Below are 144179 nucleotides of genomic sequence, written 5' to 3' on the forward strand. Positions count from 1 at the left end.
TCAAAGGAAGGTGATTGGCACAATCAAGAAAGGTCCAACAATGCTTCTCTATGAGAAGCATTTTATTGGACTGTGAACCAGATAAGGATTACATAGAATGATGATGGAGATGGTGTGGAAAGGAATTGGCAAGAACTTGAGTCTGTATGTATAGTGTATCTATTTGGGCATTCTGTGCCTTAGATTGGTTGTTAGGATTGTTAATTTGTATGATTTTTGGTCTGACAAATGTGATTTATGTATATGTAGCTGATTATGGTATTTAGATATCTAGCTTAACAGGTATATTCTGTATATGCCTTTATTTTTTGGAAACCATTTAATTTTGTTTGCATAATACAGTTGGTTTATACTTTTATTGGCTGTGCTCCACAGTCTTGTTTGATTCATGGTACTTTTAGGCTCTATATGGAATAGAGTCGTTGAGTGTTGTATTTTTGCAATATATATGTTGTTTGTTCTTTGAAAGTGCACACGCTCTTGTTATTTTTAGGGTGGGTTGGGAAATCAGTTGACAACTGCACAATTAAAGTTAAATTAACAAAAGTTTAAAATCCAGTTTCACACTTACAGGGTTATTCACCGAAGCGTGAATTGTTGGCAATTTAAAGTGAATTTCAATATTTTGGATAAAAAAAAAAAAAAAAAAAAAGCGGTCATGAAAAACATGGCGGACTTGGAGAAAGTATTCTATTCTGTTTTATTATTTGCTATTTTGGCCTTAAATTTAAAATTCACTTTGACTTTCTGCCAGTTATCACTTTAGTAAATACTCCTGTTAGTAAATATAGCCATTCCATATTGTGTGAACCACAAATCATATTTAAACCTTTTGAGAAGCATTAGAATAAGAGGCATAAAATTGATCTTTACTGTAGTGTTGAAATCCCATATTTTCTGATGTTTGCCTTAAAATAATGCCTGTAAAGTAATCACAAGATGTACTTGCATTTAAGCTTAAGTGCAGATGCGTCATTTTTTTTTTTTTACTTATACAAGCCTGTTCATTGTTGTTTTTATACGTTTTAAAGACTATATTTTTGTGTTGTGATATTCATCATTTTGATTCTCATTGGGCAAAGAAAAAAAAAATCTTTGAGGCTTTCTATGCAAAGCGGTGTCTTGTCAAGAAACGTCTACTTAACCTGACATGTTAGGTGAAGCAGAGAATTTGAGGCCTATTACGTTAACTGGCCCATGAAAGAAATGACTAAATTAATTGAGTGACAGAAGCCAAAAAGCAAATCATTAGTGGGGATTTTCACTAAAAAGGTACCAGTGACCTATAATTATGATAACAAAAGCCACAAGCAATTGTAACAACGCCTTAAAGTGGGAAAATATTTTAAACTGGCATTTATATGTTTTATTATATTATTAAAAGAGATTTATAGATGTAGAAATCGAACAACAAACTAGATTCCATTTTAACAAGAGCACATTACAATGAACTATAGCAGCATGTTCTGTTAATAAAAGAAAATAACTGAAACAGGATTAACAGGACACGTTGTTATAGTAGTTATGGTGCCGAGGGCCATCCGGAGGTAATCAGTAAAATCGTTCAAATGTTTTCACATTTACTTTGCAGAGTCAAGCTCCTGTGGTTCTGCTGGTCTAAATTGGTCTGTTTAAAAAATGAAAATACACTACTGCATTATTATACCAAGCCATAACAGGTGCCAGCTGCAGGGTCTCAACAATAAGTATTGTCCAAATCTATTGTAAGTTGATAAGATAATGCACAACTATGAACTTATGATTTATCAGATTAAATCACACTGCAAGGACTGGAAGCATCAAACACAGCAAGGTATGTGTGAAACCATTCTGTAACCGTTTGACAGATTACATCCACATGGCATCCAGTTACTCGTCACCATAACCACTGCAGCATGATATAGTAGGTATGGTGCTTAGACGTAGCCTTCAACAATTCAAGGCACTTTGCACCACAAATTTAAATTCATGTACAGGTTGTAAAAGTGGACCTACATTTTCCCTTATAAAATTTCAGTCCATATATAGTTTAAGAAAAAATTACAATGGCTTGTGCCTTTTTTAATGTAGTAAAATTTAGTTCTAGCCACATATTGCTAATTTAGCATCTTTGTACTTTTGTTATCCAAAAGTAAGTTAAAAGTAAGTTAATAAAAATGTCAGTGTGGTTTAGAGCTCTGGATCAACTTTAAGGGTGGATGAGAGTTTTGATCACAATATCATCAATATTGCTTAGCAGAATTAGTACAGTCTGTGTTCGTATATAGATTAGGTTTCTCATACATTACCCTAATTTTCTTATTTTGACTGACAAAATGTCATCTAGACAACTATTGGCATTAGTCTTCTGTTTTGTTTCTATAATCTGCTCTAGAGGTGTGTGATATATGTGTTTACCAAATTCAGTGAGCCATGTTCATTATTTCTAGTGCCATCATGTTTTTTTTTATTTATTTAATGGGTAGTTGGTTGAATTTCATGATCATTTTCATGTTTTCCACCTTGTTAACTGTGACACTGCCATGCATTGTACGAAATTGTTTATTATGTAAATATACATTGAGACATATCAAGCAGGGTGTAAATGGTACATAACATTAATTATTTCTCTGACATGGCAACCCTGGCTCAACTTACTATGTTTAACGAAAACAACTCCCTTCCCCTTAATAAAGAGATTTCTGATGCAATACGGACATATTTTATCACCATCAAGTAAATATTACATGGTGGTGATCAAATGTGTCAGAAATTTAGCGAACATTTTAATTCAATTAGAGAAAGACAGAAATATTTATACAGTCTGTCTAAAGCCATTTTTATCACGGAAACTAAACCCCTTCCTCAGACACACTGACACAGTCCTTTTATTGTTCCCATGCCAACTGATGTTTATACAGCCTAATGCAAATGTATTAGTTTACCAATCATTTTGTTTAAAAGATAAAAACAAAAGTGTGTTTTTTTCCCCTTGAAAACTGTTAAAGAAAAAAAAGAAAAAGATTTTCCCGATGTGAAGAAAAAAAAAATACTTCTAACATTAGGAAAAAAAAAAAAAAAAAAAAAAAAATACATGCAACTGGTTTACTACCCTTAGCTATTTAGAAACAGCAACAGTTATTTTTAATGGATTGGGGAGAGGGGGTTAATTTTACTTTTTTGTGTGTTGCCTGAGCAGGACCTGAAGCAGTGCACAACAGGAAGTTAAGAGTGTAATCAAAAATTGCTTCCCCTTGTCTACTAGGAAAAAAAAAAAAAACAATTGCATTCAGTTTTAAATACACGGCAATCTTATCAAATATGGCAGCCTTTACATGATTATTCAAAAATCAAATGTTATAAAATTTTCTTCCATATAGGAACTTGAAAAGTAGATATAGTACCCCTAGAGTATAAAAAGAGTACTATATAATGACTGGCATTAGTAAGAAACCACATCTAATATGACTGAAAAACAGATTTATAATATTTCCCAGACTCTATATATGTTAATAGTACAATACAAGCAGTACAAATAAATTAATCTAATGTACAGAAACACAAGTCTTTTACAAAAACCATATCAAAATGTTTTGTTTAAAAAATAAATAAAAAAAAAGGTATTAATTGAATTTTCTTTCTTAATGCTGTAAATAAATGCTGTGTAAATCGGTTGCTTGTCCCAGAGTTGTTGTCATATTTTCTAAAGTTGAAAACGAGATCTTTATAAAAGTAGGTTCCTATAAATCTACTTTCAGAAGTGACAATAATAAAAAGTGTTGTTGTTTATTGATATAAAACATAGAAATTAAAACACAGTATCACAGTGTTTTCAGGGCTGGATATTACAAGAAATAATTTAGTAAAGATAAAAGCTGAAATACAGGATTATTGTAGATTAACCTTTTACTTGCATACAGTTTCCGATTAAAACGCCTGTTTTTTCCCCCAGTTTCATTAATGGGCCACATTTTAGATATGGCACAGACAGATCAAGCTGAAAAACTCCGCTTTCAGAGCATAATTACTCTATATTTCAGGATATCAAAATTAAAACAAATGCATGGATCAAATATAGTAGATCTGTCCTTCTGTCTTGGCCCATATTTAATTTCACTGCATCCATGCAAACCAATAAATAAGCACACGATGACTGTAAATATGGGGCATGGTCATACAATTTTACATAACAGGTTTTTCTTGATCTACACATTTGATAGTAATTTTATTAGCAAATATATACTTTGTGTGCCTTCCCTAAAACACATGTGAACTCAATTATAAGTGTTAATGTGTGCAGTTAATTTCAGTGCAAGCATTTCTATACAAAATCTCTCTCCTGATTAAATAGTGCTTTGGTGATCGATTCACCATATTACCAGGGAAACAGGGTTGTCAATTTTAGAGTTTTATGAATCCACAATAAGCAGAGAGCTGTATTTCATAATTCTGGGCCCTCGGACTAATAGTGATGCATAACAGAACCTTTTGCTCCATGGCTCCAAAGATTAATATGATTAAGCAATCTGTGGCCAGTTATATTTCAATGTATTTGACAATACTGCGAGGCATACATTAAAAAAAAAGGCTAACTTCTATAGTCATTTAAATCACCACTTCTTACTATAGGCCCAATTATCCTGAATTACTACTAAATATTACCTCCAATGGTATCATCCACAAATACAAATTAAATACAAATGTTATAACTGAACTGGTTTGGAAAGGATTGACAGATTTAAATACCCAAGTATATTAATCATCATGAACATCTACTGATTAATAACTTTCAAATAATTCAACCATCTGCTCTTTAAATAGGATTTTTCTTTTCTTTCTTTTTTTTGGGGCGTGGGGCTAAACAAGAAACTGGAGCATAATAAAACATGAAAAGGCATGACAATTGAAGGAGGAGAACTGAAATTGCCATGTAAAAAAATAAATAAGGTGACCATATGGTTCCAGATCAGTAGAAATAGCTTGAACAGCCCTTAAGTGATCTGCAGTATTCTCTCTAAATCAGTCACTGTGGACACACAGATGTACTAATAAAATATTAACCTGTTTTCTCTACCACTAGAACCAACAAAGTTGGTACTCAGAGAAATAGTTCATTAACCCTTTTAACTCTGCAAATTGTACAAACATTTCTGTTTCAGACTCTCTACGGTACAGAGAATGTGATGCGTTCACTGTGATTCAGAACACCATTTTCAACTTCGACATTTGTTAAAGAAAATCTTTTAACCCCTTAAGGACACATGACATGTGTGACATATCATGATTCCCTTTTATTCTAGAATTTTGGTCCTTAAGGGGTTAAAATCCCCATGATAAAAATCACAAAAAAAGCCTGGGTGTTTCAAGGTGACATACAGTTTAACCCCTTAAGGACCAAACATCTGGAATAAAAGGGAATCATGACATGTCACATGTCATGGGTCCTTAAGGGGTTAAGGCACAATTCAGTAAAAGTGGAATCAACTGGCAGCTGAATTGATTCATCCATATCAATATTTCATCTTGAAATCTGCTATAATTATTATTCTTAAAAAAAAAAAAAAAAAAAAAAAAAAAATATCTTGAATGAAATACAAAACAGTCAAATTATCAGCTGTTTCCATAAATCTGCAGTTAATTTTAGATTGGTTCTAGCAATTCAACTTTTTGCTAGCGACCAAATTCACCCAAACATCATCTGACTTTTAAATTTCAACCCCTATTTGATTTATCTGACATTTTTACATCTAGTCGTATATGTACCTTTTATGGAATGGTGCCTATACTATATCTCACCCAAGTTCTGATATAAAGAGACTTTCTTTAAAGACCTTGCAACAAATTTCAATCTCATTATTATTGGGATTTATAAATTAACAAAGAGGTAATCCGTTTAGTTACCTTCAATAGAATACAAAATTACACACATAACCAGCAGTATAATCTACACACTAAACATTCCCCATTACACTTACATGTGTACTTTACTGTTAAGTTGTTTTCTTTAACTTACTAAACTTAACCAGCTATTTGTGTTATACAGGTTGTTAACGATAACACGGTCATCAGCTTGTAGAGCACAATGTTGTGTAACAAAATAACTCAAAAAATGACACACGTTGCATAAACATAAATTTGAAGCCTGCTTCATCACTATAAAACAAATGTTGATCACCCTTGCCAGATTGGGTCACATGGATTTATGGCACAAACAATAAATGACAGAAATAATTATAAAAATGTAACAGTGAAAGCTGTAACTGTATCCTTAGTTAAGAAAGCACCAATGTGCCCGGTCTGCTTCTATCCACTATGCGGTCCTACGAACTGGGACATGTTATACTGTAGACTTTTACATGGAATCCCCAAGAGAGTCGGAGTCATCCAGAGAGAGGGGAAGGTACAGGTCCTGTAAAAAGAAAAAGACAAAAAGGAATGAGTTAAAAAAATAAATAAATCAGAAGTGTGAAGCTTATATGAAGACCATTTTATGGCTTGCTTACAAAAAAACAAAGAGAAAACACAACCTAAAATATGCTAGTAAGGATAGTACTTATTATCGCATGTTGTCAAAAAGAAAAAGTATAGCTGACTATAAATACATTTTCAATGTCAGATAAAGATGAACTGTTCAGGCACGTACATGCGCATTTGTGTTTACAGAAGACTATAAGACCGATGTTAAAACAGACATTACAATACTTTCCTTTTTTAGTGACTTTTCTCAATCACAGTGTGGTCCTTTTTTAATGACAGTACTTTCATTTACATGAGACATTTAGGGAGCGATAAATGCATGCTACAGATAGGGTTAATCCCTTTACCATTTGTTTTTTAATATTCTTTATTTGTATGTATTAGATATAAGTATTCAAAAAGGTATTGTGATCATTCTCTTTCTTTTATGCAAGTAAATGACAAATTTAAATACTACTTGCTCGCTGGTAGCACTGACTGCTGCAAATTCGCATGGCAGTTCTATTCAGGAAAGGGACCAAGTCCATCTGGCCCCCAACCACTGGTGGCAATTGGGGTCCTTAATTATAATATTAGGGGAGAGGAAATAGTGAGAGTTGTCAGAGTGCTTTGACTGGTTGGCTTAGTAACCAACCAACTAGAGTGCTCTTCCTCATATTGCATAGTGTAAGAAGATTTCCCATGCTTTGCAATAGCCGACACAGCATGGAAAAACCTATGTAAGGTCTTTCCCAATTATGCGGAACCCTCTGAGTGAAAATGGATTAATTTCATTGCGGTGCAATCTTTTTAATATTTCTGCCATTTTTTTTTTTTATTTTTTTTTGTGGCCAGACTTTTTTTATTTTATCATAAACCATTGAATTGCGAGAAAATTGATTTTTATGTGGGCTTTTTGGGGTTGAAAATAAGAAAAAATAGAAGACTTCTGATGACAAGTCTAATATTCTTTTAAACAGGTGCAAGTTTAATTGTTCCCTCACTATTATTTGGATGAGGAGGGCAGGTAGGGTTATTTATTTTTATTAGTTAAAGGCTAATGGATTGGAGACCACTAGCCACCAGAGGAAGGGGGTCATTCCAATATTTGTGGGGGCGGTAGACTATGGCATCTCAACCCCTTCCATTGTTGAATTAATTAGGGCCCCACCTACCATCAGAGGATGGGGACTTGGGAGGGCATCAGTTCCTCCTATTGATTTGTATTATTTGGATGGGTGTATGGCTAGCAAGCCGTGACCAGGCACCACATAATTACCCTCTTGGCACTGATTGGTATTTAGCGATTTGTCTGCTAGCTGCTAGTTCTGCCAGCAATCATTTTGTTCAGATTTTATTTTTAAATCTGGGCCCAAATTTGCAGCATCCCTGACGCATTTGCAGCATTCGGGCCCGATTTCAGCCATTACTGAGGTTGGCGGTGTTTGGTCAGGCTGAACTCTACACTAAAAATAGGCCCATTCAGGGCCTGAATTATAAAATCTGGACTTTGTAAAAAAATTAAATTGTTCATGCAATTTAACAGTCTGAATGGCCTAGTTTGCAGCAGAATGGTTTTGCCACTTTTAGTGGAGGGCCATTCAGACTTTACTTAGTTACCCCACCAATATTATGAACGAGTATAGACTAACCATGAATCTCAAATGTTACCTGAAAAAGTACCCTCACTATTTATTTTTACTAAACAGATTTCAATAGCATGTATATGTAAAGTTTTTCCTGTCAGCAACAAGCATGTTGAATCAAAGGGTAATTGGAGGCACATGCATTTCTCAATAATGGTGCTGCATTAGAGGTCAAAATTTATACAAAATACAGATTAAGAGTACACACAAAAAAATACAGTGTTACATTTTCTAAGATTACCTAAAATCACCTCTCTCAGTAAACAAACATGAGGATTCAGTTCCACCATATGGCCATATCATGTTAAGTCCACCACTATTTTGCAATACCTCAATAAATAAATACTATATATATATATATATATATATATATATATATATATATATATATATATATATATATATACACACACACACACACACACACACACACATATATATGGTGCTAAACACAAAAGCAATCAGATCTTGTCCGAATTTACATGGTGAAAAAAAAATAAAAAAAATTATATATATATATATATATATATATTTATATATATATATATATATTTTTTTCACTATGTAAATTTGGACCAGATCTGATTGCTTTTGTATTTAGCACCACGCCACAGCCCCTGGCTTCAGATGCCCCTTTGGAGGCAACCTTTGGATAGTGACGTCACTTTAATCATAATTTTAATTAGTATAGAGCAGATGTATTGTGAGTATATTAATCTAGGCAATATCACTTTAATTGATTAGCTTTGACACTATTTTTTTTGTAATTGTCTTTATCACATTCATTGTCCATTATGTATATTTACAATGCTCTTACAACAGATTTATATACACTTTGGCACTAGTTATTGGTTTCCAACGTTGAAATGAGTGTAGGACACATCGATATTGGGGTATTGAGAAGTAGTGGCACTGTATTTTCATGTGTGCGCTGTTCCTTAATCTGTATTTAGTAACGAGCATGCTGGTAGAGGGTAATCAATGAATTAGTTAATTAAATACAGCACAGATAATATGGGAAGTGGAACATTGCCTTTAAGTTTGTTTCCCTGCGGACTGTACTGTTGTGGTCTTCTGACCATAAGAGGCTTACAGCAATTTCTGCCAAGGCAGACAAGAGTACATGGACAGTTTAAATAGAGTGGGTATTCATTATCAAAGCAAATTCTACAACTATTCCAAACCACAGTTGGTCTTTGATACATGTATCATGCATCTTGTGTGTGTCAATAGTTGTGGTTAACGGACCCTCTTATCATATTCTCATCATAATTAATCATGTCTGACACACTAGTACATTTAGACAAGTCACAAGACCAATCTCATGCTAAAATGTTTTCCTAATAAGAATTGCTATTGATTTTTTTCTCCTTTACAGAACTATGTGTAGTCAGCATTTATTAAAATGTTATTACAGCTCTTGGGCATTGCACATCACTGGAGAGGTCTCCTTGGACTACCAGCGGTTATTAAACTACAACTATGATAATTGTTAGACCATTATATTTTTTAATATTTAAACTTTATCAGTATAATTAATTCTCTTTTTATGAATAGAATGTGTAGGTATGTTGTGTAGACAAAAGTTAAATGTGAAAACATATGGTCCATGGATAGGCAACCTTCGGCACTCCAGATGTTGTGGACTACATCTCCACTGATGTTATGCCAGCATTATGGCTATAAGAGCATTATGGGAGATGCTGTCCAAAACATCTGAAGTTCCAACGGTTGCCTACTCCTGCTATAGACTGAACAGGTCTCCATATGATATCATGAATGCAAATGTGCTTGCATTTTTGAAAACAAAATTTTATTGGTTTGCTTTGATGGCTGAGCAGGCTAAAAAAATGCCCCACCAGTGCATGGTGCACAAAATACTGCCAAACACAATATAGCGTACTGAATGAAAAGGTCTACTTTGACCAATGCCAGTGTCAGTCAATGGAGAATTACAAATGTAGAGTAAGATTGACTGGTACTGTATGAGCTCTACAAATGTAGGCTTTATTCAACATTATGCAAAGCAAGCTCAATGACTGTGTAGGAAAAACAGTGCCCAATGACAAGCTAGCTAGCATCTGCTTACATTTGGCACAGTTCATATTTGTGAATCTATAGATAGGCTCCAAAACAACTAGGGGGGCTCAGATTTTGAAAGACTATGGATAAGTGTGAAACAAACCAGGTACAGGTTAGTGCTTTGCTGGATTAGTGAAATACCTTGCCTTCATTACACAGAGATTGTTTTCATTAAAGTAGTAAATCTACCCCACTAAAACTCATGCTAAAAATAATAATAATAATAATAATAATAATAATAATGATATAAAAAAACAAAAAAAAAACACAACTAATAATAATTAGTCAACAATACTAAAGATGAAAGAAACATTTCAAACAAATAATTTAAAATTATACTTTATTTCTTCTAAGATAAGTTTTTTTTCACTAACTAGTGAGTTATTACATTAGGTGGTTGAAACTCAGATGAGATTAGGTTTGTGTTGAAACCATTTACATCCAGCTTGCCTCTAACAAACTAGTAAGAGAATTAGAATATATGAGAAAAAATAGCTGAAAGTGCAACTGTTGCTGGATCCCAGGAGACCCAGCCTCTCTGCACCCCCTATCCATTTATCCAATAATCTGATGTTAGATGTTTGGTTAAGGGGTAAGCTTTACCCCTTAACCTGCTAAATGCAGCCAGTGAATAGCCATGTATTAATATAGCATAATGTAATGGTGAGCAAATTGCATATCTTAACTGTCCTGTTGGCAATTTAGCAGAGTTGAAGTTAACCAAGTTGAACCTGTTTTAGTATTAATCCCAATCACATGGATAACGGATAGTTTTAGAGGTTTATTCAGCATCTAACTTGCAGAATCTTACACCTAATTCAATAAAACATCACGAGATTTAATAAGGTTTAGGATAGCACTTTGAAATAAGATTTAGTGTTACGTAGTTGGAGAGGAAACATAATACCTTGTGTTTGCGAAGACTTCCTGGACTGGTCGGGGTAGAGATCGGAGACTGCTTGGATTTGGGCGTGGACAACTGACTGCTTGATGTCCCATTAGCTGCCACACAAGAGAATCACACAGTATGTTAACATGAGTTGTCTGAATATGCAATGTTCATAAAATCCTTACAGTAATATACTCAATTTTCTGTAGGAAGCAGGGTATGTTCCCACAGCAGCTAAGTAGACTTAAGTATATTCAATAAAGTGTGAGCTATGGTGGACTAAAAAAAAAAGTCTATATTTAGAAAATTTAGGCCAAGCCTGCTATGTTGTACAATAGCTGAAATAAAAAGGTTTTAACGTTTGTTTAACACAATTTATAGCAGTAACTAAAGCACATACTGAAGGGTTTACTGGGATCAAGACTGCAGTAACAACAAGCACCAAAGAAACCTACATCCATAGTCCTTCTGTGCCAAAGTAAGGGCATTTTACCATGATCATCTGGGAATAGTGGACATCAACTTGTCAAATGTCGTATGAGTGCAACTATGCTCCGGCCCTCACTCTTAAATACTGGGTCAAGGTAATATGCATTGTTTGATTTGGCTGTGTTAGGATTGTCTGGCATATGATTCATATAAAAGATAGATTGTGTAAACAAAGCAAAAAAATGATCGACAAAATGCTTTACAAAAAAACTTTCTACCTCACTTTTAATCAGGCAACAAGAAGACTCTGCAAACAAAAGCACATCATTGATTTAAAGGAACACTTTAGCATTAGGAATAAAAAACAGTATTCTTAATGCTATAGTATGCCTTGTCCATAACTTTAGGTCCCCCTTGCGAGCATGAAGGGGTTAACAGCCCTTTAAAACAGTTACCTGTGTCTCCTCCTTCTGCAGCGTCATGCCGATGGAGGACCTAATGCGCATGTACGATGTGACCTCCATGCGTGTGTTAGAGCTTCCCCATTAAATCAATTTTTTATTTATATTGCACAAGTTTCATATATATTTCGAACATTGTAGTCCTATATGTACAGGGTCAGCTGGCAAATATTGGCCTGGGGAGCGAGTACAAATGTCCTTTCTTTTGCATGGAACTCACAGACTCTGAATGGTCTTACTCGAGTTGAGCATGCAGTATGGATTTGACAGAGAAGGCTGCCAAGTGTCCTGCTGTGAAATAATTTATTCCTCCAACCTCCATCAGTACATGAACAAGGCCACCCCGGTCATTAGCACATAGGAGTTGTGGGCTGCAGCCTCAGACCATTTAGTTAAAAAAGCAGGAGGTGCGTTGGTAGGTCTACTGAAATAGTAATGCAGGAGTGAGGCAGCAGGCAGGAAATGTGCAGGACAAATATGTTGTTTTTTGGGCTTTGTGGGCTGAAGCCCCAGGTGTGAAGTTCTTCAGTTCTGAATCTCTACAGGTAGTGGAGAGGCAGCATGATACTAGTGTTTTTTTTCCCCCACTTTTGACATCAGACAGATGATTATCAAAGCAGTCTCCTGTACCCCTTTTCCTTTGCTTAAGTACCTTGGCTAAACAAAACTGCATTTAATGCCGGGGATGTTTTTGTTTCCAGCAACTTTTTTCATGGACAGAATGGCTCACAGAGTTGGAACGGTTTGTGTAGAGAGGCATGGATATGGCTCTTAAAGGGTTACTACAGCTCATGTTTTATACACCTCTTTTTTAAAATGAAGAATGCCTTATTGAGCGCTATTCTTTAGTTTACCCCCCTAACAATTAAAGAGAAAAAAAGTATATACGTACTTACAGTCAAGTGCTGGGCGATGGCACTTGACATCATGGGAACCGTGTCTGGTCCATATAAAGATTTCTCATAGAGAAACCTTTGCCTGGACCATGTAGCTGTCTCAGAGCACACTCTGCAGAACAGCACCAACAGACATCCCACAACACCTCTTCCTATTTTAGTCCAAAGACATATGGTGTAAGACCGCAGACTACCACCCCTCTATCCTTGCCGGCCCTCCCATGGATAGGTCTGTCATAGCGGATTGTGTATGTGTATATACAAGTCTCTTTTTATAAATGATCATTAAGAGCATAACAAACATTTAGCAAGTCTACAATGCAGCTATGAATTAAGGAATAAATAGATTTTAAAGATTAGACTCCAGCACAATCCAGTTTTTTTTCTACCAAGTTGTTACCTTTAAATTTTGTTAAGACTTAAGAGATACATACCCCCCAGCATTTGTTATAACACATTTTAAAAAGGTTGACGTTTTGTAAATATATTCTTTTTTTGTTGTTGTTTTTTTTTAGGCTCCATAGTATGTCAAATCCCAGGACAATGCCTAAGTATATTCTATTTCTTGGTATTTACAGTCTGGGCAATGCATGAGTTGACCTGCTGGAGGCCAGACATAGACAGTCTCGAAAAAATGACTCAGCCTGTGACATGTACCGAAAGAGACAGGTTGAAAGATATATGGAGGACAGCCGAAATATGGTATTTCTACCTTTCTGTTAAATGCACTGTGCCTGTAAGATTATGTGGGCAGCTGCTGACATTTCAGCAAAAAGATCACCAGTGTGAAAACATAAAAACAATGAAATTCAATATCAATCCAAACATTTTAAAGTTTAAAAAAGGTGAATTCTAAACAAAATGTCAACAGGCATCATTTCACTGGTAAAAAACTCAACATTTTGGTATTGCTAACCCTTTCAATACGAGAAAATATGTAGTAGTGGATTTAACACATGCCTTTGGTCTAAGCAGCAAGGTATTTTTTGTAGAGAAGATGTAGGGCAATTGGATTCAGAAGACTGTGTATAGCTGAGTTTTTCTGGAACAATTGTTCATAGCACTCACTGGTATAAAGAAAATGTTCTACCCCTTAGGAAATAAGAGAAGTACACTGTTGCCTCTTGCGATGTAGCAACTGGGTGAGGGGCGCTATACATGAAAATATGTTGAAAACTCCATGACCCAGCAATGCTAAATTACACCAGCACTTTTTCTGCTGCCCCAAATTACAGAGGGATAAGTGCTCCCAGAATAAATTGGACTCAGAAGCTTGTTTGCATCCATCCATTTTACAACAGTGCTTTTATCTCCAAATATTTATCCTTTAATTTCAATTGGTGGTAGCAGTGCGGAGTAAGGGTAGCCAAAAGGTAGAAACCCAACTTTTGCAGATCTAAGTCTCTTGTAGGTCCCCATGTTGATACTAAATATGTGTGCTTGTTTTTATTGCAGTGTTTCAGTAACATTGTTGGCCAACACCCTAAAGACCAATAGTCTGGACTTTGTTTGTCATGTTCTGTCACTACAACCTATTTGTGCTCAACAAATAAACATATAATCAGATTTTTTTCTTGCAAGAGAGAGAGCGAGGCTGGGAGGGATAGGAAAGACCAGAACAATGGCATAGAAATTACTTGCGCATGAAAAAAAACCTTGACATTTTCTTCATGGTTACAAAAATAACATGTAACTTATGTAGTGCCACTTTTACATTAGAACAAAAATGGCCTACCTCCTTTCCCTGCAAATAATTATTTAAATACATGCATCTCTACTGCGTCTTACGTAAGAGGGGAGATAACCATCATATATCATAGAACAAAGCCCAGAAACTCATATTATGTTTAGGAGAGATAAATGGCCCATCTATTTCATATTAATGCGCTATTGGAGCTATTTCGGTCATTTTAAACCTAGAACCATCTGGTCAGTCAGTCTCCATCTTTCACTGGTTAGATTGTAGCTTTTCCTCCCTGTGACCTTTAATGAGTTTTCTGGAGTCTCTGTGGGATTCCCTCTAGAGCAGTAAATTACTTGGCAAGTCTAGAACTATGGTTGTTTGTGGAATCTATTTATGTTTCCTTCTATTAATCCATACAGAATTGTAGAAAACACCTCAATGAACAGACGTTTTTGTTTTGTTTTACATGTCATAGGTAGCTTTTCCTCACCTGGAAGCACTGAATTAAATTTAAGGGTGATAACTGGCAACATTGCCACATCCATACAGCCTGCGGAGGTAAAATATGTATTTTGAGGCATAATCTTTTGCATGCTTTTCTATAGATGAGTTATGACTGTACACTGTTCCTGAAAGGTTTATTTAATAAGGGCATTTTGTGCTTTTAAAGAGATACTATAGACACAAAACATTCGCTTAATGAAGCAGCTTTTGTGTATAGACAATGCCCCTGCAGTCTCACTGCTCAATTCTCTGCTAATTAGGAGTTTAATCACTTTGATTAAGAAGTGCTAGTCACACCTCCCCGCAGGTGACCTACACAGCCTTCCTAACACTTCCTGTAAAGGAGAGTTCTAAAATGTAACCTTCCTTTACTGCACATGCTGTTAAATTTAAAATATCTTATCTACTGGTTATAGTCTGTCCCAGCAAAAATGAGTCTCAACAACTTTCTCAGATCTCATGGGTACAACTACTGATGGTCTTCTAGACAGTGTAGGTATACCAGGGCCTGGAGCAATGTGGTTAGAAATATGTATTTTCTTTATTTTATTATTGTGAGTGTTTCACTTAATGTATCTGTGTGTATATGATGGTGTATGTGTATCTGTGTGTGTGCCAGTGTGTCACCATATATGTGTGTGCGTGTCTCTGTATACCTGTGTGCCTACTTGCCACAAAGTGCCCTTGGAATTTGTTTTTTAAATATTAGCAACTATGCACCTGTAAAATATAGCTTGAGGCAGCTATTAATTATACATAGACTGTATTTTATTTTAGGAGACAGGCAACACTAGCTGGGGGTTCTTAAGAATGGATGTGCCCTCTGGAAGTAGTGGCCCTTTGAGAATAAAACTGTAATCATTTTGCTACCATCACAGACTAACTATCACAAGCCCTTTGCAGTAGTATCCAGTCTACACTTAAAGATGACATCTGCTGTGTTCTTAAGCTACCCATCTTTACAGGCCCATGGGAATAGAATGTGAAGTCAGGACCTGACTGACATGATGTATTTGTGCTAGATAATTGCTGTATCTTGGTGGAAATATTTTTGTCTCCCTGGTCCAGCCCAGCCATTAAGGAAGCATGAAATTAAAGCCCGGAAAACATGCCTCACTGATTAGATTGTCTTGTCTCCGAGATTAAATTGTAACTCCTCCCTTACTGGGTATCCTGCTGTGCTTTGAAAGTCAGTGTGCGGCAAGGACATCTTTCAGTGTAAGTGTTAGCACTGCATAATAGATGTACAGTATGTTCAATCGTGTACATTTAGAATTGTGAATTAAATGTAACACACAACAACACTGTATTAATTAACTGGGTTTGTGACAGACATTTAAAAATGATTAAAAAAAAAAAAGGACCTGAATGGTAAGAATCTGTCAGTGACATTTTTTTAAAGGAATAAAAAGAAATTAAAGTTATATGGGGTATCATTTTTTTTTTTTTTTTTTTTAAACACTCTCAGTTTTCTTTCAGCAGCTGTTTTACTTTTACAATAAACATACAAATTAACTACAACTCCTAAAAACCCATGCTTTACCAAAAAATAATCAATGGCATCATTTTAGCACTGTTGTAGAACGTTAGCTGAGCCTGTGTAAAGCGCACTGCAGAAATTGCACAACCTGTTAATTTGTAACAAATGCAGAAACTTCAAATGCAAGTATTTTTTTTTTTTTTTTTTAATTGTCTTTGGATATGTATATGATCATATTATCTCCATGCATTAAACAGGAATTGGTTCCCTACAGCCAGGAATATCCCTTTAATGATATGAATCTATCTACATTGTTTTTAATTTTATTCTCTACAACATTTAATTTTTGATCACAGATTGCCGTCTGCATGTGCATAAGAAATAGGAATAGGAAATAGGAATTTTGCAGAGTATTTTTTAAGAACAATCTTTGCATGATCACCTATGGAAGTCCAGGTGTTAGAAACAAGAAGTAGCTAAGCATTTACTCACCTGAATCAGCAGGTGATTTACTGCGGCGTGTTGGTGCAGGACTTTTAGCTGCACTTTTCAGAGAACTGGAGGTGGGCTTGGCTTGGGGAACTGGAGTCCCTTTCATTACCCGGCACTCTGTGGGGAGAGACATGAGGTTAGTAAAAAATTCTGGGAACACATTTTTCTGAACATTTAGCAGTAGTGGTAATCTAATTAGCCCGACTCCCTGAGCCTGATAACTTGAGGGAAACTTGGTGGATACTTTAATGCTAAAAGTGGTTGCATGTACCATTACCAGGAAGGTGTGGAACCAGCAAACACATTCTATTAGTGATTCTGCCCCTTTTACATCTTTGCATCACTTAAAAAAAAATAACCAAAGTTTGTACATAACTCCTTGTATACTTTATACTCCTTGTATACATACATTTGTTGTTGATCATTTAAGTACCATTCATTGATTAGATGTACGTATTGATCTGAAGTTGACCAACCATGCATTTTGGTTATGACAGAGTACCTTCAAATCTGACATTTTATACATACATATATATATCCCAACATTGGGAGATTTTCAGATCAGGATTTGTGGTTTAGCCTGAATGGAGTCGGTGCCAGTAACATGAATTGTGACACTAGGACACCCTTAGACCAGGCCACTGAACGACTGACAAGCCCCTTGACTGCAGGAACTTGCGGAGAGCTCTGCTGGAGTGCTTTCTGCAGAGTCCCAGTACTAGTGCACAGTGCTCGAGTATCTAATAAAGCACCTGCCGTATACTTAACTTGAGTGGTATATGTTGTACCAGAGAACCAAATTGGGATGGTGAGATATAACCTCAAATGGGTAGTGTCCTGCTCAAATTGGGACTGTTTGGGGGCCTGTACATGGAGTGGAGGAAAAGTTCTGACCCCTCATTTTCCATTTACTAGGACATTCTTACATACCCGCCCAACTGTTCTGATTTGGACACGACTATCCCGATTTCGGAGCTGTGTCCCGCCGTCTGTCCTGCTTTTCCCTGCATCAGATTTATTGTAAAGTAACACACAGATTGCCCTGAGACACAGTATGTGCTGGCAGGATGCACAAGTCTCAGATGACACTCTCTGCCCTGCTTCATGGATACTAAGGGAGGGAGGTTGATGACGCTCCTGCTCTTATCAGTCAGTGTGTGCAAAGTGCAATGGGTCTCGTCCATTGGGGCACCTGATTTTATGTGAGGAAAAATGTATTTGCAGTAATTTAGAAACACCAAGATTCTTTTTTTGGAGGCGGGTTAGTAAGCTTAAAAAAATATGGGGGAGGGATGAGTGTCTATAATTTTATGATATGCTTACATTTTGCAGGGCCCCTCCCCCTCATTGGTAACGGTTTGGAGATTCTTAGAAAGACCCCCCCCCCCCCGGTCTGAGAAGGAAGGGGGGACAGGACTGATGCTAGGCTAAGGAGTCTTGACTGAGGCTAAGCAGAGGGGTGGGGTATATAGAGATACAAAGAGGCAAAATGGCAGGACGGTTATAAGGACAGTGAGGGGAGGGGACTTACCAGTCAGCATTAGGAAGTGAAGGGATCCTGACTTTCCCTCCCTCCCACCCTAGGACTTTCTGTTACATGTGGAATTATTGGGCTGTTTCTGGTGCTTGTTGTTAGTTTCTGTTTCTTGTTTTGTCACAGCATGCGGGAATCCAGGCCAGCACAGGCAGAAGTGAAGAAGTTGCCGAGGAGGCTTGGGGATTCGCAGCCTGCTGGGAGCTGATGGCGGAGGCAGGCTGCTCTGGACTCTTGGTTTGATGGGATAGACCTGTCTGTTGGTGAATCACCCCAACAGCTGACAGTATGAACTTGCTGGCATGTATAATTAATAAAGCTGTGGCAGTTGCCCTTACCCAACTTAAGGTATTTCGTGTGTGATTGGGGGCAACGGGTTGGGGGACATTCCATCTAGACAGCAGTCAAGCCTCTGGGCATGTAAAAAAATGTGACTGGCTTGAAAACTGCTCTGTTTCAGCAAATTTGGCACATGTCTAGTCTCTATTATAACTATTATATTTTCTCAGCTTTGTTTGTGGTATGGTTATCTCAGTATTGTATTTTATATAGATATCTTTATGCTACCCTTTTTACTGTATGAGTATATTTGTATTGTATAGGAAGGAGTACAATTCTGGGGGAGGAGTCTGGTGCCCCACCATCTTAAATTTCACCAGCCACCACCTGGGTAAACTGCTGTAATGTAGTGAATTTGAATAGTCAGTGTTTATCACAATGGCAACGTCTAAATATTAATTACCTCTAACCTCAGTTACTTCAAGTGTGCAAGATATCAAACCATGATGGGAGTAAGGATTCACCATATTTTCCAGGATATCATTCTGCATGATGATGAAAAGTATTCAGATACTGTAGTTTTCCTATTTTATTAATTCATTGATTTCCTACATGCAGCATTTGAATTCAACTTACTGCAGGGCAGGACTTCCCATGAATGCTGTTTCTAACTGGATGGCAGCCCACTTCCTTAAACTCAACTTGACCAAAACTGAAATTCTGGTCTTTCCTCCCTCAGGTGTTGTTACTCCTGTGTCTGTCTCCCTCCAAGTCAATGGTGCTACCTCAGCTCCACCACGCAGGCTCGCTGCCTAGGTGTTCTCTTTGACTCCGACCTCTCCTTCAAGCCTCATGTTCAATCTATCGCCAAATCCTGTCATTTCCATCTCAAAAACATTGCGCGCATGCGCCCCTACTTAACGCCAGATGCGACTAAGGTGTTGGTCCATTCCACTGTACTTTCTCGCCTTGACTACTGTAATCCGCTTCTCAGTGGTCTTACGAGCTTCCAACTTGCGCCGTTACAGTCCATAATGAATGTGGCGGCGAGGCTCATCTTCCTGTCCGCCCGCACCTCCCATGCCTCACCCTTCTGTCAGTCCCTACATTGGCTTCCTATAAAATATAGAGCTCAATTTAAAATTCTGGTTCTTGCTTTCAAATCTCTACATAATACTGCTCCCACCTATCTATCCTCCCTTATACACAAGTATGTCCCGTCTAGGCCCTTACGATCTGCTGAAGACTTACGTCTATCTTCTGTCCGTACTCCCACCTCTGATGCTCGCCTTCAAGACTTCTCGAGGGCTGCACCGTTCCTGTGGAACTCGCTTCCCTCCTCCGTTAGATGCTCACCCAGTCTCCACTCCTTCAAAAAAATAATTAAAAACCCACTTCTTCATAAAAGCGTATCAATTAAACTCTTAATAGCGCCCAACTGATTCCTCTTCTGCAACGGTCATTAGTCTAATACTATCCTTACCTTTTGTGTCATTTTACCCCACTCTCTCTAGCATGTAAGCTCATTGAGCAGGGCCCTCAACCCCTCTGTTCCTGTGTGTCCAACTTGTCTGGTTACAACTACATGTCTGTTCGTCCACCCATTGTAAAGCGCTGCGGAATTTGACGGCGCTCTATAAATAATATAATAATAATAATGGTCTGTCAATATGTATATTTTAGGTCTTCTGTAAAAAAATGCGTTATAAAGCAACGCTAGATGGGAAGGACTGAGAGCATGCCATTGCGCAGTGGGTGTCTGCCGGTGCAATTCCTCCCATTGTTAGGAGGCATGTTCTTGGGAGCCACATTTGTTTTTTTTATATTTTTCCCTCTTCAATTTGCAAAAAGGGTAAAAGTTATTTTCAATTATTAATGTTAATACTGCAGTGTTGTCAGTTACAGCAGTGCTTTGATGTCAGGATTAATGACATTGATTCAGGTTTGTCTGAATCGCGAGGAACATTTCTAGATTTATTAGACATATTCTAGAAATAGAACTAGAAGAACTTACAAGGCCTCCATCTACCTACAGTTCAGCTCATGTCTATGTTCTGAAACTCGCTAATTTATTAAAAGGTTTATCTGTGTACCTTTTAAAATAAATAGTGACTTCTAGTTCATACTCAACCATTATCAAATAAACTGGCTACTTGCAGACTATGAGCAGATTTAAGTGTGATAATGGTTGTGTTGCAACTTTGGTCCAACTTTGTGTTGCAACATTGGAGCAGCGTAGCTAAGGGGAATGGGCCTTGACATGGCTAACAGACAGGCAAGGAGTATGGGTAATGTTTGAGATGGGCTAGGAGAAAGAAGGGGAGGGGCTTTTGCTATGGGGACCATCTTAACTAATCCTCACTTACCTGTTGTTGTCCCACCCTCCTTTTTTGTATTGAGTACCCGTTTGGTCATGGAGGCGGGAGGTGGATAGAAAAGTTGGGGTGTAGTTTATTTGTTCAGCTGTAGGATAGTTGTAGTTCACTAAGAACAGTTAAGTTGGAATTTGTATTGATAGGTTCGAGCTCATTGGTAGCTCCGTACCTGGTGGGTGTAGGGTGTATCTTGTTATACCACTACATTGTAAAAATTGGAAAATCATGCCCTTGGTGACAATGGTTTATATACTAATGAATTATATGTTATAATGGTTATCAGTTATTGTTATGTGGGTTATTGTCTGGGGTAGAGTTGTGAAAAAGAATTGGGGTGGATATGCAATGTTCAAGTATGTTTACAATTACCTTAAATTATTTATGTTATATTTTAAATAAAAGCTGTGATAATTTTTCCCACAACAAGGTGTCTGAATCTTATTGGAGGGTTATGGGTTTTAAAAGCGTATGCCGAGAAGGCGACACTGCATTTGTGAAGCTACTGGACCAAAAATTCCACCTACTTACTGCATAATGTAGAGTTAAGAGCACACAGTGTGGTGTTATTGGGCAGCTTTATGAATAAAGAGCATCTCAAGTGGTAAGGTTTAACCCCTTAAGGACACATGACGTGTGACATGTCATGATTCCCTTTTATTCCAGAAGTTTGGTCCTTAAGGGGTTAAAGGCGTGGTATTGCATCTTTAAAATGCAATGCTGTGGGGGGGGGGGGGGGGGACGACAGAGGGGAGGAGGAAGCACCTGAATCATGCAGATATCACCATCATGAGTTCCATATAAAACAATTACCTACAATCTGTATGATGCTTGATTCATATAAAATTAACATTCCCTGAGAGAATCTGAGGTCATCGTCTTGCCAGACAACAATATCTAGGCTTACTGTTAACATTTCCTGCAAGACGTTTGATGGCAGACTAGGCAGAACAAAAGGATTTGGTAATATCTGCACATTGTCAACTTTTCACACTGAACTCCAGGAATGAATTTTCAGCAAACTAAGAATCAGACGAATGTCAGACTTACAGTAAAAGAGTCAAGTTACAGCAATGTAGCAGTGTACAGTGTATTCTGGAGCAAGATGCTGAGGAATACATTTATATTTACACGTTAGAATGTCAGCCATCTGAGTGTTTGTTTATTCAGTTGCTAACATTCATTACAACATAACATTATATAATTATATAGGCTGATTCAAGATTCAAGTCAAGTTTAACCATTCAAACAACTCTGTTTTTGCTGTTGATCCAAAAGTAAATAGGAAAAACAACAAAACAAATTTGCAGCAATTTCTAGTTGTCACAAAATGGGATAAGAAGAAAATCCTTCATGGCTCCAGAATGGCATTTCAATTGCTCCTTGGATCAAACAATAGTAAAGACAGGTTAACCATCCATTTAGAAATTTGTATTGCAACCCTGTTAATGTATTAAATAATCCTGCCATATATATATATATATATAAAGATTACTATTACGCAGTAAAGTGTGAAATTAAGAGCAATCACCAAGGAAACCAATAGAATGTTTCTCAAAATTTAGCAGTTGGCATCCAAAATGTCACCTGTTTGTCCACATTAAAAGCTCCTCAAAATCTTTCCAAAATGTCTTGGACTATGATACCCTGGAATGGAACCTGCTAAATGCAAAATGGATATAATTATGATGAGTTTCATTTACCCAAAAGTAACTAGTTGGCTGGAGCCCAAACTGTACGGTCATATCCGTAAATGTGCATTACTGGAAAGGACATAATATCATATAATGTTAGAAATACAAACATGTGTTCCTAACACTATAGTACTGGAGCGGCCCCTCTCTCAATACAGTAAAAAATTATTTAAGTTTGCCTATTCTCTTCTGCCGGCGCCTATCTCGTCTCCATGGCTGAGATCATCAATCTCCATAGGAAAGCATTAGGAGACTATTGCGCATGCACGGCAAAACGTAGCACTGCACCAATCAACATCTTTTCACAGAGATGCATTGAATCAATGCATCTATATGGAGTACATTCAGCTCATCCATGCAGAGCGTGAAGACTTAAAGTAGATGCATCTCCAGTGGTCATCAGAGTGACTGCAACTAGAGGTTTTACTAGGAAGTAACGTAAACACTGCCTTTTCTCTGAAAAGGCAGCGATGTCCTTGGTGAGCCTTCTGGGACAGGCCATAGATACCAGAACAACTACACTAATCTGTCCTGTGGTAATTTATCAGGATAGACAGCAGGGGGCATGCTAACAACTGGTTGAGTCCATAACAGATCAGGTAGGTTTCAGAGCGCAGCTTTACAAATAAAATATAGCGGATAAACCATGTTTTACTTTAATGATTAAAACACTATTCCCATATTGTAAGTAGTTGTGCAAGTTATATTATCTTGTATATATGAGTTATTGCTGTCCATTTTGGATTCCATAGATAAGGAATGAGCACACCACAAATTAAAGACGGTTATACCTCATAAAAACCTCAAAATCCAGGATTTAATTTTTGTAACCGTTTAATAGTTAATTTATTTTAGTTTTGTTTTAGTGATTTTTTTTTTTTTTTTTTTTTAAAAGACACGGCTGTAGGCAGCCTTGCATTTTCCCCACACGTTTTTCTTTTTAAATACATTGCGGAGTAAATGTAGGGACAGCATCAGAATACTAATTGGCATCTCCCACTGATGCATAAGGTCACCCAACAGTCACATTACAGGTATTGATTTGTAAAAAATCAAGTAAGGAAAGGAATTTTTTTTTTTTTTTTAAAAGAGTAGAGCTTCAGATGTAGTAGTTACTTATCATTCTAAATTAATTAAACATAGTCTTCAGAAGGAAGACACGTGTGGTAAAACAGACAGGGCTGTAATTAGGAACTGCTGGGCCCATCAGAGACACAGCCATGTTAGTCATACATATCCCACAGATTATCATATGATCATATGACACTCCTTAAAGAGACACTATAGCATTAGAAATGCAAACATGTATTTCTAAAGCCATAGTGTTCCATTACTTGTTTAGATGCCCCCAAGGTAAGACTTACTTACCTTTATCCCATAGCACACTGATCTCCGTACCGAAGACCCATATTCCTGACGGAGATCATCACACACTGGAAAGTTAGTAAACGTGCACGTCAAAACACCTCTTTGCACCAATCATATGGTCTCTTTGAGACAATGATTGAATAGCCAAGTTCAACGCGGTTATTAAGGTGGAAGTGCCTCTAGTAGCTGTCAGGAAGATAGCCAATAGACGTGTTGACCCTGCAGTGTAAGCACATTCTTGCAAAATGGCAATGTTTTCAATTGCAGGGTTAAATATGAAGGACATATAACTCAGATCACTTAATTGAGATAAAGTGGTCTGGGTGCCTATTTAGCTTGATAGTTTTAATATTAAAGTGGCTTTGTCACAAAAATACACTTTAGCTAATCTGTTTCCACAAAGCTCCATTTGTCTAAATCTCTTGTTTTTCAGTTTTTATAACATATATAAGGAAAATTGCCAACTACTAAACAAAACTTGATAATGGGTAAATCTGAAGCAAGGTTCCATTCCAATTGCCAATCAAATTGACCCAAGATCCATTAGTAAAGCGAATCTCACAGAAGAGAAAACAGCAGACATCATGGACAGAGGAAAACAACATGGCTGGGCCCAAATATTGAAATCCAGCACCAGTAATAAACAATAATAAATACCAAGTCACATGGAAAATGGGAGTATAATCATTAAACTACAGGGGAAACAAGGAAATGGAAAACCAGACAAAAAAAAACCCAAAAAAACAACAGTGCTGCTTTTTAACAAACTTTTTTGGGGATGTACAGTACTTGAACTTACCGTTTTCATCAAGAGAAAAATCATCTTGGGCATATCGAAATTTCTCTGGTCCACAGGCAATAAATACATCATCCTCCCCGAAGAAATCATGAAGACAGGTGACCTGTACAAGAAGGGAAAGAGGCCATTAATCTACTAACCAGAGTAAATTAAAGAGTTTTTATTGCACTCTGATAAATGTGCTGAAGACCAACCACGAACATACAATTACATGCTATAATATATTGAAATAAGTGAGCATGGTCTCTGCACTCATATATTTCAATAATAAGTGATTTGTATGGGTACAGCGTCATTGGAACCATAGTCTCTTACTAGCACCCAAAATCAAAATATGCACACACGTATACATTTAATATACACAATAAAGGTGGTCAGGTTGCAACTTTATCAGGTTATTCATTAAAGTTGGAATAGTCAGGAATTCAAAGTGAATTAAATTTTTAGGCCTTAATAGCCCAACTGCGAGCATGGCTTAAATGAAGACGTTTTCCAGTCCAGCTATTTTGGCCTTAAACGTGACATTCCCTTAGAATTCCTGGAAATTTCACTTCGATGATCAATCAATCAACACTCCTGTATAGGTTTGTACAGTCTGGGTGTTATGCCTGAATAAAACACCATTTGTAGGGAGGTTATAAGATTACAATCCCCACCGCAAACTAATGATAACCATGATAGAAACACACTAGAAGATGGTTATTACTACCACTTGACTTCCTTGCAAGTTGCTTGTGACATTTTAAGATGGTGGAAACGCCTGCAATTTGCCTCCACCGTCTCTCAGTAAAGATGTGTGTGTTAACCATTATTTAATGGAAAGGTTTTAAATTACTTATTTTCTAAATGAAACAAATATCACTAGCCTACATTATTAGCAGTGGTAATACTATTTATATATATATATATATATATATATATATATATATATATATATATCCAAAACGAGAGGAGAGCACTCCAGAGGACTTGTTTAAAGCAATTTATTCCGTGAAGAAAATCGTGAAGAAAATCGACGTTTCGACCCGCAGGTCTTTATCAAGATACAAAATCAAGTACAACAGTGTCTTTATATACCCTAAAAGATTAAGGAGTGATTACTTACCCTGAATGTGTTGTGCACCCGAAAGCCATGTGTGCTCGATGAGCCGTGATTGCCAAACCCGCGTTGGCGATCCCGTCGGTGTGTAGTGACGTCACCACTAGTGCGACGGCGCGGAAAAGGGGCGTGAGCGTGCGTCTAGGTAGCCCAAGGAGTCAAGTGTGGGCAAAAGCTTACGTGATGTGTGTGAAGTGCGAAAATTATGCCAGTAAAGATATATAGGAAGAGGATATTCATTAATAAAACCAAATATTAGATTGGGCATGTAATGTACAAATAGACATACTAATCCTGCAGATTGGTTAATACAGTGTTAAACAACACAATGAGTGTGTGTGTTGCGTACAAGACGAGAATCGATGAGAGTATTGGTCAAAAGGGGCAAGTGCAAGAAGGCAGAGGACCCAGGATGCAGGGAGTGTCAAAGGATGGGAAGGGCAGGGGATATGTGGCAAGAAGTGGTGAAACATGAAAACATAAAAACATAAATCCAAAACGTGAGCAAATCAATGTACATATGAACGGATCTATAAAGAGAGGTCCTAAAGTGTTTAGCGATGTATATAGGAGTGTGTGAAGAACTAGAAGAGTGGTGAAGTGATGTGTGGAGAGATGTAATGCAGCTGGTGGTAGCGAGCTGGGAGCCAAGAGCTAGGTGTGGAGTTAAAGGAGTAGTGAGCTAGATAGGAGGAAAAGTGACCAGACAGAAAATCACATATAGCGTCTAGTGAACTGAATTAAATGCAATATACAAGTGAATACATGGGGATGTGTATAGATGGAACAAGCAGGATCCTGCGCTACAGGACGAGCGTGTGGCAATGCCCAACTTACTAATAGAAAATGTTGTGTAGAAGAGAGGCAAATGTATGAACAGGACTTAGATAGTGGACAATGAACATCGAAATAAAGAAAATAAAAAATATAAAATGAAAGATATCTAGCATCTGGTTATAAAGGGATGCTGGGATTACGGGTAATCAATATCACAAAAAAGGGAAGTGATCAATATATAGATAATATATAAATAAATGGGCAAATGAAAAAATAAAAAATAAATAAAAATAGATAAAAATAGAAATAAAAATAAAATAGAATAAAATAATATAAAGATGATAGTGTCAACTTGGTATTGATAAGTTTCTATTATGGCCGTTCATGGTATTTTTGTACACGTTTGTACATCGTTGTCTATCTTTATATTATTTTATTCTATTTTATTTTTATTTCTATTTTTATCTATTTTTATTTATTTTTTATTTTTTCATTTGCCCATTTATTTATATATTATCTATATATTGATCACTTCCCTTTTTTGTGATATTGATTACCCGTAATCCCAGCATCCCTTTATAACCAGATGCTAGATATCTTTCATTTTATATTTTTTATTTTCTTTATTTCGATGTTCATTGTCCACTATCTAAGTCCTGTTCATACATTTGCCTCTCTTCTACACAACATTTTCTATTAGTAAGTTGGGCATTGCCACACGCTCGTCCTGTAGCGCAGGATCCTGCTTGTTCCATCTATACACATCCCCATGTATTCACTTGTATATTGCATTTAATTCAGTTCACTAGACGCTATATGTGATTTTCTGTCTGGTCACTTTTCCTCCTATCTAGCTCACTACTCCTTTAACTCCACACCTAGCTCTTGGCTCCCAGCTCGCTACCACCAGCTGCATTACATCTCTCCACACATCACTTCACCACTCTTCTAGTTCTTCACACACTCCTATATACATCGCTAAACACTTTAGGACCTCTCTTTATAGATCCGTTCATATGTACATTGATTTGCTCACGTTTTGGATTTATGTTTTTATGTTTTCATGTTTCACCACTTCTTGCCACATATCCCCTGCCCTTCCCATCCTTTGACACTCCCTGCATCCTGGGTCCTCTGCCTTCTTGCACTTGCCCCTTTTGACCAATACTCTCATCGATTCTCGTCTTGTACGCAACACACACACTCATTGTGTTGTTTAACACTGTATTAACCAATCTGCAGGATTAGTATGTCTATTTGTACATTACATGCCCAATCTAATATTTGGTTTTATTAATGAATATCCTCTTCCTATATATCTTTACTGGCATAATTTTCGCACTTCACACACATCACGTAAGCTTTTGCCCACACTTGACTCCTTGGGCTACCTAGACGCACGCTCACGCCCCTTTTCCGCGCCGTCGCACTAGTGGTGACGTCACTACACACCGACGGGATCGCCAACGCGGGTTTGGCAATCACAGCTCATCGAGCACACATGGCTTTCGGGTGCACAACACATTCAGGGTAAGTAATCACTCCTTAATATTTTAGGGTATATAAAGACACTGTTGTACTTGATTTTGTATCTTGATAAAGACCTGCGGGTCGAAACGTCGATTTTCTTCACGATTTTCTTCACGGAATAAATTGCTTTAAACAAGTCCTCTGGAGTGCTCTCCTCTCGTTTTGGATATACATTTACGCTGTGCAGCACCAAGGCTTTTTTCTGCTGTTCTATTTAAAGGTAGAGTGCCAGACTCTGAACATTTTGTATATATATATATATATATATATATATATATATATATATATATATATATATATATATATATATATATATATATATATATATATATATATATATATATATATTTATGTATTTATATACACACACACACACACACACACACATCTACATATATATACACACACACACTTTAAAATATTGTTTTTCTTGATCTCAAGTTTGTGCACTGCCCCGACTGTCCCTATAGATGAGAAACCACTGTTGCTTAAATACCCCTGATCATGTTAGGAAAAAAAAAAAAACACACATTTGTTCTCTACTTACAAAAACTTTTCTGTTCCCAGCCACTCTTCTATACTGCGTTCCTTAGTTACTGTATAAATTACACATTCAAAGTTCAGGGACAAGCAACATCTTTCATTTCAATTAGTGTAAATTAACTCTCAAGAGGCCCTGACACTATCCACAAGAAATGAGGGCATTATGGCAGATGGGGTAGATTGCTACTGGAATAATGCAGGAGACATACTCATGTCATGAACCAATTAAACTCTTAATGTTAGGACAAGCCATAATGCCCTTGAAAGCCTGGGCTATAGTGATGTTAGAACGCATTGACAAATTCTAAAGTCCTGATATGAGAAAGGTAAAATCTGTGTTCATGCCTTGAAGACCCAACTTGGGACTCTCGGTCACCTATTACCAGATTTAGTAGCCCTTATCATGCTGAAAACAGCCACAAACCGCTCTACTGCTCTAGCTTGTAAATCCCAGTGTTGATATGAGTACTGATATTAGCAGAGAGTAACCTTTATATAGGGTAGAGGTAGGTATAGGTGTAGGGTTAGTGTTTGGGTAAGGTAATGACGAATGCTGGGTTAAGGTTATTGCTGTGTAAGGTTTACAAATGGTGTCAGGTTATGGTAGGTACACAGAGTTAGTGCAAGCGTAACGATAAGGATGAGGTTGGTATTGGTTTTGGGAGGTTACGTTAACATTAAAACTATGCTTAGATCCTAGACGTATAAAGCATTTAACAATCAGGACTGATACGTGAATCTATTCTGAGAGCCGATCTGCATTTCAGATCTGAACCACCATTTTGGATGCGATCAGTTTGATATGCAAATTAACTTGATTCTCTTTTAATGGCACAAGATGAGTTAAACCAGTTCTGAGTGGGAATCCACTAAAAGGTCAAGCTATGTGAGCTGTTGTCCATTCTCAGTATTTTCCTGCATTCCATTTTTTCCCATCAACACATTGGTAATACACATAAACTTGGTGGATTTGTATGTTCTGCATTCACGGTTACAAAAAGTCATTTATTTCAGAAAATTAACTGACAGCGCAAGACATTTTCAAAGACACATAGAGATAAAAGTGACCTATAAAAGTCAAGTGTTTGATATCAAACCTACACTCTGATTGTCTGCATTAGTTTCAGCCTTTTTGTTTCTTCAGAATACCTGCAGCATTTAAATCATTCACCCAAAGCCTGCGCAGATGACAATCTAAAGTCACTCCATGGCACAGAAATATTGTTTTTTACAGTGATAACATATTGATGAACTTTTATTGATTAAAGGTTTTTCCTTTTTTATTTTTTAAACATGAACATGTAATTCAATACAACATTTTTAAGAATAACCATCTTGCATATTCATTCATTTCATACAGCTACACATACACACTTCTGTTAAAGGGTTTCCACAAGACTTTTATTTATTTTTTTACTTGTGAATAATGCCCTATTGACACTGTTCACCATGGTCTCCACATCCCCTTCTGACTCCCATAAGCCTGAAGAGATTTCTAAATGTAGACATTACTCACCTTAATCCAGCGCCGGGCGGAGCACCTGATGCACTCTGATTAATGTTACAGTAGCCGTGCTGAGGTCCAATCAAGGGTTTCTTTGATGTGTGCACTCGGAGCCGGGAGGTGAAGAGGGAGGGCGGGGGGGAAATACAATTTTGGTTGGGATAGTGAGGTGGGAAAGCTACAGTGAAGGAGGGTTTCAAGCTGAAACATTGCACATGCAGACTCCTTCCACCATGACCAGGTAAAATCACTGAAGCGGTCATGGTGGTTGGAGTAACCCTGTAAAAAGGTGCGAAACCCAGTATCAAGTGCATTGGAAGTTACCCCAATTGAAAACAAAGGACTGGATACTCAATTTAAGGTGACTTTGCATTTCTTTGAAAATCTAAGTTTACTGACAAGACCCTTAGACACAAATCATACATTATATTCTATATAAAACCCCAGAAACTATGTTCGCATCATGGAAGGAAAAAAATATATATATCTTTATTTTTTATTTTTTTTTACATTTCCAATGTGACATTTCCTATTTTTACATTTCCAATGTGACAACATTCTATTTTTTGCAATTATAGAATATCACTAAAAATTTTCACTTGAGATAACAAGCAGAGTAGATGCCCCTTCCCAACCAGCATTTGATGAGTTAATATTAAATGCTTAGTTGAGCTTCTAGGGAGAAATGTCTTAAGGCGCTGGGAAGAGAGCTGATAACAGATTACTGCTAGGGGAAGCAAGCTACTAATTTGAATCACATTTTACCAGCTCATTATACTGTGTATTTATAGTAACATATCCAGAAGCCTGGAGGCAATGGAAATCTGCAATTGCACATTTTGTCTGAGTTAGGAAAACAAAGACAGGCTGGGTAGGAGACCTCCCCTCACAGCAGGGCTGTCACAAACAATGGCAGAGCAATTATTAGGAGAAATGCCACACCTCTTCTATTGTTCTTCACCTCTCCCATCTGGTCCTGTCATGAGCTTCCAATAACCATCAGCAAGCATAGAAACGATGTGGGCATCTTTAGCCATCAAACATTGTTACACCTACATGACCTACTAGTAAAAGGTCTCACAGTTTTAGGGATCAGGTCAGTTATTTTGTATGAAGATATTCAGAAAGGCTTCTGTAGACACATGTACAACTTTTTTTTTATTATTTTTATTGTTCTATGCTCAAAACAGTTTTCAATGTTTTTAACCACAAACAATATTTGACCTTTTTAAGTTGACCCCCCCTTTTTTTTTTACTGGCTTCTAAATGAACGCCCCCTGACAAACACAGCACACACTGTTATCCATCTGTGTCAGTGGGACAATCACTGGCTAATTATTGTTAATTACATATTCTACAACAGCCTCTCATAGAAGAGGTGGTTCTTTTTTTGATGAAAAAAAAAAAAAAAAAAAATCTATTGGTCTTAAAAAAACAAGTGCTATCTATTCCTTAGTTCTAAATAGTCGCCTCTTTTCGATCAACTGTGAAATATCTTCTTGTCAATCAAAATTAGACAATTATATAAAAGTGTAGGAATGATGATGATTATTATTATTTTAGCATTTATATAGCGCCGTCTTATTCCAAAGAGCTTTACAATATTATAAAGAGTGAAATTTAACAATAAAGAACACAAATAAAAAATGTTACAGCAACAATAGGTTGAGGAGCATTACGCTCAAATGAGTTTACAATCTAGTGGTCACAGAATGTGGTGGAGCTGCGGAGAGGAGACTGCCCAGGCGCTGGAATACATGTAAAATTTTAAATGTAAAAGGAAAGACCTAGTAATTTAATACAATGAAGGAATGCACTATTTTCAAATGGTTTAACACACCAGGTACCTGCAACCTTGTGCCCTCTGGTGCTAGAGCCAAGGTAGAGATTACACTCACATACCAATACCAATACAAGTACCCATACCAATTAAAACCATCTACGGGCGGCAGTGATGGCCAGAAACGGTCAGTGCTGTTTGCCTGTCAGTGGCACCCGCCATCGCTGCTCAGGCTAATGCGGAAGCTAGGTTATAGGTTGCAAAGGACCCTCTTTCAATATTAAATAATTTAGAAGTTAATTACATGAAAATAAATAAATGTAAAAAAAAAAAGACCCATGGTCCGCATCTTCATTCATATCTACTAAAAAACACAAGTCTGTGCTTATGGATAATAGTATTAATAAAAAGACTACTTTTTATTTCAATAATGTAGCTCACTTACAACACTGATAGACATAACCTATTTCTTTAATAGAATAATATTATTCATTTGTGTGTATCTGAGTATTTAAGTGTGTATATGTACAACAGTGTATGTATATGTCAGTTGGTGGGAACTCTTGTATGTAACATTTTGTGTGTATCTGTGTGTATGTGTGTGTCATTTGGTTAGCGGTGGAGACATGTGTGGGCCATTGGGTGGAGATTGAGTGGGCTTAAGGTAAACTGCAGGAGCGACTATTAAATTGATCATTGGGCTGAAGCCAACCTATTTTTGCTACCTAGCAACGCCCCTGACAATGTTTGTTTTTAAGAAAGAAAATACAAAAAAGTTTTTTTTTTTTTTTTACAGATCTTGCCTGTGATTAAGGACTTTAGAAGTGTATGGTGCAACCTTGGGAAAAAATAAAAATATTCAATACTTTAACATTATAATGTTTAAATAACTAAAATAATGCAATGATGATGTTATGCCAAATCTCAGAATACAATAAAGTGGTCTCCATTTATCTTCCCTACTATTTGCACATTCAAAAGCTCAGACAAGGCATTCATGCCGCAGTTGGAGGTTCCTGTATGATCATGTGTATATGGCATGAAGGTGGATGCTTTATTCCTCTTATCCATGAGACTCCATGCATCATGTATAGTGTATGAAGATAATAAACAGTAGTAGCTGGTCTATGGTCCGGAGACTGATGGCCCACATTAAAAAAAAAAAAAAAAAAGGTTTCTTAAGTACAACCATGCTGGTTCAGGAGTCATCACCAGTTATCCTTATCTGCGGTGTACTTAATAATCATACTCTATGTTGTTCGCCCTGTTGTCAGTAATGTGCATTTTTAGATTTTTCCCAAATATAATTTCTCAAGATATTTTTAAGTGAAGCCTAAAACAATGAATAAACTCCTTACAAGCCATATTTTATTTGATCAATTATTTAGAGTGGAAGAATTTTGGTGGAAGAAAAGTTTTAAACAAAATAATTCAAAAAAAGACACTTCCATTTTTCATTAAAAAATTTTTTTTACATTTTATTTCATTTTTATGCTGATAATATTCAACTATGCTTTTTGTATATTGTTTTAAGATTCTATGTATTAAGGAGCTTTCTTATATCTATCTTTTTTCACACACATACCTAAGGCACTAAAATTCAGGTTGCAGAACATCCGGAGCCTACAGGCCATCAAGATGAAAATTTGTCCTGATCAGTAGACTGTGAATATATTTTTGACATTAGTGTCTTGGGCTTTGTTTTGTGTTTCTGTTTTCACACAAATACATAAAACTAGCAAACATTTCAGAAACTGTTACCCTGTAAATGCCTCAAAAAAAATCAAATCAAATTGAAGTAACTGTAGCGTGTGACCTTACACACTTCATTAACGACCTCCTATTCCCATCAGTGGAAATGTGAGAATATTTCCCAGACTGGTTTTAACTTCCATCAGGTCTTTACACGACCCAAGGATCTTTGTGGAACTGGCGAAGTACAAATGTATCTGTATCCTCAGAAGCATGGTATATTTAATTCAACCTGCCAGACACAACTGATCCATAATAATAGGCACTTTAAGTTTTATTGTATCATAAATATACAACAGTTTTTAGTTAGTTTCCGTTGTACTCCTCTCCAGACAAAGTATAGAGCCATTTAATCATGTTTATTGTCAATAAAGCAAAGATTGTATGCTTGTAAAATGCAGGATCAAAAACTTACGTATTTTTTTTTTTACAATGGATCAAAGCTAAGTAGCAGTCTGTGGATTATGGGTAAAAATCTTCTCATAAATTGGTTAATGGCTGCAGTAAATGGTAATGCAATTAGAAATCAATTCCTGAACTTAAAAGGCAAGTTATAAACTTTTCCTCTGTTGTACACCATCATGACCACACTGACGAGTGTAGAATAATCGTCCAACTCCAATTAGTCTCAGTTGTTAGTCATCCAAGCCAAAGCCTACCCATGTTGTAGCGCTGGTTATTATATTAACTGCAGTGGTCCCAGCAGCACTTAATAATATCCATCACCCATTTTCCTTTACATTATTAAAGGGACCAAAACAACTTTAGCTTAATGAATTAGTTTTGGAGTACTACCTGCAGCATGTGACTTCCTCATACTGCAGGGCAGCACTTTCTGTATGTTGTCCATCAATTTGTATAAAATTATAGGTGTCCTGGAAAACATCCAAAGTCTTTATGAAATACTCACATTGACGGTGTTGGGATTTCCCTGAAATTTCAACCCAGTCTAAAGATATACTTATATGTTGTAGCAGTGGCGTACACACAACCCATGGGGCCCCGGTGCGAAAACTGATCCGTTGGATTGGCTGAGATCATCACTTCTGATGATGTCAGCCAAGGAGGCAGTCCGGGGGGTGGGGGGTCAGCACCAGCAGACTGGAATAAAGGTAATATTTTACTATATTTAGGTGGGTGGAAGCCGGGCAGGGTGTCTTGATAGTGTTTAACAATAAAGGGTCAGGAATACATGTTTGTGCTCCTGACCCAAAAAAGTGTTCCTTTAAGTATTGTACAGGGTGTATGAAAGCCTGATCTAAACTTGCATTTAAAGACTGCATAAATTGTACATGCCTGATGTTTAAACTTCATGTATGTAAGCTTTTTACTCCTAATTTGTTTATAATTGACCACAATTTCTCAAATTTGTTTTACTTTTTCAAAATTTTATAAGCTCTGGACCCTTTGGATACTTTAGTTACCACTGTAGGCTGAAGGAAAACTGCAAAAGCTGTTGAATCAGTTTTAATCAGAATGAGTTCAGACAGAATGACAGGAATATGTACCGGAACTTTGGGCATGACAGCTAGTAACTGCACATCTCAGTGGATCCAAAATGATGGATTATGGAACAAATGATTAAAAGTGGAGCAATCATACAATCCAAAACATTTTCTATTTTGAACATATTTTAAACAAAAGTTTTTTTCCCAAAGCATCAGTTAAGAGTAACACGCATTACAGTTCCCAGCTACGATTGCTGTTGCAACTTATAAAATAGGGATCTGATTTTTGGTTCATAGCTTTAATGGTCTTGCATGAGATTACTTAAAAAATGGTGCGAAAAAACTGTCTGGAAATTCTCCTGATGCAAATCTTTTTAGAGCACTCCAGATTTGGTGGTCTAAATCTCCCCGATGCTTTATAACCCACAACACCTGGAATGCCTGCTTTAAGAAGTGAGAAATGAAGTGGTGGTGATTTCTAATAGCATATAAATAGATTTTGTTGCTGCATGAAAACCCATGTCAAACTACGTAAAAGTAAAAAAAAAAAAAAAAAAAATGCTGTTAGTGAGATCCAATGATCCAATCAACAGAGCATTTTTGTGCCCAAACGGTTACCTCTTACAGCTAAAATAGTCTGTACTGAGGTGAAATCATTAGATGTCTTGGTGGTACATTAAGAGATATGATTTGTATGAATAAAATAGTATTCAAATGTTTTTACGTAATTTGTAAAACATGGTAACAGCAAGCAATCTGTTTACATAAATTATGTAAAATAAAATCCTATCCTTTTGTTTTAGAATGACCCCTTTAATGGCTTAAGGGTAAAAATACAGGTATTCTAGAATCCAGCATTTTTCTTAACACCCCTCCATTTTTGTTTCTCATTCTCCTCTGTATGCCTTTCATTCCCTGCATTAGAATGTAATTAAATTGTAAAATGTGGATCAGAGGAAACGGCAAATGCCGAGGGTGTCGCTGTGATGGCAAAGCTTTCTGCTCTGTCAGAATACATTTGCTTTACATAAGGAATGAAACAACACGGTATCGACATGACTATGCATTATGTTAGAGTTTCAACTTCTATTCAATTACCGTACGAAGAATTTCTAAATTCATAATAAAGTGTTTGATTGTATAACCATTACAGGAAAGTTTGTGGTCATTTCGTGGAGACCGACATTCGTTCTTTGTGTAGTTGAGAAATATTATTTTGATTTGATGGTTTTATATCAAACTAAGCACAATGCAGCTCTAGTCTATTCCATTTTGGTTCAGTATCTCTATGCAGTACTTGTAGCCGAGCGCAGTAAGGGTGTGATGTGTAATGTGTAAAATGGCAAACTGCATAATTGACTGCAGTGAATTAAAGCTCTTATGCTGTGAGAAATAGCATTGCTTGACAGTCCCCTCACGTCCACTGCCGGTTGTGAAGCCGGCAGATTTCATTTGAACAGCATCCCATTCAACTCTAGGGATTTTTAAAGGCACAGTTCACATTATGATGCAGAAACACTGCAAATTCTCCAGCTAGTGCAGACATGACATATGTGGGTATGAGCAAATTGCCACTCTGCCAGGAATTGCAGCATGTTTAACTTGTTAGCTGCCACACTTTGTTATTGAAATAGAAGTCCAGTGCTTTAAAAAAACATTATTGGCTTTTTTTTCATAGATGATTTAATCGTAGATGAATGGATCAATCGTTTGATTACATTCAGAAAGAAAATCAACGTAGCAGTTAACTTACTGAACGTAAATGGTTGTTTTGACTTCGTTTTTAATGGTGTTTGGTTAGAATAAATCTTCCTATCCTGGTTCCCTCTCCAAAATAAACAATGGTGGTGGTGGTGGTGGTGGGGGGGTTAAAGGTAAGGTGCCCCTTCCTTTCCAGTGCTGAGGTCAAGTTCTCCCCAGCCCAATTCTTCTCCACTGATGTCACTTTTCCTAGCTCGAGGGTGAGGAATGTAAGGAAGGGTTGGCTGAGGGGAAGACAAAGTCAGCACAGAGGGTGGGGCCATGCTGCCATTGACTGTTTGTCCCCAGCATGCTGTGCATGCTGATGACTGATGCAGTGGCGGATCCAGAAGCTAATCTCGGGAGGGGCACTGGCAGATTATTTTAATAAACAATCCAGGCACAATAACCACTACAGCTCTCTGTAGTGGTTTTGGTGCCAGGAGTTGCTGTGGCGCCCTCCCAGAGTAAGTAGTCAAACTGTTTAAAAAAATGTTGATAACTTACCCATGTCTGCCGGGATAGGGGTTGTAGTGTGTATGTGTGTGAGGGGTGCAGTGTGTGTGAGGGTCGCAGTATGTGTATGAAGGGGTAGTGCGTGTGTGAGAGGGGTGCAGTGTATGTATGGGGTAGCAATATGTATATTGGGAGCAGTGTGTTTGTGTGTATTGGGAGCAGTGTGTTTGTGCGTGAGTGGCGCAGTGTGTTTTTGTGTGAGGGGTGCTGTGTGTGTATGGGGGGCAGTGAGTGTATTGGGGGCGGCTGTGTGTGTGTGTAAGGGGGGCTATGTATGTAAGGGGGAGCTGTGTGTGTAAGGGGGGGGGCTGTGTGTGTAAGGGGGGCTGTGTGTGTAAGGGGGGGCTGTGTGTGTAAGGGGGGGCTGTGTGTGTAAGGGGGGGCTGTGTGTGTAAGGGGGGGCTGTGTGTGTAAGGGGGGGCTGTGTGTGTAAGGGGGGGCTGTGTATGTAAGGGGGGTGTGTAAGGGGGGGCTGTGTAGGTAAGGGGGGCTGTGTAGGTAAGGGGGGCTGTGTAGGTAAGGGGGGACTGTGTAGGTAAGGGGGGACTGTGTAGGTAAGGGGGGACTGTGTAGGTAAGGGGGGACTGTGTAGGTAAGGGGGGCTGTGTAGGTAAAGGGGGGCTGCGTATGTAAAGGGGGGCTGCGTATGTAAAGGGGGGGCTGTGTAGGTAAAGGGGGGGCTGTGTATGTAAAGGGGGGCTGTGTAGGTAAGGGGGGGCTGTGTAGGTAAGGGGGGGCTGTGTAGGTAAGGGGGGGCTGTGTAGGTAAGGGGGGGCTGTGTAGGTAAGGGGGCTGTGTATGTAAGGGGGCTGTGTATGTAAGGGGGGGCTGTGTAGGTAAGGGGGGCTGTGTGGTGCAGTGTGTGAGGGGATAGGGGGGCAGATAAAAGATAATTTTTTTTGTTTTCATTATTAAATAATAATTAAATAAATAAAGCTAATGTACCCCCTCCCTTCTTACCTTTGCTGAGGGAGGGGGAGACATTGCTTTCTCTTCCATTCCCTGGTGGTTCTAGTGGGGGAGTGAACTCTAACCTGCAGCTCAGGCTAGAGTTCACTCTCGCAAGAACGGAGCGTTGCCATGGTAACGCTCCGTGCTCGCGAGAGGAGAACCCGGCGGAGCTGCAGGTAATAGCTCCCCTGGGTTCTCTCTCTCACTCCCTCCCCTGCCGGCCGCCCAGCAATCTACCTGTGTGGGCCGGGGAGGGAGATCACTGATCTCCCCTCCGGTCCGTGATGGCAATCAGCAGGGCTGGTGCTTGGATAGCACCAGCCCTGCATGGACCGGCAGGGGAGAGCCTCGGGCAGCAATATTTTCTCGGGGGGGGGGGGGGGGGGGCAATTGCCCCATTGCCCCCCCCCTGGATCCGCCAATGGACTGATGTGAAATATGCATATAATTCACATTAGCTAGCCCAAAGCAAAAGTTGGCTAATGAAACTAAACTGAACCAGACTGAAAGCATAACTGACTTAGCGAATATTTAAAGTTTGGCTATTTTGGCCTTAAATGTGAAATTCAGTTTGAATTCTCACTTTAGTGAATGACTCTGAAAGTTTATTGTCTATTTATCATTATTCACAAGACTGTGAAAACTAAATTATACTATAATTGAAGGAGGACTTTTTCACCTTTAGTGCTTCTGACGTAACCCGTACGGTCACACTCATTTATCAGTTTATTGCGCATAGCTACAAATCAACAAGTAGGGCAGGTTTTATATAGGGGTTATTGAAGTGGTTGCTCCAGTACTATGCTTTGTAAAAGGTCCAAGCAGTCACAATAAAATTGTTGAGTTGTTTTTCCTTTATTTATTATGAAATAGCCTGCTGCCACTACAATGTCATTCCACTTTGTCAAGCTCTCTTCTTATTTATTCATTTTTTTCACAGTACTCAAGCGGTACTGTGCACAGAAAGTGTGTTTCATGTTGCGCGTGTATTCTCAAAGCCAGATTTGTGACATTGCAATCAAAAAAGAGAGTTACACATGTAGTCCTTAAAGGGACAGTGTCCTGAGTCACTTAACCCTGCAAAGGTAAATATTGCAGTTTTTAAGAAACTGCAATAAATACCTGCTAGCGTTAACTCCACCACTAGTGGCAAGCAGTGTACCAAGTGTGTCCAGGCACACCATAATGCGGGCTGCTTTTTTCCTCACTGTTCCGTGCCAAGGTCTAAGGTAGGTTTATGTGATGCATAGTTGACATTTTAGATTTTTGAAGAAACAATCTACTCTTTTTGTATATAAGGTTATCATTAGGAAATGTGTATTTTTTAAATTAGTATATCTTAAATGGTTACTCCAAGCATTATGATCACTTTACTGATTTAAAGTGGTCATGGTGCCTGAAGGCTGTATGTGCAACATTTCAATATGAAACACTGAACATAGGATGATTAATCCGTCTGCTGTCACAGGTGTAACTCCACTTCCAACCAAGTCACTAGGTGTCATTTTCCAGCATGGAACTAGTTCCGGGCTTGCTAATATAAATTCTGACTTCAAAGTTTTCTGTCCTAAGGAAAGTCTGAACTGGAACTCAAACGTCAATATGTACAGCTTCTTAGTGAAGGAATAAAGATTGATTAAAACTATATTTCTGGCACTATAGCACCCTCTGCCACCCCTCTTTCTTGCACCCCGCACCCGCACGTAACTAAAGGGTTAAAAAAAGCCTCCTATGTTACTGAAGAGGGGGTGCTAATGCGCATGTGCAGTAATTAGGGCATTAGGCACTCCCCATAGGAAAGCATTTAATCAATGCTTTCCTATGGGGAAATAGCGGACGCTGGATATACTCATAAGGACCTGCAGCATCAGTAACCAAACCAAAAGTCTGTTAACAGCCAGTGAGCGCCTTCAGTGGCGGTCTGATAGGCAGACTTAGTGTTGCAATGTAAACACTAAGTACAATAGGGACACTGCACCCCAACCACTTCAATGAGCTGAAGTGGTATGGTTGCCTATATTGTCCCTTTAAACTACAAGACAGTGACTGCGGATATATAATTTTACATTGTATCTAAAGGGCGATATCTGACACAAAGTAATGTTTGGCAAGAGTGCAAGGTGTTTATATATATATATATATATATATATATATACACACACACACACATACACACACACAGTGAGGGAAAACAGTATTTGATCCCCTGCTGACTTTGAACGTTATAGACCACAACATGGTAATTGATTTACATGTCAATGAGTGAAATAAGTATTTGACCCCTTCAACTTAGTACTTGGTGGCAAAATCCTTGTTGGCTATCACAGAGGTCAGATGTTTCTTGTAGTTGGCCACCAGGAGACTGACCGTTATTTTGTGTTTCTTCCATTGTGACTAGTAGCACCAACTGTTGTCACCTTCTCACCACGCTGCTTGGCGATGGTCTTGTAGTCCATTCCAGCCTTGTGTAGTTCTACAATCTTGTCCCTGACATCCTTGGACAGCTCTTTGGTTTTGGCCATGGTGGAGAGTTTGTAATCTGATTGATTGCTTCTGTGGACAGGTGTCCTTTATACAGGTAATTAGCTGAGATTAGGAGCACTCTCTTTAAGAGAGTGATCCTAATGTCAGCTCGTTACCTGTATAAAAGACACCTGGGAGCCATAAATCTTGCTGATTGATAGGGGATCAAATATTTATTTCCTTTATGGACATGCAAATCAATTTATAACTTTGACATGCATTTTTCTGTATTTTTTTTTTTTTTTTAATTCTGTCTCTCACGGTTAAAATACACCTACCATTAAAATTATAGACTGATCATTTCTTTGTCAGTGGGCAAACAGTCAAAATCAGAAGGCATCAAATGATTGTTTTCCCTCGATGTAATAGATTTATTATTTTTTTTTTCCGGTTTTGAGGAGAGGGGAGCAGTCCACAATAGGAAGGGTTACTCCATTAAAAAGCAGTGTTTTCTTAAAACACTACTTTTTTTGGTTGGACTAACGCTGCAAGTAAGCTTTAGGTGGTACTTTTCTCTGTACGCATAATGTGCGCCCATAATGTATTGTGCTGCTTACGTCTATAAAATGTAGATAAGTAGACAGACAGATAGACATGCAGTCACATAGTATGATTCACAGACTCCCACCAGTCCCGGATCTGGTATGACCAACCCTATTTGGACTCCTGTCTTTCTTTCATTGGTTTGTCCATAGGAAGCATAGTACAAGTGCATCATTAGATGCTTTCAAATAGTGTTGAGGGCCCAAGGGATATACAGAGAACTTCATTTCTCTGCGAGTGGTCTGCCCTACTTAGGGCCACCAGAGAGAGAGAGAGAGAGAGAGAGAGTCAGCCTGGTATTCACTAACACTAAGCTAACATGCTCATTCATTGTAGGACCATGCCCCATTCCCAGGCAGGTCTGACAATTTTAGTAATCATCACGGACAATGTTTTCATTGGTGGTGCCACTGTATCGAATTCATACTTTCCAATGTTGGGTGACATTTCATAAACAAGTTTGAAAGCTGCCAAACAAAATGAAATTAAAAAAAAAAAGTTGCTTATGTTATTTTAATTTTAAATTAAATAATCTCAATAATGTAATATTCATGTTGTGTAAAATAATCTAAATATAGTTCAATTGATCTGATTAACATATACATATATTTAGCAATGAGCATTATTTCATCCTAAGAATTCACGATAAGGTCCTGTTTAGGGATTATAAAATGCATTTGTGACCATTCTTCATTTGTCCAAAGAACCATAATCATGATTATATCTGTCAAATGTATTTTATCCTCTCCTACACATAACCTTAGATAACACTTTGCATGAATGGCAGATAAATGGAAATATGCATCTGAATTTGGGCAAAAAGCAATAAAAGAATTAGCCAAATGAAATCCTGACAGCAGCTTATGAGACAATAGGACAAAACACAGCTACTTTCACTTTGCTGATCAATGTAATGGCCCACTCTCATGTTTCCTGCATGTCTTCCTTGACAGATGTTTTGACAAGTGACACAGCTACTGAATCATTTCACATTTCAAAGAGCTGTTTAGAGAAAGGATGCATATTCTACCACTTTGGTAACCACTACTGTCAACATGCAAATTTCTGCAGAGAACCTCCACATTGCAATTCTCAAAAATAATCTACGGAATTTGAAAGCGTGTGAAAGACTTGTTCTATAGCTGTCTGTAGATGCTATGGTGTTCAATCTTCTCTGTATATACTAAAGTAGGGGTGCCCAAAAGGTAGATCCCCAGATGTTTTAGAACTACAATTCCCATGATGCTTTAAAATGCCCCAAGAACGACAAAGGTTCATAGAAGCTGTAGTTTTAAAATATCTGGAGATCAACCTTTTGGGCACCCCTGTACCAAGCCATCTCTGATTTTACAAATAAAGCAATTTGTCATTAAAAGTATGGACATATTTAAAATGCTTGGGATTGTCTGGAGCTCCAAGGACTCAATCCTGACTTTGACCTTTCCTTGTTTTTAGGAGGTATAACTTTGCAGTACCATAGGTCTTTTTTGTTGTAATAATTGCTTATAATAATTATTTTGTTAATATTTCACTTTTTACAGACCATCATTTCAACATAGGATATTTACTATTGCCCTGCTTTCTAGTTAAGCTAAAATTTTCATGTGGTAATTATGTTGCATTGCATACACTGTTAGGGATATCATCATGTTGTAATTATGTTGCACTATGCACACCATTATTGAGATCAACATGTGTCTATACGTTTATTCCTTGCGTTACAAGTAGGTCTTAACTATACGGACCTGAATCTGACTTGATTAGGCTACATTTGTCTTTTCTTTCTAAGGGAAGTAATTTTGGTCATGATAAATGTAGGACACATTTTCTTTTTCTTACGGTTGTTACCTTGAAAGTATTATTTTATATGTGTGGTGATCTATATTGAGGTTTTGTATGTTATGTTCTTTTAGAGGATATAAAGAATCACAAAGAGTTAACTTACTGACTCAGCCTAGGGGCAGTTTATGCACTGATTGATGTACTTAATTGGGTATTTAAGTGGTATGGTGTTAATGGGATATTAAGCTCGTCAAAGACAGTGTGTGTTGAAACATTACCGTTATGTTTGCCTATCATGTGGTATTGAGACTTTGTTTTTCTTTCTAAAGAATATAAAAATGGGCAACACTCCAGGATACAAATGGTCACAGTTTATTAGAGGGGAAGTAACTTCAGCAGTGCAACATTTTGGCTCCTTAGAGCCTTAATAATGCATGCAAGCTCTTTGTAAGTCCTCCTCTTCTAACTCTGCCCAGACTCTGTGGCTGTCCAATCACAGACTTCACAAATCAGTTCAATGAAAAGTCTTTGCAAAGCTGCCTCTTGAGTTTGGCTCCACTGAGCTAAGCAACCAGGAAGTAACAGGATTGGTTGTCTGATTGACAGCCAGGGATGTGTGATATGGTTAATTCATAAAAGTGCCAATTTCTATAAAGATCTGCACTTTTTATAAAATGAAAATAGACACACTCTTCATACAGAAAGCATTCCAGCAAGTTATAGTGCTTTAGGGGTCTAGAGAGTCCCTTTAGTATCACTGCTCTGTTAAAAGAAAAAAAAAAAAAAACAACAAGTAAAACAGGGAGTTATCCTACAGAGATCTCTGTGTAAAGTGATCATTTATTTTGAAATGTGATGACAAGGGAGTACTTTTAACTTGTGATCTTGATTTTTATAAATGGAGATTTAAATCTGGTGTTGTGCAGCAGTGTCAGAGCGGACAAGTTTATCACAACAACCTTTTGGGTAATATGCTCTTAGCTTGGGATTATTTTTTCTGCAATTGTAGAACAAAGAAATCTGAACATTCATTCCCTGCACACTCACTACCCATTAACTTGATACTTGCCAGATTGAAGAGATTAACCAAAAAGTACATGTGTTAAGTCCTAAAGCCCCCATCAAAAGATGCATGCATAATATAGCAAAGCTGCCTCTGGCTCTGTACTTACTGTTTTTATGGCACATTTAGTTGGCCACATAATTATTTAATTTCCCCCAACTCACCAGACAGGAGATTGGACAAGACTATGGGCAGCCATATAGTCCCCAATTCCATGGGTTAAAAGATCACAAACTTGTTTTCCTGACACTGTAGTGCCCTAGGGGTGCCCCCATCCTCAGAGTCCCCCTCCCTTGGCGCTGAAGGGGTTAAAACCCCTTCAGCCACTTACCTTAATCCAGCGCCAGGCTCCCTCGGCGCTGGTGACCTCTTCCACCCCCCACCGCCAGCTCCCGAGTGGGCGGTATTTGCATGCGCCTCAAGTTCAAAAGTCCATTTCTTAATGCTTTCCTATGGATGCTCTGCACCCTGTATGCGAAAATCGCATCCAGCGTTGCAGAAGCACCTCTAGCGGCTGTCAGGAAGACAGCTACTAGGGGTTGGATTAACCCTATGTAAACATAGCAGTTTCTATAAGACTGCTATATTTACATGTGAAGGGTTAAAACCTGAGGGACCTGGCACCCAGACCACTTAATTGAGCTGAAGTGGTCTGAGTGACTATAGTGTCCCTTTAAGAATTGCAAAAAAAATAAAATTAAATTAAAACACTGCCATCTTCCCCAGTTAAAAGAACCAACAGAATCCCATGGTTTGTAAAACCTTTTATTTCATGCTTTGTTGGATGGAGAAAGGAGCGGGTGACATTCACATAGCCACTGATCGATTTAATGCATGACATATCACATATGCCGGATAAGTGTGCCTTTGGCAATTTGGCATATCCCGCTAATTTTATTCTAAGTTTCTGTTCTACCAATACTAATATAATGAATTTACATTATATCACTATGAATTCAATATTTGACATTATGCAATTTCACTGTCATTTCAATTCTGCAGCTCTTTTTTCAAAAGGGGAAAAAAAAAATGTTTTTTTGAGGGGGAGTGGCCAAACGGACGTGGCTGGATGGCGATCACATGATTACATGACGTCACTTCCGCCAACTACCCGGTTGAAAACAAGCACTTCCGCCAACCAACGCTGCCCACCAATGAAAAAAAAAGACAAATAAAGGCGTCAACATCATTAACCTATTAAAGGTACACACACATTATGTGAAATTGATTCTGATTGGACAGAATGAACTTAACTCATTAAAGGGGAAGACCCAGATGGCATTTAAAATGGAGGATTCAGAGGACTAACATTACAGCTGACTGAAGAAGCTCTATTTGAGAGTGAAACGCGTATTGGCCATTTTTAAAGGACTTTTGAGGACTTTTATCATCTTTGTTTTTATGTTTATTTTAAACTAATAAATTCACAATTTTTATTCAAAACCTCATCCAAGTCCTTTTTGGAGCCTCCAAGGAATCCTCACAGGGGAAGTGCAATCCCCATTCAAATTGGCACAAAGCCTACACACCTAGAGCCGGGATTCATAGGCTCAGGACCAGGTGAGCACCCAATTTATTGAACACATATCTGTGTCATTTATCACCATAAGTCTACACATTGGTCTGCTTTCTTCCCTTCTTTTTCGTGTTCCCGAGAAATTCTTCAAGCCGAAGTAGGAGGGTGGTGCTACCATAACAGCACACAAGCCTTTATACGGAGCCAGTGTTTTCTACATACAGGCTCCTTGAAATGTGAGTGTAATATTCAGCACGATATCATTATAATCACTGTGAAGCCATTTTTCAGTACCATCTACACTATATTGTATTTTCTGTATTTTACTTTGACATGTACCCCATATTTTACCATTGAATGAGACTACGTTTTGGTAAGATTTATCTGTGTTTGAGCGCTCCACTTATAGGTGTAGGTCCTTGTCACTTACACCGCACCAATATCTACTAAATTTATTCAGTGGAATAGAGGATATTTCCACACTAGTGTATTGAGCTGCCTGTAAATCACTTTTTGACTCTTTTGAGCAATTTTGTTATACACACACTCCTCTGTAAAAAGAGGCAAACTTTGATTGGTACTAATATAATGAAGGTTTAGATGTACAGCAGCCTTTTCATGGACCTCACTATTTGTTTGTTTTAGGAGTTGACCAAATGTTAGCAAGTAGCTGCTTCTCTATCCAGTTAAATCAGATCTATATTTTATCTACCACCAGACTCAGCCACGTAGTTATAGAGTTATATTGCCTGAAAGCTGGAAATGTAACTCACTCAGTCATTGTCGGCTTGTCCAAAGTGGCTGGGGCCGGCATGCTGTGTGTGTTGAGACCCAAGGTTTGATGTGTTCTTATACAAAGAAAAAAAATGAATTTATCTCCCCAGTTTCCTAATTTGAGTTACTTGATCTTAATGTTGCAACACCTTCATTTCAGGCTTGTTTATAGCAAACGGGGGCATGAGCAGCATATTTGCAGAACTTAAGATCCACGGTTAGGCATTCTTTAGCTGTTTCTCTTTATGGAGTATGGTGGTACACATGCTTTGTAGCGCAGATATCTAATCTAATATCTATGACAGCATTTTAAATGTATACAAGCATGCAGACATGGTGAAGAGGCTTGTGCCAATTAGAATCATCAAAATGGGGAAGAAATGTAATCTAAGGAACTTTGACCATGGAGAGATTGTTGGTGCTTAAAGTGAGGTTTTGAGTATCTGCCGATCTCCTAAATATCGACAGTTTGGAGCAAATGGTGCAACCATCCTCATAAGCTCCCCCTCCACCTTCCAAAGAAAAATTGTCCAGTGAGTTCCAGGTATAAAAGCAAAAGCGCCTTGTCAAAGGGACACTATAGGCACACAGACTACTTCATCTTAATTAAGTGATCTGGGTGTCATGTCCCCCCCTAACCTTACCGCACTCCCCCCATCGTTTTAATCATACAAGTGAAACTGCAGGAACTCTTAGAAAAGTTTCAAGCAACTTGTTTAATTCATGCTAGAATTCAAAGAGTGCTGATGACAAAGTAAGGGAGACTACTACCCAGTATTAGAGAAGTGTGCCTAATAAACTGAGCATCGGATGTATATATCTTGTTCAACAATAGATGTCCTCAGTCCAGTTTTTCAGTGGAAAATTTGCTTTCTAATAGCGAGTGTGAAATCGCATTGAATCATCCATAATAAGATGATGTTGTTAATGAAGATTAACTGGAATTAAACAGTTTTAATTATAATGGATACAGCCTTTGGCTATCATGCGGATGATATTCTCATTTTTTCCCATGGTCTGTTATCCTCCATCACAAATCTGATTTATACACTACTATAGAAAAATCCATAGTAACCACCAACATTAACTAAGAGGACCATCACTGTAGTGGTAATGATGTTTGGAATGTTCCTTTAACACATAATTGAATAATAATTCAATAACGATAATGAACTGTTAAAATTGAGGTTATACGCTGAGACTTATATTATGCTCAGATATAATATATTCCTATAGACAATGTTTTCTTATGATAAAACATTACAATTTGGATTAAATGTGTTTAATCTTTATAAAAAAAAAAAGAATTAAACAAACTAACAAAAGCCTGATGCTAAATTACCTAACTTTTATTTTAAAATAAACACATAAAACCAGTCAAAACACTAGTGACCATTTTCACAATATTACATGCCTGCTATAGGCAAATATCTATCCCTTAGAATGATATCACGCCCCCCTATATCACGCTTTGGAATTAAGTCCTTAAGTGAGGAGGATATTTCTGCCCTATACATGCTGCTTTAAGCTAATAAAATGTATTATTATAATCCAGGAAAGGACACCGTGTATTCAAGCAATGTTTGAACTTGGCATTTGCATTATTTAACTACAGACATCCTAGCTGTTTAATCTGTCAGTTTCGCTCAGAATAAATTATATGCTTTACACAAGCTATCTGACAATACAGGTTTAAGAAAGTTAAGAAACTCATAAATGTACACCAGCTTGATGTTTCATGAAATAAATATTGAAAAGTAGTGCAATTATATTGGATCAAAATGACAGAATTGTCACTTTATATTTTTAGATGAAAGTAACTCATAAAAAAGAAATATACAATACAGAAATCCCACAACTTTTGTATATTGTATATTCATAAAGCATTTAGAATAATGTGTGCTATATGATCTACACAGTGAGTGTTCCCTTGCTGCTCCCACCCCATTTCAGACTACACCTCCAAGTGTAAGACACCTGCACACATAATGTCACTTATTTGACAGCTACTTAGTCATGTTCTACACAGACACTTAGTAAGACAACTACAACAAACATACCAAAAAGGCACTGCACTAAATCCATAAATACAAGCCTGGGTGCAACAAACCCTGGGGCCAGCACCAAGGCCCAAGAAGTAGTTTGTAGTCACAGAGAAGAGAAATGCACTCCAAGGCTTGGATAGGCAAGCTTATTGGATTACAGTGTTCAGCAGCAATGTTTCAACCACAAGATATTTTTCCAACTTGAAAAAGACCTTTTGGTCGTTACGTTGTTGCTGGTCACTGTAGTTCCAATAAAGTTGCCTATCAATGCCTTTGAGTGCCGGGACCTTTTTTTTTTTTTTTTCCTGTGACTACAAACTAAACAAAACAGACACATGTACACAGAGTGTGACAGGTACACAAGCAGACATCTACACACACATGCCAAGAGACACTTGTGCATATACCGTGACAGATACACTTGCACATAACCTGACATGACTACACACACACACACACACACACACACAACCACACACTCTCGTTCCTGTATGGAACCCTGGATGTGAAGAAGGGGCAAAACCTGGGACTTCAGGACTGAATAAGCATGTAAAGTGATCTGCACCCACCCAAGGTGCAAACAACAAGCTCCCTTGCAGCAAAAAAAAGGGGGGGGGGTGTAAGGTGCTCAGGGATATGTTTTGATCTCCCTGTGGGCTAATGTTTAAACATAAGAGCTGTTGCTTGAATTGCATTAGGGTATGACTGGGCACACATGGTGCATTTGGTCTGCACTGCACTGGAATAAAGGAAATTTGGGGCCAGCCACCTATATAGTTTTTTTAACACTATAGGGTCAGGAGTACACATTTGTGTTCCTGACCCTATAGTGTTCCTTTTAAGCACTCAAAGCTCTTGGGGAAGTTGAATGAAAATATTCTTACGGAATCAATTAGCAGTTTATCAACAAAAAACACAATAATTTGATGGGCTAGGGACATAATATATAAAAAAAATGTTTCTTCAAGGATTATAAACTATTTCATTAGCATTCATAAGGTTTGGCATTGCTATTAAAACAACCTTTCATTTGTGCAATATTGCAAAACCTTAATTCTCATTATATAATATACATAGAAGTTGCAAAGAAACATCTAATTAACATGTACAAAGAAATGTAATAGTATTCCTATTTTGGTGACCGTAATTACTCTACTGATTTTTTTTCTCCATATTTTCAAAAACGAAAAAAGGTGACATTTCAGGACCCTAGACAGCTCCTGTGAGAAACAGTCTCAAACACATCTGTAAATATATATCTTGATATAAACAGACTTTACTGTCAAGTTCTTGGTTCTGACATATTAGCAATTATAAAGTATATATAATATAGTTTTTTAATGTTCTGAAATATTAAAAAGTGGCTTAAATATAATTTTTGTACACTATAGTAGAAAGATAAAATGGAAAATACAATAATCACATATCCGTCATTGAGGTATTTGCAAGGATTTTGTTGAGTTTTGGGGAATGCAATTTCCAAAAACATCACCAGAATATTATCATTTAATTCCACAAAGCATCTCCATTTCAAGTGACATTGGAAGCGGTCATATTGTATACAAAGCCACCCCACCACTTCCTCTTCCCCCAGATCTTGTTCCAAATTCCAGAGTACAGTAATCTCTGCAAGCTCTTGTACTATGCCTGTGGGAGACAGATGATGACATTTACATTCTATGTGCAAGAGGGAGAAGAACTGACTGGTGAGGAAGGAATTGAATTAAGTAGAATGGAAGTGGGCTTTGTTTTAATATATCAGTACAAAACAAAACTAATGACGTGCATACACATTTTTATATTTCACATCTATGGTACTGAAGGTGTAAAAGGTCATATATGTACTTTCTTGAGGTGTACACAATGTACACAGGAGTCAGTCATTCAAGTGTATATGCAGGGGTATTACGAGATATGATATTTTATTTGAAGATATGAAGAGTTGTATGCAAATATTTACTAAACACTCTTGTGTTTGTTTTAGTTTCCTTGCTACATGCTAGCCTCCTAGAATAAAATTACTGAAACTTTATTAATTCTGAAAATAAGTCAATTCATCATCAAAAATCCCTCTAAAGTCTCATTCGCTAGAAAAAGAACCCCGATTGCTCCTGGGCAACATATTTCCATTGTAGCGTGACTGACAGATTCTGTTATTCAAAAATAGCAACATGCTACAGTTATTTTTGCCTTATTGGGCATGTCAATCTTTTTTTTGAGATACAGCCGAAAATATATTGGCATGCATGATTTACAAATTTCAACCAAAAAAAATTAGAAAAGTGTGATATGTCTCCCAGCATGCAATGTGACAATATACAAATGTGCATGCAGTCTGTCACTTTTGGATTACAACCCACATTTCCTTGGGTTCTCTTAGCAACTGCCTGCTTCTATGTACCCAGGTTTTATACTCAAGCATGGGATTGTATCACAGCTTACAAACACCAACTTCTGATCCAATCGAGTAAAGAAATGGCTACACACACTATTCACTAAACTCAGAATGGCTCTGTACCAAATGAAGCAAAATCATTCGGCTGCAAATGGGGTCAGACTGTAAAATCCAGTTATTGTTAACGAGGGAGCTATAGTGCTAGAATATAACTTTGCATACCTAGCACTATAGCATCCCTTTAAGCACTGGATTTTTCCCACTTATGAACCGTATGCTTGAATTTGCACTTGTGTGGTTTTAATTTGCCAAGAAATGTAAATGTGATAGCACAGCCATTGGGTATAATAGACACAGGAACACCAGAAGCAATATAAAATCATGTGTAACATTGTTTCATCAACGGTAAATCTTTATTACAAGGCCATTATAAGTGATAATCGACACTAGTTAAATAGAAAAGCCCTTGTTAAAACACAATTAGCAACTTACCAAAAGTGATATATTTTTTTCTATTTGTGTGTTCACCATTTTACACCCCAGTTAGATAATCAATTTCCTTTATTGCTTCATTGCAGAATATGTACCTTTTTTTTAATTTTTAAATTATTTATAGTTTGGCACGGAATATACATACATCCCCAATGCACAAAACAGCAAAGTGTGCCCAATAGTATTTAAATGAAAATATAGAGGCACAACAAGCAATTGAAGAACATCTTTTACATTTTTAATTTTTTTTTTTAATAACATTTCACTTTTTATCCTACAGGGTGAACCAAAAAGACATCCAACATAAAATAAATGTCATTTTTAATGCCAGGACCTACTTGCTCACTAGTGGTGTGAAATGTATGCTGATGTGCTTGTCTCAGGAATGCTTCATCAGACCATCAAACCGCTTAAGTCAAATCCACAACACATGCCCAGTGAGAATAGTTGTGAATATTCCAAGATTCTAATTTAGTCACTGAGTAAAGCCATGTACCAGCCAATTTTTTGGCAGTTGCAACAACAGTAGAGATGCAAAGAAAAAAAATGCTGCCCAGCTGTTTTGGGGCTGAGAGACGTGACCCCTCCAGCTGAGAGCCCTTTGTGCTGCTGAGGCTGTTTCCTAGCAACCAGAATTTGCAGCTACCAGACTAGAAAAAGCAAAACTATGACTGATCGAGAAAAATAAAAAAAAAGGCACATGTAAAATATAATGTGCCTATCTCAGGCCTCCCAAAGCATGCTGAAGACAAATGTTCTGTATTATATTATATATATTCAACATATATCATTTTAATTTTTATATAGTAGATATTACAATCTTGGGGAAAAACATTTTTTTACGTCGGATTAGGAGTTTTCATATTAAACATGTTTGTAGAAAATAAACAAAAATGTAAAATTCAAAAATACAGTTGGTACATGGAATAACTTAAGAGAAGCAAATGGTGAATACACATAATATCCCATCATTGGAAACTGATAAAACCTCACATTAATTATATTATTTAATGGTGATTGATTTAATCTCACTGATTTAGGAGTAACATTAAATAGTTGTTAAACAGTCAATAAATTAAATAGCCTACTTTAGAAAAACAAAGGCAATATTCTTTTGTTTAATAACCCAAGGAAAGCTACATAGAACTTTAATATGATTAAATATAGAACACGGCAATTGGGTATTTATCATATGTGTATAAAGCAGGCTGAGAAGTGGCACGTGTCTATATTTAAACGAACACTATATTCACCAGAACAATGTAGTTGTTATGGTGTCTACAGCTTTTCCCTACAGGCTTTTTAACATAAACATTGCTGTCTAGGAAAACCTCTAGCAACAGTCACTCAGATGGCCACTAAAGGTGCATTCAGTGTCTCCATGGAGTTTCTGCATGGAAAAGCTGAACGCTGCCTATAGAGATGCATTGATTTAATGCATCTCCATGACGACATGATGATTGTCGCAGCGTGGTGTTTTGCATCGCATGTGCAGTAGCCTCCCAATGCTCCAATAAAGCTCTATGTAAACAGCTTCAAAGTTGCCTATACAGGCTAATGAGGTGTGTCCATAACAGGGACACCAGATCTCAGGATAGATAGATAGTATTCAGTCATTAAGAATAGGGCATAAATAATAATGTACATTACTCCAAGGCATCTCCAAATGTCGTTTATAAAATTAATTTGCAGCCAATTAAATCTTCAGACTTTAAAACCTTCCCTTGTTCTGACCATTATGCATGCAGGAGAAGCAAATAGCTTGACATGACAGAATAACAATCAATTCCTGCCAATAAACCTTTTCATGGTGTAGTCTATTACATGCACATTGTTTTTATTGCTTGATAAATAATGCATGCCATTTGATTTTAACCCTAGAACCACCAAAAATAAATAATAATAATTGTATGACATGTCCATGTATGCAGCATTTACAGACAACTGTGCTTTGGATCCAATTCATGGATCTAAAACGGAGTATTCCAAAAGGAGCTTATACTTAAGTACACATAAAAAATATTAAATAACTAATGTAATTTAACATTTTATAGGAAAAACTGTTGAATGGCACAGAGAAAGAGCACTTTTAGGTTAGACATTTTAAGTCACCAGTTCTAGAGCATTAAGAAGAAGAACATTAAAAGGAAATATTATTAGGTTGGACTGCAAACACACTAACAAAAAAAACAAATGTGCAGCCAAAGCGAAAAAAAGAACACGTCCATTCCCAAAACAATTCAGATCAATGAAGCAGTTATTGGGGCAAGAGTGTCTGGGCGCAGCCTTACCTTCAGAGGTTAATCAGCTTTCCAAATGTTTAACCCTAAAGTTTGCTCCCAGTGCATGGCACCTCTGCCTCTTGTCTTGGTTCTTCCCATCCCCCACAGTGAACTAGAAGGTTTGCTGAGCAGCAGGCATTACTGTGTCACTGTCAGAGCATTGAGACTAATAGTACTGTGTATACTCTCAATTATGCTCAATTGTAATTGGCTCGCCAGTGATCTAAACGGCAAATAGACACCCCCGCCCCCTGGATAGCTTAATTGAGATGAAGATGTGAAGTGGGTGGGAGTGTTCCTTTAAATAAAAAAAATAAATACAAATTAAACCTCTTGGTTTCACACATATACATTATATATATATATATATATATATATACACACACACACACACACACACACACACACACACACACACATATATATATATATTTTTTTTTTTATTGGATAGGTTGATTTATTTTTCTAATTCAACAATTTTGGCATCAATAAAATCTCTAGATCATAGTATATCCCCTGTGCCTTGCATGCTTTCGTTGTTATACAAAAAAAATTAAACCCCATCAGAATGCTACTAGAAATGCAGGTGTGAAAGATAAAAATTATAGTGGTCAATAATCATCTCAAGAAAAACTTAGTGCCTATTGCTTTAAGCATAGCAAGGTCAAAGATGATCAGATAACCCAACATGCTCTCCATGTGTTTGGTCAAGTTCGACTTTCAAAATATTAGTGAATACACAAAGTTCACATTTTGCTAAAACAAAAAAATTATCTGAGCCATCTCTCTAGAGCCTAGACAAACATGACCCTGTTTGAATAAACCTGCAAGTATTTAACTGCATTAGCATTGTAATGGAAGATATGATGGGAGATCGATATCTGTCTCACCAGCTGTTCACTAGTGATGTACCGAACTGTTCGCCGGCGAATAGTTCCTGGCAAACATAGCGTGTTCGCGTTCGCCACGGCGGGCGAACACATGCGCGGTTTGATCCGCCCCCTATTCGTCATCATTGACTAAACTGTGACCCTGTGCCTCACAGTCAGCAGAGACATTCCAGCCAATCAGCAGCAGACCCTCCCTTCCAGACCCTCCCACCTCCTGTACAGCATCCATTTTAGATTCATTCTGAAGTTGCATTCTTAGATAGAGGAGGGAAAGTGTAGCTGCTGCTCATTTGATAGGGAAATTGATAGCTAGGCTAGTATATTCAGTGTCCACTACAGTCATCTGATCTCTGCTGTAAGGACAGCACCCCAAAAAGCCCTTTTTAGGGCTAGAACATCAGTCTGCTCTTTTGTTTCTTTTTTGTGTAATCTAATTGCAGTTGCCTGCCTGCCAGCTTCTGTGTCAGGCTTACAGTGGATACTGTGCCCACTTGCCCAGTGCCACCACTCATATCTGGTGTCACAATAGCTTGCATTTAAAAACAAAAAACATCTTTTCACTGTTATAGATTGAATGGCAGTTAGTTGTCTGCAAGCGTCTGTGTGTCAGGCCAACAGCGTGTACTCTGCCAGTGCACAGTGCCACTCATATCTGGTGTCACAATAGCGTGCATTTAAAACCAAAACACTTTTTTCACTGTTATAGACTGAATAGCAGTTGTCTTCAAGCGGGTGTGTCAGGCCTACAGTGTGTACTCTGCCAACCTCTGCAAATGCACATTGCCACTCATATCTGGTGTCACAATAGAGTGCATATAAAACCCAAAAACCTTTTTTCACTGTTATAGATTAAATAGCAGTTACTTGTCTGCAAGCGGGTGTCAAGCCTACAGCGTGTACTCTGCCAACCTCTGCCAGTGCACATTGCCACTCATATCTGGCCTCACAGTAGCTTGCACGCATAGTACCACTAATCCCCCCCCAAAAAATGACCGTCAGAGGCAGGCCACCCCGCAGGGGCAGTCGTGGTCGTGGTGCTGTGATTCCCTTTTGCACTAGAACAATGCCCAATTTTCAGATGCCACGTACCCTGAACTTGAAAAGTTCTGAGGACATAGTTGACTGGCTAACACAGGACACCCAATCTTCTACAGCTTCCGGTTGGAACCTTGACGCAACATCCTCCTCCAGCTTAGCTTCGGGCACCTCTCAAGATACCACTCACCCGCCTGCCGCCACCACCAAAACTAGCACCACAGCCGCTTCACTTTATCTGTCAGAGGAGTTATTTACACATCCGTTTGAAGAAATGAGTGATGCGCAACCATTATTGCCAGAGGATGTAGATAACAGGGATATGTCAGTCAGGCAGCATTACACACATGGACGTACGTTGTGATGATGATGATGTTGTACCCGCTGCTGCTTCCTTTGCTGAGTTGTCAGATACAAGTGAAGCGGTTGATGATGACGATGCGTCCATGGATGTCACGTGGGTGCCCGCTCGGCAAGAAGAAGAACAGGGCGTAAGTTCAGATGGGGAGACAGAGAGGAGGAGGAGGAGACGAGTTGGAAGCAAGGGGAGGTTGTCTCAAGGAGCTAGTGGCACAGTCAGACAGCATGCATCGGCACCCGGGGTCAGCCCGACAGCACGCCAATCAACGCATGCTGTGTCCACCACCAGAATGCCGTCATTGCAGAGCTCAGCAGTGTGGCATTTTTTTTGTGTGTCTGCCTCTGACAACAGCGATGCCATTTGCAACCTGTGCCAAAAGAAACTGAGTCGTGGGAAGTCCAACACCCACCTAGGTACAACTGCTTTGCGTAAGCACATGATCGCACATCACAAACGCCTATGGGATCAACATATGATTACAAGCAGCACGCCTACTCTAAGCCGCCATCCTCCTCATGGTCCAGCATCTTCAGCCACATCAACCACTGCTGTCCTCCTTGCCCCCTCTCAACCATCCGCCACTCCGTCTCTCGCCTTGAGCAGTTCCCGCTCATCTGCCCACAGTCAGGTGTCTGTCAAGGACATGTTTGAGCGTAAGAAGCCAATGTCAGAAAGTCACCCCCATGCCCAGCGTCTGACAGCTGGCTTGTCTGGACTATTAGCCCGCCAGCTTTTACCATACAGTCTGAGGCGTTCAAAACATTTGTGGCTATTGGGACACCGCAGTGGAAGGTACCCGGACGAAATTTCTTTTCACAAAAGGTAATCCCCAACCTGTACTCAATTGTGCAAAAGGAAGTCATGGCATGTCTGGCACACAGTGTTGGGGCAAGGGTCCACCTGACCACTGATACCTGGTCTGCAAAGCATGGTCAGGGCAGGTATATCACCTACACTGCACATTGGGTAAACCTGCTGACGGCTGCCAAGCATGGAATGCGTGGCTCTGCAGAGGAGTTGGTGACACCGCCACCGCCACGACTTGCAGGCAGGCCTGCTGCCACCTCCTCTACTCCATCCTCTTCCATAACCTCTTCGGCTGAGTCCTCTTCTGCTGCGTCTTGCTCCACATCAACGGCACCCCCCAGCTCCCCAGGTACTATTCCACATCCCGGATACGGCAGTGTCACGCCGTGTTGGGTTTGACTTGCTTGAAAGCAGAGAGTCACACCGGACAAGCACTCCTGTCCGCCCTGAATGCACAGGTGGAAAAGTGGCTGACTCCGCAGCAACTGGATATCGGCAAAGTGGTTTGTGACAACGGAACAAATTTGTTGGCGGCATTGAAGTTGGGCAAGTTGACACATGTGTATGTTGCCAAGTGACCCTATGTAGGGGGAATAGTCCCTATTCTGCTCTGTGTCAGTGTGTATCAGGGTCTCTGAGGACAGGTGTCAATCCATATCTGCCAAGTGACCCTATGTAGGGGGAACAGTCCCGATTCTGCTCTGTGTCCATGTGTATCAGGGTCCCTGAGGACAAGTGTCAATCCATATCTGCCAAGTGACCCTTTGTAGGGGGAACAGTCCCTATTCTGCTCTGTGTCAGTGTGTATCAGGGTCTCGGAGAACAGGTGTCAATCCATATGTCAAGGTGTCAATCCATATCCATTGTGATTTAGGAATGTTAGGTGATTTATGCCCTTTATGGATTAAAACCAGACTCTGCATCAACTGTGTAATTTTCCATGGGAGTTTTGCCATGGATCCCCCTCCAGCATGCCACAGTCCAGGTGTTAGTCCCCTTGAAACAACTTTTCCATCACTATTGTGGCCAGAAAGAGTCCCTGTGGGTTTTAAAATTTGCCTGCCCATTGTAGTCTATGGCAGTTTGCCCGGTTCGCGAACGGTTGCGGAAGTTCGCGTTCGCCATCCGCGAACCGAAAATGTTATGTTCGCGACATCACTACTGTTCACCACTGAATTGATAAATGTGAATAGTAAACATTCTCACCATTTTATTGAGTCTTTTTTGCAAATCTGCAATTCCAATGCAATTATAACAGAGGACATTTCGGACCTTTAATTTGCTCACTGAAATTATTACCATTGTGGTTCTAACCTTAGAATTATACAAATAGCAATATAACAATTTTACTTATTTTAACATGAGTTCAAATTGAGTATTTTATCCCCTCTACACTAAAGACTTTTTGTTTTAAGCATAAGATGCACAAAACTAGATGCACTGGTAGCTGTAGCGGTACTTACCTTATCCGGGGGCCGGCCGCGGTCCTCTCTTCAAGCCGCGCGCGGTCCTGCGGCTGCACGAGCCGCGCGCGGCTCATCCGACTGCTCAAACAGGAAGGCGGGCAGTGACCGCGAGAAGCGGTCACGTGTCCCGCCTGCAGCTAAGAGCGCGCCGCGAATCTCGGGCGCGCTCTTAAAGAGACAGTGGGAGCCTAAATTGCAAAAAGGCTCCCATTGGCTCCTGTCACGCCAATCACCCCATACACTTACCTGTTGGGGGAGTGGAAGAGACAGGAGCCAATCACGTTAGTTTGAAGGCTACTTATACTTACCCTTTTCCCTTAGTTCCTTGCCCTATCGTGGTTTCTGCTACAGTTCCCTTTAGTGCTTGTTGTATTCAGTTGTGTTTCTCCGTATTTGACCTTGGCTTTGTATTCTGACTTCGTTTTCGCTTTATCCTTGTCTGTACTGTTTGCCGGCTTGCTGATTCCTGTGTACCAGACCCCGGCTAGTTCTCGTTTACGCTGTCTCTTTGTGCCTTTGACCTCGGATCGCTCCTGACTCTGTACTTCTCCTTTACGTCGAGTCCGGCCACTCTAAGGTCCGGTAGACGTATCTCTCCTCTGTGCTGTCTTCTGTTTTGCTGGATCCTGCGTGTAGGGGTATATACACGTTACATTACGATAGGGCCATGGACCCCGCAGATTTAGCTCAACAGATGGCGACCCATGAGGCTAGATTTGTAGAGCAGGATCACCGTATGGATCAAATAGCTCAGGCTCTCCAGACGCTCTTAGCTAGAACCATTCCAGCAACCGCACCTAACCCTCCTGCACCCCTGCTTCCTGAAGTATCGACTATGCCTAACGCTACAGCACATTTAACGCCTCCTCCTAGGTATGGAGGGGATTCTAAGACATGCAGAGGGTTCATTAACCAAATAGAGTTTCATTTTGAAATGTATCCACGTTCATTTCCCACAGAGAGGTCTAAAGTTGGGTTCTTTATGCACCAACTTACCGACAAAGCACTTGAATGGGCAAACCCTATTTGGGAGGCTAATGGACCTATGGTGCATAACTTTCACAGTTTCCTAACAGCTTTTCGTAGAACTTTTGATACTATGAAAAGGTCTAAGAATGCCGCTAGAGCATTAATGAGGGTTAAACAGGGTTCTAGGTCTGTGGCTGATTACGCTATACAGTTTCGTACCCTTGCCTCACAGGTCGATTGGACCAATAATGGGTTAACTACGGCCTTCATGGAAGGTTTATCAGACTCTATATTGGATGAGGTAGCAGCTAAGGAGCTTCCTATTGCCTTAGAGGACCTTATTGACTACCTCATCGATATAGATAATAGGATTCGTGACAGGCTCTATACTAAGAACAGGAATAGACGTTTTGTTACACCTATTCAACCCAGAGTTAATATACCGGAGAGTGTTAAAGTACCTGAAGAGGAACCTATGCAATTAGGGGTTGCCAAACTCTCAGATACTGAGAAATTACATAGGAGAAGGGAGGGACTCTGCCTATATTGTGGTAAGAGAGACCATATGGTAAAGGAGTGTCCTCTGCTCCCGGAAAACTCTCGCACCTAAGACCTTATAGGGGACTGGCCTTGGGTGTGATTTCTAAGTCTCCTACTTTGCCTCCTAACCGACTGCTTCTCCCTGTTTCTTTACATATGGGAGAGAGTTGTATAGTTGAAAACATAGACGCCCTGGTTGATTCTGGGGCAGCTGAGAATTTTATAGACTCTGGTTTTGTAAAGAAAAACAATATTCCCATCAGGGAGAAGGAGATACCCTTGGCCGTTGAGGCCATAGATGGTAGACCATTGATATCTCCAGTTGTTACTCACGAGACTGCACCGCTACACATGTACACAGGGGTTCTACACTATGAAACCATTCGGTTCCAGGTCATCACCTCTCCCTCTTCACAGTTGGTATTAGGGTATCCATGGTTACGTGCCCACAATCCCATTTTTGACTGGGAGACAGGGCAGATAAAATCATGGAGTGAAGCCTGCCATGAGTCATGTACTATTGAAGTCACGCCTGTGAATTCTATTAACGTTCCTACTGTTCCTCCTTTATCTACGGCTATACCCTCTCAGTATTTAACTTTAAAGACTGTCTTTGATAAAAGAGAGGCTGACAAATTACCGCCTCACAGACCCTACGATTGTGCTATTGATTTGTTGCCTGGTACTATACCTCCCAAGGGCAGGGTGTACCCCCTATCGGTTCAAGAAAACCGTGTCATGGAGGAGTACATTAAAGAATCATTAGAAAAGGGATTTATTAGGAGATCCTCTTCTCCGGCTGGAGCGGGGTTCTTCTTTGTATCGAAGAAAGAAGGTGATTTAAGACCTTGCATTGATTATAGAGGTCTTAATAAAATCACCATCAAAAATGCTTACCCTATACCGTTAATAACAGAATTGTTTGACAGGCTCAAACATGCTACGGTATTCACCAAGTTAGATCTTAGAGGAGCATACAATTTGATACGTATAAAAAAGGACCACGAATGGAAAACAGCCTTTAACACTCGGTCAGGTCATTATGAGTATACCGTCATGCCATTTGGGCTTTGCAATGCCCCAGCAGTGTTCCAAGAATTTATTAATGATGTCTTAAGGGACTTTATTCACTCATTTGTTATTGTGTACTTGGATGACATTTTAATATATTCTACAGACATTCACACTCATCACAGACATGTTACGACAGTTCTGAAGACCCTTCTTGCTAATGGTCTTTATTGCAAATTAGAAAAATGTCTATTCGACCAATCCGAGGTCCAGTTTTTAGGGTATTTGATTTCCGCTGAGGGTTTTCGGATGGATCCCCAGAAGCTCGCTGCGGTCATAGAATGGCCTCTGCCACAAGGTCTGAAAGCCATCCAGCGTTTTCTGGGTTTCTCTAATTATTATAGACGTTTTATCAAAGGTTTTTCGTCTATAGTAGCGCCTATTACTCGTATGACTAAAAAGGATGGCAATACACGTGTCTGGTCTACTGAGGCACTTCAGGCTTTTGACTTTCTTAAGACTACGTTCGCCTCTGCCCCTATTTTACAGCATCCTGTCCCCTCATTGCCATATATACTTGAGGTTGATGCTTCCGATATAGGGGTAGGTGCTGTCTTATCCCAAAGAGAGTCTCCTGACAAGCCATTGCATCCTTGTGGCTTCTTTTCTAAACAAATGTCCAAAGCAGAAAGGAATTATGATGTGGGTAATCGCGAACTCCTTGCTATCATTTTAGCACTTAAAGAATGGAGACATTTGTTAGAAGGCACTAAGGATCCCATCCTCATATTTACGGATCATAAGAACCTGTCCTACCTTAGCGAAGCTAAAAGATTGTCTTCCAGGCAGGCTAGGTGGTCACTGTTCTTGTCTCATTTTAATTATATAATAACCTATAGGCCAGGCGACCGGAACACTAAAGCGGACGCTCTGTCCAGACAATTCGAGACTATTGACAAACAGGAGATTGATGTCACTCCTGTCATTCCCCCAGACAGGATAATAGCAACTACTATATTGTCTATTTCCTCGTCCCTCTTGCAGGCCATACAAGCGAAACAGAGCATGGCACCTGGCGAGAGGCCTAATGATAAATTGTTCGTTGACGTTCCCGAGAGACGGGATATTCTGTCACTGTATCACGATACTAAGACTGCTGGACATCCTGGTATTTCCAAAACAGTGTCAGCCGTTTCTCGGTATTTCTGGTGGGATACCTTACGTAAGGATGTTACTGACTATATAAGTGCTTGTTCTACTTGTGCATGTATGAAAACCTCTCGTAGAGTTCCTTGTGGGCTGTTGCATCCGTTACCCGTTCCCGAGAGACCTTGGTCTAATCTATCAATGGATTTTATTGTTGAATTACCCCCTTCGAATGGTAACACAGTCATCCTAATGATAGTAGATCGGTTTTCCAAAATGGCTCACTTTGTGTCTCTTCGCAAGTTGCCCACTTCCAAGGAACTGGCTCTTATCTTCGCTAAAGAAGTGTTTCGATTACATGGTATTCCCTTATCTATTGTATCCGATAGGGGTAGCCAATTTATTTCCAGGTTCTGGAAAGCCTTTTGTTCGGAGATGGGTATTTCCCTCTCATTTTCTTCCGCTTACCATCCCCAGTCTAATGGAGCTGCTGAACGTGCCAACCAGTCTCTGGAGCAGTACCTCCGTTGTTTTGTGTCTCACCATCAGGACAATTGGTCTGACCTGCTTCCTTGGGCTGAATTTGCTCGGAATAACGCCACTCATGATTCTTCCGGCAAAAGCCCTTTTTACGTTGTCTATGGCCAGCATCCCGTTGTTCTTCCGGCTGCATTCTCCTCACAGGGCATGCCAGTTCTGGATGAGCATTTGGCTGGTTTGCGTAATACTTGGGAGCAGGTTCAGCGTTCTTTGGTGGACTCTGCTGCCCGCCAGAAGGCTCAGGCTGACAAGCATCGCAGAGCGGCTCCTTCCTATGTTGTGGGGGACAGGGTTTTGCTTTCCACACGGAATATTCGCCTCCGGGTGCCTTCTATGAAATTGGCACCCCGCTTCATTGGTCCTTATCGCATTATACATAAGGTTAATCCCGTTTCTTATGCCTTGGGTCTGCCTAAAAATCTGCGTATACCCAATGTATTTCACACCTCGTTGTTGAAGCCTTACGTACGCAACCGCTATACCCGGAGTACACCCCCTCCCCCTCCTGTCTCTGTGGAGGGTCATGAGGAGTTCGAAGTGTCTGCTGTTATTGACTCTCGTTTCCTCAGGGGTCGGCTTCAGTACTTGGTACATTGGAAGGGTTATGGGCCTGAGGAGCGCAGTTGGATTTCTGCGGATGCTGTTCATGCTCCCCGCCTTGTACGTTCTTTCCATTCGCGTTTTCCTGCCAGACCTGGTCCTGCCCGCCCGGAGGGCGTGTCCTCGGGGGGGGTACTGTAGCGGTACTTACCTTATCCGGGGGCCGGCCGCGGTCCTCTCTTCAAGCCGCGCGCGGTCCTGCGGCTGCACGAGCCGCGCGCGGCTCATCCGACTGCTCAAACAGGAAGGCGGGCAGTGACCGCGAGAAGCGGTCACGTGTCCCGCCTGCAGCTAAGAGCGCGCCGCGAATCTCGGGCGCGCTCTTAAAGAGACAGTGGGAGCCTAAATTGCAAAAAGGCTCCCATTGGCTCCTGTCACGCCAATCACCCCATACACTTACCTGTTGGGGGAGTGGAAGAGACAGGAGCCAATCACGTTAGTTTGAAGGCTACTTATACTTACCCTTTTCCCTTAGTTCCTTGCCCTATCGTGGTTTCTGCTACAGTTCCCTTTAGTGCTTGTTGTATTCAGTTGTGTTTCTCCGTATTTGACCTTGGCTTTGTATTCTGACTTCGTTTTCGCTTTATCCTTGTCTGTACTGTTTGCCGGCTTGCTGATTCCTGTGTACCAGACCCCGGCTAGTTCTCGTTTACGCTGTCTCTTTGTGCCTTTGACCTCGGATCGCTCCTGACTCTGTACTTCTCCTTTACGTCGAGTCCGGCCACTCTAAGGTCCGGTAGACGTATCTCTCCTCTGTGCTGTCTTCTGTTTTGCTGGATCCTGCGTGTAGGGGTATATACACGTTACAGTAGCACAGAGGGGGTTGGAGGGGGGGGGGGGGGGGTGGTTGATCCTAAACATTGAGAAGGTTACTACAGTGTTAGGAATACATGTTTATGTTCCTTTAATTCCAGAACAAAGAATAAGGGCCGTGTGGCTTTTGGGGCTAAAGTTTTATCTGTATTCCATTGCAATGAGAAACAAAAGTCCACTTCTGTATAATTGTTGCCAATAGTGAATGATTTAATTAAGAGTTGGGAATGGATTTGTGCGAATTATGCCATTTTATAACTATCATAATATATTGTTATATTTCTTTATCAGTTAAATATTATCAATTCGTTTACCATCAACCATTACACTTAATGAAATATTGTTAACTCAACTTTTTTAAGTTATTCGCTCAGTTGTTATATTTCGTCAAACACACATGTACTATGTTTTACATTTGTTGTTAATGGATGTCAGTCTGATTCATATGTGGGCTTAAAGGGAGTTCATAAAAAGTTCTTCCAGTAGGTTGTTTATTGTTACATTACCTGTTCAAATGGAAATAACGGTCACAAAATAAATAATGGATAAAGACTAGTTATATTTATATACAGATTTCTAGCCTACCTTTTTAATTTTTTAAAAGCACTATTTCCCCTACAGGTTGTTCCGCTGCTGCGTTCAAAAGTCATTAGACCAAGAAATGTGTGCATGCTTCATACGTACATACACATTTTTCCTGTTCAATTGAGGTTAGGGAAGCAAATCTGGCATTTATTTTAAATTAGTTTTGGGCAAATACAAAAATAGTCAATAACCCGGGAATACAAGACAGGTCTAAAGGTACATTGGCATATGTCCACATGTCCTAAAAAATGTTTTATATTCCCAAAGTAAGTTTATGAGGAGGATGTACAATCTTCCATCGTGTTCCCTCAATATGTGTCTATGCTTCACCTACAGCAGATGAAAGATCTTTACAGAAGGAACAATATGGATGCTGAATTCTCTTTCTAAAGATGCCATTTTATATAAAAAGGTCTGGTTTATTTTTTTGGGAAAAACAATGGTATTTCAGTAGAGTTAACTAGTGTTGAACCAAGGAAAACGGATTGTCCAGAAAAAAAAAAAAAATCCTTTGGAATAACAAAAAAAACGACAAGGCTGGAGGCTGAATATGGTGAGCTTGAGTCTTTTTTTCAACCTATATTACTCTGCAACAATGCTTAGAATGTAATCAGGGCCAGCGCGTCCTATAGGCGACTTAGGCAGTTGCCTAGGGTGCACCGGCCAGGGGGGCACCAGATTTGAGTGACTGGCAGGAGGGAAGCGCGCAGCACCCCCCCACCTTTTGGGTATTTTACCCCATCTTGCCACTCTTGTGCCCCTTTTGTGTTTCTCCTTTTCTGTCTTTTAACCTTGTTTTGCATATCTTACCCCCTTTTGTATCGCTTACCCTCCTTATATGTATCATACCCACCTTTTCCCCCCTACTTTTAACCCTTTTGCCTCTTTGGCATCTTCTTCCTTTATTGTACCTCCTATAGCAGGGTTGGGCAATCTAGGGCACTTCATCTCCCATAATGCTCATACATTCATAATGCTTACAAAGCATGAGGGGAGATATAGTCCACGTGTGGTGTTCCAAAGGTTGCCTATGCCTACCCCTGTCCTATATTAGTGTGCATCAGACCCATCCCCTTTTCTGCATAACAACAGCAGCTCCTGTCGGTTTGGGCAGAAGATAATGAAAATCCTATATCATTCTTATGAGGCCATGCTACAAGGAGTAGCAGGCAAGAGGGAGTTGCTCTGTGGAGTACTGTTTCAACAAATTACATTCACCATGAGATATTAATATCTAATTGTTTCTATGAGAGATTATGTTCCTTTATAAGCAGGGGAGTTCTGTGTCAATAATAAAGTTGTGTTCATTTATTTATTTCAATCTATATATTTCACATGTCGTCAGTTATATGGAAATCTCAGTCTATTTGGCAAACAATGCAATAAAGACATTCAGAACTACTCTCTAAAGTGGCGAGTGTCAGGAATTCAGAGTTAATTTAAAATTTTAGACTTTCGTATTCCAATATTGTGGCCTAAAGTTTAAAATTTGCTTTGCTTTCATTCACAGGTGCCAGCAGTCCTGGATTTGCTGGGTCAAACCTTTATTTTGGGGTACTGTACCAGCAAATATAATTACAGGGAACCTGTCCAGCATTTTTTAAACCTTTACAGCAGATTTCAAATGAAGAAGGGGACTGGGCACTATGCCTCGAGTGTTCGAGCAGCGCTCCGAGCATGGTCTGCTTGAGAGGGTAAGGTGTTAGTCATCCTGGCCACCCTCTTTAACCCCTTAAGGACACATGACGTGTGTGACACGTCATTATTCCATTTTATTCCAGAAGTTTGGTCCTTAAGGGGTTAAGGACAGGTGAGTGGGACCACCCTCTTGATGGGCGTCTCTGCTCTCTTTACTGCCCAACTCCGTCCCAGAAGGCGAGTAGGGAAGATTGGCAGGTATGTTCCCCTAAAATTCCTGATAATTCACAATTTACTTAATCACGCTTCGAATTTTCATGTGCAGACTCAATTTACAATTTTCAACATGATCATTATATTTTTACTGGCATTAGTCCACCAAGAGTAAAGTGAAGTCCCTCTTTCAATTCCAATCCTAGCTAATCAGTTGGGTGCATTTTCGTCTGTCCAATGGAATGCTTAAGTAGCAGCATTTAATTAGTTATACAGTTATATAAATTGGCATTAAAGTCTTCCTTGTAATATTTAAGAATGTAGGCCTCCGTGTCTAAATCAGTGAGAGGGGTATCTAATTTTACTGAGATTCTTTAGAGATCATGTGTCTGCTGTCTAATGAAAGTGTCTGGCATGTCTAATTTATATGTAATCCCTAAGCCTGCAGCAGTTGATAAGGTGTAAGATATGTAGAAATTGATGCCAGTGGTTTTAGTACAAAGATTATTCTAAGTGTTTCGTTAACTCAGCTTTTTTTACTATTGGCTTCTCATACTAATCTTTTTATACAATTTTCAGGCTTCCAGTATTAATATGTCAACTGTCGATTTTCATATGGCTGCCAACATCAGAGCTGTGCTTTGAGTTAGCCTACTAATAACTTGGATTTACTGTTAAAATGTTTTAAAATTAATTTTCAGGACATTTAACTTGTTCGTGAAAAACAGGGTATTTACTATGTACTTACAAATTTTGGAGGCATCTCATAATAGTTCCTAATTCTCTTTTTATCCACAGAATTTTCAAATTATGTTCAACAATGAAATAATACAATATACCATTTAAATAAAAGCTATGGTAAATGTTAAATACAAGTGGCTCATATTTTTATTTTTCACACAAAAAAAAAAGTTTTTATGCTTTCCCCCCCCCCCCCCCCTTTTTCTGCTTATCTTCAAAGTATCACAGTGACATTTCATAAACTATAGAATAACAAAGACAAATAAATCCAAGTCTGTATTTAATGGCCCAAGTTTTAAAAATCAAATGCGTCCTCCGGTCATTTGCCCTTTGTCATCTCTGCCCACTGATCTGAAAACTAGGCAGCGCAAGCCTATTAACCTGCATACATCATCACTGGCTAACGTGCGCATTTTGACATTTTAGATAGTTGACCCCTTTAGGATCCTTTTTTACTCAAAGAGAATCATGTAGTCAATATAGTGTAAGTAGAAATGCATTCTTCCTTTCTAAAAAAAGACTACATCCTCCAGTTGTATTTTTTTGATAAGTACATTTGGAAAGCTAAAATGCATGTAGTACATGATTATTTGAATCCCCACAAAAAGCACAGAGCATTACAAAAAGCATGCATTTACACATCAATAGCCAATCAGAGATTGCTTTCTTCAATACTTGCCAAAAAAGTAAATCTACTTAATAAAATATACCTTTACCAATCTTTTACACCAACTCGTTAAAAAAAATGCTTTAACAGCCCAGTTACGTTTTATGCCGTAAGCGTAATTCATTATTAAGATGAAAAAACAATAGTTACATAATATTTCACTCCATGTTCAGTTACAGAAACATATGAATTCAATCCTACAAGACATCCCTGGTGTTTTACATCCACCAAGAATTAAGGGAATTTAGAATCTCTTGATCACAAACGCATCGAGAGATCTGTGTGACATATGGTACTTGAAAAACCAGCATGCATAAAACAACATCCACAATCCACACACAATGTAATATTTATCAAGTTGTCACAATCCCTCTGCTGGTACATAACTTGGTAAAGTGAATGATGATCCAATTTTTTCCCACGCGAATTACAGCTTTATCCCAATTTTACAATTGAAGAGCAATGTGTCATATTAGAATCTCTGTTCTACATTGGATGTTCAATGCGAATTATAATGATAATAAAAGTGGAACTTTGAATAATTTTATAAAAATGTCATAATAAGACCAATATATTATCAGTGACAAAAAGAAAAATGCTGTGTTGCACAATGTTAATTATAAACATTAAGCAATAAGCATACAGTCTGTATGTGTGTGTGTTTCCAGATAGCGACTCCAACTCTATTTGATTTTAATACTTGATGTTACCATTGTGATCTGTAATTTTGGAAATTTCAAACAAAATCTTCAACTCAAATAGTGTGAAACATGCACTCATCCTTATTCAGTTCTAGAAACAGAATACAGCAAGGCATGCTGGACTTTATGTTATGTAAATTGAAAATCCATTATTATCATCAAGTCTTGATTATCGGTAATGAGTCAGTTATCAGTTTTAAAGCCTGATCCCATGCATGCCATAACATAATTTATAATTTAAATACTTTTTCAAAATTCGAAAATCACACTTGAAATTGAACAAGTCCATATTGTGAAGAATTTGTATTGTTGGATGTAAATCTACAATTTCTGCCTAAAATAGTAAACAGCTGAGAATTCTCAACCAATGCTATTCATTATTATCAATGTGTTTCAGAGAGCAATGTGCAGATCCCATAAATCAATGCTAAGCTTGTTAATCAGGATCTGCTAGTTTGAGGAGTAGCTTAGTGTATGGGTTATAAAGGAAGCTGTTCTGAAGGCTCAGAAAAATATGAAGAAATTTTTGTTTCCACAAAGTACAAAAATTTGTACCTCCATTGAAAAACAAGTCTTCCCCCTGTGACATTACCATTTCTCCTCATTATAGCTGCATCAATTTGTAGCATTACCCAATGCTGCAGCTATAATGAAGAGAATACATGGAGATAAAATATTCAACCATCTTCATGGGAATTTTCTCTAAAATAAAATGAAATAAAAAAAAAAAAAAATTTTTTTAGCAATCCCTAACCATGCCAATTTATTCTTAATCCGTACAGAGATAAATTATGTCCATGTAGTCTGGAGAATGTCGACACAGCACAAATTATTCCCAAACCAATATAATCAAAACCTGTGACCGTTTACTGATGAAGGTGTTGTGTGATCAATCACTTAAATTGGACCTTTCATCTACTAAACATGGGTGAGAAAGCCAGCTTCAGGTAAGAGTTCATATTTATTTTATATTATGTATTGGTGAAAATCACCCAAAAATGCATAGATTAGAATATTAGAAATGTGTATATCACAGTACCTATTGTTGGATTACGTTTTGAATTTCGGGGCAAAAGGCTGTGCATAAATACATCTCATCTGATTTTTTAACTATGTGAACAGCGTAGAAATTAATGTAAAAAAAGCAAAAAAAAAAAGCTACATACATAAAATATTAGAAAAAAAATATTTTTATATTTTGCATGTGGTTATTTAGCATTTTAATCATCTATATAAAGATCCATATGTTTTATTTTTTTATTGTAATAATGTAATTATATATATTTTTTAAATAACCAAAATTCTTGTGCGTACTAGGAATAAAAATGTTTTTTAAAAATATTTAAAAAACTGTATAAAAAAGGTTTAATAAAGTGTTTCAAACATGGATCACACTTAAATTAATTCCCCCTGTACTCTGTATAGCCTAAATATAGTTCTAAAACATAAACTATATATCTGTTTATTGGGGGTGTGATAGGAAACCCTAGAAATTAAAATAACAGTAAAAACAGATCGTATTAAACCCAAGGACCCTAAATGTAAGTGCATTTTCCAAGAGGTGCTCTGTATGGAAAATGTAAAACATGTTCAATAGTACTCTAATGAGTAGGAAATCCAACAACTGACCCTTTCCCACAAATAAATAAAAATAATAACAAATAGAAGTACTGTTTCCCAATCACTTGCCTTGACTGCTATGGTCAAGAATGAATCAACTAAAACCCAAGTAGATTCCTGATGTAAAGTTTATTTTTGCATGACAGTTCCACTTTAAACATTGATACAATTCAATTATTGGAGTGGCCTTCATGTAGCTTCTAAGATTTGCATTCAGTTTATAGATTTTATCATTGTTTATATGTATCCAACAAGCAAATATTCACAATCTAAATTCTGAAAAAGTACGACATCAATGGCTTAGATGCTATTCAAAAAGATCAGGATGCAGATATAGTGGATTAAGCGCTGAGCTCTGTACTTGAACCTTTACCAACTAATAAGAAAGTATCAAGTAAAGAACTAAAACGCTAGTCCAGTGTTTACTGGGACCAGTGTAATAAAAACCTAGGAAAGAAAGTTCACGGGAATAGGTAAATTAATTTAAAATGCCAAAAAAAAAATAATAATAAAAAAAAAATCATACAACATGGCTGCAGACATCATGTTAGGGGGCCAGAGCATGAATGAGGTTTAAATTCCAATAATACTGCATTCACACAAGCTAAAAATAGAAAAAAAAAAAAAAATAATCATCTATACAGCTTATATTGCACAAGTTATTTTTATTAGTCAAATTAGTCTATGAAAAATAGTACAGCACACAAATCTAACGATAACCTCAACATAGGGTGACATCAAAACAAGTGCCACCACCACAGATGATGTTCACCACGAGAATAAATTGCATGTATTATTTACCCTCTATTTAAAATGGAATTAGCTATGTTAGCTAATCACAGGCCTATGAAAGCAAGTGCTCAGTCGGGGGTTATCCATCCTAGACTGCCCAGCTCTAAGCGGATCAAGTATGATGGGGATTACAGTTGCATTATGTTCTGTCTAAGAAGGAAAATGCATCTCTACATCTGTTAATATTCGTACACACAGTGCGTGTGTAATATGTAAAACTTGCATACTCATAATATAGGAATGTGTCTTTAAAAATGCGTTTTGTTGCACATTAGTCATCTGATTATAAACTGATAGCACTTGAGCTACAGACTTGGTTGAATGTTTAAAAAGTAGCAGCATTGGACTTCCCTGAACGCCTGTCATTCTATGAAAAGGCTTTGGCATCTCATATTCCTTTGGCCGGTATGTATCTCATTGCTTTGAATTGGAAAGGATCTTTATGCCCTACGAAGGCACAGCTGCTAGAGAAACTTTGAGCCAATTATACTTATGAACTAGCAACTGCCCTTACACCGGACCAGGAAACTACAATATCCCATATTTAGGAACCATAGTGTTGAGTGGTTCCACAGACTCCTCTACTTCTTTTATATCAGTTTTGCCTCATTCTCTGTGTAGTATGTTTTATTGTAGCTATATCATGCCATGGCAGATCTACCACAATCACAGAGGTCGCAGCTGTGACTGGGCCCATCACAGCAGGAGGCACGGCTACCCTGTTGTTCCCTGCCAATGCACAGTGCCGGACCTATAGGCTGGTATAACTTCAGGATCGGTACATGGCACCGGCTTGGTTTGCGCGGTCTCCGGGTGACAGGAGGGGAGTGCTCAGTACAGCGCTGTGACACATGGTGGGGCCTTGGAGACCCATAAAGGAGCTGGGGAGGGGGAAAGACACATGGAGGGGCTGGGGAGGGAATGATACTATGGAGGGACTGGAGAGGGAATGATACTATGGAGGAGCTGGGGGGGTAAGATACATGAGATACATTGAGGGAGGAGCTGGGAGGGAGAATGAGCTACATGGAGCGGCGGGGGGAATGAGACACATGGAGGAGCTGGGGGGATAAGATACATGGAGGGAGGAGCTGGGAGGGAGAATGAGATACATGGAGCGGCGGGGGGGGATGAGACACATGGAGGGGCAGGGGGGGGATGAGACACATGGAGGGGCAGGGGGGGGATGAGACACATGGAGGGGCAGGGGGGGGGATGAGACACATGGAGGGGCAGGGGGGGGAATGAGACATGGAGGGGCAGGGGGGGAATGATACACACGGAGGGGCAGGGGGGGAATGATACACACGGAGGGGCAGGGGGGGAATGATACACACGGAGGGGCAGGGGGGGGAATGATACACACGGAGGGGCAGGGGGGGAATGATACACACGGAGGGGCAGGGGGGGAATGATACACACGGAGGGGCAGGGGGGGGAAATGAGACACACGGAGGGGCAGGGGGGGGAATGAGACACATGGAGGGGCAGGGGGGGAATGAGACACATGGAGGGGCAGGGGGGGGAATGAGACACATGGAGGGGCAGGGGGGGGAAATGAGACACACGGAGGGGCAGGGGGGGAATGAGACACATGGAGGGGCAGGGGGGGAATGAGACACATGGAGGGGCAGGGGGGGAATGAGACACATGGAGGGGCAGGGGGGGAATGAGACACATGGAGGGGCAGGGGGGGAATGAGACACATGGAGGGGCAGGGGGGGAATGAGACACATGGAGGGGCAGGGGGGGGAAATTAGACACGGAGGGGGAATGAGACACGGAGGGGGAATGAGACACGGAGGGGGAATGAGACACGGAGGGGGAATGAGACACGGAGGGGGAATGAGACACGGAGGGGCTGGGGGGAAATGAGACACATTGAGGGGCTGGAGAAAGAATGAAACACAGTTCGGCTGGGGGGGGGGGGGGGGGTTACATACATGAGGGGCCCAGGGAAATGTTGCACCAGGGCCCGGAAGTTTCTAGTTATGCCTCTGATACCAAATCTATAAATATCTGATGTTTGGTTTGTTGTGTATTTTTTATAAACAACATCAATAAACTTTAATTTAAAAAAGTAGCAGCGTGTAAGGAACCCACAAGTTGCTATAAATAATTGTTGTAATCATGGATATGGACTTTATCCTTGATTCAAGCTAGTTGTGCAAGTCTGATATTATACACTTGGATCTCTGAAAGAAAAGTACTAATAAATATGACACCAGTGCTAGCTTGTGTCCATAAGACTCATTGTTACGAAAAATAAGAAGCCAACACTGAGGCTGCTATAATGAATTTACATTATTAGGAATCAATTTCCTTTGTCTAGAAAGTAGCTACGCTGCTTGTATTCTGCAGACAGGCTGTATTAAATCTCCATTGTTATGGCTGGCTTCAACCTTTATTAGGATTCCCTGGAGCATGAAAACATAAAAATCAGACGACTGCAAATGCACCTTGATTTATGATGTCACTCGAATGACCTCACCAGAAACGGTACATGTGGCCTCCTTATTCTCTCATACATTACATAATGTCTGCCAGTTAACAGAAAGCTGATGTCACCATAATTTGTAGCACACTACCACGAACCATTGTACACTGGGCAGCAACTTGAATGTTGGTAGGAACACAGACCGTGACAGACAATGTGACCTTCTAAACACTCATATTAATCTACAAACCAAAACCTTGGTCAGAGTCAGAGTCAACCTGGGTAATATGTATAAAAAAAACTTGGTAACATCAGATTTTGACAAACAGCTTTAACTTTGACCATATGGGTCCAATGTTGAATTCAAGTGGCATGAATAAGAAACTCTTTGGGAAACCGCACTATGCCTGTAGCTTGATGCCAGATATCATGCTGGTCATTTTTTTTATTTTATTTCTTTATTTATTTTAAATACCAGAGGTTCTTTGTATGGTACGATGGTTAATAACATTATGGATATAGTTCAACAAGTTTGGGATTTAGCATTATCATTTATTATTGAATTGTTTGGTGATGGATACATAAAAAAAAAAAAAATAGGGGGGCGGAGCAGACGCCTGAACAAGCCGGACGTGTCTTGGAGCTGCTCCGCAAGATGTTGAAACAAGCTGCCACTAACCTTGCTACCGAGCCACTGGAGCTGCAGCCTGATCCCCGACGATATAGGGGATCAGAAAAAAAGAAGAAAAAAAAAATGCGCTCGGATCCGGGCGCAGGGTCGCAAGATATTGGCACCTTTATGCGCACGACCGTGCGCCAAGATGGCGCCCGCAGAGGCATTCACGCCGCTGACCTTGGATGATGACAGCAGCATAGCTGACTTCTCCCCTCCGCCTACGCTGCGACCAGGGCCACAGGCAAACACAGGCCATGAGGACTCTGCCCCAGCCACTAAGGCAGACATAAAAGCTTTAATGACAGAGATCCAGGCCATGTTCAGGGCGGACCTGGCACCAATCCGGGAAGAAGTGACCACCCTCACCACGCGCATGCATGAGGTGGAGGAAAGCATGGCAGGCTTCAAGCTTGCCACAGATGCTTCCATAGGAGCTCTGCAGAAGCAGTGCGCAGACCATCAGGCCCAGATAGCCAACATGGAGGACAAAGCCAGGGCACGCAACTTGAGTTTAAGGGGGGTGCCAGAAACGGTCTCAGGAGCAGAGCTCCCCCACTACTGCAGGAGGCTCCTCGCTACCCTCCTCATGCCCAAACAGGCAAAGCAACTGGTGGTAGATTCATGCTTCAGACTGACCAACGCAGCCCAAGAGGTACCCAGGGATGTACTACTGAAACTGGTGCGGGACTCTGACCGTGGTGTTATTATGGGGGCAGTCAGGGGCACCCCCACAGTTTCCTTTGAAGGGGCACAGCTGGCATTTTTCTGGGACTTTTCCAGGCATATCTTGGCATGGAGGAGATCTCTTAAGCCAATTACCCAGCTTCTCCAAGAGAACTCTATTGCATACAAATAGGGCCCCCGCCGACTACTGGCCGACAAAGCGGGCAAGGCATATGCCATATCACAACCCGCTGAAGCACAAGCCTTCCTGCAATCCCTTGGCCTGCCAGGGGTAAAGACGCCATCAGCAGACCACTCAGCCTGGAATGTAGCGGACATTACCCCGTTTGTGCCTAGAAGAGGAGCACCTGCAGCGACAGAACTGCCGCCCTGAACTCTGGGGCCATACCTGCCTTGAATATGTTGCACCTTAATAATGTTTAAGTTTTACCTTCCTTTACTGTTGACTGTGAAAATATAACTTGCCTCTGATGTTATGTTGTTTGCTCCGTAGGCCTCAGATGTAGCTCTCCATTAAAGTATCTATGTCCCACCCCACCCCCCATAGTACAGAGTGTATAAGCAGTATCGCTGCGCTAAAATAGTTAACCTCTGAACACCTTGCGCATGACCCCGACCTCCTGTACCGGCGTCATACATAATTCCCCCGGCCATGGGAGGCTATCAGCCTGCATATTCATGCCTACACCTTAAACAAGTGCCTTACTAGAGCCCCTACCACAAGGAGTAATGCAAACTAGCCATAAGGCGCACGCAACCCATTGCCAGCATCCAGGGCCGGCCTTAGGCATTTAGACGCCCTGTGCGAAAAATCTTCACAGCGCCCCCCCCCCCCCCGTCATCCATGTATGCTGTTATGTTTGTGTTGTCTGTGTATGTAATAGTACGTGTGATGACTGTGTGTGATATGTAGGCTATGTGTGATAATTGTAATGGGTATATTAACAGTGTGTGATATGCGTGTATTGGTTGTATGTGACATACACACACACAGACACACACACACAGAGTCAGACGGCCATACACACACAGGAAGACATACACACACACACAAGCAGACAGTCATACACACACACACACACACAGACACACACAGGCAGGCAGTCACACACACACACAGACACACACAGGCAGACAGTCAGTCATACACACAGACACACACAGACAGTAATACACACAGACACACACAGAGGCAGACAGTCATATACACACACACACACACACGCAGACAGTCATACACACAGACACACACAGGCAGACAGTCATACACACAGGCAGAGAGTTACACTCACCTGACAATCACACAGTTACCTGTGGAGTTCATTGTTGAGGCAGTGCAGCTCCTGGTGACTGTTTGGTGGGGAAGCAGGGACTCCTTCCTGCTTCCCCTGCAGCCGTTTTCCGGCGCTTTTAGCTCCGCCCCCGCCGCACGGTAAGCTCCGCCCCCGCTGCAAATTTTTTTTTTTAAAAAAAAAATAATTTTTTTTTTTTTTTTTTTTTTTTTTTTTTTTTTTTTTTTTAATCGGCTGTGCGGCCGCACGGCGCCCCCTGCTCCATGGCGCCCTGTGCGGCCGCACAGCTCGCACACCCCTAAGGCCGGCCCTGCCAGCATCCCCCAAGTTACAAGCCCAATTGCCACCTTTTTTTTTTTATAAATTCTTTATTTATGTCAAGGAAGAACATTACAATAATTGCATATCAAAACGAGCCGATACAGGATATTGTTACATTATATATGCATGGTTCACATCGTATTTGGAATGACCTTAAACTATCCCTCCTAGTAAACCTTCACTTCACCAACGTATCCTGGAATGCGGCTATCAGCTTTTAACCAGTCCTTCCCAGTTTTTTATTTTTAAAATTTTTAAACTTATAACATAGATGAGAGATAAGCAAAGGCAGTAATAAGACAAAAACAGAAACCAATAAGGCAGGTCAAACAGCACCATATATGTCATACTAGTATGTTCGCATGTTAAATATGTGTAGGACATGCCCTATTTTCCATCCTGTGTTTCCATGATAATCTAACAACTCGTTTGCTGTTTTATATTTTTTGTCAAACTCTTACAAAGTTCTATCCAATTGCACCAGTAAGCCCATGTCCCAATCCTTTCGTGGTACTAGTTATTTACAGTCTGCCTGGCTTTCGTGAAATAATTAAGAAGATCTCACAAGAGAGAAGGAAAGGAACAGAGAGATGAAAGTAGATATCAGAGTGTGAAAAAAGGAAAAACTAGGGGAAAGAAAAAAAAAAAGGGGGGGGGGGAGGAGGGTGACGTCAGGAGGGTCCGGCCATCCCATGTCATGTGAGCTAAACTCACGTATTGGCTGCGCTGGCCTCCCAAGGGCCCCAAATTTTTTCAAACTTTTTCGTCGTACCCCTAACTCGAGCTGTGAGGTCATCCATGAGGTAATTATCTTTAATTTTCCTGATCACCATATCAATCCCTGGGGCCTCCTGTTTCAACCATCCCTGTGCCAGAGCTCTCCTAGCTGCCAGAGTCACCTTATTCAATAGGGTTAGTTGCGCTTTGGTCCAGTTATCTATAGGTCTGGCTAACCGGAACACCCATGGGTCTAGTTTAACCTCCCTCTCAAATATGTCTCGTAGCAATTGCGCAATTTGTCGCCAAAACACTTGTGCTATTGGGCATTCCCACCACATGTGGACATATGTGCCCTTGAGACCACATCCTCGCCAGCATAGGTCTGTAGTAATTTGATTCATACGGCTCAACTTTACCGGTGTGGTATACCACCTAAATAGCGTCTTATAGGACTGTTCCTGCAGGGAGACACACATAGAAGCCTGCGCGGCCGCCTCCCACATCTCCTGCCACTCCAATTGCCACCTTTAAGGGAGCTGGGGCGCATTAGCTCTTAAATAATTAAAAAACCGAGTAGGTACAGCCGAGTGATGTCTATATGGCTTTATTGTTCCTGCTACTTATCTGCTACTCACGAATGCACTGTTGTATACTCACAAAAATAAAGAATTTAAAAAAAAACTAAATAATAAAAAATAAATAATAAAAGAATTATACTTGTGCCCCGTATACTTTGTCCACAAACTTACAATTTAGTCCTCCACTACTGATAAATAAAAACACAATGTGTAATTTAAAATTGTATCTTCAATTTTTGAGAGTCTTTTCACATTTGTCTTTTAATAGTTTAAAATGTGTCAAAATTTTGTAGTTATGGTTACAGAATTATTGCAGATGTACAAATGCATTTATAGAGGACTTCCTTCTATATATCACCTATTAAACAATGCAAAAGATATCTTGTATAATAGGAAACAAAGATAAAAGTTTGGTTGAAAATATGCAGACGTTGCTAACAGTTTGAATATTGATTCTGTCTACAGATCTCTGATTATGAGTCAGTTTGACAGTATGTGACCTCTAGGTCTCCTTCATAAATTGCATGTTTTCTATTTTGTAACCTGATCACAATATCTTTTCTTGTATGTATATTATAATTGTGCAAAGAGATAAAAATATTTTGATGGGGTAGACTTCACATATGTATTAAATAAATAGGTTGTAAACGTTGCTAAAAACAAAACGGTTAAAACTATTTGTGCAATGTTTTCCCCATGGAGACACATAATAGTCTGAATGAAACTGGACCTCAAGATTTTTTTATAAATCGACAATATGCTTCTGCAGATGAACATTTGTTGACCTTTAATTAGATCATCCAGACAGGGCTTCTAGCTATATTACGGTTGCTCATTTTCAAATTCTGGAATAGGAAACTACATCCCATCCATGATATCATTTTTCATGCAATCCTATAAAACCAGAGAGGCTTTAATTCAGATTATGTTTTTAGTGATGAAGATGGATTGCTCAGCCAGGCCAGAGAGGCAACTCTGTGCTCTTCTTTCATTTACAATCTTCATCGTTGGCTTTGAGTAACCCCCTTTACTGAACATTGCCCCTGAACAAATCTAGGATCTAGTTTATTGCTTTCTAGCTTAAGATGATTGATTGCTGGAGCAGAAAGGAATTACTTCCTTAATATCACCGCATGTACTGGTGGAGGGATAGACAACCTTCGGCACTCCAGATGTTTTTGACTACATCTCCCATAATGCTCTTACACCAATAATGCTGGCAAAGCATCATGGGAGGTGTAGTCCAAAACATCTGGAGTGCCTAAGGTTGCCTATGCCTGTACTAGTGTGACATATGTAGCAATAGTTGTTGAAAATATTTATGATTTGCAAAATATGTAATAAGGGAGAGAACCCAATAAGTATGTATAAAATGTATACTGATAGTCCAACTGTGAGCAGCTTTCTTGTCATGTTCACTTTGCATATTTTTTTTGTACTTTACGCTGTATTATCACTAATGTTTCTTGTTATTTCGATTTGTAAGTTACACTACTCAATTAAAACGCAAGAAATTTGATTCATTTTCTTGAGGAGAAAATTGTGCGTGCAATGTCTTTGACATGAGATTGTCTGGCTCATGCCTTGAACATTTCCGTAGGGTTTTGCTCACAATGTCCATGTTTTTAGCATGAGAAATGCAGAGTTTTTGCTCCCAGCATAAATGCAAAACACAGAGCAGCACTATCAGTGTGGATAGTCGTGTGTGCACGGAGCTCATTCTCAATGTCATAAATCATGTAGGTAATGGTTTCTGTATCCTTGCTGCTTAGTAGGCGTACATTGATCAATGTCTGGGATTTACACTGGTTTTGTTCACTTTTTTGCATTGTGAAAGATGTATGGAGATAGTCCCTGTTTTTTGGGGAGTCTTGCTAATCTTTTGCTCAAAATGTAAGCGAGACAAGTACATATACGAAAAATTACAATATAATTTCTCTTGCATATTGCTGGGATGTGGTAAATACAAAATCAATTTAAATTAAATAACGTGGTTAAATTTTGCATGAAAAAAAAATATATATAGATTTACTACATGTTCTAAACCAGGCTGCTTATAGTTTCTGCACACATACAACCAGAATTATACTTGGAATAAGAAATTGCAAGAGACCAGCACAAGGTCTACACACATACGAAAAATAAACTATTTGGTTTAATGTTTTCTACATTTCTCTCCAAATATTCAGATAATTTAAGAAAATGCCTGCCTATTACTGCTAGATTTCAGTAATACGGAGTTTATAAAGTAGATCAGACTCACCCAACTTTGCAAAGAGGTTGAGCTACATTGTTAAGCATGGTTATCTAATGCAAAACATACACTGCACAACAAACTTGACCCTACCTGTTTCCCATCCAGGGTATACAGCTTTTTGACCACTCCTGTCTCCAGTTTAATAGCATCTGTGATGTCAGTGAGGACTTGTTCAAAGGAATGGGCTGTCTTCTTGTTCAGGAGAACACGCACAGCTTTGCGGGGTTTCACTCCACTGCGGATAATTGTTACCAACTTGGGACGCACAAAGTCTTTGTTCTCCCTGGATTGGTTGTTACAGCTCCCGAGGGACTGTGGGCTTTTTAGAGCTGCAGAGGTCTTCACGTTGACAGACCAGTTGGGATTTACATTCTTGGTGTATTCAAGCTTCTTGAAAAAGTTGTCAGAAGAGCAAACATAGCTTTCACCTAAAATTAGAAATTGCAAGAATTAATATTCTCTGAACAGCAATCAAGCGAAAAGGTTTTAGAGGTTTTGTTTTTTAATGAATTAAAACACTTTTGCATCCAACACAAATGGTAAAAATTATCATGTTTACTGAGATACTGCACCATTTTATCATTTAACTAGTACCACCGTCTTCAATTCTGTCAAATAAAACAATAGTAGAAAAAAATAATTAATACAAACAATGATAACGTTACTCTAATTCTTAGCATAGCAAAATGAACAACGGTAGTCAGAAAATCACATCTTCCTTGGCTGGTGATATTAAATTTTCTCAGCAGATTAAATCAGTAACTAGAATCCGTCAATCATGATGCAATAGAAAAAAAAAAAAAAAAAAAAAGTTTTGTTGGTTCCCTTGATCGGAACAATCCCTTAGCTCACACATGGCAAATTAAACAGAGGGAAGAGGGAGGACGACAGCTAACGTGTTTTGTGAAGCTGCACTTTATGGAGTCTCCTAAACATAAATTGACTGTAAAATAAACAAAATAAATAAAAATAAAAACACCCCAGAAGTTTTTAAACAAGCTAGTTTTTATGAATTCTCAATCCTACTTCTCTAGATTTTAGAGCATCCGTTTTTACATTGCTCATCTTGGCATAATGACATTCATCACTGCTACACATAATTTCCTGGTATTACAGTTCCCAATGTAACATTTTGAAAGGCGGCTATATAGCTATTGTCTAGTGTTATTTATATAAAGTGGCTCAATTCTATGGGAAAGAAACATTTGTATATGCCCCTATGCTGATATATTTTAGGATTAGGTCAGGGTCATTTTAATAGTGCCATGATGACCTGATATTCCTTGACACTAGAAGAATTGGCAATTGGGCTCTTATTATTCTAGGGGCCTTTAGATCTCTTGACATCTAGTTTTAGGGGTTATTAAACATTCATGTTTGGCAGCTGGGCATGGTATTGAAGAAGATAAAGGCACCATGGATAGATGGATCATTGGAACCCCCATTATTAAGATAAGGCCAGGGCCTAATGAAAGTATTTAGACAATTGGGCAATGGTTCCTATCTGCCTTCACATTCCATTTTTCTAGGTTTCTACTATACCTTAACTCATCACTGATTGAATTATGAGTGATTGGAAGGGGAGCAAAATGGAGCAGGCCCTCCACTAATACATAGCTGTCTTCTGGACCCCTGAATTAATAACGGAATTAGACTAATACTCAGTCCATATAACTCAGGGGTATTATTAAAACCTCTCCTGTGGAAAATTGGGTAACTAAAGGACAGGGAGAATCCCACCTTCCACAGTATGGCGGTGTGAGCTGGAGGGCTGCCCACATGCTATACTTTTTACCCTCACATTGTCAATGTTGTTAGGGTGTAGAAATTACCATTTTGGGCTTCGGTTTCGCCTGGTTAATAGGAAAGTATGCGAGAGCATTGCTTACTTCATTTTTGATTGAAAATATTGTGGATTGCTTGGAGGCAATTTAGTAAATAGATGGTGCATGGTATTTACACCATTGCATTTTTTTTTTTAAGCAAAACATTATTTGTTTTTAAATTCAATTAATTTACCAAAGACTGATTATTGGAAGTGCCACTAAGTGGGAAGTATGTTTGTTTGTTTACAGAATTCCAGCATCTATTGGGAGCTGTGCAAATAACCATAATAGTTTTTTTTTTTTTATGTTTTATCATGAATGGTCACAACAATACTACTGTACATTTCTTACAGACATGGATCACGGTGTGCTATATTCCATTTCTGAGCAATTCTAGTTGACCCTAAAAATCACATTTCAATCCCCCTTCAGGTAAAGTGGTAACCCTATTTGTAAGAAAGTGAGGCAAACAGGCAATTTACTGTTTGTTTTTCAACATGTACAGTATTCAACCTTCAGAAAAATGCTATCTGGATAATTTAAAAGTCTGGCTTGACAGATCCGCCTACCCAGGGTGACATTAGCTTCTAAATTAATTCCTATAGTAGGAAAACTGTGCTGTAAAAAGCAGGCATTGTGTTGAAACAGAGTAAGGTAGGCATCAAGTGGTTGCCATAGAAACAATGCAGTCTCAAAGCGGTGGTCCACAATAGACTGGTTTCGTGAAAAAGCCTGCAGCTGCAAGCCAAGGTTGAAAGATCTGCAATTCTCTCAATGCAAATCGTTGTATTCGGAGATGAAAACCCTTTAAATGTAAAAACACTTTGCATCTTTACATACCTATTAATAAATATTACACTAAATATAATAAATATGCTGTCAGAATCTGCAAGATTAACCCTCGCCGCTACCTGCGGTAGAGCGGTTAGACGAATCCCCAATGTTGTATATTCTTGGAAGCATGGAAAGACTTTAGACTGCTTATAAGATTAGCATTGCTTGCCAGTCCCTCTAAACACATCTCCTACTCATCCATTTTAATTTGTTTCAGCTTCTGAGCCTCAATGGGATTTGCAAATTAATTGGAACGGGTTTGCCTAGCTGAGAAAGAGCACATGCTTATTTAAAAATGCCTTCATTCCAGCAGTCTGTATCCTATTATAAAATCTATGCTAAATGTATTTTTAAACCTCACCAGACAGTTCTTTCCTCTATAATTTATATTTCTTTTCGAAGATCAATAATTTGACAATATAAAATTAAAGTTGCATTCAAAAGTAAACATGTGTTTATTTGCATATATAATTGCTTTGGTTTAAAAACCAAGAATTGTAATTACACTTTTTTTTTTTATTCATAAAGCAACCCTAAAATGCTTTTCTTGCTAGAAAAAAAACAATCTTTCAACTGATCTATTTGTTGTTAGTAGAAATTGTAACGCAATTAAAATCAAGATACATTAAATTGTAAATTAAATCTCACTCTAACCATCACATTAATATTGGTGAAAAGCACATCTTGATATCAAACACAAAGTTCATAATCAAAACAAACACATTCGAATAAAAAAAATAAATAAAATATATATACCACAACCCTCTAGTGTATTGGTACAAGAAAATATGATGATACTTTTGTGGAAGACTAAAGATATATGTATGACATTTATTAGGCGTTTGCCCTTCAATTCAATTGATGCCTTTTTATAAAGGTGTACAAGTTCTTTATTGGCCAACAGTGTTGTCGCGAACTAGAAATTTTCGGTTCGCGAACGGCGAACGCGAACTTCCGCAAATGTTCGCAAACCGGCGAACCGCGCGAACCGCCATTGAATTCAATGGGCAGGCGAATTTTAAAACCAACAGGGACTCTTTCTGGCCACAATAGTGATGGAAAAGTAGTTTCAAGGGGACTAACACCTGGACTGTGGCATGCCAGAGGGGGATCCATGGCAAAACTCCCATGGAAAATTGCACAGTTGATGCAGAGTCTGCTTTTAATCCATAAAGGGCAGAAATCACCATTCAACATTGACACCTGTCCTCAAAGCCCAGCCCTGATACACACTGACACAGAGCAGAATAGAGACTGTTCCCCCTACATAGGGTCACTTGGCAGATATGGATTGACACCTGTCCTCAAAACCCCTGATACACACTGACACAGAGCAGAATAGGGACTGTTCCCCCTACATAGGGTCACTTGGCAGATATGGATTGACACCTGTCCTCAAAACCCCTGATACACACTGACACAGAGCAGAATAGAGACTGTTCCCCCTACATAGGGTCACTTGGCAGATATGGATTGACACCTGTCCTCAAAACCCCTGATACACACTGACACAGAGCAGAATAGAGACTGTTCCCCCTACATAGGGTCACTTGGCAGATATGGATTGACACCTGTCCTCAAAACCCCTGATACACACTGACACAGAGCAGAATAGGGACTGTTCCCCCTACATAGGGTCACTTGGCAGATATGGATTGACACCTGTCCTCAAAACCCCTGATACACACTGACACAGAGCAGAATAGAGACTGTTCCCCCTACATAGGGTCACTTGGCAGATATGGATTGACACCTGTCCTCAAAACCCCTGATACACACTGACACAGAGCAGAATAGAGACTGTTCCCCCTACATAGGGTCACTTGGCAGATATGGATTGACACCTGTCCTCAAAACCCCTGATACACACTGACACAGAGCAGAATAGGGACTGTTCCCCCTACATAGGGTCACTTGGCAGATATGGATTGACACCTATCCTAATGATCCCTGATCCACACTGACACAGAGCAGAATAGAGACTGTTCCCCCTACATAGGGTCACTTGGCAGATATGGATTGACACCTGTCCTCAAAACCCCTGATACACACTGACACAGAGCAGAATAGGGACTGTTCCCCCTACATAGGGTCACTTGGCAGGTATGGATTGACACCTGTCCTCAAAGCCCCTGATACACACTGGGGGAGCTACTGTCCTCCCCAACCCCTGCGCGGTGGGTGGGGGCCATAAATCACAATGGGGGGGCCTACTTTCCTCTCCCCCGGCCCCCATCCCTGCGCGGTGGGTGGGGGGCATAAATCACAATGGGACGGACCTACTGATAGGAGTGGAGTATTGTTCATATCAGTTTAATACCTTCCGCGTCTCCTATCAGTGGACGTGTAAATGGCAGAGATTTTTAATTGTTGAATCACCTCCCCTTTTTAGGCCAAGGTGGGAAGATGCTTAGACCACTGGTATATTGGTGCCATCTTGGAGGATTTTAATTTTTGGTTTGGTTTTTGAAGCCACAGTGCTGCACCAGTGGGCCTAAAAATTAGGCATGTACACATGCCTGAAAAATTTGGTATTGTTGTAGCCGCTGCTGTAGCAGCGGCCAGAAAAATTGATGTTTGTTTCACAGGCAGAAAGTGCCCTAAAACATGGCGGCTTGAACCCTAGTTGGTGGCGGATAAGTCACGCAAGTCAAACGTCATTCAGAGCTAAAATACAGCAGCGTGTGGACCATTTTTAGCCCAAGGCAGCTCATCTCATCAGGCCTTTTTTAATCGAATGTATCGCCCAGTGTCAGTCCCTTCGGGATCCATCCCTCATTCATCTTAATAAAGGTGAGGTAATCTAGACTTTTTTGACCTAGGCGACTTCTCTTCTCAGTGACAATACCTCCTGCTGCACTGAAGGTCCTTTCTGACAGGACACTTGAAGCGGGGCAGGCCAGAAGTTCTATCGCAAATTGGGATAGCTCAGGCCACAGGTCAAGCCTGCACACCCAGTAGTCAAGGGGTTCATCGCTCCTCAGAGTGTCGATATCTGCAGTTAAGGCGAGGTAGTCTGCTACCTGTCGGTCGAGTCGCTCTCTGAGGGTGGATCCCGAAGGGCTGTGGCGATGCATAGGACTTAAAAAGGTCCGCATGTCCTCCATCAACAACACGTCTTTAAAGTGTCCTGTCCTTGCCGGCGTGGTCGTGGGAGGAGGAGGATGACTTCCACCTCTCCCCCTGTTAGATTCCCGTTGTGCTGTGACATCACCCTTATACGCTGTGTAAAGCATACTTTTTAATTTATTTTGCAAATGCTGCATCCTTTCCGACTTGTTGTAATTCGGTAACATTTCCGCCACTTTCTGCTTATACCGGGGGTCTAGTAGCGTGGACCACCAAAAGGGTACAGGTCGTTCTCCTTCAGCCTTTTTATACGAGGGTCCCTCAACAGGCAGGACAGCATGAAAGACCCCATTTGCACAAGGTTGGATGCCGAGCTACTCATTTCCCGTTCCTCCTCCTCACTGATGTCATTGAAGGTATGTTCTTCCCCCCAGATAGGTGACAACGAGCACCCTGGGATGCCTGTTGTGTTTTGTCTTGCTCCTCCTCCTCCTCCTCAAAGCTACAATCCTCCTCTGACTCCTCTTCCTCACAATCCTCTTCCAGCGTTGCCGCAGGTCCAGCAAGCGATGCTGATAAGGCTGTTTCTGGTGGTGATGGTGACCACAACTCTTCCTCTTCCTCTTCCTCTTCACGCTCATCTACAGCCTGATCCAGCACTCGCAGGGCACGCTCCATGAAGAAAACAAATGGTATGATGTCGCTGATGGTGTCTTCGTTGCGACTGACTAGGTTTGTCACCTCCTCAAAAGGACGCATGAGCCTACAGGCATTGCGCATGAGCGTCCAGTAACGTGGCAAAAAAATTCCCAGCTCCCCAGAGGCTGTCCTAGCACCCCGGTCATACAAATATTCATTAACAGCTTTTTCTTGTTGGAGCAGGCGGTCGAACATTAGGAGTGTTGAATTCCAACGTGTAGGGCTGTCGCAAATCAAGCGCCTCACTGGCATGTTGTTTCGCCGCTGGATATCGGCAAAGTGAGCCATGGCCGTGTAGGAACGCCTGAAATGGCCACACACCTTCCTGGCCTGCTTCAGGACGTCCTGTAAGCCTGTGTACTTATGCACAAAGCGTTGTACGATCAGATTACACACATGTGCCATGCACGGCACATGTGTCAACTTGCCCAACTTCAATGCCGCTATCAAATTTTTTTCCGTTGTCACACACCACTTTGCCGATATCCAGTTGCTGCGGAGTCAGCCACTTTTCCACCTGTGCGTTCAGGGCGGACAGGAGTGATTGTCCGGTGTGACTCTCTGCTTTCAAGCAAGTCAAACCCAAGATGGCGTGACACTGCCGTATCCGGGATGTGGAATAGTACCTGGGGAGCTGGGGGGGTGCCGTTGATGTGGAGCAAGAAGCAGCGGCACAAGAGGACTCAGCCGAGGAGGTTATGGAAGAGGATGGAGTAGGAGGAGTAGAGGAGGTGGCAGCAGGACTGCCTGCAATTCGTGGCGGTGTCACCAACTCCTCTGCAATGCCACGCATTCCTTGCTTGTCAGCCGTCAGCAGGTTTACCCAATGCGCAGTATAGGTGATATACCTGCCCTGACCATGCTTTGCAGACCAGGTATCAGTGGTCAGATGGACCCTTGCCCCAACACTGTGTGCCAGACATGCCATGACTTCCTTTTGCACAATCGAGTACAAGTTGGGGATTGCCTTTTGTGAAAAGAAATTCCGGCCGGGTACCTTCCACTGCGGTGTCCCAATAGCTACAAATTTTTTGAACGCCTCAGACTCAACCAGATTGTATGGTAAAAGCTGGCGGGCTAATAGTTCGGACAAGCCAGCTGTCAGACGCTGGGCAAGGGGGTGACTTGGTGACATTGGCTTCTTACGCTCAAACATGTCCTTGACAGACACATGACTGTGGGCAGATGAGCGGGAACTGCTCAAGGCGGGAGACGGAGTGGCGGATGGTTGAGAGGGGACAAGAAGGACAGCAGTGGTTGCCGTGGCTGAAGATGCTGGACCAGGAGGAGGATGGCGGCTTAGAGTAGGCGTGCTGCTTGTACTCATGTGTTGATCCCATAGGCGTTTGTGATGTGAGATCATGTGCCTACGCAAAGCAGTTGTACTTAGGTGGGTGTTGGACCTCCCACGACTCAGTTTCCTTTGGCACAGGTTGCAAATGGCATCGCTGTTGTCCGAGGCAGACACACAAAAAAAATGCCACACTGCTGAGCTCTGCAATGACGGCATTCTGGTGGTGGACACAGCATGCGTTGATTGGCGTGCTGTCGGGCTGACCCCGGGTGTCGATGCATGCTGTCTGACTGTGCCACTAGCTCCTTGCGACGACCCCCCCCGCTTCCAACTCGTCTCCTCCTCCTCCTCTCTGTCTCCCCATCTGAACTTTTGCCCTGTTCTTCTTCTTGCCGAGCGGGCACCCACTTGACATCCATGGACGCATCGTCATCATCAACCGCTTCGCTTGTATCTGACAACTCAGAAAAGGAAGCAGCAGCGGGTACAACATCATCATCATCACACCGTACCTCCATGTGTTTAATGCTGCCTGCCTGAGACATATCCCTGTTATCTACATCCTCTAGCAATAATGGTTGCGCATCACTCATTTCTTCAAACGGGTGTGTGAATAACTCCTCTGACATACCAAGTAAAGTGGCTGTGGTGCTAGTTTTGGTGGTGGCGGCAGGCGGGTGAGTGCTATCTTGAGAGGTGCCTGAAGCTAAGCTGGAGGAGGATGGTGCGTCAAGGTTCCGAGCGGAGGCTGTACAAGATTGGGTGTCCTGTGTTAGCCAGTCAACTAAGTCCTCAGAACTTTTCAAGTTCAGGGTACGTGGCTTCTGAAAACTGGGCATTATTCTAGGGCAAAAGGGAATCACAGCACCACTACGGCCCGTGCGGGGTGGCCTGCCTCTGCCTGTCATTTTTTTTTGGATTAGTGGTACTATGCGTGCAAGCTACTGTGAGACCAGATATGATTGGCAATGTGCACTGGAACAGTTCTGCAGAGCACACACTGTAGGCCTGAGACACCCGCTTGAAGACCAGTAACTGCTATTCAATCTATTACAGTGAAAAAAAATTTTGGTTTTAAAAGCACGCTATAGAGACACCAAATATGTTTGGCAACTGTCAAAGCACGCTGGAACAGGTCTACAGAGCACACGCTGAAGTAGGCCTGAAACACAGACGCTTGCAGACAACTGCTCTTCTATTGCAGTGAAAAAAAAAATATTTATTTTAAATGTAAAGCTTAACCAATTGTTAAAACAGATATGAGTGGTGGCACTGGGCAAGTAGGCACAGTATCCAATGTGAACCTCACACAGAAGCTGGCAGGCAGGCAACTGCTCTTCTATTACAGTGGAAACAAAATTTTGGTTGTAAAAGCACGCTATAGAGACACAAGATATGAGTGGCAACTGTCAAAGCACGCTGGCAGGGTTGTGCAGGGCACACGCTGAAGGAAGGCCTGACAGAGCCGCTTGAAGGACACTGACTGGCTGCTATTAGCTTACACTGGAAACCGTTTTTCTTTGTAAAAGCACGCTAAAGAGACACCAGATATGATTGGCAACTGTCAAAGCACGCTGGCACAGGTCTGCAGAGCACACGCTGAAGTAGGCCTGACACCCAGATGCTTGCAGACAACTAACTGCTCTTCTATTACAGTGAAAAAAAAATGATTTCTTTAAAATCTAAAGCTTAAGCTATTGTTAAAACAGATATGAGTGGTGGCACTGGGCTAGTGGGCATAGTATCCAATGTGAACCTCACACAGAAGCTGGCAGGCAGGCAACTGCTCTTCTATTACAGTGAAAAAAAAAATATTTATTTTAAATGTAAAGCTTAACCAATTGTTAAAACAGATATGAGTGGTGGCACTGGGCAAATAGGCACAGTATCCAATGTGAACCTCACACAGAAGCTGGCAGGCAGGCACCTGCAATTACATTACACAGGAAAAAAAAAAAAGCAGCCTGATGTTCTAGCCCTAAAAAGGGCTTTTTGGGGTGCTGTCGTTACAGCAGAGATCAGATGAGTCCTTCAGGATTGTAGTGGACACTGAATACCCTAGCCTAGCTATCAATTTCCCTATCTAATCAGCAGCAGCTAAACTTTCCCTCCTCTCACTAAGCATGCAGCTTCAGAATGAATCGAAAATGGATGCTGGGAGGGAGGTTGGAGGGTGTGGAAGGGAGTGCTGCTGATTGGCTGGAATGTGTCTGCTGACCGAGAGGCACAGGGTCAAAGTTTGCCCAATGATGACGAATAGGGGGCGGATCGAACTGCGCATGTGTCCGCCCACCGCGGCGAACGCGAACACGCTAATTTTGCCGGGAACTATTCGCCGGCGGACAGTTCGGTACATCACTATTGGCCAAGTCCTCTCCAAACATGGGATGGAAAAGAGGTAGGAACTCTACCAGTCCTGGAGACGTGAAGACTCTAGATTTATTTCATATAGACATTCTAATTCATGGCACGGACTGGGCCAACTAGTTTGTCAGATAAGTACAGGGGCAAAGTGGGTTAGTTGGATGATTTCACAGAAAGAGCAAGCACGGAGCAGCTAAGGGCAATGTTCCAATTTAATGTGATTATTGGAAGATTTTTTGTTTTCCCCTTTAGGTAGTTGTGTGGAATAGGTTATCACTTTCAGAGGTTGAATGATTCTGTAGAGGTTTGCTGTTATGTTAGTAGTATTTTCCATAGTTTGTTAAAGAAAGCTTTTGAAGATCATTTGGATAGCAAACCAATCAATAATGAATCGCTGCAGCTGTTTTTGATGATAATTACATGTGTCCCAGGCCAGGGTAGGGGGATTAATCTTAAGATCTATTTAGCTCACAATCTGAAGCAGAATGTCAAAATCTTTAATAGGATGACTCCAAATGCAAGCTAGTGACCCTAGTCTAGCAGGAGAGCCCCATTTGTCTATTCACTATTAATTCTGAGATAGACAGTTCAGCATCCCATTGACCACTATTCCGTAGGTGTATGAGCAGAGCTGCTCTGAGAAATTTAAAGTGACCTACTAATAACAATTTATGCAAATAGAGTGCAATTTAGAATACGGACAATTATCTTATCTACACAGACTGATTTCTAAACACATTAATTTTAAAAACACATTACTGTAAGTAATATTTGTTATGGTGCTCATGTATACATTCTGACACACCATCAATAAGAGGCTTCTAGGAAAGGACATTAGGACAGAAAACAAAGGACAGAGGTATATGATCCAAAAATTGGGACTTTGGAGGCATGCACTGATTATATGCGTTCACGGTTGTTTAGAATCTAGCACATAATTATTTTTTTCCCCAATTTATCTCAGGGTCTGTTTTTGAATCATTGTTGAATATCTTATTTTGAAATTACTCTCCAAGAAGCTGTGCCAGTTTGAGTAGAATATGTTTTTCCCTCTTATCACTCTCTTCCTGTGTCTGTCCCTCTCAGAATTAACAGAGAATTGTTTTATTTTCTACATATTAGGGCCTGTCATATTCTATATTAATATTCTCTTTTTCATTTGGTTTTCTTCATGCCTCCTTTATTCTTTTTTTATTCCCCCCCCCCCCCCCCAAGTCTTTTTTTCCCCACGTTATCTTTTAATCTTAATTAATTTTCTCTAAAAGTCTGTCTTGTATCTATTTACATAGGTTATCTATGGTATCTGTTGTAGAGGTTATGGTGTTATAAGCCTCCAGGCTGTAGACTACAAGATTTGACAAAAATTAGGGCTTGACCCGGCAACCATAGTCCACTCAACTGCACTGATACCTTGGAAATTAGTCCATTCAATACAGATGTCATGGATAGTTACATAGCTGAAAAGAGACTTGCGTCCATCAAGTTCAGCCTTCCTCACATATGTTTTTGCAGTTGATCCAAAAGAAGGCAAAAAGCCTAGTCTAAAGCACTTCCAATTTTGCAACAAATTAGGAGAAAAATCCTTCTTGACCTCAAAATAGCAGTCAGATGTCTCCTTGGATTAAGCAGCTATTACCCCACTAATTAGAAATGATATCCTTGTATGTTATGTTTTTGCAAGTATTTATCCAATTGCAGTTTACACATCTGTATGGACTCTGATAAAACCACCTCTTCAGGCAGTGAATTCCATATCCTTGGTTCTTTTACAGTAAAAGTAATTTTTCTTTGCCTTAGATTAAATCTCCTTTCTTCCAGCCTAAATACATGACCTCGTGTCCTATGTATAGCCCTGTTTATGAATAGATTTGCAGATAATGTTTTGTAATAGCCCAGAATATTTTTTTTATAATGTTATCATATCCCTTCTGAGGCGCTGTTTTTCCAAACTAAAGAGATTTGAAATGAACCTTTCTTCGTAACTAAAATGCTCCATTCCTTTGATCAATTTTGTAGCTTGTCTCTGCACTTTTTCTAGTGCCATAATATCCTTCTTTAGTACAGGTGCCTAAAATTGCACAGCATATTCAAGGTGTGGTCTTACCAGCGATTTATAAAGAGGCAAAATTATATTTTCATCTCGAGAATTTATGCCCCTATTTATACATGACAAAACATTACTGCCCTTAGCAACTGCAGATTGACATTGCATATTGCTGCCTAATTTGTTGTCTATAACAATTCCCAAATCCTTCTCGTGTGTGGTAATCCCTAATTCACTACCATTTATGGTGTAAGTGGCTTGTGCATTCTTGACCCCGAAGTGCATAACTTTGCATTTCTCTATGTTAAATTTCATCTGCCATTTTAGTGCCCAGTCCCCCAATCTATCCAAATCCCTTTGCAGCAAAGCAATATCCTGATAGTCTGAGAGAGTGCCGGGTTAACCTACCACCAGAGCCCTCAACAGTGATTCCCAGGGTCTGTATCACAGTGAAAGAGCAAAGATGGCCAGCTATAGATGCAAGGTTTCAGTCAAGCCACACCACAACAGTTTGACATGAACATTGAAGATCTACAGTATCATAGCCATAGTGATTAGAACGCTCCTTCATTATTGAAAGAAATGATGAGCCACGTCATAGACTCCGTAGAATGGAGGAAGTGCAGCATAGGCTTTATGTGAAATATACAGCTGTTCTTTACTCCTACTTTCACTACTTCCTACTTGAATTCCTGGTTTGAGATTTTGTGCTTGGAATTATATCTTTGAGAATAGCAAATTGTAGTATTCTGAATAAAAGAATTAGTGAGATGCAATGATGAGACAACCTACAATGGATGTAAGATGCTTTTCCTATAAAAAGTATTTATTTTATTTCAAGAACAAATTTACAAAGCTATAAATGTGGCAGATAGCGTTGGCAGGAGGAGGTTTAAGAAGATTTAGTACTCACTATCCAAAAAAATATGTTACCCTCCTGGAAGATGCTCTTTAGCCCCTTGGTCTGTTGAATATTGACACCTGCCTTTACATAAGAAAAATCCACTTCTCTTGAAGGCAGGGCTTTCTTCCAGGGAAAGACAGATGGTAATATTAACATCTACGACACTTGGGCAGCGCAGAGACAGAACAGCAAGGCCAACAAGTTATTCCACGGTCACCTAACTCCACCAATAATATACATAGCACCAGATCGACAGATTTTGTCATATATTAATGCCAGCAGTTAAATTATGTGCATTTCCTAATTGGCCGTTAAGTTATTCCTCATTTTCCCTAGTGGCAGTTGCTTTGATAGTTAGCATTTCAAATAGACTGAATTGGTGCTCAGGGGTTTTAAAATGTTTATTTTGTATGCACATACAGAGTAAAGAAATGCTTGACAAATGGGTGCTATTTCTGATAGGTGGATTTAATTTCAGGCTAAATTGAATATGGAGATTTTCTTTGAAGAAAAAAAAAAATTTTTTTGAGCACTCCGTAAGCATATTATTTTAAGTGTTTTGACACCACCCACCCACCCCGCAAAAACTAAACACAGTGTAGTATGTTCTTTAGTGCTGCATATCAAATTCACATTGCCCAGTCTCCCAGAATACAGCTGGACTGTCCCAATATGGAATAAAAGTCTTAAAAGCACTATGTCACCAATAGGCTTTGTAGGCTTGGGCCTATGATAGTAACACAGAGGGGGACGATACATAGGTTATAAAGAGACATGCTTCCATCAATTTCAGCCTCTACCAGATCGTTTTTTTGCTGTTGATCCAAGCTTGATAATGGTTGCTTAATTAGATTGCCTTTAAAACTGTTAAAACGGTTTTCTAATAATAGAAAGACTGTATTAGCACTTGACAGTGACCGCGTATGTGCCCTAGGTTCCACCATCGCTATGACATTGTAGGAGAGAGACCTTCAAGCATTGAGGGAGCCTCTGTGCTGGAAAGAAGTAGTTGCATGGGTTTTTAACCCTTTAATCGTCGAATGGAGGGGTGGGCCTATTAAGTTAGGAACAGGAACAATATAGCATTAGAAATACAGGTTTGTATTCCTAATGTAATTGCGTTTCTTTAAGGTTTTTTATTTATCAGTCAAGTACAATTCCTTGCAGAGCAAGGGCCACTGGGTGTGATTGCTCCCATGAGCAAATCACACTAATGATTCATGTAACGTTTGTTGCAAGTAACACAATAATTAATATACAGAATTCCTGTGTTTCTTTTTGTTTCAACTACATCTAGGGGCTCATCTTTGTTCAACTGAGTAACAATTTTTACAGGTTACACTAATCCGGGTGGACTACAGTGTAATACAGAACACATTTTAATATAAGCAGTCCCTCTGCTCTTTTTATTCTGTTATTCAGTTATAATGCAATGGTTAGCTCAGGACCAAACTTTTCCAGAGTTCACTTAAATGAATGCCAGATAATAATACAAACAAAAAACAACTGATGATCAGCAGTCTAATCAGTCCTTTTTCCTGACAGTGTGCAATACACAGCTGGAAATTTCCACAGATTGGGGTCCCTAGGAAAAACACGATGCAGACAAAATACAAAACACAGAGTTTAGATCTTTTAGTGTGTTATAGAACAGGTTTGGTTATATCTCAGAGTCTTGTTCTAAACTCATTGTTCCATTTACAGTGAGGAAAAAAAAAGGATTTGATCCCCTGCTGATTTTGAACGTTTGTCCACCGACAAAGAAATGATCAGTCTATCATTTTAATGGTAGGTGTATTTTAACAATTTTAACAAATTTTTTTTTCAGAAAAATGCATGTCAAAAAGTTTACATTTATAGTAAGGTCTATGGAGGAGTCCAGTCACCATATCCCCTTGAGATGACACAGTATGGTGCCAAAGTGTTCCATTAAGAATCACTATAGCGTTAGGAATACAAACCCATAATGCAGGGCCAGATTACCATAGGGGCTGATGGAGCTGCAGCTCCAGGCCCATGCTCATGAAATAGGTCCATTGATTTTAGTACTCTGCACATGCTCTTGCTTAAGTATGGAAACTTAAGAGAGATCTAGGGGAACAAAACTTGTGTTGATTGGCGGACAATGAAATTAGTTAAGGTAAAGCTGACTTTGCGCACTATGCAAATGCTCTTGCTGCTTCAGTCTCTCTAACACTTTGGCACGTTAACTTTTTTCTACACTCACAAGTCATACCTTTTCTCTGTTCCAGACTGTATACCTTCCTGTATGTGCCTTCTTTTCTATGAGTGTCCAAGCCACTGCCTGGATCTAGCTTCCATTAGAAGACTGCATTTGATCTGTAAGGACATAGTGAATGGAGCATACCTCAAGAGCGCAACTGAGAAAGATCTGCTGGGATAAAGAGGGTAGGTTGGCATTAACAAAAGTAAAGGCTTAGTGGCAGCTGATCTGATGGGAAGGGCAACTTTTATGCAGAGGTCAAGGAATGTCTGTTCTTATAAGAGTCCAATGCCAGCCTTAAAGTGGTAAAAATGCTAGTCAACACCCAGTACCGCGATAAGTAATAAGCCTTTTAACTAGCAGAGATCCAAAATAGACAAGGGGGGGGGGGGGAAGGGGGTTGGCGCTGGAACCTCAAAATGTTCTACTGGGAAGGGAAGAAACTACCATTCAATGCATTTTGAGTACTAGAGGATGAGGAAGACTTGATGGGTACATGCAGTCTACCCTACATGGAATTCACCCAGATGACTGGGTCTCCCTCCTTGGCTGGTAAACTCACTGGCCATGCTGCTGAAAGATACTGGGTTGTCTCAGAATAATTGAGCAAGGACTATGCCAGTGTGAAAGGAAGACTTTTAGCTAAGTAAGCTATAGCTTCGGAAGCCTAGCGGCAGAGGTCCCTGGATCTTCAAAGAGTGAGCTAGACTCATTCTTGTGGTGAATATGCATACAGACTATACTGAGCAGCCTCCAACTTATGGCAGGGATGCCAAGTGTCCACAATGGATGTCCACCCACAGGGGGAAAAGTGGGCAGGCCACCAATAAATGGGCAGGTCAGCCTAGCGTGAATGAATGCCACGAAGAGAACGCATCTCATGTACCTGTGTTACACTTCCTGGAGATAATTCCAAAAGTGGGACACCACGGATGAAAGTCAGGACTATGGAACAAAACTCTGAAATGGTTACTGTTCTGATGAAAATTGTTAAATTGGCGGGGCACAAAGTAATCAAGAGAGCACCCTCCCAGCTACTGATTGGTGGTCAGAAGGAAGCAACTTGGGAGCTTTATTAGAATGCTGATTGAAATTGCCACTTATATAAAATAGGTCAGCCTGGATTGTTACTTTAAAAACAACAAGTGTAGGTTCCTTGGGCCATCAAAGGCCTCTTGCCATCAATCAGCTATTCCTGCAGTCAGGTCTTCATTTTATCCCTAGAGAAACCTCCCTTGGAATTAAACCTTTACTGCATTTCAATTCAACCCTCTGGCACTTACAGAATTATGGAATAATGATGACCAAGTGGTGTGAAAAAATGTTAATATTTAAGTTAAATTCCACACAGCTCTTTATCATTTCTTCAAATGTCGCACTATTAAACTCTCAGGGAGCCTGTCCACTATGTTATCATTACAACCGCCCTCAAAATGCCCAAGGATCTCAAGAATGGCTTGAAGAATCTGCAGTCAGGAGCAGTAAGAAGGATACATTTTGCACATCTGGCTATTTAGTTTGTGCTACAAGTGTTCAACATCCACATCTATTCTTCTAACAATGTGTCGAACTAGCAACTAGGAGCAATATAGCAAGGTGCAACCACCAGGTCACGTTCTATGCTCGAAGATAGAATGCGTGGTTGCCATGGAGATCATCATTTCTTTTCCTGCATTAGCACTTTCTATCTTCCCCCACTCTATCAACTGATGCATTTCCTTTTCTTTGCCATCCCCGTCACCATCCCTAGAGATAGGTTTACTGCGAGTCATTAAAAACCACAGCTACTTATTTAAAAGCACTGAATAATAGAAATGTATTCTATTTTTTTCATCTGATGTAGTGCCATTACCAAAAGACAAATTAGTGTCTTTTGGTGTCCTGGCCAGCCAAAAATATGTAAAATCCTTAAATGGTAATGTTTTTGTCCCCTAACAAAGGCCATTGCAGGGTAGATGCAAACTAAATAGAAAAATGGGCATCTGGCCATCATTGGTCAAAACACTAGAAATACAGCATAAATTTGATTTTTTTGTGTGTATACCAAATGGAATAAAAGGGGTCTAAAACCATGTAACATGTTGCTGTGCAAATCCATATTAATGCAATATTACAATATATTGAGTTATATGACATGGTGGTGGCAATTCTTCTTCCCCTTTCAAGAGTACGAGTTGTCTTCCACCTACATCTAGGATGTACAGTTAGTGTCCAACTAGTCTTTGACATTCTAAGCAAAGTATACTGGTTTGCATATCAGTCTTGGAAGGGCTTCAGACTGGGTCTTTTGCCTTCTTTTAGATCAACAGCAAAAACATATGTGAGGAAGGCTGAACTTGATGGACGCAAGTCTCTTTTCAGCTATGTAACTATGTAATTTATGATCACATTCACACACTAAACAAAACACTCAGACACTGTTTACTGCAATCACAATATCATTATAGCATTTGTAGGCAAACCACAATGTGCACACACGATTCACAGCATTCTCACACTGTCTACAGCATTTATATACTGCGCTCCACCTTCACAGACTGTCATGTACTGACTGCATTACTATATGTGTTGTCGGCTCATAATTCATGCCTTTAAGAGACAACCCATGCACCATGTGTTACTGACCCTCAGAAATTAGATTCCTATCTGCTACAACAAATCTCATCTCCTCATGAACTCGTGTAAATAGGATGACTCTGCAGGACATCTCTATAAGTAGTTGCTCTTTTAGTTGGTATTTATCAGCTCTGCATCACATCTCACCAGCCTATGAACTATTGTACAGAATTTTTGTTTCCTAAAAAAAAAAAAAAAAAGAATAAAAAAAAAAAAAAAGTACATGAACCAGTCTATGTAAGCTTTCAGATAAGCTTTCAATGAACTGCCATAACATTATTAAAGCAACACTACAGTCACGAGAACTACTACAGCTTATTGTATTTGTCCTGGTGAATATAATCATTCCCTTCAAGCTTTTTGCAGTAAACACTGAGAGAAAATTTAATGTTTACATTACAGCCTAGGGTTACCTCCACTGACCACTGAAATGGCTACTAGAGATTCCTGATTGGCCAGAGCCATGTTTTATGTCCTGTCCTAATGTGTTTTACACCCCACCTCCTATAGAATGTAAGCTCGATTGAGCAGAGTCCTCTTCAACCTATTGTTCCTGTAAGTTTATTTGTAATTGTCCTATTTGTAGTTAAATCCCCTCTCATAATATTGTAAAGCGCTATGGAATTTGTTGGCGCTATATAAATGGCAATAATAATAATAATAATAATAATAATAATAATAATAATAATAATAATAATAATAATAATAAGTTTGGGTGGTGTGGGGGGTAGTGAGGCTGAGGCTGAGGGCGGGGTGGGGGTAGTGAGGCTGAGGGCGGGGTGGGGGTAGTGAGGCTGAGGGCGGGGTGGGGGTAGTGAGGCTGAGGGCGGGGTGGGGGTAGTGAGGCTGAGGGCGGGGTGGGGGTAGTGAGGCTGAGGGCGGGGTGGGGGTAGTGAGGCTGAGGGCGGGGTGGGGGTAGTGAGGCTGAGGGCGGGGTGGGGGTAGTGAGGCTGAGGGCGGGGTGGGGGTAGTGAGGCTGAGGGCGGGGTGGGGGTAGTGAGGCTGAGGGCGGGGTGGGGGTAGTGAGGCTGAGGGCGGGGTGGGGGTAGTGAGGCTGAGGGCGGGGTGGGGGTAGTGAGGCTGAGGGCGGGGTGGGGGTAGTGAGGCTGAGGGCGGGTGGGGGTAGTGAGGCTGAGGGCGGGTGGGGGTAGTGAGGCTGAGGGCGGGGTGGGGGTAGTGAGGCTGAGGGCGGGGTGGGGGTAGTGAGGCTGAGGGCGGGGTGGGGGTAGTGAGGCTGGGGGGTAGGGAGGCGGAGGGTGGGCGGTAGGGAGGCTGAGGGTGGGCGGTAGGGAGGCTGAGGGTGGGCGGTAGGGAGGCTGAGGGTGGGCGGTAGGGAGGCTGAGGGTGGGCGGTAGTGAGGCTGAGGGTGGGCGGTAGTGAGGCTGAGGGTGGGGGGTAGTGAGGCTGAGGGTGGGGGGTAGTGAGGCTGAGGGTGGGGGGTAGTGAGGCTGAGGGTGGGGGGTAGTGAGGCTGAGGGTGGGGGGTAGTGAGGCTGAGGGTGGGGGGTAGTGAGGCTGAGGGTGGGGGGTAGTGAGGCTGAGGGTGGGGGGTAGTGAGGCTGAGGGTGGGGGGTAGTGAGGCTGAAGGCGGGGGGTAGTGAGGCTGAAGGCGGGGGTAGTGAGGCTGAAGGCGGGGGTAGTGAGGCTGAAGGCGGGGGGTAGTGAGGCTGAAGGCGGGGGGTAGTGAGGCTGAAGGCGGGGGGTAGTGAGGCTGAAGGCGGGGGGTAGTGAGGCTGAGGGCGGGGGGTAGTGAGGCTGAGGGCGGGGGGTGGTGAGGCTGAGGGTGGTTGGGGTGGTGAGGCTGAGGGTGGTTGGGGTGGTGAGGCTGAGGGTGGTTGGGGTGGTGAGGCTGAGGGTGGTTGGGGTGGTGAGGCTGAGGGTGGTTGGGGTGGTGAGGCTGAGGGTGGTTGGGGTGGTGAGGCTGAGGGTGGTTGGGGTGGTGAGGCTGAGGGTGGTTGGGGTGGTGAGGCTGAGGGTGGTTGGGGTGGTGAGGCTGAGGGTGGTTGGGGTGGTGAGGCTGAGGGTGGTTGGGGTGGTGAGGCTGAGGGTTGTGTGCAGGGTAGTAAGGCTGAGGGTGGAGAGGGGGGTAGTGAGGCTGAGGGTGGTGTGGGGGGTAGTGAGGCTGAAGGTGGTGTGGGGGGTAGTGAGGGTGGTTAGAGAGAACTTACCATTACTCCCTGGTGGTCCGGTGGCCATTGCTCCCGGTCTGCAGCTCCGCAGACCATGTAATCTCGCGAGATGTCAGAGCGTTGCCATGGTAATCCGCGGCAACGCTCTGATTGGCCGGATTTCGCGAGACACATGGTCTGCAGCTATGCTCACTGTGGAGCTGCAGACCAGTGTCTGCGGTGGCTGGCCGGGCTGCCAGAAGGGGCCTCGCACCCGGCGGCATACCGGGCAAGCCGCCGGGCCCCCTCCTGGTGTCAGGTCCTCTGTCAGTGACCGAGGACCTGACACAGTCTGCCCACAGGCGGTTTAGGTGGCCGCGAGGCCCCAGCCAGCACGAGGCCTTAGGCAGCTGCCTAAACTGCCTAATTAGAGAGCCGCCTCTGGTGGCTTTGCCCCCTGATCTGCCTTCTTGACAGTCTCAGCTAATCCTATGGGAAAGCATTGTGATTGGCTCAGAGAAAAAACATTTTTTTTTTTTAAAGTAGTCAAACCATCTGACTTCTTACCAGGTGTCTGCTGAGCATTACTTTACGTTGAGCATTAACACTGGAGTGCTAGAGATGTCTAAGAAATCAGTCATTCAAGAAAGGTGTTTGGAGAGTTCCTTTCACCCGGTCTGTGTGTTTGCCATTAGCGCCATGTACCAGTGTCCTATTTCTAGTGTTCTCCATATCTGCTTTTCAATAAAACATTACAGCAAGCTACACAGGTCTAATCTGCCATTTTTAGGCATCAACTTCATCCACCATCGGGAACTCACAGTCCAGAGGCAGGTGTACTGATATACCATGGCATGGAGGATCCACTTTCTGACTGGTATGTTTACAGATCCTGACACTAATTACATCGATTCCACGTCCTACCCTGAGAATTTGCACACTACCTGCAGATTCACAGATTGCCTGTAGCCATTGGACATTTTACAATGCATTTGCACACATTGCCCAGGGCATGTGAAGACTGCCTGAAGCACGGACACATACAACATACAAAAACGCCATCAGGATTCGGATGTTGTGCAACTACACCATGCCAGACAGCTTTCCCTCAAGGCCTCACAGCATTCTCAGACTCAGTACTGCTTACTGCATGGCAGGACTTAGCTCTGATGAGCTAACATAAGCTTCTTGCGCTCAGTGGAGGAAAAGCCCGGTGTGTGGCAAGTTGTCAAAGCATTAGCAAATGGAACTACTTTGTATGAAAGTACCATTGCAACCTGCACTGATATCTCCACAAAGCCCTTTCTTCCTTAACCCCTCCATGCCATTGTACCGCACTGTAAGCAGTGCAGGATTAAAAGCCTAATGGGCCTGGAGCCGACATTTAAGATGGACCTAGCTACAGAATTTCAAAGACAGAAAACACTAGGACAAATCGCGCTCTTACATTACTTAACCCATCTGATCTGTCCCCATCTTACAAGCCCCGTATCTAAACTCCACTCTCTTACTAGTCATAAATTCTAAGTCTTACCTCCACAGGGCTCGACTGTCCACTCCTCTCTTTCCTGTATTATAGCTAACTAGACCAAACAAGTTTTTTTCCCCCTGCAACCTACCTAATTTGCCATACTCTGTTCCATATGCATCATAGAAGAAGAGCAGGTAAATAGTGAAACATTTTGTATTTAAGGATCAATGGGCCTATTCCCTTAGCATGTGACTGGAGCCGCAGCTCCATTAGCCCCTATATTGCTTTTTGTAAGTGTAAGCGTTATTGGCCATTGTATAGCGTCACATTTACAGAGTTATTTACTAGTGAGAATTATAGGAGTTTTTCCCAGTTTGACTATTTTGACCGTAAAGTGAAATTCACTTTGAATTCTCACTTTAGTAAATAAGCCTGTGTAGCGGAATGCAGTAAGCCTGTCCTGCAAAATGCCTGTGTGACTGTGTTCGTATAATTTTTCCCTATGTTGAAATTGCTGTTCGTCTGTTTATTATGTGAATTATATGTTATTCGGTAGTTTCCATCCGTACTATATACTTATGGAAACTACCGAACGGAGGGGCCACCCCGGAGAGAAGTGTGCCAGCAATTAAGGTTCACATTCTTTCCAAACCGCAAGTTAACCGGCTCATTAACATTGTATCTGGGTGGCCGCCATTCGGCATGCGTACACGTGGCGGCGGCCATCTTACGCATGAAAATCCCAGCGGTGTTTGGTCGTCGAGTGCCTGGAACTCAAATCGGACACTCAGACAACCAAACACCGCTGAGACCTCCAGAGCTCCGTAACTGCCGAACGGAGAGACATAACGAATCCCCATTCGGTAGTAATAAAGTACCGAATGAGGGAATCACTATCTAGGTGAATGTAAATGTGGATGGCAATTGTAAATGTCTATTTTAACTATCGAACGGAGACCGACCGCAGGGCCCATTCTCATGGAACCCTTTTCGGATACCAACTCGTGTGCGGTCGGTCAAACTTCACTTGCCTGTAACTGCCGAACCCCTGGTCCGATCTGGGTGAATTTTGGATATTATATTCACCCAGATCAGGGCTACCCAGCGGTACCCTGATATTAAAGATATATGATGGTTTAGGGGTACATCCAAGTTTGGGGTAAACTACTGTACAACTTAAGGGGATTATGACTCACTCTGAGGGGAGGAGATGTGTGGGAGGTAGCAAGAATGGTATTGGTTACTGTCATAATTGCTGTAGTCCCCTCCCTTGCATGGGAGCAGGCTTTATAAGAAACCTTGGAATAAACGATTGTCAGTTCTACTCCTGAAACTGTGTGTCGTCCAGTTATTGGGAGTGCTGTGGGGATACTGCTGTACCGTTTTACCTGCTGGAAACTCTGCTGTGGATTTACTAATGACTTGTTCCTGAGCCTTCCTTGGATCTAAAGTGGAGAATAGCTGCGAGAAATCAGCTCTCCGCTACAGCCTGTATGTTTCCTTGCCTGAAACAGAGAGTCAGACTTATGTGAGAAAGAACAACTTTAGTCAGATACAAGAGTTGCATAGGGGAATCGTTATAAAGAAAGTTAACTTTTCTTTCTTGGATTTGCTGTCAATGAAAGGAAAGTTATAAAATACACTGTGCTGGGGCAGCTTACATCTTCCTCTGTTTATACAAAGGGTTTGGAGGGAACAGGTTAAGTGGTGGTTAATTAACCTTGGGAACACATGCAGCTCACTTCTTTAAACCCTTTATAATTTTTGTCAAAGCCACATAACAGCTGGCTATTTCAAACCTGGCTATTTCAAATTTCCTCCTCTAGTCTGAAAACATCCATATTTTACATTCTCTACAGCAATTTCCTTAGTCTTTCTATACTAGTTGGATGACTTATTACATAGTTACATAGCTGAAAAGAGACTTGCGTCCATCAAGTTCAGCCTTCCTCACATATGTTTTTTGCTGTTGATCCAAAAGAAGGCAAAAAAAAAAAAACAGTTTGAAGCACTTCCAATTTTGCAACAAGCTAGGAAAAAAATTCCTTCTTGACCCCAGAATGGCAGTCAGATTTATTGCTTTTATTATTTTGAATGAAGCCATTTTAATTTCAGCGATATGACTTAACTATTTGGAGAAATATCACTGCCCCTGACATTCCAATCCTTTCTTGGCAAAACCTCACTTTCTCCTAATAAATCTGTGAAAGGGAGTCCTAATATCTGTGGCCCTCACAGATTTCACTCTAATTTGCTTTTGAAGTTTGGACCTTGATCAGTACCAGATAAACTTCCATCACATAATGACCGGTCCCATGCTGAGAAATGATCAGAGAGATTATTCATTACGAGAAATAATTTGAGGAGAACAACAATATGCATTCCTTACTATATAAAAATATATATATATATATATATATATATATATATATATATATATTTATTTATTTATTTTTTATTTATTTATTTATTTTTTTGAGTAAAATTGCATGTTTAGAAAATGTGTTTGTCATCTGCAGTACAAAGTCATTCAGCGAAGCTACATTGGTTTCCCAATGGCCAACATCTGCAGGAGTTAGTCCATTTATTTTGTAGCAGTGTGCATGCTTAAATAACAGGTTCTGTATGAAGCAGATACGATTTTTGTGCAACTTTCTCATAAGGTTCTATTTGTATACCATGAACACACACTACCCATGGCAGAAATGATGAAGCGCTCTGTTATACATTTTATTTATTTATATCCCCTTTGTACTTTCAGGTAGCTTTGCTAAACGTTAGCTACGTGCTGTATTTAGTTTTTTCCCTCTCATTTAAAAGGACCACTCCACACCCATGAAGCACAGCATCCCATAATAAAGGACAGATGGCACTTTTATAAATAATTAAAAATAATCAATCAGTCCAACAGCCATGGGGGAGGGGGTTTCTGCCTGTTCCAGCTAGCAACCCTGAGCCAGCAGAAGTGGCAGGCACACTCTACTTTCTAGACTTCAGATCAGTAGTTGATTGTGGGCATGCGTGAACAGCAGATGCGCTCGAGTGCATGGAAGAAACCTTTCAGAGAGAGAATCTTCAATCAGAAGCTTCTGATTGGCTATTTCCCAGTAATGAGATAAAATCGAATTCTAGAAAACAAAAAATAGGAGGGCTTGCAAAAACTATTTTAAGATACACCGCCAATAATTACATGTATTCATTGGGGGGTGTATTTACTAAAAATGGATTTCTATATATTTTTTTCTAATATCGGCAATTGAGTGTTTCTTTGAATGAGAGATTGGCTGTCCTAGCACTAGAGAATCTAGAGAAACTGGCTTATATGTGCATGTCTCGATTGAAGGAATGTCCCTCTTCTATGACAGACATTTTTTAAAATGTTTTCAAATCTTAAGCAAAACCAAAACCGTCACCTACATATTTTCCCAAATCAGTAAGCAGTTACTGCTGTAATGGCCATTAAAAGGTTATTTCAGCTGTCACCATCAATGCAAATCTCTTGCTACTTTGAGATATACTTATGCACACCTGATAAGTTTGGTTGGATCAAATCATTTGTCCAAAATTGCATCTATGTGCCTATTTGGCTTGTATGAATTATTCAGGAAAAGTGATTTGGACAAAATAAGCCAATCAGTGTACTGCAAAATATATACATTAAAAAAAAAGTATGTATATATTTTTCAGTAAATTGTCAGGAGCAGGGCCGGTGCTACCATAAGACAGCACAAGCGGCCGCCTTGGGGCGCAAAGATGTCCGAGTGACTGGCGGGAGCATGGAGAACTCGCTGTCCACTTTCTGCAACAATGCCCATGGCAGTAATTTACCCAGCTGGCCACTGAGGGAGGGGAATGGAGCAGCAAGGATATCATATCCCAGCGCCCAACTGCTATGGAGAGTGGAGGATAGCTACTACAGTGCAGCAACCTGCGGGACCTGTTTAGCGCATGTGTGTGTGTGTGTGTGTGTGTGTGTGTGTCTCTGTCTCTGTCAAGGGGCTAAAGAGACCAAATTAGGACGAAGACACAAAACATGAAAAGAGTGCCAAACAGGGGATACGATATACATAGCAATAGGTTCAGTATACCTAACATTTCCCATAGTTATATCTGCATTGTGGTAGAATGTAATATTCTACACATCTACAGCAACTGCATGTCATTTTGGACCAGAATCTCTAAAAATCATGCAAACACTAAAAGACTCTTCAGGGAGCAAAGAAAGATGCAACAATGAATTGGTCCCTGAATGTAGAACCTATAAAAAAGGAGGTGAACTTTTGTACATCTATTTCATAATGGGTGTTAAAACGGACGACAATGGAAAATTGTTTCTCCACCAGTAAAAGACTAGCACTGGAGGCTGAAGCAATGGGCTTCTTTTTGAGTCACTTTACCCTGCAAAAGCAAAATCAAGCCCATTGAAAAGTAAGGTTTAGAATTAAGGGTTTGCACAAGAATAGCACAATTATAAATGAACTTTATTTAGCAAATGCAAAACAATGCATCAAAGTATTTATCAAGATCAGGTAGAAGACTAGAATAAAGGCTACACGGTTTAGTTTGGATTTGAAGTAATTTAGAGCAAAAATGAAACGCTCTCCGCCATGACAACAGAGTTTATATAAATCTACTCTGGTAAAAAAAACTGGCCTGGGGGGAGACTTATCTCATTCAAAGCATAAATTCATTCAAGTAGCAAAAGAATGTGATGTAATATTAATAGCTGACACAGCAGAACAGGAATACAGTGCAAGTTATATACCGTATAAATCATATGAGGAACTGTGGAGAATTGGGAAAGGAATTGCAAGTTTTAATCCAAAATTGACAGACTGCTATCCGCCTCATTTTTGCCTAATAATTACATTTTATTTTCACATTCTCTACAATTCCTGCTTTGATGAATAAATCCCATAAGTGATTACTGGATAACTAAGCAGTGGAGATGGGGAAATACCATGACACACGTCTGACACTTCATTTCAATTATAGGGTCACGCTTAGAACTGCAACCATTCCATCTTACGGAAGTGATTATGGTCCTTTATTTAAATTATTTTTTTCTGTTTGTAGAGCTGCGTTCCTGAGAATAGTCTCTTCCTGGAGATAGGATGTCAGCACACAGCGTACTAACCCCAGATCCCTTGTACAGGCTCCGTATGGCTGGATGAGTCACACACACACACACACACACACACACACAGTGTCATCGCTCCTGCTACTTGGCTCTAATGCAAGTTAACTAACTCCCTGCGAGAACATTTAAACCAGTTCTAGGTTTTTGACCTCTGCCATTCCAAGGTACAGAGGTCACAAAAAAAATTAAAAAAAAAAAACAAAAAAAAACACACACACACACACACACACACACACACCACAAACCACTGATAGGACTTTTATATTCTATCAAACTAAGTGCAAACTGTTCTCTGCCCAAGCTGGACAACAACTCTGATCATGATCATCAAGACTCTGGCAGAGGCTGATGGGAGTTAAAATCTGATGTGATAGGATAGTGCCTAAACAGCTTATATGGAATACAACTCCAATCAACCTCATCCAGTGGTTGGCTGAGCCACATTTTAGTGCACATTACTTTTATGTATCAAGACACAATTTTAACGCGCACTTAAAATACTTAAAAACAGCTCTTACACTAATACAGCCCTATAGCTGTTTATTTTTTTTTTATATATATATATTTGAATCCATGACTTTAATAAAACCATCTCTATAAGAATCTATGAATTGGGGGATTTGCTGTCAGTGCTTCTCTACGAAGATGAAAGTAAGGGTTGGGCAAAAAAAGAAGTAGGACTTTCATTAGCTGCAGAGACCATGTCCGTAGGTTTGGAAGGTAGGGTAGGAAGTATTTGTGCACTAATCTCTATTAGTGTCCCTGAGCAGAAGGTGCTATGACCAGGAAGAAATAATTATAGGTCCAACCAAAAAAAAAAAAAAAAAATGGATGTGTTTGCCTGAAAACAGGAATATGTTCCCAAGTTAACACGTCTAATGATGCCCTCACACTGATTATTTAGAACTACTTTTTGTTACATTACAAGTAAGATACAATCTGGGACAGTAGGAGAGGAACCCAAGACTTTCCCAACAAATCTTGTACTATTGGGAGGTGCATGAATCTGTGGCATTCTAATACCAATGATTATATGCCTCTAAAATAAAGAGTAGCAAAAACAGCCAGAGTAGTAAGGTTTCAAAACAGAGTTTAGGGTTTATTCATTAAACGGTGTATTGTAGTGAATCAAAGCCCATCCTGAAAAATCCAAGGCATTGCAGTTGCTTCGGAAAAGCTCTCAACCCTGCTATGAACAAAGGCTTGCTATTTTAACCGGAATTTTGTAATTAGTTCTTTTTTTTTTTTATTCAGTACATTTCACCATTTAGTGAATAAATTCCACTGTGTACTTGCTACTGTCTTGTCAATGAAAGATAGATATTGATTACGCCAATAACTCCCTGACGTGAAAGGTTAACTAAAATGGTTTAGGATTTTAACAGGGTGAACTCAAAGTGAATTTCAAATTTATGGTCAACATTGCCAAACTAGAACAATTCTCGAAGTCTGTTATAAATTTCAGTTTGGCTACGGTGGCCTTAAAATTTTACATTCACTTTGAATTCTCACCATAGTGAATAGCCCTGAATGTTTTATATAGTGATTCTAAAAATCTAATTAGTCAAAGGTTTGCTACTTTTTTAGTTTTTAGAGAATCTTTTAATTTGTTATTCAAACGCAGGCTGTATTAACTAAACAGAGAGATGTGGTGACCTGAAATTAAACTTAATTAAAGTCTAAATAGATGAGCTGTAATATGTGTATCTTGCTACAACTGTTTAGTGAATAGACCCTTATACAGTTTAGACAGGGCAAACAAATACCTTTTGTACCTTTAATTCATCCTCTTCAATAAATATATGTATTTACAAAGAGGAGTCAGGCTTGAATTATAGCTAAATAATATGGTATGTTTGCATATATAATGAAATAATAGCAAGGCCACAATTTGAATCAATATAGGTTTTCATTTACAATATAAAGTGCATTTGTAGCCAACTAAAGTATTTAAAAAACTATTTTGAGCCAATATGTAATATTCTAAATCCTTAGGCATTCTGTGCATTTATCTCAAGTCCCAAGGCTTTCCTATTCTGCATTGTAAATTCACACACTCCCACATCATCATTTGTATCACTTAGTAGCTCTTTATTATACATGTATTTATTCTCCAGTAATTGTTCTGTAGCATGTTTTAATAAAAGACTGTTATGACTTTATTACAATAGGTGCAACAAGAGTAAAGGTTGATTATAAATGGGTCAGGGTTAGACTACTAAAAATATTTGGAAATAATAGGAAAATATTAGGAGTCTATTAAAATACTATTGCTAGAAAAAAAAAAAAAAGAGTTGTTTTTTTTTAGGTTTCATTTTTTTTTATTGAGTTTTTAGTGCACAAACATAGTGTGCATTACATTCATAGGCATTCTATATAGCCCCCACCCCACCTCCCCAAGTCAATTGTTTTCATTCTGATATGACAATATACAGTCAAAGGCTGCAAGGTGTCAGGGTGCAGGGGTAGTGTTTTATGATAGTGTATTAAGGTGCTAGTCTATACCTCTTTACGTAGGCTATTTTAGCCATTATATGTATGTTTAATTTAATATTGTTTGTGTTTTAATTTTTCACTATATATAGTAAGTACTATTTATATTTTTGTGTGTGGCTTATCTGGTTTCTTTTTGTCCAATTGGACTTTTTAGCCTATTGATTAAATATTAGGTTTTAAATACACATTATTTTTGAAATGTTCATCAGTTCCTAGTTACTTCCTCCATTCCTCTCTTTTTCTCTTATATCTACACTGGGATTATCCGCCAATAAGGAGGTGCTGTAACTTTTTGCTCCATTCTTTTTCCTTTCTTCTTTTAATTAGGTTTAATACCGTGAACCAATTCATAGCCAGAAGGGAGTGCACCCTCAACAGTTATGCACTAAAGTGTGAATGATCAGGAATTCAAGGTAGAATCAAAGTGAGTTTCAAACAAATCTCCCTATTGGGATTCATGCTAGGTTTACCCACCTACATATTGCAGCCAGCGTCATTCTTCAAATAGAATTCTATAATCAAAACTTACACATCTGCGACAGGTAAATCAAAAGACTATAAATGGTCTGAAACCGTGCCTCGTCTACTTTTCAAAAGAAGGCTGCAGAAGACCCACTCTGCAGATTAGGCTCTCAAATGACAGCTACGATAGTTTATACAAAACCACAAACTGAGTAAACTAGTTTTTTACATTTCCTACTGTATTGCAAAATCACAGAATACACATGAGCAAAACTCAGCTTGTTTGTGATAATTCACTCTTTTAAATTGAGCCTTTTGTCATTAGTGAGCAACTGCTCTAAGAAACAAAACAGCATACATAGTTCTATTCACAGTAGAGAAACTAGATATTTCATATCGTTTTTACAGTGATTCTCAAAATATTCTAGTAAAATTGTGTTTGTATTACATAGTTACCTTCTTCTAGCTCGTCCATGCTGCAAATCTTGTTTATTCCATCAATGGTGTAGATATAGCGAACGCCTTGAGGAAGGTTAATATTATCAGAAAGTGACCTGGTCAAATCAGCCAGCAGTGCGTCGAAACTTCTGAAGCGGTCAGGGGATACGGCATACACTATTCCCTTGAAGTAGCGATCTCCATTACGGTAGAACCGGACCTTTTTGGCTTTCTTCTCGTTACTCAGAGCCTGCAAAGTACGGGTTCTGTAGAAGCTGCAGTGGGCACTGTGGGTGGGACTGGGCAACCCATTCATTCGAGATGTTCGTGCATTCCTGGAAGTCTTATCCCTCTCATCGAAGTGACCAAAATCAAGCTCCATTTCTTGCTGACTTCAGAGGCCTGAAAGAGGTGTTCATGCAGAGATTAGAATGTTTTTCCTAGCAATCATACCCAGAGATACCAAGAAACAAAGCAATCCCCTTGTAACATTAATAATTCCTTTTAGTTGTTACCAGCACATTCTCATGTTACTCAAAGCGAGTGAATAATTAATACCAAAAAGTGACTGCACTGAAGCATAGTTAAGTGCACAGATTGTTAATTGAGCCAAACAGGGTATGATAACCACAGACCAACAGCTGATCCCATATAAATCCACGAGGTCTGGACTTCAAAGATTAACGAACAAATCTTACAGAAGCAGAGGTGACTTCTTTATCTTATGTCAGCTGTCGACTGCCAATAGTATTTTATAGGATTCCCTGTGCGGCTTTGTAAGATATACTTTCAATATTTGCACAGTGATCAATACATGGATGAAAAAGGCATGCTCGTCTTTCACAGCCATGTAGATAGGCTGTCAGTTAACGAGATGTGTTAACTGAACTGGAATTCAATGAGTGTAGCAGATTTAAATGATGTAGAAACAAAGAGTCAGAATGACTTGAGAGAAGAATTCATGAATCCAAATGAAACCATTGAGGAAAACAGACAATTAAGGCGTAACAGTTATTTAGGGTGTGTGTGTTTTCTCCAAACTGACACAAACACACATATGTAAAGCAAAGTAAAACCAGTGAATAGATAATTTAAATACTGCATATTGTGCATATAGTAGTACTGTAGTGTGTCTGTATCTACTGCCACACCCCCGTTTTACCTATGTGCCTCTATGCCAGTGATGACAAGCCTATGACACTCGGTTTCCAACAATGTATCTTGGGAAATGTAGTTTACAATAGCTAGAATGCCAAATGCCTTTATTGATCTAGCCTTCAAGCCTTCATTGATCTAGACTGAATAACAGATGAACCCACCCTGTGCTTACACATCAAATAACTCTATAAAGAGACCAGCAGCTGATGCATACAGCAGACACTCCTCTTATAGAATTTTGAGAAATAGCAGGGATGCTTCACCGATGAACAGCCAGACTCCACATGTCCCACCCTTCTACAGTGACCATTTTGTATGGTATAAAATTAGTATGGTCTTTTTCGCTGTGTAAAAAAAAGATGAATGGTATTTTTGAAAGTGCATTAATCACACATCACTTTGTATATGGGATTTGAAAAACACTATCTCTCTGTACATGGATTTGATAACAATGTTCCAAGCAAGCTCAGTTTCCTGCATTTCACATAACTGTAATCTTCATGAGTCAGTTGGCACATTCCCTAAATATATAAGACACTCCTCGTACATGTGGCATGATGTCATCTATTTGATTCTGCCGCAGCCTCGGTCAACACAAAAGAATCAGTTGCCATGGTTTAAAGATGCAACAAGAAAGGCAATTATTGCATGCCATGTCACACTAGTAATACAACTAAAGTCAAGACAGAGGAAATTACATTTAAAATATACCCTAAAAATAAGGATTCTGTAAAAGCCAAGTGCGTACATTATTTTTAACCTTTACATGTGTTTAAGAATTTGTTGTATAATAAAAACAAATTAAATTAGAAAAATAACGTATATATAAAATGTAAATAATTTTTTTCATTTTTTTTGGTTCTACTGCAAATTCTTAAAAATAAATAATTTTGCACACACACATATATTACTTCTACAGCGACCATGTGGAAATGGTTTTATGTGTCAGTACTAAAAAAGAAAAAAAGTAAAATATTATAATAAAAAAAAACTTGCACTCAACGATTCTTTGTGTGCCTATTTAGAGTTTTGAATTCTTCAATGTTTTAGAAGGTGTATATGTATATTCTCAGTGAGTAATGAACATTAAGAATACAGCTTTAGAGGAACTATGGGTAATCAAGTGTTTTGTGTAGAATATATATATATATATATATATATATATTAGTGAGGCATACATCTACTATCTCATCAGCATCATTTACACGCACAAACACATGTAACTAATAAATTATTTTAGCGCCACCTCCCCTTACAAATGACCATCAAAAACCTATTATACTACACCAATCTATATTATAAACTGATTCAGGAACTATACTTGGGAAATGCTCTTTAACCCCTTAAGGACCAAACTTCTGGAATAAAAGGGAATCATGACATGTCACACATGTCATGTGTCCATAAGGGGTTAAAGCATATTTTGTATTGTGTTTGAGCACATACATGGGCATGCCCTAATAACAAAATAAATCAATAAGCAATTGCACATCTCATGCCTCCATGCACTCACACCTACGCATACTAGAATAAAAATCACACTGGGAACCCACATGTCAAATTTAAATAAAGGCTTTGATTCTGCCGGTATACTTTCCATAATCAATCAATCAGGCCACCATAAAAATGCACCATAAAACCAAAGCCCGGAGTCAGCAAATGGGAGAACATAAAATATTCCACTTGATGTATTGTCACAAATAACCGGTTAAAAAAAAAAAAAAAAAAAAAAAAAAAAGATATACCCACATTTCGTCCCAGGGGGATTTTAATTGGTAGATTGGTTATGTTCTATTACAATATGAAAGAATATATGGCCTATGTGTATAGAGGTTGATATTGCTAACTGGCTACTAAGGGGTTAAATCATGAAAACAATACGCCTTTAGCATGATTTCTCTCTATCCCAGTGCATGTAGTGAAGATGACCACCTTTCACCTCCCCCTGCAACACGCTGACAGATATATTAAAATATTGTATGGAGACATTAACAATAGCAGTCCACACCTCTTCAATGCAGCATGCATTGTCTAAGAACAAAATCCCATGCCTAACATAAAGCCAGCTCTCTCTTTCATCTCAGAAAAAAAATATAACATGTATTTATTTCCCCCTTTTATTTTTTTTCTGGTGTGCCTCTTTTGTGTCAATTTTCCATGTGTTTGATGTTCACTTTAAAAATTTAATTACTGGTTTCCCAAAACCACATGGAACCTTGCAGGCACATGAACTAAAACAAAAAGATAAAATAAAAAAAAATAAAAAAACAGAACATCTGTATAAAAAAAAACTAAAAAAAAAAAAACACAAAATCACTAGATTCTAAAATGGGAAATAAAATAAAACTGATGACAAAGTGGTAATAGGCATTTCATTATTGAAAGTGTTAATGCCCTCTATACGGTGAGTTGTATCTGCTTTATCTTTCATTATTATCTTCAGTTAAATCCCAAAACTTGCACACTGGTACCTACTCCCTGTTACCTTAACAACCCATCTTTGTGAGATTACATACTCATCAACTGGCTGTCTGTCACCTTGCTGGAAGGAGGAATCATGTTTAACAGCAGCAATTAACCCTATGGTTGCTGGAAGGAGCTGCACTACTGTCAATGCACAGCACACACCCCTCCTCCTGGCACTCGCAGAGTTAACCCAATCAATCCATCCCTGAATACTAAAGATTCTATCAGCACTAGAGACTAGACACTATTCTTCACCTCCTACATTATAATCCCCTTGTGATAAATGCAGATTAAATAATTAGAAAATAATTACAGCAGCTAGAAAATATTTTGTTTAAAATTGTAATACTGCATAAGAATCTGACACCAGCCCAATGAATAAATAAAATATGTATTGGACAATAAGTGCTAGTTGATTAAATATTTTTGTAAATGCAGTATGCCATAGATTTGACAGACTGTCCCTTTGCCAGAATGGGTTTTATTTAATCTCTAACAGCATGGAGATTTCTATAAATCAGCTACTTAGTACTTACCTTGCTGCTACTGGTACAAGCTTTAGATGCTGCCGGGATGACTGCTATTCTCAATCTGCCTTTGTTATCCGAGCTTCTAGCCAAGGGATTTCTGCCGGGGTGGGTTAGCATGCTCCCAGGTCCTAGTGCCTAATAAAAAAAATACAAGCTCCTCCTGCATTGATTTAACCCCCTTTTTTTAACAATACATAACTAAAGTGTTTGTGCAAATTCTCAATATTAAATGTATTGTCAGAATCTGTGCATTGCTATATTTAATATTCTGGGAGGGTGAGAGTGCCTTTTTTATTTTATGGATCTTGATGTGTAACAATTGGTTAAAATGTAAATAGCCTAATCAATACATTCTAATGTTCAGCTGTTTCTATCTTTTATTATGGGATGTTAATGAAAGGAAACAGGATTCATATTACCTGCTATACAGGGATGTCAGTATTTTACAATGCATTTTTATTTTATAACAAAAATGATTAGATAAAGTGTATCTTGCGTGTCTATCCACTGCTAAACAGATGGGGGGAAGGAAACAATGTGACATAGGACATAATCTTTTAGAAGATCTTTCTATGCTCTTTGGTTAGTGAGAAATGGTTAAAGGGACATTATAGGCACCAGACCACTTCAGCTCATTGAAGTAGTCTGGGTGCAATGACCCATTACCCTTAGCCTTGAGCATGAAATTAGTGCAGTTTTTAGAAATGGCAATAATTACCTGCTAGGGCAGGGGTTCCCAACCCAGTCCTCAAGTACCCCCTAACAGTCCAGGATTTAGGGATTACCCTGTTGTGTCTAAAGTGTTTTTTGTTTTTTTCTAAAAACACCTTAGACACAATTGGGTAATCCTTAAATCCTGGACTGTTAGGAGGTACTTGAGGACTGGGTTGGAAACCACTGTACTAGGGTTAACTCCTCATGTAATGGCTATCTACCAGACAGCCACTAGAGGAATCTCCAGGCTCAAAGTCGACTTTTGGTCGCCTAAATGTCACTGGACGTTCTCACACAATGCATGATGACTTCCAGCATCACCAGAATCCCAAATAGGTATGCACTGAATAATGCTTTCCTATAGGGAAATCCTAATGCGAGCGTGGCCATTACCACACATGTGCATTAGGTCTCCCCTGCTGGCTGACGTTATTAACCCCTTCTGCACCACGGGGGGGAGGGGAGGGGAGGCCTTGACTGAGGGGGAAGCTATAGTGCCAGGAAAACAAGTTTGTTTTCCTGGCACTACAGTTTCCCTTTAATAGTGATATTAGGGGACCCACAACTGTGCCCTTTGACCTCTGTTGCTACTTCAACACTATAATATAACAGGTAGGAAGCAGACTTATTTTGGGGGAGTGATAAGTGAAAAACATCAAAGGAAACTCCCAAGGATACAGTCTATTTTTTATCCCTTGGACTATGGGGCGAGGTAATTAAAAGATGGGCAAATAGTTCTTAATCAGCATTAAATATCTATATGCCTGGAGAACATCTAAAGTGTTATTCACTAAAGTGAGAATTCAGAGTGAACCCAAAGTGAATTTAAAGGGACACTATATTTACCAGAACAACTACAGCTTATTTAATTTGTACTGGTGAGTAGAATCATTACCTTCAGGCCTTTTTGCTGTAAACACTGTCTTTTCAGAGAAAATGCAGTGTTTACATTACAGCCTAGTGATAACTTCACTGGTCACTCCTCAGATAGCTGTTAGAGATCCTTCCTGGGTCATGGCTGCCTAAAATGCATGCAAACATTCAGTGTCTCCACCCTCTGCACGCAGACACTGAACTTTCCTCATAGAGATTCATTGATTCAATTCATCTCTATGAGGAGATGGTGATTGGCCAGGGTTGTGTTTGAATTGTGCTGGCTCTTCCCCCTGGTCTGCCTCCTTGTCAGTCTCAGTCAATCCTATAGGGAAGCATTGTGATTGGATCAGGCCACCACTTTTGCTGATGTCAGAGGTCAGAGGAAGTTCACAGGCAGAGGCAGCAGCTTCAGACTTGAATACAAGTAAGATTTTACTATCTTTAGGGAGGCAAAGGGGGCCAAGGGGGCTAGATAGTGGTTTTATCACTGTTCCTGACCCTATAGTGTTCCTTTAAGACCTGGATGCATCGCTAAGAGAATTTTTCAATATCGGCTATCTATACCTTGATAGACCTCACTGAACAAATCCAGTGCCACCCATAACTATGATAATATGCTGTATCTAACCCCAGTGATTTTAACAGTGTGTATACATACCCTCCTATATGATAGTGTCAAGGGATACTATTCAAGAATACCACTGATAACAACCTTACCTCTAAAAAGTCCTATGTAATGGTGGACCCAAAGTATAGCACATGATGTACGGGACAGGACCATGAAATTGGGAATGTCTTGATGAAATCACAAGGTTGGGGGGCCTAGGTAGGCAAGATATAACCACCCCTCTAGTTACCTCCAGTCGGGTACCATAGGAGTCTGGCCAGGTAAGCAACACAATTTAAAAAAAAACAAAGCAAATTAAATTTAACATGGCTGAGCAGCACAGAGTGAGCAAGCTCTGTCAGTACTCTTCAGTCTGACACCAGGAGCTCTAAGTACAGAAAGACAGAACATAATTATAGCGTTATTATGTAAAAATGGAGCATATGGGGAGAGGGACAAAACTGACATGGGAAAAGGAGACATAAGAGAGATGTAGGGGGAAGGAATCAAGTTGAGGAAGGCAAATTGGGAGAGGAAAACAGGAGGGGGAATGGAAGATATGGGGAGTGGAATGCAAGTAGGGGAAAGGAAGTTATAGGAAAAGAGACACATATGGATGAAGGAAGTATATAGGTAGAGGGATACAAATAGAGAAAGGGGAAATGTAGAGAGTGGGAAATGAGCTGGGAGATTGGGGGGTCAACTAGGGAAACATTGAAAATGAGATATCAACCAAATGGAAAGTGAAATGTAAATTTGGGGCTGGTGGCTTTCTTTCATGATGTAATATGTGCAAAATATATTGTATGACTGTGTCTCTATGGAGTTTGGTGGGGGATAAAACAGCTTGGATCCAGAGAGCAGAATGGCATTATCCTATGGAATTTGCAGGCACTATATAAATAATAAAATTATAATAAAAAAATAATAATTGCCATGATTTGCTGTGCAGTGGTTAAAGCCAGGCATGTTTTCTTTTGTGGTCACAGGCCCAAAGCTATGAATTTGCTTGCCCTCATTCACCATCCCTACGTGAAGAATGACGGGGAAGCCCCAAACCGGTAAGCCCCTAGGGCCCTTTGTTTTCTTAATCCTTCTCTGGGGGTTTGTCAGCAATATAATTGCTTTTTCCCGTAGCAGTTCATAATAGATTTATGTCTACAAGCAGATTACATAACATGACTTCATAAAGCGTCCGTCCAGGCACCATACAACAGTTTTTTTTTACTGTAGTATTTATAAAAAACTTATAAAGAGGATCCAAATTCTATTTTATTTATATGTAAATCTATTTACTGAATATATTGAAATCTCTGGCATTAAAATCCAACATGCAGGCACTGGCGGAACTACCGCGGTCGCAGGGGTCACAGCTGCGACCGGGCCCGTCACTCCAAGGGGCCTGGCCGCCCTGCAACCCATGCAACCGGGGTGTCCACTGGCATTGTGGTGCTGCCTCGCCGCGGCTGCATTGAAGGGGCCCATCAGGTGCCTATTGGATGGCCCATGCCCCTGGGGCCACCCGATAGCAATGGATTTCCTGGGGCCCGGTCGCACTCTTAAAGCGCTGCAGCGCTGACTAAGCACTAAGAAATCCATTGCCAGTGATGACTTCAGAGCTGGGAGGAAGCCGTCACTTCCTCCAAGCTAGCAGAGAGCCCCACGGGGGGAGACCGCCGGGGAGGAGAGGAGGGAGTCAGAGTGGGAGCTCTGACTCCCATCAGCATGAGGCAACCACTGGACCCCAGGGGAGTCACCCTCCTGCACCTAAAAGGTAAGAAACAGGAGGGTAACTCATTTTTTTTAACAGTTTGTGTGTGTGAGAGAAAGAATGTCTGTATGTCTGTGTGTCTGTATGTGTGTGTGGGTGTGTGTCTGTATGTGTGTGTGTGTGTGTGTGTGTGTGTGTTGGTATGTGTGTGTGTCTCTGTATGTGTATGTATGTGTTTTTCTGTGTGTGTGTCTGTATGTGTATGTCTATGTGTGTCTGTATGTGTGTGTATGTCTGTATATCTCTGTGTGTGTATGTCTATGTGTGTCTGTATGTGTGTGTGTGTGTCTGTATGTCTGATTGTGGGTCTGTATGTGTATCTCTTTGTCTGCATAGGTATCTGTTTGTCTGTATGTGTTTCTGCATGCATGTCTATATGTGTATATGTCTGTATATGCCTGTGTGTCTGTATGTGTATCTGTTTGTCTGCATATGTGTCTGTATGTGTATCTGTTTTTCTGCATGTGTGTCAGTGTGTGCCCCTATGTATCTGTATGTGTGTCACTGTTTATATCTGTATGAGTGTCTTTCTGTGTATGTGCATCTACATGTGTGTCTATATGTGTGTCTTTTTCTATGTGTGTCTGTGTCTCCACATGTGTATCAGTGTGTGTCTGTGTACCTGTAGAAGTGTCATTCTGTGTATCTGAATGTGTGTCATTCTGTGTGTCTGTGTATTATCATGTGTGTCAGTGTATGTATCTGTATGTGTATGTGTTATACAAATGGAGGGGCTGGGAAAGATGCATGGGGGGGCCCCAGGGCACTTTTTTGCACTGGGGCCCTGTGGATTCTTGTTACGCCTCTGCATGCAGGGTTTGTGTTAATTCTTTTTTTTTCATTTGTAAAAAGAATGAAACAATTTCCTTTTATATTCTGAAGATACACTGGGTGAACAAAATAAGAAAGACCAGACATTTAACTCCGGAGGTATTCAATCATAATTACAAATATAACTAGAAAATATTTTTATTTAAGTTGATCTCCAATTAGCACTAAAATGCAACCTTCAAAGGAACATGATAGGGCTAACAAAGTACCCAGGATGTCAGATAGTTAATGCTAAAAAAAAAATTAAAGTCTCAAATATAGGCCGTGGTGTAATATCAGAATTTTAAAAAATATATATCATATTTATTAAATAAATATATCAATATTAAAGAGATGATAAAACTAGTCTTTTTGCAGACCATATTCTTCTTTCTATTTAAAATCCAAGAGTTTCTCTACCTTGTCTCTATAGAACAATCACAGAGTATTCACGATTGTCTGGTTATATATGATAACTTAATGTAAAGACCTCAATGTCTGTATTTGTGATAAAGATTTTGTGAACTTGGCTATTTTCTTTTTACATCCTGCCCAAATTTACAAAGCTGCACAATTTGCTCAAACTTTAAAGCTGAATTCCCCACCTGTGTCATACTGTTGAATTGATATTGAAGAAGAATTCTGCACTTTCAAACTTGCTCTGGATTGACCTAAAGACAAAAAGCATTATATTCCATGCTTCTATCGACTACACAAACCTATTCTCTCTGGAAGAAACATGTCTATAGAGATAACCTGTCCATACATTAATCTGCAATGACCCCTGTAATAGATAACCCATATTTCCATCTAAACTGTGACAGGACGAAAGACAATCTCACTTGGTGGTTGAGGGATAACTTGGTGGCAGTAGGTGATTTTGCTCGCTAAGGCATTTGCTTATTGCTGAGACACTGACTGTAAACAAAACCATGTCTCAAGTATAGCTAACACATTCTAAATGTATTTGTTGTTTTCTGAAGTGGAATGGACCCATATGATTCCTTTTAATGTCTCTAATAGTGGGCCATTTTTAGCAATTCACAGTTTTTTACATTAAATAATCTATCCAGAGAGAAAGTGAAATTCCAGAAACTATGGGAGTGTACTATAATTACAAACTATAATTGTTTGAATGTTACTATATTTCCTATCAAACTTACCATATCTCTTCAACCTTACCATTTTTTCTTTTTAACTTTTTATTTTTGCTGGAAATGTAATGTAAGTCAAACTAATATTCTATTCTTATGCTTATTCACAATATGAAGGGTAAAGACTTTATTTGTACCAACATTTTGACTTTTGCCTTATAAACTCTTAATCTTGTTAAATTAATTGATACATTTTGTATCTTTGGCAGGTTTAGATTAGTTAATAAAAAATTAAAACAAATATAATTTACTGTAATTAATCTTTTGGAATCTTCTTATAATTCAAATATGATTGTACATGACAGTTTGTTTTGTAAAGTTAACCTTTTTTTCTTTGCATGGTTGCTAATGCTTTAGATATTTTTTCTGACAAACACATTTTTGTAGTGTGTGTGGATATATTTTTTTTGTGGGTATATTTTAGGCATGAATGGCTTCTATGTTTGGGTAGTCTGTATAGGAATGTTTTTTTTGGGGCTGCTCTGTTACTGGTACTGGACTCTTTTTCATTCTTTGCCCAAATCAAAGTTAACACAGCCAGATTACCCATTAGGCAGCCCTATCTGGGTCTGGAGCTCTGGCTGTGTGGAGCACCTCTCTGAGCTGGCCAGGAGATCAATATATTTCCCTGCTTAGCCCTGTGCCCCCTCACTTCATTGTGGAAACTTTGTGGTCTGCACCTCTGCTGGGTGCAAACCACATTAAGAGGTCCCTCATGTTCCCTGGTGCTTCACACTGTCTCAGAGAATCTCAGCCAGAGCTTTTAGTCATTGACGGAGTGTTGTAACTATGAGGGAGCTCTTAAACTGATCTGCACTAGATACTGGAGAAGATCACAATGCTCCTCCACCAGAAGAAGAAGAAGGGCATCCACAGCTCAGCTGGGACACCAGAAATAACACCTCCTGCCACAAGGTAATCAGGAGGAAGACGAATGGAAAACACCTCCTCAATACATCTCACCCAACACTCAGGCACCACACACACACTACTTGGTCGAACTCTAATTCCCCTCCAGACACACAACACAGACTCCATCACATGCAAAATTCAGCCAACACACACAGCACTACCAGGTTTACTAGTAGTAAGTAATCTTGATTTAAATTGCATTGTCATCTCTCCACAATGTTCTGTTTAGAAAGTGAACCATCTAAATTAGGCTTGAATTTGCAAAGATTGCAAGCATATAGCTCAGCTTCCCAAAAGGCTTCACAAAATATGAGGCCTGTTAGCAGTTGTCACTGTGATTTCTCATACCATAAATATCTGCACTTACACACCACTTCAGTTTCTCCATGCTACAATAGTTAACCAATCCAATGTTTCAGTGCCTGTTGTGATATGGGAAACTGAGCTGGATATAAATACTCCTAAAAAGGAAACACAAGTCCACCAAATAAAACATATTGAGTTATTTCAAAATGTTCTTTGGATGACTGCTGATGAATTAGGGCATGGGTCAGCAACCTTTTTCCATATGAGGGCTGAATGCCATGTCTGTAAATATATGGAGGGCAGCCATCATCTATATAGCTAAAAATGTAACATAATAGTTGATGGCTACCTCATTTTGTGTCCTTATGTGTGATTGCTATATTTAAGAATACCAAATTAAGAAGTTATCTACTAAACAACACAATTTTTATTCTTTTTTTTCTAAGAGGTGCACCAAGCCTGCCTACATTTCTCTGGAAGGACTGGAGTTGATCCTTTCCCTGGGGTCCAGTACGTGTTTTAGGATAACTGTGCTCTTTCTGCACGGCTGCAATCTGTACCTTGTATTGATGCCAGATCCAGTCCGTGCCATGGTATGACATCACATCCTGGCTACAGGCAGGGCCGGTGTAAGGATTTTTGGCTACATAAGCAAAGATGGATTTTATCGTCCCTCCAAAAATATTTATTTATCTGTGTAGGCACCTGTGTGTTCTTAACCCCCCTTTTGCCCCTCTTACTGCTTGCCCCATTTATTTATCTTATCTGCTTTTGGGACTTTTTTCCCCATTTGAGGATTGTATATTACCGTTTGTTGTCTTTATCCCCCTTTTGTGATTTTACCCCCTTATTTGTCTCTTATCATTCTTTTTAATGTCTTTCAACCTTTAAAATATCTTATATTATTTTTGTCCCTCTTGTGTCTCTTACACCCCATTTTGTATTAGGATGCTGGTTTCGTTTTATACTGTAGTTTTCAAAATAAACCTACGTTTCTATGAAAAAAGTTTTTTTTTTTTTTTTCGGCCCACATAAACTTAAACCTTGTTGGCCCGTATTTTGGCCCGTGCTAGCCTTTGAGTTTGACATGCTTGTTCAAGAGGATCTTTATAGATAGGTTAAAAAAATACTTGTGTCCATACAGTTAAGGCTTTCTCATATCTGTTTCTGCTGTTGAACCAAAAGAAGGTAAAAAAAAAGTGCATTAGGTGTTTTTAATGCACGTAGGACCATCCAATGGATGTTGGTACACAGGGACCTGGTTGCAGTGTTAAAGGGCAGAGGTGTAACTAGAAACAACCGGACCCCGGTGTGAAAATTGCTTTGGTCCCGTGTGTCTCATTCCCTCCCCCTGCCCCTTCATGTATCTCATTACCTCCCCCCAGTCTATCCATGTGTCTCACCCCCAGCCCTTCCATGTGTCTCATTCCCACCGCCCCTCCATGTATCCCGTTACCCCCTCCAGCTGCCACATGTGTTTCATTTCCTGCCCCCTAGCCCCTCCATGTCTCTCATTCCCTCCCACTGCCCCTTCATGTGTCTCCCTTCAGCCCCTGCATGCATCTTACCCTCCCAAGTGTCTTATTTTTTCCCACCCACAAATGTATGTCTCATTCCCTCCCCCAGCCCCTCCGTGTGTCTCACCCTCCCAGCCTCTCCATGTATCACCCCAGCCCCTCCATGTATCTCATTCCCCCCACGTGTCTTATTCCCTCCCCCCAGCCCCTCCATGTGTCTCATTCACTCTCCCCAAGCCCCTCTATGTCTAATTCCCTCTCCAAAGCTCCTTAATGTGTCTCACTTCCCCTCAGCCTCTTCATGTATCTCATCCCCCAAGTGTCTCATTCCCTCCCACCCAGCCCCTCCATGTATCTCATTCCTTCCCCCAGACCTCTCTATGTGTTTCACCTCCAGTACCTCCATGTATCTCACTCTCCCAGCCCTTCCATGTTTCTCATTCCCTCTCGCCCAGCCCCTCCATGTGTCTGATTTTCTCCCCCCAACCCCTCCATGTGTCTCATTCCCCCCAAGCCTCTCAATGTGTACCATTCCCCTCCGGCCCCTCCATGTGTCTCATTCCCTCCAAGCCACTCCTTGTGTCTCATTCCCCCCAAGCAAGCCTCTCCATGTGTCTCATCCCCTCTAAGTCCCTCCATATGTCTAATTCCACCCCCCATGCCCTTCATGTGTCTCATTCCCTTCCCCATGCCTTAAATGTGTCTCATTACCCCCCACCCCTCCATGTATCTCGTTTTCCCCTCCAGCCCCCCCCTTTTCCCTAATTACCCCCACCTCCCAGGTGTCTCATTCTCTGCCCATTAGCTCATTCATGTGTCTCATTCCCTCCCCCTATCCCCTCCATGTGTCTCATCCCCCAGCTCCTGCATGTATCTCACTCCCTCAAGTACCCCATTCCCTCCCACACAGCACCTTCATGTGTCTTATTCCCTCCCTCCAGCCCCTCTATGTGTCTCACCCTCCCAGCCCTCATATATCTCACCACCCCAGCTCCTCCATGTATCTCATTCGCCCCAAGTGTCTGATTCCCTTCCCCAAGACCCTCCATGTGTCTCATTTCCTCTCTCAAGCCCCTCCATGTCACTCATTCTACAAGTCACTCAATGTGTTCCACTCTCCCCCCAGCCCCTCCATATGTCTCATTCCGTCCTCCGCATGTGTATCATCCCCCCAAGACCCTTCATGTGTCTTATTCCCTCTCTGCATGCCCTTTATGTGTCTCATTTCTCTTGCCCCCTTGTGTCTCATTCCATATTCCAAGCCCCTCCATGTGTCATATTTCCTCCCACCCAGCCCCTCCATGTGTCTCATTCCATCTTCCTAGCCCCTCTATGTGTCTCATTCCCCCTCTCCTCCATGTGTCTCATACCCTCCCCTCAGTCCCTCCATGTATCCCACCCTCAGCCCCTCTATGTTTCTCATCCCCCGCAAGTATCTAATTTCCTCCCGCCCAGCCCCTCTATGTGTCTTATTCCCTTCCCCCATGCACCTCCATTTGTCACATTCCCCTGCAATCAAGCCCTTCTATTTGTCCTATCCCCCCAAGCCCCTCCATGTCTTTCATTCCCTCCCCCATGCTCTCCATGTTTCTCATTCTCTCCTCCATGTGTCTCATTCCCCCAAGCCCTTCCATGTGTCACATCCCCTAAGCCCCTCCATGTGTTTCATGCCCTCTCCCCATTCCCCTTATGTGTCTTATTCTCTCCCCCATGAATTTCATTCCCCCAATCCATTCCATGTGTCCCACTTCCCCCAAGCCTGTCCATGTGTCCCATTCCCCCCAAGACCCTATATGTCTCATCTCCCCCTCCAACACATTGTCTCATTCATTGCCCCTCCAGCCGATGCATGCATATCTCCTCCCTCTTCTCCTGTACCTGCTTAATGCGGTACCAGGTCCGGTCTGAGAGGAAGTACTCTCTCAGTGAGTACTTTATGTCAGACCATGGTGCTTGGCCATGCTACACACAGCAGCAGGAGGGCAGCAGCACAGTACAGCCGCTTCCTTCCTGCCGATAACCCTGAGACCACGTGCTCCATTTCACTCCTCCAGATCAAGCCAGTTCATTGACCAATTATTAATGTAAAAAATCAGCATGAAACATAAATATGAATTATTGTTACTTTTATTAAGTATATTTAACATTATTAATATAGTTTCATAGTATTAAATAGGTAAGTTGAGGCCCTGTGGGCCATAATATATCTTAAAATCTTGGATATTTAAAGGACACTATAGTCACCAAAACAACTTCAGCTTAATAAAGCACTTTTGGTGTATAGATCATGCCACTGCAGTTAAAATCACTATGTTTTTGCAGCCCTAGTAACACACCCCTGCATGTGACGTGCATAGCCTTCCTAAACACTTCCTGTAAAGAGTAATCTAATGTTTACACTTTATTGCAAATTCTGTTTCATTTAGAATTCTTATCTTCTGCTCTGTTAATAGCTTGCTAGACCTCGCAGGAGCCTCTTGTATGTAATTAATGTTCAATTTACAGAGCAGGAGATAAAACCTTTAAGGTAAGTTAAATCTGATTGAAAACATTTTTTCGCGCAGGCTGTGTCAGGCTAGGGTTGCATAAACAGAAACAGAAGTGATTTAACTGTTAAATGGCAGAAACTTGTATAGTGAAACTTTAGAGGCATAATCTACAGACAAAAACAGCTTCATTAAAGGAACACTATAGTCACCTAAAGAACTTTAGCTTAATGAAGCAGTTTTAGTGTATAGATCGTGCTTCTCAGTTTTCACTGCTCAATTCCCTGCCATTTAGGAGTTAAATCACTTTGTTTCTGATTATGCAGCCCTTGTCACACCTCCCCTGACTCTGATTGACACAGTCTGTATTAAAAAAAAAAAAAAAACTGGTTTAACCTTCAATCAGATGTGACTTACCTTAAACAATTGTATCTCTATCTCTGTAAATTGAACTTTAATCACATACAGGAGGCTCTTGCAGGGTATAGCAAGCTATTAACATAGCAGGGGTTAAGAAAATCTAAATTAAACAGAACTTGCAATAACGGAAGGATAAACTGTAGATTACTCTTTACAGGAAGTGTTTAGGAAGGCTGTGCAAGTCACATGCAGGGAGGTGTGACTAGGGTTCATAAACAAAGTTATTTAATTCCTAAATGGCAGAGAATTGAGTAGTGATTTTGCAGGGACATGATCTATACACCAAAACTGCTTCATTAAGCTAAAGTTGTTTTGGTGACTATAGTGTCCCTTTAAGCCAAACTTGTTTTGGTGACTATAGAGACCCTTTAATATAAATTTGGCCAGCAAAAAGCCAAGATGTGTGGTACCTCTGGACTCACAAAGAGTCGACCTTCAGCACTCAGGAGAGGAAAAACCTCCTGTGGAGGAAACCTCTGAGGAACCATGGCTTGAAGGACAGCCCTTCCCTCTAGGCATTAAGAGGCAAATACAGAATTTTATGTAAGGCTTACTTTGGTTTTTTTTTTAACTATTTGACTTGGCAGAGAGACAGACAGATATAGACACAGACACACTTACTAAGAGAGAAATACAGACAAATATAGATAGACAAAAGACGACTAAACAGAGATTGAGAGATGATACCAACTGATATCTGGAAAAAAAAAAAAGCTGTATACTAGGCATTCCTTCCCTTCCCTATTTGTAATCCAATGAAAAAAGCATGCACAATGATTATAATCCCCGTTGAAGAAGCACCAATTTTTGGCGAGGGGTATAAGAGTAACTGAGCAAAATATAACAACCCCTGCTAGATCTTCCATTGCTAAATTCAGACTGAGGGTAGTCAAGCTCCAAGTCTTCAAACACATCCAAGTGAAGCATTGAGATAGTATGCGAATCAGGAATCTAGGTGAAGCTCTGTCAAAACCTCTGTTACAACTGGAAACAAATAGAATGTTCAAGAAGTTACAGCAGCAGTTATGTTTATGACATCACAGCCTGACATCACCTATTATGATTTAACTCCTTATTCCTGAGGTGAAGAAAATCTTAATTAATATAAAAGAGGACTGTGATAAACATGTAAATGGAGTCTTTACAATCAATGTAAATTTTATCTGAATCTAAAAGTAAACTTTGTAATCCCTTTTTTTCACACCTTTTGTCCCTCTGAAAGATGCATTTTTTTTAAATATATACCTACTGTTATATGTTTCCAACATAGTATTGTTTCTATGTTGTTGTTATCCCAAACCTGGAATGTCTCTTTTATCACCACATACAGCCATTTGCACATTATATTCCCCCAATAGCTATTTCTCAAAGTAGTATATTCAGAAATTTTTAGTGAGTTAACCAAATTACAAAAGTTAAAAAAAAGCAACTTCTAGAGTTCAGGAGCTAATTAACTGTATTTTACGATTTAGTGAATAAATCTCATTCCCTGTCACCTCAAATGTCACAGAAAGCAGCTCTCTGTCATACCTTGTAGAGGAAAAAGAAGATCTTCTACCGTAGTCCATGAGACCACACTACAGGGAATAATAGTGGGAGGGGGAGCTCTGTGTACCTTCGTCCTGCTCTTCACCTAAAATTTGCACTCCTCCAGGCCATGTTTTCTGGAATTTTAGTTGTATCTTCTTTCTCAGTTTCTATAAGTGCCGAACATGTAGAAGTAGTAGTAATTTTTATCTGAAGAGTTCCCTGCTTTAACCAGCTGTCCAAATTCATAGTTGTTTATTGGTTAAAAAACAAAACAAAAAAAAACACTTTGAAAAATACAGATCTCACAACCTGACTGAAAATGATGCTGATTTTGATAACACTCTTAGAAATAACTGAACTAAAGCAGGATTTTTGAGGTAGACAAGGAGCAAAAAGAGTTGAACACTTTGAAAAAATACAGTTCACAGTTCTTTGCCCCTGACAGAGTCATTCAATGCCCCTTAAAGAGTCTTTCAATGCCCCTGATAGAGCCTTTTAATGTCCCTTACAGTGCTTTTTAATGTCCCAAGCAGATAAATTCAATGCCCTTGACAGAGCTTTTTAATGCCCCTTACAGAGTCTTTCAATGCCCCTGACAGTCTTTCAATGCCCCTGACAGAGCCTTTTAATGTCCCTTACAGAGTCTTTCAATGCCCCTGACAGTGCCTTTTAATGTCCTTTACAGATAATTTTAATGTCCCTAGCAGAGTCTTTCAATGCCCCTGACAGAGTCTTTCAATGCCCCTGACAGAGAATTTCAATGCCCCTCAAAGAGTCTTTCAATGTCCCTACTTAGCAGAGATTTTTATTTCCCTACCTAACAGAGCTTTCTATGTCCCTACCTAACAGAGATTTACAGTACCTTGCAAAAGTATTCACCGCCATTGGCATTTTTCATGTTTTGTTGCCTCACAACCTGGAATTAACATGTATTGTTTGAGGATTTGATACATTTAATTTACAGAACATGCCCACAACTTTGAAGATTTTTATTTTTTAATTTTTTTTATTGTGAAGCAAACAACAAACAGGACAAAATAACAGAAAAAAGCCAATGTGCATAACTATTCACCCCCCTAAAGTCAATACTTTGTAGTGCCACCTTTTGCGGCAATCACAGCTCCAAGTCGCTTTGGATAAGTCTCTATGAGCTTGCCACATCTTACCACTGGGATTATTGCCCATTCCTCCTTGCAAAACTGCTCCAGTTTCTTCAAGTTGGATGGTTTGCGTTTGTGAACAGCAATCTTTAAGTCTGACCACAGATTTTCTATTGGATTGAGGTCTGGGCTTTGACTATTCCAACACATTTACATGTTTCCCCTTAAACCACTCAAGTGTTGCTTTAGCAGTGTGTTTGGGGTCATTGTCCTGCTGGAAGGTGAACCTCCGTCCTAGCCTGAAATCACGCGCAGAGTGGTACAGGTTTTGCTCAAGAATATTCCTGTATATAGCACCATCCATCTTTCCTTTAACTCTGACCAGTTTCCCAGTCCTGGCTGCTGAAAATCCCGACATCCCCACATCCCCACAGCATGATTCTGCCACCACCATGTGATGTGTTGGGTTTGCGCCAGACATAGCATTTTCTTTGATGGCCGAAAAGTTAAATTTTAGTCTCATCAGACCAGAGCACCTTCCTCCATACATTTTGGGAGTCTCCCACATGCCTTTTCGCAAACTCAAAATGTGCCATTTTGTTTTTGGCTGAAAGTAATGGATTTCTTCTGGCCACTCTGCCATAAAGCCCAACTCTATGGAGCGTACAGCTTATTGTCGTCCTATGTAAATATCCTCCAGTCTCTGCTGTGGAACTCTGCAGCTCCTCCAGGGTTACCTTAGGTCTCTGTGCTGCCTCTCTGATTAATGCCCTCCTTGCCTGTTCCATGAGTTTTGGTGGGCGGCCGTCTCTTGACAGGTTTTCTGTTGTGTCATGTTCTTTCCATCTGGTTATGATAGATTTGATGGTGCTCCTGGGGATCATCAAATATTTGGATATTTTTTTTTATAACCTAACCCTGACTTGTACTTCTTAACAACATTGTCCCTTACTTGTTTGGAGAGCACATTGGTCTTCATGGCAGTGTTTGGTTAGTGGTGCCTCTTGCTTAGGTGTTGCAGCCTCTGGGGCCTTTCAAAAAAGGTGTGTATATGTAATGACAGATCATGTGACACTTAGATTTCACACAGGTGGACATAATTTCACTAATTATGTGACTTCTAAAGGTAAATGGTTGCACCAGAGCTTTTTATGGGCTTCATAACAAAGGGGGTGAATACATACGCACATGACAATTTCTCGTTTTCTATTTCTAAAAAATAGTTTTATGTATATATTTTTCTAATTTCACTTCAACTTAGACTATTGTTTTCAGATCTATCACATACAATTCAGGTTAATAAAACATTGAACTTAAGGCTGTAATGTAACAAAATAGGTAAAAAGTCAAGGGGGTGAATAGGTCAGGGCTGGCTGGCTGACGGCTGGTTGGACTCTCTCACGGCTGAGCTAAGTGGCTGGCTGATGGCAGGTGTTCTAACAACAAGGCGTGCTGGTGGCAAGGCAGGCTGATGGTAGGGCGGGCTTAGCGGCAGCCATCTTGGATGTGGCAAAATGCAGCGGAACCCCAATTTTGATCTTACGGAACCCTAGAATTCCGCGGAACACCAATTGGGAATTGCTGCTTTAGGGTAATGTTTTACAATGAATTTGAGAAGTTAGAATAACAGTTTAGTTCATGGTGCATTTAATAAATCGCAAAACATAATTATCTTATTTTTAATGGTATATAATTTCTCCAGAGATGTGGGAATGGTACGATGGCCAAATATGTACCACCATATACCAACCTCTTTATGGATAGTAGGAGTAGTCCCACACCTTTGGATATTCTAACCTTTACTGAAAATATATTAGATTATATGGAGACATATATCCATTTTCCATCTTTCATCAATTTCTATAGCAACATGTAAAAAATATTGGTTAAAACCCAGTAGTTAACATTTTATGCCCTTTATATGACTAATGTTCTGTATTGTGATTCAACTACAGTGCTCTTAACATGTTGAGAAATTATGCTGAAGAGCTCTAATTAGAGTTAATGTCAGTAGTGCGAATAAAGTTATTGCCCCGCCTCGTCCCTTTAAGCAGGATTCTAAATAGCACTGTACATATGTGTGAGGTTGTTCCTCCGCCATGGCATACATTGCCTGGTTGCCCAGTTATCAGTATACCTTGTACGTCTTGCTCCTTGATTTTACTTTTAAGGCTTCAAATAAAGGTTGTATTTTATATTTAGTTGATTTGGTGATAGCATTTGTCACAGCAGCAATTTCCTGAGGTATATTTGTGTTTGCAAAATCAAAGTAAACTGTCACAGGTGGCGGTACAGAAACCGGGACTCCTGAGTGCCTGATGATGATGTTGGGAGTCTCAGCGCGGAAATGGACCATCAGAGCCTGGTACAGGGTATCTACATGCCCCCTGGTGTTGAGCACTAGCGTTTGTGCGGCCACATACCAGGACCCTGATGCAGCTTCTGCGGATCCCAAGAACTAGGAGTTTGATATGCAGACCTCCCAGGAACTGGATAGGGGGGCTCTGCAGCAGACATGTATCCAGTACAGAAACAAGGCAAGACACCTAAAAAGAAAACAAGACAAGACTAAAAGAACCCAGAACCAGAGCAGGATAGAAAGCAGAACCCAGATCATGTACACAAGACATGAGAGAAACATGAACAGGGCAGGACAGAACTGTACATGAACTGGGAATACAAGAAAAAATAAAACAAGACCAGAGATGCAATGCAAAACAAGAGGAGACAAAACTAAGTACTATATATGTAAAGCACTGGAGATTTAGACATACATAAATGGCCAAGATGTATGCAGCCCACCAACTTCGCAAAGTACTCCAACTAAGGTGGGAAACTACCTAGATATGCATGACTAAATAAACAATAATAAAACACACACAGCACTTACCTGCAAGAAAAGGCAGGGGACTTGTAGCAACTGCCTGCAGGAACCAACTGAAACAAAAGGATTCATGGAAAAGGAACGGGTGTGGCAACATAAAACAAACATTTAAAGGAATCCAAGAGACTGGGAATTCCAGGAACGGAATACAGGAATGAACCCAGAAAACCCAGCATAAAGAAAACCAGACATAGAATAGAAAACCAGAAAAACCAAGCAAACTAAACAAGAATTGTAAAAAGAGTGCTTGATACCAGAAGCCAAGGCCAGACATCTCCGCAGAACAGGACAGGATGTGACATAAACATCTCTTAATCCATCCCTGTTTTGCCCCTCACAGATCCTTTAAACCAGAGACTGGAATTTTCAATGCTGAACTGGAGAATTTCCAATGTAAAATATAAACTACCCACAGCACACCAGTTTCATGAAAATATATATTTTTGAAAAATACAATATATCATATAATCAGTATACAACATAAAGTGCAAAGTAGAAATAAAGGGCACAAATATACCCAGTATATACACCTTATACCATAATAATAAAGTGCACCAAGGTTACCTTCATGTATTTGGCCAACTATACTGACCTAGGGCTGGAGACCAAACTTCCCCAACGTTTCGGCCATTGCCTGTGTCACGGGAGTCTCGGGGTATATTTTGCACTTTATTTCTACTTATTTATTTCAAGGAACATCAATGCTGGACCCAGGTAAGTGACAGAAGGAGTTCTTATTAGGGAGCAGTATAGGGAGCTATAGTGTGAGGAAATGTTGTTTTCCTGGCACTATAGTTTCCCTTTAATAAGCTTTAATAATCTTTCCAAAATGTTGTCTATATTTAGTATGGTTGTAGTATGGAACACTTTAGATAAATATTTTAGATTTTCACACATTCAGGCCATGATTTAATAAGATTTACAAATGATTCGATACTGTTAGAAAACATTTCAAATTATCTAGAGAAGTCAACATTAAAGTCAATGGGAATTTTTTGTAGATAAATAATTTGCAGAGTTTTTCCAACGGTATTGAATCATTTGTAAATCCTATTACATCAAGGCCTTTGTGAACATCTAAAATATTTATATAAAGTGTTCCATACTACAACCATACTAAATATAGACAACATTTTGTGAGCTACAGTTGGCAAATCAAATTCCTTTGCTATCGAGGTTTCTAAACGGTATCTGAGTAGATGAGTGCTATGTCTAAAACACATTTTTATAGCAGAAATTGGTTACAGGTATTGACAACGAAAAAGTTGTAAATGACCTATAGGCTTTGCGGCAAGATGTCCTACAGAAAGTTACAGCTCTTCTAGCACACTGCTTACTAAACTATTTCAAGGGTAATTAGTCTCGTACTGATTTCAACCTCCACCGACTAGGAAATCCCCACAGCTATGATATTGAAAATACATATTACATTTCTTTCATTCTCTCTGTGGACCACATCTATAGAATACAATGTTTACCGAACTATAAAGAAATCCTTGAACAATTCCCACTTGTTAATGCCACAGACTAGATGTGTCTGCAATCTGTTCCCTTGTCTATTTAATACAACATCTGTAAGCTATTTTATTGTACTGCCACAAATATATTTAAAATAGTGTTTGAGAAAAAAATATAAAATGACACTTGATGAATATTGCCATTGTTTTGGAATTAGGGAAATTCTAAATTTGGAAGTGCAGTGTAAAACGATATTTTAAAAATACAATTATTGGTTATTATGCCCAATTTTATTAGTATCCATTTACAGAGTAAATTGGAATTAAATCATCATCAAGCCAAAAGAGGAGACTTGAAAGAATAAACACCAGAGAAATTAAAGGGACACTCAGCACCAAAACAACTTAATAAAGCAGTTTTTCCATATAGATCATTCCCCTGCACTCGCACTGTACAATTCTGTGCCATTTAGGAGTTACATACCATTTGTTTCTGTTTATGCAGACCTAGTCACAGCTCCCCGGCAGTTACTCACAGTGCCTCCATACAGATCTTACGTTCTTATCTATTGCTCTTTTAATTGAACTCCTGCAGGCTTTAGTTAACAGGGCAGGAGATACGAAATTCTAAATTAAATACACTGGGCAATAAGGGAAGCTAAGCAACTTGGACTCTTTTTTTGTGTATCAAGAAAATTGAGCAGTGAAACTGCAGGGGCATGATCTATACACCAAAACCACATTATTAATTTAAAGCTGTTTTCGTGCTTAGAGACTACCCACGCAATGATTTTCTGCTTACATGTGTGTTGTTTGTGGGGTGTCTTTTGGTCTCATTAATATGCTGATTTTATTTTTTGCATGCTCAAATCTTTATACATTTTGCACAAAAAACAAATGTTGCAGAATGATTCACCATGTGCCTTTGTCCTAACCATGCCCCTTCATATTAAAAATATTTCCTCATCCTGGTTGCAGACAGTCAAACTATCAACAGGCAGTGACCGAAAAATAGAATCATAGAATATGACGGCAGATAACAGACATTCGGCCCATCCAGTCTGCTACATTTTCTAAATACTTTCAATAGTTTCTTATATCTAGGATAGCCTTATGCATATCCCATGCATGCTTAAACTCCTTTACCACTCCTACCACTTCAGCTGGAAGGCTATTCCATGCATCCACTACTCTCTCAGTAAGTAATGCTACCTGATATTATTTTTAAACATTTGCTCCTCTAATTTAAGACTATGTCCTCTTGTTGTGGTAGTTTTCCTTCTTTTATTATTGCTATGTGTCTTTGTAGTTCATATAATTCAGCATTGTTAGTGGCTGAGATGTGTACATACATTTGATAAGGAAGTATTTTTCTGGAGTGATGGGGCGTGGCCAAGGAGGCAGGCTTACAGTGCAGCATTCACATATTTTAGTTTATTTAATTATTGTGTTTGTGTAAAAACTATAAAGATTTGAGCACTCAAAAATACCTGCTATAATCCTGCTATTATTAATAACATTACTTTCAGTTATAATTTAGCAGCTGATTGAATATTTTGCACAAAAGGTCAAGTACATCCAACTTACATATTTTTTTTTATTTTTTCTTGAAAAATTTTATATATACGATTAGGCAGATTCTCTGTGAGAAACAAGACCACAATTTTTCTCATACATTTCATATTAGTAGAAAGCAACCAAGACTAGTAAAAAGTCAAAACTGGTTTATACCCTACGTGCATTATTCCCCTGCTCGAAGCTGTTATATAATTTCAGGATTGTGTATTTTCATGGTATTTTTTTTTATCAGTTTACATCTGCTCTTCCCACCTCACAAAATAAAATATTTAACCTAAATACAATTTATAAAGTAACAAGACGTGTTTTTTTTTTCTCTTTTACATTATTAAATAATTTCAAATTACTTTACATAATGGCTTATCCAATTTAACAACAACACAAAACACCGGCGTATGATCTTTAAAGAAACAGCATTCAGGAATATGAATAAAGATCTAAGGAATCCTTGCAGGTTGCACCATCATGCACAAGCAGAATTCTCTGTACGACACAGCTGTTCTTCAGTGGATACTGGTTTATAACAGCATTCTAGAAATAATTGTAATTCAGCTGGGCCAACTTCCTGTTACCAGCACTAACAGCTGAGCTGAGCCCGAGCAGTTATGTCAGTGTAGAGAGCCATGTGGCGTATTCTAGAAATATCAATTCCAGTAACAAGCATGAGTAAGCTTTAAAGGGGAACTGTCACTTCTCTGGAATTTACACCATTAAGCAAAACACCGAAAAACCACCTATAACTTGTGTTCAAATCTCTGTTTTCTTTTAAATGTATATTACAAATTTTCTCTATAAAAAAAGTATACTGATAAAAAATACTAATTGCATACTTATTACATGATCTGAAAGAGGTGTGTCAGTGCTCCCTACATGGCCCTAGTGCAATGATGCATTTGGACTGTGTTGCCAAAGGATAGTTGTCAGGTGTCCCCAGCTGACCAAAGGTAAACCTCAGAGAGGCGGGAAGAAACTGCATTTTGTTTAATTAACGTCCCTTATCTGCCGCACTACACCCAACCCTCCACTTCAGCCTCTAACCTACCACTACACACCTAACTCATACTTCAGTCTCTAACCCCCTCACTACACAACCAACCCCCCACTTCAGCCTCTAACCCCCCACCAGGGGCGTACCTAGAGCTTTTGGCACCCGGGGCGGATCCTAAATTTGGCACCCCCCCTCCCCCCCCTCGCTCCCAACTTTAAAATTTAAAAATAAAAACGCAAAATATTCTAATAATCTCAATTCTCAGCAGCGCAGCAGTGTTTGTGTACTTTTTTAAAAGTATTTAGCATTTGTGTTTTTTAATTGATACCGGAGAAACTGACGGAAGCCAAGCACAGAGAGATGGACACAGGTTTCTTCAGGAAGGAAGAGATTCTTTATTCGATTCACCGAACGGGACTCAGAGGGACTAGTGTCACCAAAATACAACAAGATCTGAGCCCCGGACAATAGTGTAGGCTCCTTATATAGGCATGTAACTCCTCCCATAATAAGCTCCACCCACACATACTCTTACCCAATCAATCGAACAAGAACTAACTTCCTGTTTGACCACATGGCTTGCCCAGCATAACGGAGGAGGGGAATACTACATCCGGTATTCTCGCACATGCTCCGTACACTACTGATTGTATCTTTGCCACGTGCAACCAACCGACCGATACACCAGTATATGCACGTACACATGCCACGTGGTAATCTCGGCCTACTAAATTTATTTTTACCGAGATTCCACCACAGAATGTTAGCATGTTTTTTGCATGGAGTATGTGTGAGTGACTGTAGGAGTGTGTTTTTATGTAGTGTTGACATTTGTGTGTAGTGTGGTTTTTGAATACAGTGGTGTGTTTATATATAATGGTGGTGTTCTAATACAGAGGTGTGTTTGTATGTAGGTTTGCATTTAAATGCAGGGGTGTATTTGTGTGTAGTGTTGGCAAGATGCTGAGATGTATGCACATATACACATACACACACACTGACACACATTCAGATACATAGACACACAGATGCATACTGACAGATACACAGACACACACAGCTACACAGAAACACAGCTACACACACTGACACACAGGTACACACACACAGTCACACACAGATACAGACACACACACATGCAGCTACACATACAGACACATATACACAGATATACACACATACCGATACACAGACAAAGATTCAGACACTTACAGATACAGACATACATAAAGATACACACTTACATATGTGTATATATATATATATATATATATATATATATAGTTGCGGTAAAATCACTGCAGATTTGTGATTTCTGTGGAAAAAGCAGGCTTGACTGGTATGCAGATTTTTGTTTAACATTGTATTATATATATATATATATATATATATATATATATAAAAAGTTAATCCAGGATGCACTCACAGGATGCACTCAAGATCCGGCAGGGTCGAAGCGCTGATTATTTTGCTGTATGTAACTTCTATACAAATAACAACATCGTACAAGTTAAATACCTGTGAGTGCATCCTGGATTAACTTTTTTTTGTTCTTTTTTTGTTTTGCGCATTTGGATCAGCACCCAGGCGATTATTTTTCTATAATTCTGGTAAGGAGAATGCCAAGTCTTCACACATTGTGTGTGTGTGTATATATATATAGGATGCAGAGCGTATGTGTGTGTGTGTAGTGGATGTAGTGTGTATGAAGGTGACTGTGTGGGGGGCAGTGTGTAGGAAGGTGACAGTGTGGGGCGGTAGTGTGTATAAAAGGTGACAGTGTGGGGCAGTATTGTGTATAACGGTGACAGTGTTGGGGTAGTGTGTATAAAGGTGACAGTGTTGGGGGCAGTGTGTAAGAAGGTGACAGTGTAGGGGGTAGTGTGCAGGAAGGTGACAGTGTGGGGGGGCAGTGTGTAGGAAGGTGACAGCGTGGAGGTAGTGTGTATAAAGGTGACAGTGTTGGGATAGTGTGTATAAAGGTGACAGTGTTGGGGGGCAGTGTATAAGAAGGTGACAGTGTGGGGGGTAGTGTGCAGGAAGGTGACAGTGTGGGGTGTAGTGTGTAGGAAGATGACAGTATGAGTGGCAGGATGTGGGGGTGACAATGTGGGGGGACTGGGTAGGAAGGTGACAGTGTCGGTGGTAGGGGTTTTGGGTTACAGTGTGGGGTGCAGAGTTTTGGGGTGACAGTTTGTAGGACGGTGACAGAGTGGGGGGGAAGAGTGTAGGAAGTTGGCAGTGTGGCAGGGTAGTAGGAAGGTGACAGTGTGGGGGGCAGGGTTTGGGGTTACAATGTGAGAGCAGGGTTTGGGGGTGACAGTTTGTAGGAAAGTGACAGTGTGGAGGGGGCAGGGTTTGGGGGTGACAGTTAATGGGGGACAGGAAGGTGATAGTGTGGAGGGGGGGAGGGTTTGGAGGTGACAGTGTGGGGTGCAGGGTATGGAGAGGGAAGGGTGTAGGAAGTTGACAGGGGGGTATGGGGGTGACCAGGTCTGATGAACCATTTTTTTATGTGGCTTATCCCACCCACCTTCCGCTTTACCTGAGGGCCAGGAAGGGGGGACAATACCTTTCCCTGGTGGTCCGATGGCACAGCAGCCTGTATTCTGAAGAGGGGCCCAGGAGTCTCCATGTTGAATCCATATCAGCAGCAGATGCTCCTCTCCTCTCGCGACCCGCGAGAGCATTGCTGACGGTTGACATGCATAGCGCCCTGCTGAGCGTTGCCATATCAACCCGCGGCAACGCCTTACATCAGACACAGTGGCACAAAAAGCCGCCCCTGTCTAAATGTGCCCGGGCGCTCCCGTACTGATTGGCTCCCAGGGCGGACCACCCCCTACATAGTATGCCCCCACTGCACCACCTAACCCCCACTTCAGCCTGTAACCCCCCCACTACACTACCAAACCCTACACTTCGGCCTCTAACCCTCCACTACACCACCTAACCACCACTTTGCCTCTAATCCCCCCACTTCATCCCCAAACCTCCCACTTCAGCCTCTATCCACTGACCGATCCACTGACCCAAAAATTACGTTCAAAACTACACAATTTACCTCCAATAACACTAATACCTCATACCCTATCAGAGACTTAATATGCTGCAATACAAAAAATGTCAAATATCTACTGGAGTGCCCATGTGGCCTCTAGTATGTACGAATGACCTCATGATGTCTGAAATCCAGATTAGCAGAACACTGCAGAAACATCATTAAAGGTTACCTCAACCATTCAGTATTCAAGCACTTTATTCAACGTAATCGGAATCCTAAACTTTTAAAGTGCATTGGGATCCAAAGGTGCAAACTGCCCTGGAGAGGTGGTGACCTTAAGAAACTATAAGGACAAAAAGAAATGTGTTGGGTGTTCCTTTTAAAAACTCTTGCCCCTGATGGTTTAAATGTAGATTTTGGCCTGTTTATTTTTTTATGAATTCTCTTTTATATATATCTATATATACTTTTATATTTACTTTTTTATTTTTTATTGGTTTTACCTGATACTAGCTGTACTAATATTCTGTATCTTATACTTTGAACTGTTATATTTAACTTTTCTCAGTTATTTAAGTCCTATACAGATTCTCTTGGATGCACTCATATATCCTTGTATAAATATGAATTTAAAATTTTACTATTCTTTGACTTTATTTGTATTATATGCTTTAAGATGCACAAGTGATATATGAATATATTTTTCATATACTTCTTATTCTATATGTTTTCCTGTAACTTAACTTATATAGCTTTCCATTTTAACGATCATTTATTATAAGGCATAGTATAATATCTGCCCTTTTCTTAATCTATTCTGATGGTTTACCCCTTCACCTATGTCACAGCCAGTGAGGAATATACTCCTACTATCAAGACTATTGTCCATCTTTCTACCACATAGACTTTTTCCAGTCTATCTTTGACTTTTTACTTATTGTGTACTAATTCTGCTATTTTATTTTTGTTATATTTGATACCAGTTTATTATTTAATGTTTCTGTTTTAGTGGCGCTACCTTTCCTCCATCTGTTTTCAAAACAACTTTAGCTTAATAAAGCAATTCCGGTATATAGATCATGCCCCTGCACCATCACTGCTCAATTATCTGCCATTTAAGAGTTAAAGGGACACTATAGTCACCAGACCCACTACAGCTTTATGTAGCGGTTCTGGTGTCTAGAGCAAGTCCCCACAGTGTTTGCACTGTAAATGCTATTTGCATAAATTTTATAGTGAATGCTCAACTGATACGGGTTAGTTTAGTAAAGCATGTAGGTATGATAGGTATGAGCAAACAGGGTGCTAGATGCGAAAGACCAGTCCCCCCCACCAAGTTCATATTTATCATACAATAAAATAAATCCCAAGCACACCACACACTATGGTGTGCTTGGGATTTATTTTATTATCACTGAAAATGCTGGCTTTTCGAGGTGCAGGGAGGTGTGACTAGGGCTGTATAAACAAAGTGGTTTAACTCCTAAATAGCAGAAAATGTATGGGGTATGTTTCATAAGATAAAGTTGTTTTGGTGCCTATAGAACCCATTCAAGTTTAAAAACATAGTGATTATTTATATTTTTCTACATCCTTTGTAATTTGTAACCATAAGTGTCACAAATTGTCAGAATTTTTTTATTTTTCATATGTATAGAAGAAAACAACGCAACAGCAAAAAGTGGAGTTTAGCAAATGCTCCCATGATTGAATAATTTTCTTAGTAAAAGCCCTGAAATTGATGCTGAATATGTTTTAACAGTCCGTATATATTATATTGTAAATTGCAAATAAAAAGCGTGCACACAGACTAGGCACAAGAAGGGTCATAAACAATGTTTTTGTTTTGAATAAGGTTCTTTGTTACTGGAGCACATGCAATGAATTATACTTTAAACTTGGGGCGTGGCCTAACTCTTAATGTGAGCAGACGCATGTTAGAAGAACTCCCGATAGCTGAACCAAATATAGCCAAAAACCTATAGAAAAACACAAAAATGGGCAACAAGAAGAAATCAATGAGCACCCTAGACCCCTCGGAACAAGGGGCGAGCAAAAAAGCTGGGGATCTTGGTAGATGTTTCCGAGATAAGGTGAAGGCACCATCCTCACTTCGCAACACCCCGCCATACAGCCCAACACCGTCAGACCACTCTTCCGTAACAAGAATATCGGACATAAAAGAACTACTTAACAACTTATCATTAAAAGATGACATAGCAGCCATGCTGACCCGGTTGGAGGCCTCCGTCCAAACTCAGATATCCTCCCTGACCTCAGAAGTACGACAGGTCGGTAATAGAGTGGGGGACCTGAAGAGGACAGAGACCAAATATTAGAGAGGCTCTTGAATCTAGAGCAAAGACACAAAGTGATGGACTAATACACAACATGAAAAATGTGGACGATAACAGAGGTCGCCAAAACAACATCAGAGTACAGGGCCTTCCGGAATTGCAAGACTCCACAGAAGACCTTAATACAACCTTGCAATCTTTATTCAACAATATTCTCCACAGACCAGTGGGAACCCCAATCATGCTAGATAGGGCTCACAGAGCGCTTAGGTCCAAAGGCCTAGCGAACGACGCACCAAGTACCAATGGGGATTCCAGTTCTCCCTCATCGCCCCCTCATCGCCTCTCACCAAGGACAACAATACGCTATCACATTAGCGGCGGACACCTCAGATTTTACAAAACAATTGGGGCTGCCACACGTGGAGATACTGGACTAGTATGATGTTACTGAAATGATTCAGCAACCAGTATTACAACAGCACCCTCAATGGAAACAACTGGAGAGAATGAAGAGAGTGTCATGGAAAACTCCACCGCGCTCCCCTTTCACCACACTCAGGAGACAAGCCCAAAGACTATGAGGGCCTCTCTGATATCTGAACAATGAAAGACCATTGAGATGCCCACAAACTCTTTCGGAACGCCAACAATGGAACTAATTCCACCCCCCTCATCCCTCTACTCATTGGGGTGATAGAGACGAGAGAAATGAGAAATGAGGAAATGGCGGCAAGTACTATAACTAATGCATAAATATCCCACTGAGTGTATATATTGAACTTAACATAGTGTATATAACGTAATTTACAAAGAGCATATAGTATGTATGTTGTTGTAACCCAGTCACGTTAAAAATAGCAGTGGAGGGGGCGGCGCCTGGACTTCATGGTGGCTGGGCGTGCCTCGTGTGAGCTCCAAGCTCAATCTACCCACACAGCCTGATTAATTGCACGCCAGCCAGCCAGGACCCTCACAAGCACCTAAACAAGGACTTACCTACCTCAGGAGCCAGCCGAAGTGTCCCGGGTCTGCCGCCCACGGGTACATGGAGCGTCCATTGAGGGTCTCGGGAGTGCGGCCTAGCAGTATCGCCGGATGGGTGAGGCGGCCGATCCCCTGCTCTGTGCTACCTAGTGCCCTCCCATGCTTGCAACACAGCCCTGTTCCCCCCCCCCCCGGACTGGCTGGGGTTATCCTGGTCCTTCCTAGCCGGAACCTGGCACCAACTGACTAAGATACCGCCACCCTAACTGTCTAGGATACCGCCACAGCAGAATCAATCAAAATGGCGGCCCAGCTTACCATGCAAGGAGAAAACTCCCAGCACTCCGAGCCGAAACCTCCACACTCGGCACAGATCACCCAAAGGAGGCTGGAAGAACTCTTCACCCGATTCTGGGCCAAGCTGGAGGCACGACAAGAAGCAGTAAAGCCCCAACATCAAAAGGCTGACAGGGAGGCTGAGAACAGGATGGTGAGTGGGCCCCCATTCATGTCTCCAAATCACACGCACCCCCTCACACTAAGAGATCACCTAGGCTGAGGGCCACCAGGGGCAGAACCCCACGTCACCGATCACAAGGCCGGAGAACCACCCGCCACATGCGGCCACCAACCTCCACAACCTCCTGCCGACCCCCCAGAGGGGAGGACTGGGACCTTAGGAGCCCCCAAGTCCGTGGCACGAAGGTGCTGGCCTATCAACCGGCCTGGGGCTGGAAGGACACCCAACAGAACCATCCAAGTGCCCTCAACACACGGGACTCACACTTTCCAGCCTTGGGAATAGGCTGAACCCAAGCTTGATGCCTAAAGCTGTACCGCCATTACTGGACTAACCACGGACAACAGTTACCACTGCTGGGACTTCCATACATGACCCACACAGGCCAGCCTAACGGGGTTATACATACGCACGTCTACTGCAGCAACCTAACCTTTTTGTTTTTAGGCATTGTTCGCACTAGCTGGACTTTCTCACCATGCCTCTTATCGCAAGTACTGCCCTCTACACCCTGGCTAAATGTAATGTGACAACATATGATATACCGTTGCTCTCACCCCTTGCAAAGTTTTCTATTTTTTGGCAATGATATCTTGTGTGTGGGTTTACCGCAGCCGCATCTGTATTACTTCACTGGCTAGTCCTATTTAATGTGGTACTCCAAACAGGCTTAAAACTGGCGGGGAAACTGTTGGTTTATCTCTACACTTAAATACGTGCAACTGGCACCCTAAGCCTACAAGTTCCTAGCTTCACTAAGGCACAGCCTTACACCTACAACCTTAAACGCAACTAGTCTGGCTATGCGCATATCTAGTTTAGCATGTTACACTACACATTACTGTAGTATACTAACCTATATTTGACTAAGCTTGTTAATAATAGTGGCATTCAATATAAGTGCCTAATCGCGATAACAAACCTTGTTTTATTATCATTCATAGGCATTGCACAGTTTTCATCATTGTTTATTTATGTTATGTTATTTAAAAAAAAAAGTGCTGAACTGTCGACATTTTGCAACAATATTGCTCTTAACCTCAATGTACATTTTCGTTTAAAAATGTCACTGTGAGCTTGTTAACTAAACTATGCACTACAAAAATAAATAATAAAAAAAGAAAAAATAGCAGTGGAGCCTAGAAAGGCCATAAGCCCGTGCCCGAGTACTGACACATGGTTCCTAAACCGATAATTTTTCGCACCTAGAAGGAGGGGAAACCTCAGAAAGATTAACAAAGCCCAATCCACATTTGGCGTACTAATACTAAATAACATAATTCGGCTATTGGGGGATCAGCATGGACATAAGACCACTACCACTGAGCCAGTGACCACTTTCCTATACTTCATCGCGCTTCAAGACGCGACAAATCCGTGCAAGCAAACCCTCACTCATACTTCCACCACCCCTCCCCCCCACTGTAACCTTAAAGAGACCGACTAGGTCCAGAGCGGTACTCTGATAAGATAGAGCATTTTTTTTCTACAAAATATCCTGGTTCAGCTCCAAATAGCTGGTCCTATACAGGGCCCAGTAACGACTCAAATATAGTTGACGGGAGGCCGAGATTTGAACCATTATAAAAGTCATAAATTATATAGGCCCAAGTCACCTACAGTTATAGCTACGTCCTATTTAGTGATGTCGTGAACATAAAATTTTCCGTTCACGAACGGCGAACGCGAACTTCCGCAAGCCCGGGCGAACATGGCGAACCGCCATAGACTTCAATAGGCAGGCGAATTTTAAAACCCACAGGGACTCTTTCTGGCCACAATAGTGATGGAAATTTTTTTCAAGGGGACTAACACCTGGACTGTGGCATGCCGGAGGGGGATCCATGGCAAAACTCCCATGGAAAATTACATAGTTGATGCAGAGTCTGGTTTTAATCCATAAAGGGCATAAATCACCTA

The 144179-nt window shown here is 40.2% G+C and overlaps 1 protein-coding gene across 1 annotated transcript; it reads right to left on the minus strand.

Moving 5' to 3' along the window:
* Positions 1–5577: 5577 nt before the first annotated feature.
* On the minus strand, positions 5578–114435 carry DCX (doublecortin). Its single transcript, XM_063432156.1, has 7 exons — positions 114348–114435; positions 110206–110589; positions 80290–80627; positions 25045–25147; positions 16999–17115; positions 11071–11165; positions 5578–6388 (listed from the first exon to the last, which is right to left on the minus strand). Exons 2-7 carry the CDS (start codon positions 110567–110569, stop codon positions 6332–6334), a joined length of 1074 nt encoding a protein of 357 aa, XP_063288226.1. The 5' UTR covers positions 110570–110589; positions 114348–114435; the 3' UTR covers positions 5578–6331.
* Positions 114436–144179: the final 29744 nt, after the last annotated feature.

Source organism: Pelobates fuscus, chromosome 9 (genome assembly GCF_036172605.1).
Source record: "Pelobates fuscus isolate aPelFus1 chromosome 9, aPelFus1.pri, whole genome shotgun sequence".
Lineage (NCBI taxonomy): Eukaryota > Metazoa > Chordata > Amphibia > Anura > Pelobatidae > Pelobates > Pelobates fuscus.

Excerpts from the sequence above, each read along its gene's own strand:
- DCX (XM_063432156.1), bottom strand. The coding sequence starts at position 110,569 with ATGGAGCTTGATTTTGGTCACTTCGATGAGAGGGATAAGACTTCCAGG. Across the intron at positions 11,166-16,998 it reads TAAATCACCTGCTGATTCAG|CTAATGGGACATCAAGCAGT; the intron begins GTGAGTAAATGC and ends CTTGTGTGGCAG. Across the intron at positions 6,389-11,070 it reads GAAGTCTTCGCAAACACAAG|GACCTGTACCTTCCCCTCTC; the intron begins GTATTATGTTTC and ends TTCTTTTTACAG.